This window comes from Rana temporaria, chromosome 10, assembly GCF_905171775.1.
Source record: "Rana temporaria chromosome 10, aRanTem1.1, whole genome shotgun sequence".
In the NCBI taxonomy this organism is placed as follows: Eukaryota; Metazoa; Chordata; class Amphibia; order Anura; family Ranidae; genus Rana; species Rana temporaria.
This window is the reverse complement of record NC_053498.1, coordinates 15,739,527-15,883,705: the sequence shown is the minus strand read 5'-3', so window position 1 is coordinate 15,883,705 and position 144,179 is coordinate 15,739,527. Positions and strand designations below refer to the sequence as shown.

General features: G+C 48.9%; 3 protein-coding genes across 5 annotated transcripts in view; 1 reads left to right on the top strand and 2 right to left on the bottom strand.

Moving 5' to 3' along the window:
- LIPE (lipase E, hormone sensitive type) overlaps positions 1-39,678 on the bottom strand; it is an 83,723-nt gene extending 44,045 nt beyond the window's left edge. For both annotated transcript variants that reach the window (XM_040327279.1, XM_040327280.1), the window contains exon 1: positions 39,582-39,678. In XM_040327279.1, coding sequence (XP_040183213.1) covers positions 39,582-39,657 — 76 coding nt within the window. In that variant the 5' untranslated portion in view covers positions 39,658-39,678. The remainder of the gene's footprint in view (positions 1-39,581) is intronic.
- Positions 39,399-50,519, top strand: LOC120916361 (major royal jelly protein 3-like). Of its 2 annotated transcripts, XM_040327282.1 has the most exons (6): positions 39,399-39,963; positions 42,802-42,921; positions 44,345-44,464; positions 44,645-44,686; positions 47,966-48,108; positions 49,989-50,519. In XM_040327282.1, the coding sequence occupies exons 1-6, from the start codon at positions 39,885-39,887 to the stop codon at positions 50,418-50,420; spliced, it is 936 nt and encodes a 311-aa protein (XP_040183216.1). In that variant the 5' UTR covers positions 39,399-39,884; the 3' UTR covers positions 50,421-50,519. The 2 variants fall into 2 exon arrangements, with proteins under 2 accessions (XP_040183216.1, XP_040183217.1); XM_040327283.1 differs by lacking the exon at positions 44,645-44,686 and having other exon boundaries at positions 39,409-39,963.
- A 25,588-nt stretch (positions 50,520-76,107) lies between these two features.
- LOC120915798 (carcinoembryonic antigen-related cell adhesion molecule 1-like) lies at positions 76,108-125,887 on the bottom strand. Its single transcript, XM_040326596.1, has 9 exons — positions 125,812-125,887; positions 120,109-120,420; positions 97,249-97,527; positions 93,531-93,806; positions 91,573-91,812; positions 84,293-84,607; positions 80,806-80,919; positions 77,811-77,899; positions 76,108-76,275 (listed from the first exon to the last, which is right to left on the bottom strand). The coding sequence occupies exons 1-9, from the start codon at positions 125,849-125,851 to the stop codon at positions 76,108-76,110; spliced, it is 1,833 nt and encodes a 610-aa protein (XP_040182530.1). The 5' UTR covers positions 125,852-125,887.
- Between the last annotated feature and the right edge of the window lie 18,292 nt (positions 125,888-144,179).

Genomic DNA, 144,179 nt, shown 5'->3' with positions numbered 1-144,179 from the left:
TATGGCATGCTTGTTGTTTGAAAAAAAAAAAAAAACGAGCCTTTAATATCACTTTAAAATATAAACAAATTGCATACTCTGTAAGCGATTACATCTGCCTAAAAACTGAGGGGTTAATATCACTTTAACTTAAAGTGACATTAAAGGTTCACTTAAAAAAAAAAAAAAAAAAAAAACACACAACAAAACATGTCATACTTCCCTCCACTGTGCAGTTAGTTTAGCACAGAGTGGCCCTGATCCTCCTCTTCTGGGTGCCCACGGTGGCTCTCGCGGGTCCTCTCTGCATTAAATAACCCCCTCTAAGAAGCACTCTACCGAGGGGGTTACCTTGCGGGCGCTCTCCCGTGTCATACAATCGGCGTCCATAGCTGCCGATTGTATGACTCGGTCCCGCCCCCCAGTGGCCACTTCATTGGATTTGATTGACAACAGAGGGAACCAATGGCCGCGCTATCAATCTATCCAATGAAGAGCCGATCAGCCATGGGGAGAACGACTCCCTCGAAAATTCGGGGCTCAGGCAAGTAAAACCGGGGCTCGGGGGGGCCGGAGAGTGCAAGGTGTTTTTTCACCTTAATGCATGAAGGTGAAAAAACACGAAGCTTTACAACCCCATTAACCACTTCCCGCCCAGTCAATATACAATTGACGTCCGGGAAGCCTGACTGGACATCTATTGACGTCCTGCAGGATTTCATGCCGGTGCGCGCCCGTGGGGTCACGCGGCGATCGGTGATGCGGGGTGTCAGTCTGACACCCTGCATCTCCGATCTCGGTAAAGAGCCTCCGGCGGAGGCTCTTTACCACGTGATCAGCCGTGTCCAATCACAGCTGATCACGATGTAAACAGACGATGTGACAGACGTGAGTAGAGGAGAGCCAATCAGCGGCTCTCCTGACAGGGGGGGGTTCGCGCAGATTGTTTATCAGCGCAGCCCCCCCCCTCGGATGCCAACACTGGACCACCAGGGAGTGCCCCCCGGTTGCCAATTGGAGCAAAAAACAACAAAAAAATAAACAAACAATCAATGCCAATCAGTGCCCACAAATGGGCACTGACTGGCAACATGGGCACTGACTAATGATGCCCAGCAATGCCATCAGTGCCACCCCTCAGTGTCCATCAGTGCCACCCAGTGTCCCTCAGTGCCACCTCTTAGTGCCCATCTATGCCCAGTGCCCACCTATCAGTGCCCATCTATGCCACCCATAAGTACCCATCAGTGCCACCCATAAGTGCCGCCTATGAGTGCCCATCAGTGCCGCCCATGAGTGCCCATCAGTGCCGCCCATGAGTGCCCACCAGTGCCGCCCATGAGTGCCCACCAGTGCCGCCCATGAGTGCCCACCAGTGCCGCCCATGAGTGCCCACCAGTGCAGCATACCAGCACCGCCTATCAGTGGCAATCAGTGCCGCCTAACGGTGCCCATCAGTGCCACCTCATTGGTGCCTATCAGTGCCGCCATATCAGTGCCCATAATTGAAGAAGAAAACATACTTATTTACAAAAAAATTAACAGAAAAAAATAAAAAAAACTTTTGGTCGTTTTTTAGCTGTTGCGCAAAAAATAAAAAATCGCAGAGGTGATCAAATACCACCAAAAGAAAGCTCTATTTGTGGGGGAAAAAGGACGTCAATTTTGTTTGGGTACAGTGTAGCATGACCGCGCAATTGTCATTCAAATTGCGACAGCGCTGAAAGCTGAAAATTGGCTTGGGCAGGAAGGTGCGTAAGTGCCCGGTATGAAAGTGGTTAAACATGTTTCCAATGCAAGCAAATGCCACGCCATCTGTACCTTGTATATATCGGGACCCATTCTGTACCCGACTCACCTTTCTGAGCAGCCATGGTAGATCAGTCGCCGGTCAGAACAGTCAGATGTAGACGCAGGTAAGGACCGAACAACGACTCCCGTCCCCAGTACAGGCTCTGCTGCTGGTCCTGCCTGGCACCGCCGTGTCACGTGACTGCGAACTCCTTCATCTCCCCTCAGCGCTCCATGTACACAGTGCCCTCTGCACAGAACAAGACATTCACACCAGCAGGAAACCAGCCAAGCTATTTCTGATCTTTCTAAACAACAAAAACAGCTAAACACTGTAACACAAAACCAGGGAAACGCGAGGAAGCCGCATCTTCCCAGCGACGGGTCACCAGAGGAACAGCGCTCTCCTATTCTGCACAACATACAGGAAGTGACAGAAAGTCCTACAACAAAGGATATATAGACATTTGTGCATACACGTTTATATACCCTTGGAGAATTGGGAATATATTATGTACCATTTTTAAAGAAAATACTATAGGCCTTGTTGACCCCTCTCCAAACATAGCGCTTATGGTTGCCCTGACCTTGGCTTGATATCAAGAGTTCCTCAAATTTGCCACTTCTTAAGTACTGGCTGGCATATTCAAGGCTCTTTTTCCATCTTTATAAAAGTTCCATTATCTTGTTACGCAGGTCTTATGACAGTTCTTTTATGCTCCATATGGCTCAGTATCTATTCCGATCAGTGTATCCACGAAAGAGCCAACAAACTCACTGACTATGTATGCACAGATACCAATTGCCATTTAACCACTTAAGCCCCGGACCTTTAGGCAGCTAAATGCCCAGGCCAGGTTTTGCAATTCTGCTTCGCTTTAACAGACAATTGCACGGTCGTGCGACGTGGCTCCCAAACAAAATTTACGTCCTTTTTTTCCCACAAATTGAGCTTTCTTTTGGTGGTATTTGATCACCTCTGCGGTTTTTATTTTTTGCGCTATAAACAAAAATAGAGCAACAATTTTGAAAAAAAATCAATATTTTTTACTTTTTGCTATAATAAATATCCCCCAAAAATATATATAAATTTATTTTTTTCTCAGTTTAGGCCGATACGTATTCTTCTACCTATTTTTGGTCGATTGGTTTACGCAAAATTTATAGCGTTTACAAAATAGGGGATAGTTTTATTGCAATTTTATACATTTTTTTTTTTTTACTACTAATGGCGGCGATCAGCGATTTTTTTCGTGACTGCAACATTATGGCGGACACTTCGGACAATTTTGACACATTTTTGGGACCATTGTCATTTTCACAGCAAAAAATGCATTTAAATTGCATTGTTTATTGTGAAAATGACAGTTGCAGTTTGGGAGTTAACCACAGGGGGCGCTGTAGGAGTTAGGGTTCACCTAGTGTGTGTTTACAACTGTAGGGGGGTGTGGCTGTAGGTCTGACGTCATCGATTGTGTCTCCCTATAAAAGGGATCACTCGATCGATGCAGCCGCCACAGTGAAGCACAGGGAAGCCGTGTTTACATACGGTTCTCCCCGTTCTTCAGCTCCGGGGAGCGATCGCGAGGGGGCGGCTAGAAACTAATAGCCGCTCCCTCGTCCCTTATCGCTCCCCGCGGGTTTCCGACCGTCGCATGTACCGGGGCGGGGTCCCGATCGAACCCCCGACCCGCGGAAAGGCAGGGACGTACATGTACGCCCATTTGCCTGTACGTGCCATTCTGTAGACGTATATGTACATGCGGCGGGCGTTAAGCGGTTAAAAAGCCAAAGATGTTGGAAATGAATCTTTCATTTTAACCTGCGTGTCACCTGATGCGTCTGTACCAAGGCCAAACATTCCAGGGGGTGGAAACTTTTGATCAGGGCCATTTGGGCGATTTTGGTTATCATTAGGACTTAATCACTTGCCGACCATCCGCCGTCATACAGCGGTCAGGTCGCCACAATTCCGCGAGTTGTCATAGCTGTACGTCGGTTCCTCTAAGCGACGTGCGCCAGCTGCACTGCGGGGGTGCCGATGCTCGTGACCGCCAGGAGGAGAGGGGGGCGGTTCCCAATCCCACTTTTGCTCCGACTGCCTAAGCCAGTGATGGCGAACCTTGGCACCCCAGATGTTTTGGAACTACATTTTCCATGATACTCATGCACTCTACAGTGTATTTGAGCATCATGGGAAATGTAGTTCCAAAACATCTGGGGTGCCAAGTTTCGCCATCATGGGCCTAGGCGATTGGAAGCAGAAGTTCCCCTTCCCTCCTAAAGTCATCTCTGACAGGTCCCAGAAGACTGCAGGACCATTCACTGTGCGCAGTGCCGCTCACGCATGCACAGTGGGTACCTGACTGTGAAGTCGCAAGCGGGTCACACCCAAGTGCCCATAGAAAAGATGCCGGCGGGAGATGACACAGGGAGAAACCGCCTGGGTTAAGCAGTCCGCTGGATTGTGACATAGACTATTAAAAGTCAGCAGCTACAGTTTTTGTAGCTGCTGACTTAATTTTCACTTAAGAGACTGGAGCTCCACTTTAATGAGCAAGGTGACAGGGTCTCTTAACCACTTCAACCTCGGACCATTATGCAGCTAAAAAGACCAGGCCACTTTTTGCGATTCGGCACTGCGTCGCTTTAACTGACAATTGCGCGGTCGTGCGACGTGGTTCCCAAACAAAACTGACGTCTTTTTTTTTCCACAAATAGAGCTTTCTTTTGGTGGTATTTGATCACCTCTGCGGTTTTTATTTTTTGCGCTATAAACAAAAATGGAGCGATACTTTTGAAAAAAATTCAATATTTTTTACTTTTTGCTATAATAAATATCCCCCAAAAATATATTAAAAAAAATCATTTTTTTCCTTAAGTTTAGGCCGATACGTATTCTTCTACGTTTTTTTTGGTAAAAAAAATCACAATAAGCATTTATTGATTGGTTTGCACAAAAGTTATATAGCTGGATTAAAAAAGACGTGCCTAACGTTAGGCAGGCGTAGCGTATCTCATATACGCTACGCCGCCATAAGTTAGAGAGGCAAGTGCTGTATTCATAACGTCGCGCCCGGGCCTCCGACGGTCATAGAGATGACTGGTGACCATCTGGTCACCAGTCATCTCTATGCTTTCCAGGCAGCGCCGACCGATTCGCTCTCCGGGCCCCTGAGGCACGGGAGAGCCCAGAGAAGCACCGGATGGCGGCGGGAGGGGGGGGGGGGGACGTCCCCTCCCGCTGCCTATAAGAATGATCAAGCTCCGCCGCTTTGATCATTCTTATCGTGCACAGAATCGGCGGCTGAAGACGGCGATATCTGAATGATGCCTGTAGCTGCACCCATCATTCAGATATCACCGCACAAAGTCGAGGACGTCATATGGACAAGTGGTTAAATAAAGAAAGTACTCACATTTAAAATGACATAAAAAAATCATTGAATGAAACAAGCGGCGTGCTCGAGACCTGTTTGCGTCACTTCCGGTGTCCGTATCCTACGCGTTGCGTCACTGTCACGTGACTTTGCTCTGCCAAAACACAGGGTCACTTGAAGACATGGACAATTTCCATGTTTTGCCCACAACCCTGGGCTCACTGCTCCTTGCCCCAATTCTCTGCTAGGATGGTACATGTAATTCTATTCAATCACAGGATGACGTCTCATTGGATGAGATCTGTCCTTTTCCATCTGTCCTGAGGGACCTGGGAATGTGTCAACAAGAAACTCAGTTGTGGCCTCTGTACAGAAATCTCCGGCCAATGATGGCAAAAAGTACATGGGAAAATGACAGGACCACCGAAGAGAGAACACGAGCTATGAGTCACGGCAAGAAAACAACACGGGACCACTTGGCAGGATCAACATGAACTTCATAGAAATAACGGGACATTTTATGTTTTCAACTTTAGTGCTGAAATGTGAGGCCACTTTGAGGATCAACAAGAACAACAACCACAAAACAAGGCCATACACAAGAACCATACTGGTTACAAAAATACACAAACATGTACTTTATCAAACCTCGGATTGCGAGTAACGTGGTTAACCACTTAAGCCCCGGACCAAAATGCAGGTAAAGGACCTGGCCCCTTTTTGCGATTTGGCACTGCGTCGCTTTAACTGACAATAAACAAAAATAGCGACAATTTTGAAAAAAATTCAATATTTTTTACTTTTTGCTATAATAAATATCCCCCAAAAATATATAAAAAATATATTTTTTTTCCTCAGTTTAGGCCGATACGTATTCTTCTACATATTTTTGGTAAAAAAAAAAAAAAAAAATCGCAATAAGCGTTTATTGGTTTGTTTGCGCACAATTTATAGCATTTACAAAATAGGGGATAGTTTTATTGCATTTTTATAAATTTTTTTTTTTTTTTTACTACTAATGGCGGCGATCAGCGATTTTTTTGTGACTGCGACATTATGGCGGACACGTCGGACAATATTGACACATTTTTGGGACCATTGTCATTTTCACAGCAAAAAATGCATTTAAATTGCATTGTTTATTGTGAAAATGACAGTTGCAGTTTGGGAGTTAACCACAGGGGGCGCTGAAGGGGTTATGTTTCACCTAGTGTGTGTTTACAACTGTAGGGGGGTGTGGCTGTAGGTGTGACGTCATCGATTGTGTCGCCCTATAAAAGGGATGACAGGATCGATGCAGCCGCCACAGTGAAGAACGGGGAAGCTGTGTTTACACACGGCTCTCCCCGTTCTTCAGTTCCGGGGAGCGATCGCGGGACCCCTACACTAACCGCCAATGTAAGGGGTCACGTCTACACTGACCGCCAATGTAAGGGGTCATGTCTACACTGACCGCCAATGTAAGGGGTCACGTCTACACCGACCGCCAATGTAAGGGGTCACTTCTACACCGACCGCCAATGTAAGGGGTCACGTCTACACTGACCGCCAATGTAAGGGGTCACGTCTACACTGACCGCCAATGTAAGGGGTCACGTCTACACTGACCGCCAATGTAAGGGGTCACGTCTACACTGACCGCCAATGTAAGGGGTCACGTCTACACCGACCGCCAATGTAAGGGGGTTACGTCTACACCGACCGCCAATGTAAGGGGTCACGTCTACACTGACCGCCAATGTAAGGGGTCACGTCTACACTGACCGCCAATGTAAGGGGTCACGTCTACACTGACCGCCAATGTAAGGGGTCACGTCTACACTGACCGCCAATGTAAGGGGTCACGTCTACACTAACCGCCAATGTAAGGGGTCATGTCTACACTGACCGCCAATGTAAGGGGTCACGTCTACACTGACCGCCAATGTAAGGGGTCACGTCTACACTGACCGCCAATGTAAGGGGTCACGTCTACACTGACCGCCAATGTAAGGGGTCACGTCTACACCGACCGCCAATGTAAGGGGGTTACGTCTACATTGGCGGTCGGTGTAGACGTGACCCCTTACATTGGCGGTCGGTGTAAGGGGTCACGTCTACACTGACCGCCAATGTAAGGGGTCACGTCTACACCGACCGCCAATGTAAGGGGTCACGTCTACACTGACCGCCAATGTAAGGGGTCACGTCTACACTGACCGCCAATGTAAGGGGTCACGTCTACACTGACCGCCAATGTAAGGGGTCACGTCTACACTGACCGCCAATGTAAGGGGTCACGTCTACACTGACCGCCAATGTAAGGGGTCACGTCTACACTGACCGCCAATGTAAGGGGTCACGTCTACACCGACCGCCAATGTAAGGGGGTTACGTCTACACCGACCGCCAATGTAAGGGGGTTACGTCTACACCGACCGCCAATGTAAGGGGTCACGTCTACACTGACCGCCAATGTAAGGGGTCACGTCTACACTGACCGCCAATGTAAGGGGTCACGTCTACACTGACCGCCAATGTAAGGGGTCACGTCTACACTGACCGCCAATGTAAGGGGTCACGTCTACACTAACCGCCAATGTAAGGGGTCATGTCTACACTGACCGCCAATGTAAGGGGTCACGTCTACACTGACCGCCAATGTAAGGGGTCACGTCTACACTGACCGCCAATGTAAGGGGTCACGTCTACACCGACCGCCAATGTAAGGGGGTTACGTCTACATTGGCGGTCGGTGTAGACGTGACCCCTTACATTGGCGGTCGGTGTAAGGGGTCACGTCTACACTGACCGCCAATGTAAGGGGTCACGTCTACACCGACCGCCAATGTAAGGGGTCACGTCTACACTGACCGCCAATGTAAGGGGTCACGTCTACACTGACCGCCAATGTAAGGGGTCACGTCTACACTGACCGCCAATGTAAGGGGTCACGTCTACACTGACCGCCAATGTAAGGGGTCACGTCTACACTGACCGCCAATGTAAGGGGTCACGTCTACACCGACCGCCAATGTAAGGGGGTTACGTCTACATTGGCGGTCGGTGTAGACGTGACCCCTTACATTGGCGGTCGGTGTAAGGGGTCACGTCTACACTGACCGCCAATGTAAGGGGTCACGTCTACACCGACCGCCAATGTAAGGGGTCACGTCTACACTGACCGCCAATGTAAGGGGTCACGTCTACACTGACCGCCAATGTAAGGGGTCACGTCTACACTGACCGCCAATGTAAGGGGTCACGTCTACACTGACCGCCAATGTAAGGGGTCACGTCTACACTGACCGCCAATGTAAGGGGTCACGTCTACACCGACCGCCAATGTAAGGGGGTTACGTCTACACCGACCGCCAATGTAAGGGGGTTACGTCTACACCGACCGCCAATGTAAGGGGGTTACGTCTACACCGACCGCCAATGTAAGGGGGTTACGTCTACACCGACCGCCAATGTAAGGGGTCACGTCTACACTAACCGCCAATGTAAGGGGACCCCTTACATTGGCGGTCAGTGTAGACGTGACCCCTTACCTTGGTGGTCAGTGTGATCAATCTTCCCCCCTGCTCATGGAACCTGCAGCATCCTCTGAAGGAACCCTGGTTGAGAAAAGCTTCTCTAGTCTAAAGTCATTTGCCGGAAGTCTAACCATATTTGCGGTGACAATAAATACATCTCACAATATAAATGTCATACATGAACCTATATAAATAAATACAAGCCAAATCACCGGGATTTCACCCACTAGGCTGCCATAACATCAGATGGGAACATTTACTTACAGCGTAGGTGAAGAGCTGCGTCCAGGCATTGACACAAAGCTGCAACATGACAGCTATTCAGTGTTTTGGGAGAGGGTGAAAGGTCAAAGGCAGCCAATAGGCAGAGGGCCGGTGGTGGTGTGATGGGCTGGGCTGCGGGTCATTCCATAGGAGGGGAGGGGGGGGGGGAGGGTACGCTCCTGAGCTCTGTCATCTGATCAGTCTCTGTATTAGGAACAATATGATGCACATTCTGGGGGAGGGGCAGATCAATACACTTTGGCAGCTGATCATTCGGGATCAATAAAGGCATGATTGGCAGAAAAACAAATACACGATTCATAATAGGTTTATATTGGTCATGTAAACGTGCTAGCGGTGAGACTACTCTGCTAGAAGCATACTGACCATACATGGGGGGCGATTTACTAAAACCGGAGAGTGAAAATTCTGGTGCAAAGAAACCAATCAGATTACACGATTGATTTGTCAAAGATGAATTGAGCCAGAGGAAGCTGATTGGTTTCTAGGCAGAGCTGCACCAGGTTTTGCCGAGCCTCTTTTTCAGACTCGTTGTTTACAAGTTAAAAACAATTTTGTTTTGCTAGAAAATTACTTAGAACCCTCGTACATTATGCATTTTTTTTTCTAACACCCTAGAGAATAAAATGGCGGTCGTTTCATTACTTTACGCAACATCGTATTTGCACAGCGGTCTTACAAGCGCACTTTTATTTTAAAAAAATACACTTTTTTGAATAAAAAAAATAAGAAAAAAGTAAAGTTCGCCCAATTTTTTTCTATATTGTAAAAGATAATGTTACGCCGAGTAAAGTGATACCCAACATGTCATGCTTCAAAATTGCGCCCGCTCGTGGAATGGCAAAAACATTTTACCCTTAAAAATCTCCATAGGCGACGTTTAAAAAAACTCTACAGGTTGCATCTTTTGAGTTACAGAGGAGGTCTAGGGCTAGAATTATTGCTCTCGCTCTAACGATCGCGGCGATACCTCACATGTGTGGTTTGAATATGCGGGCGCTGCTCACGTATGCGTTCGCTTCTGCACGTGAGCTCGTTGGGACTTGGTGCTTTAAAAAAATACATTTTTTTACTTATTTTACTTTATTTTATTTATTTTCACACAGGTTTTTAAAAAATAAAAATTGTGTCACTTTTATTCCTATAAATGTCTTGTAATAGAAAAACGAATGACAGGTCCTCCTAAATATGAGATTTGGGGTCAAAAAGATTTCAGATCTCATATTTACACAAAAAAAAAAAAAAAAAAAAAAGAAGAAGACAAAAAAAAATATGGGCGCAATGTTTTGACGTCACTTCCGCCCTGCTATGGTATGGAGACGGGTGGGGGCCATCTTCCCTTCACTTGTCTCCATGCCCAGCCATGATAAGGACCCGATCGCCTTCGCCGCTACCGGCGTGGGAGAGCGGCGGGCCCCCTCTTCCGTCGCCAACGGTGATCTCGCCGCGAATCCACCGCAGAGACCACCATTATCGCAAATCGGATTGCTCACTGAAGAGATGAATACCTGGGTTATGACAGCAGCTACTGCCATAACAGAGATCACACCGATGCGACTTTGGCGCTATAACTTTTGCGCAAACCAATCAATAAACGCTTATTGCGATTTTTTTTTACCAAAAATATGTCGAAGAATACGTATCGGCCTAAACTGAGAAAAAAAAAGTATTTTTTTTTTTTTTTAAAATGGGATATTGTTATAGCAAAAATTAAAAAAAAATATGTTTTTTTCAAAATTTTCTGTATTTTTTTGTTTATAGCGTGAAAAATAAAAAAACGCAGAGGTGATCAAAAACCACCAAAAGAAAATTCTATTTGTGGGGAAAAAATCATAAAAACATCATTTGGGTACAGCGTTGTATGACCGCGCAATTGTCATTCAAATTGCGTCAGCGCTGAAAGATGAAAATTGGTCTAGGCAGGAAGGGGGGTTTAGGCTGCATTAACACCTAGGCGTACAAAATAACAGCGTTTTGTCCCGCGAATTGCGGCGACACATTGCGGCGTTTTGTACCACGATTTGCGGCGACAAAATTGCGGCGATTCTGAATGCAGCCTCACCCCCTCTATGGAGATGGTTCACATCTCCTATGCCGAACGCCACCTGAAAAAAAGGTCCGGGACTTTTTTTCAGGCGGCAGGCGTACGGCGTTCGGCGTGGAGATGTGAACCATCTCCATAGAGGTCAATGTGAAATCATCCCTCCAGCGTCTCGGGGCTGCTGCGGCGTCACACTACAGGCGACAAAACGCCTAGGTGTGAATGGGGGCTTAAGTGCCCAGTAAGGAAGTGGTTAAAGGCCCGTACACACAATCGCATATTCCGACAACAATTGTCCGATGCGTTTTGTCGGATAATCCGGACGTCTGTACGCTCCATCGGACAACTGTTGTCAGAATTTCCAACAACAAATGTTGGATAGTCACGCTCTCAAATTGTCCGACAACAAATGTGTTCCGTCAGATTATCCGATCGTGTGTAACACAAGTCCGTCAAACTAAAATCCAAAGTACAAACACGCATGCTCCGAACCAATGCTAAAGATCAGACAACAATAGCAGAAGTTGCCCAAAGGGTGGCGCTAAAGGGCTGAAAAACAACGCGATTTGGTGAATGTTGGCTGAAAAAGTTCTGCCGCCTGTTCTCGGCCAACGCCCTTCGCACAAAAATCCACGGATTTGTCCGATGGAAGTCCGATCGTGTGTACGAGGCTTTAGACCAACTATAAAATGAATAATGGATTTTATATTTATTTTTTAACAGACACATTTTTTGTTTACAAACTAAACTTTTGTTTACAAACTAAACTTTTGTTTACAAACTAAACTTCTGGACCGCGGACAAGCCTGTGTATCACATGCGTTATATCAGACAGAATTGAGGCGCTTTATCACGCGATCGCTTATCAGTAGGAACGTCGCTCTAGCAGTGACAATCAGGCCACACAGGAGCTGATCAGCTGACACTAAAGTCACCGTTATACACTCTTTGTACAGCAATGACGACTGCGATACAGCGTGCAGTAAAACCTTGGTTTGAGAGTAACTTGGTTTGAGAGCGTTTTACAAGACAAGCAACATTGTTAAATAAAGTTTCACTTGATATACAAGCGATGTCTTGATATACAAGTAGCGTTGTGTCACAACCGAGTATAAAAGAGAAGAGAGGCGCCTCTAAGTGTAGCAATATGGATACATTTAATGTTGCTACACTTGGAGGCGCCTCTCTTCTCTGTTATACAGTAAAACCTTGGTTTGAGAGCGTTTTGCAAGACAAGCTAAACATTTTAATAATATTTGACTTGATATACAAGCGATGTCTTGATGTACAAGTACCGTCATGTCATAACAGCCGATCAGTGGCACTCCCTGACAGGGGGGGATGTGCTGATAATCACCTGCCAATCAGTGCCCAGCAGTGTCCCCATAATAAAAAGACTGCGAGTGCCCACCGCAGTGCCAATCAGTGCCCAGCAGTATCCCCATAATAAAAGACTGCCAGTGCCCACCGCAGTGCCAATCAGTGCCCAGCAGTATCCCCATAATAAAAGACTGCCAGTGCCCACCGCAGTGCCAATCAGTGCCCAGCAGTATCCCCATAATAAAAGACTGCCAGTGCCCACCACAGTGCCCCCATAATAAAAGACTGCCAGTGTCCCCATAATAAAAGACTGGCAGTGTCCAGCAGTGTCCCCATAATAAAAGACTGCCAGTGCCAATCAGTGCCCAGCAGTATCCCCATAATAAAAAGACTGCCAGTGCCAATCAGTGTCCCCATAATAAAAGACTGCCAGTGCCCACCGCAGTGCCAATCAGTGCCCAGCAGTATTACATGTCAGTAATTTATGAGCATCTATCATCAGTGCTGCCCATCAGTGCCTGTCAGTGCCCATCACAGCCGCCTGTCAGTGCCCATCACAGCCGCCTGTCAGTGCCCATCAGTGCCACCTATCAGTGCCCATCAGTGCCACCTATCAGTGCCGCCTATAGGTGGCCATCAGTGCCGCCTATTGGTGCCCATCAGAGCTGCATATCAGTGACCATCAATTCTACATATCAGTGCCGCCTCATTAGTATCTGTCAGTGAAGGGGAAAACTAAATTTTATGACAGAAACTAAGAAACAAAAAAAAAATTCAAAAGTGTTTACATTTTTTTAGTTTGTTTAGCAAAAAAAAAAAATCGCAGAGGTGATCAAATACCAAGTAAAGCTCTATTTGTGGGAAGAAAATGATAAAGTTTGAGTACAGTGCTGCACGACCGCGCAATTGTCATTCAAGGTGCGACAGCGCTGAAAGCTGTAAACTGTCCTGGGCAAGAAGGGGGAGAAAGTGCCCGGTATTGTGGTTAAAATTCCGAAGCTGGGGCTATGAGTTTTATGAGCATCCTTTATATTTACAGCTGGGGAGCCAAACCCTGATATGGGGAACTAAACCCCGATATTTGGGAACCAAACCCTGATATGGAGGAACCAAACCCCCGCTATGAGGAGCCAAACCCCCGATATGAGGAGCCAAACCCCCGATATGAGGAGCCAAACCCCCGATATGAGGAGCCAAACCCCCGATATGAGGAGCCAAACCCCCATATGGGGAACCAAACCCCCATATGGGGAACCAAACCCCCCATATGAGGAACCAAACCCCCCATATGAGGAACCAAACCCCTATATGGGGAACCAAACCCCCCATATGAGGAACCAAACCCCCCATATGAGGAACCAAACCCCCGATATGAGGAACCAAACCCCCGATATGAGGAACCAAACCCTGATATGAGGAACTAAACCCCCGATATGAGGAACTAAACCCCCCATATGAGGAACTAAACCCCCCATATGAGGAACCAAACCCCCCGATATGAGGAACCAAACCCTGATATGAGGAACTAAACCCCCGATATGAGGAACTAAACCCCCCATATGAGGAACCAAACCCCTGATATGAGGAACTAAACCCCCGATATGAGGAACTAAACCCCCCATATGAGGAACCAAACCCCCGATATGAGGAACCAAACCCCCGATATGAGGAACCAAACCCCGATATGAGGAACCAAACCCCCATATGAGGAACTAAACCCCCATATGAGGAACTAAACCCCCATATGAGGAACTAAACCCAGATACCTCATTCCAGGGCAAGCTTAGACCTTTAGTAGCACAAGAACTGAAGATCAGGTCTCCCGGACCGGTTCTGATAAGAGGAATACCCTTTGCGATTTCCTAGCAAACATCTGCAACCACCCACCACAAACCCCTCTACAAAGTACCACCTTGAGAAGCCATCGGTAGACGTCCTGCGTCTCCCTTCATCAATATTCTATACAAGACTGGAAATGAACACCGCACACCGAGTGTCGGCTTCCTATGGGGATATCAGTATCACCGGTCTCCGCGTAGCGCTGACATTTTATATCCTTATCCATCAAAGAGAACCTGTTTCTTTCAGGTTGTGGTAGGTTTTCTTTATAAAACGTGAAGAAACGATTCTTAGAAGGTCACTTACTAATAGAAGCTGTACAAAGTGTCACCCGTCTCTGCTGATGGGATCTTGAAAATGATGCCGTATCTTCGGGACGCGCACAGGGAACCAATCAGCTGCTGCCGTTCTCAGATCACAACATGTCTTCCCCGCTGTGCGTTTTCCCCAGACCTGCAGCTTAGTCTTGTGGCGCCGAGGAGAGGTAGAGAATTCTGGAATGCCGTAGGCAGTGAGCAAACTCAGGTATGTGGTAAGGATCCATACTTGGCAGAGTGTCATACCTAGCACTCACGTTCACTGGGCGCACTTGTGGATCAGGACAAGAGACTGTAAGAGTACCGGCATTCATAAGCTGGTTGTTCCTGTTATGTGTCACTTCAAATTGCCGCTGTACTGCTAAAGTGACAGGTGTACTTTAACCACTTACAGACCGGATTTTCCCCCTTAACCACTTCAATACCGGGCACTTACCCCCCTTCCTGCCCAAGCCAATTTTCAGCTTTCTGCGCTGTCGCTGTTTAAATGACAATTGCGCGGTCGTGCTACACTGTACACAAACAGAATTTTTATCATTTTGTTCCCACAAATAGAACTTTCTTTTGGGGGTATTTGATCACCTCTGGGGTTTTTATTTTTTGCTATACAAATAAATTAAAAAAAAGACAGAAAAATCGAAGTTTTTAATTTTTTCCTGTTAAAAATTTTGGTAAAAAAGTAAGTTTTCTCCTTCACTGATGGGCACTGATAAGGTGGCGCCAACGAGGTGGCACTGATATGCGGCACTGATGGGCATTGATAGGCGGCACTGAAGGGCACTCATGGGTGGCACTGGTGGGCACTGAAAGGCTGCAATGATGGGTACTTATTGGTGGCACTGCTGGGCACTGATAGGCGTTGATACATGGCACCGACATGCGGCACTGATGCTTATCCCTGGTGGCACTGGCAGGAATTTTGGGTGGGCACTGGTTGGCCGCTGCCTGGGCATCGATTAGCAGCTGCCTTGGCACAGATTTGCATTTCCCTGGTGGTCTAGAGGGCATATCTGGTGGTCCATTGTGGATGCCCATCCCTGGTGGTCCTGGGCAGCATACTGGTGGTCTTGGGCGGGGATACGAGGGGGGGCTGCGCTGATAAACTATCAGCACAGACCCCCCCCCCCTGTCAGGAAAGCAGCCGATCGGCTCTCCTCTACTCGTGTCTGTCAGATGCGCGTGAGGAAAAGCCGATCAGCGGCTCTTACTGTTTACATCGTGATCAGCTGTGATTGGACACGGTTGATCACATGGTAAAGAGATCGGTGTAGCCGTGTGTCAGACTGACACAATTTTTTTTTCTATCAAAACAGCCAAATCGTTGTATACCGTAGTGCAGGGGTAGGCAACCTTGGCGCTCCAGCTGTGGTGAAACTACAAATCCCATCATGCCTCTGCCCCTAGGAGTCATGCCTCTGATTGTTACACACGATAATTTTTTGGCATGAAAAAAAAAAATACGTTTTTTTGGCATATAGAAAAAAACAATGTTTTTCCAACTTCATCATTAAAACGACGTTGCCCACACACCATCGTTTAAAAAAATGCTCTAGCAAAGCGCGGTGACGTACGACGGCACTATAAAGGGGAAGTTCCGTTCGGTTGGCGCCACCCTTTGGGCTGCTTTAGCTGATTTCCTGTTAGTAAAAGACGATTCGCGCTTTTCTGTCCGTTACAGCGTGATGAATGTGCTTACTCCATTATGAACGGTAGTTTTACCAGAACGAATGAATGAATGAATGAAAAACTTATATAGCGCGGCACATGCGAACTGAATCGCCTCTGGGCGCTGGTTGTTTGTGTCTCATGCCTTCAGAAAAGCAGGGTTTTGATCTGCCTTCTGAAAGACAGGTGGTTTTGCTCCAACCGAATGCTGGTTGGTAAAGCATTCCAAAGAATGGGGCCCTGGAAAGCAAACCTTCTTTCTCCTTTGGACTTGTATTTGGTTTTTGGAACCTTGACCAGATTTTGGTCAGTGGATCGCAGAACGCGATTCGAATTGTGAGGTTCTATCTTGTCGCATAGATATCTAGGAGCCTTCCCATGGATGCACTTATGTGTCAGGCAGAGTGCTTTAAATACAATTCTGTCTTTTACTGGCAACCAGTGAAGGGATCTCAGTGAAGGTGAGATTGATTCCCAAGGTTTTTTCCCAGTCACCAGTCTAGCGGCCGTATTCTGTACGACTTGAAGACGAGCGATTTGGTACTTGGGGAGCCCGAGGTAAAGGGCATTTGCATAGTCCAGTCTGGAATTCACGATTGTTCCCACCACGACTGCTACGTCTTCTTTGGGGATAAATGGAATAAGTCTGCGTAGTAGGCGCATCAAATGGTGCGCCCCGCTGACTACTGACCCTATTTGTGCGTCCATTGTCATGAAGGTGTCAAACGTGACTCCTAGACTTTTGACTTTGGAGCTAGGGGTGATGATTTGGCCCAGAATGGGCGATGGTGTCCAGTTTGTTGCCAGTTGACTCTTCCGACTGGCGTGAAACATAAAGAGTTCTGTTTTAGCGCTATTGAGTTTGAGATAACTCTTAGTCATCCAGTTTTCTATTGAAGAGAGACATTTCTCTAATCTGAGATGATGATCCTTTTTGTTGCAGATGCGAAAATACAGTTGCGTATCGTCTGCATAAGAGTGATAGAGTAGTTCTTGGCTACTGATAATATCAAAGAGAGGACGAAGATAGATATTAAACAGCACCGGTGATAGGGGGGATCCTTGGGGGACCCCACATGGCACCGTGCGTTTTTCTGACGTGAAAGATCCCAGTTTCACTGTTTTTGATCGGTTTCCGAGAAAAGAGGAGAACCATGGTAAAGCATCTTCTGCGACTCCGGCGACTTCTGTTAGTCGTCTCAGTAGCAATTTATGGTCTACTGTGTCGAAGGCTGCGCTTAGGTCCAGCAGAACCAGGAGACACGATTCTCCTTCGTCTGCGGCCTCGAGCGCATCGTCCCATATTTTCAGTAAGGCCGTTTCTGTCCCGTGTCCGGGACGGAACCCGGATTGAAATGGATCAAGTAGGTTGTGGGTATCCAGATGCTGTTGCAGCTGATTTACCACCACTTTCTCCATTATCTTGGACAGAGCATTTAGACCTGTTATGGGACGGCGGTGAGTTGGGTCCATAGGATCCAAATTAGTTTTTTTCAAGATCGGCAGGATTGTGCCCTCTTTCAGCAGGGATGGCACTATGCCTTCTTTAAATGACTGATTTATTAGCTGTGTGATTGGAGGCGCCAGGATGTCGGCACATTCCTTCAACGAGTGCTCCCGTCTCATAACTTGCTTCTGAGCATCCGCGGGTTTGAATGAATGAATGAATGAATGAATGAATGAATGACTTGTATAGCGTTACTCATGCGAACTGAATCGCCTCTGGGCGCTTTTTCCAGCCAAGGTCTGCTTGGCTGGTGCGGTCATTTTACCCCGTAGGATCGTGACACGCTTGGGACACACAGTCATACACACAGATATACACACATATACAGGGCCAATTTGGACAAGATGCAATTTACCTACCAGCATGTCTTTGGAGTGTGGGAGGAAACCGGAGTACCCGGAGGAAACCCATGCAGGCACAGGGAGAACATGCAAACTCCAGGCAGATGGTGTCGTGGTCGGGATTCAAACCAGCGACCCTTTTGCTGCTAGGCGAAAGTGCTACTCACTACACCGCTGTGCTGGGTTTTTAACGTCGTTTTAGCCCACACAAGATCGTTTTTTACAACCCGAAAAACTACATAGTTTAAACGTCGTTGAAAAATGCAGCATGTTCGGAAAAAAATATTGTCATTTTTCAGAACCCGAAAAATATTTTTTTTTAAAAACAACGTTTTTTTCATGCCGTAAAATGATCGTGTGTACGCGGCATAAGGGACTTGTAGTATAAAAAAAAAACTGCTGGAGGGCCGAGGTTGCCTACTCCTGCCGTAGTATATACGTTGCCGGTGTTCATTGAAAAGAGCAAAGTCATCGAAATCTGCAGTTACTACTGCTGGAGAGAAACCGGAAGTGACGTAATTGGAGGTTTTGACGAGTTGGATCTTTTGACAGAACACTGTTTTCTGGTGCTCCCTTTTCATTCTGCCTGACTATTCCTTATTTACCAAAGTTTCTGGATGAGGAATAGTCGGGCAGAATGAAAAGGGAGCACCAGAACACAGTGTTCTGTCAAAAGAGCCCACTCGTCAAAACCTCCAATTGCGTCACTTCCGGCTTCTCTCCAGCAGTAGTAATTGCAGACTTTTCGCTAGATTCAGAGACAGTTACGCCGGCGTATCAGTAGATACGCCGTCGTAACTCTAAATCTGCGCCGTCGTAAATTTAAGCGTATTCTGGAAACCAGATACGCTTAAATTAGGCTAAGATATGAGTGGCGTAAGTCTCCTACTCCGTCGTATCTTAGGGTGCATATTTACGCTGGCCGCTAGGTTAGCGCTTCTGTTGTTTTCCGCGTTGAATATGTAAATGAGCAAGATACGCCCGTGAGCCCGTCGCAATTAGTTACGCCGTTTACAGAAGACATACGCCGGCGTAAAGATAAAGCTGGTCTCTAGGTGGTGCAGCCCATGCAAAGTATTGACGTCGGAACAAGCGTATCTTTTTACGTCGTTTGCGTAAGTCGTACGCGAATAGGGCTGTGCGTAAGTTACGTTCACGTAGTAGGCAGTGTTTGACGTATCTTAGGCATTCTATCCGACGCATGCGCACTGGGATATGTCCACGGACGGCGCGGACGGCGTTCGTTCAAAACGTCATTTACGTGGGGTCATGGTTTATTTACATAAAACACGCCCACCCAAACACAATTTGAATTAGGCGCGCTTACGCCGGCCCATTTACGCTACGCCGCCGTAACTTAGGACGCAAGTGCTTTGTGAATACAGCACTTGCCTCTCTAACTTGCGGCGGCGTAGCGTAAATGACCTGCGCTACGCCGGTACAAAGAAGCGCCGCTCTACCTGAATCCGGCTATTTGATCACTTTTCATTTAAAGCCGGCAGCATATACACTACGGCAGGGGTGGGCAACCTTGGCCCTCCAGCTGTTTTGAAAGTACAAGTCCCATGAGACATTCCAAGACCCTGACAATCACAGGCATGACTCCTAGAGGCAGAGGTATGATGGGATTTCCAGTGGTCAAAATCTGCAATTACTACCGATGGAAAGAAACCGGAAGGGACGTAATTGGATGTTTTGACAAGTTGGCTCTTTTGACAGAACACCGTGTTCTGGTGCTCCCTTTTCATTCTGCCTGACTATTCCTCATCCAGAAACTTTGGTAAATAAGGTCCAAGTGATATCTAAAAAAAACAAATAAATGAAAGTCGTCATCTTCTAGATCACAGGTGTCAAACACAAGGCCCACGGGCCAAATCCGGCTTTCCAGGCCATTTCATGCGGCCCTTTGCACCTCTTCTGACACTGCCTCTGGCCCTACTCTAGACCCTTACTTTCTGCTTTCAAGCAATGCATCCAGCTTCTTCCCAGCAGCAGCATAAGGAAAGGGGGGTGCACAGGGCCGTCTTAATAGCATCATGGGCCCCTGGGCAAAGTAATGCTCTGGGGCCCCTACAATGATGACAGTGAAGGTAAACAGACATCAAGTAGGTAGGAGGCAGACTGCCTCCCCTGTGTATCTATCACTCTCAATACAATCATGCGGATCCCGATTTCGGGGCAGCGTGGGCTTAAGGGCCAGCTGCTTTGGGGAAAGTGCAGGGGCCCCCCATGCAGCTGGGGCCCCTGGGCAGTGCCCTCTCATTAAGACAGCCCTGGGGGTGCACTGTGATGTAAGGGAGAGTGGGGGACTCAACTTCTGATGGTGGGGGGGCTATTGACATCTAATGTAAGGGGAGGGGACATCTAATCTTACAGATACAACCGGTCCTTTTGGAGGACAATCATAATGCCAACGCGGCCCACAATGAAATGGAGTTTGACACCCCTGTTCTAGATAATTATGGGGTGCACAGATCAAGTCTCTTGAGAGACCCAAGGCTCAATAAAGGGTCCGTCCACCTAAAAACGTAATTTCAACGACACGTTTAGCAACTACTTTCTGCGGTACGAAATTAAAGAGAATACCAAATCTGAATGAAAGGCCGATTCTGTGGTCGTGCCAAAGAAATCAGATCCGCTGGCAATCTCTGCACTCTGCACATAACAGCCAAAGTCCAAGGAGAGGTCTGATATCTTCTGAACCAATGTTGTTGTGAAATGGTAAGTGATTAAGTCTTCAGTCATCCAATAAATTCCTCGTACCAACCGAAACAAAACATCACAAGTTAAAGTACTGTATAATGAATGAGGGGAATAGATGGTGGTATTTTATGGAATTTAAAGCAGGTCTTGAAAAAATAAATTACTAAAAATGAAGTTCATAAGAGGCACTGAACCGGGATCCAGGAAGGTGGATGAAACTGAAACGAGGCGGCTCTCCCAGAAAGCGGGTTTCCCCCAGATAGTGGGTCACCACAAGGAAATCCAGGAGAGATAAACTAAAGAAGCACCAATTGGTTGCCTTATCCAATTTATTGTTACAATTCAAACCAAAGGAAAACAATGGCCAACACTCATGGGGGTTGGGGGTTGGAGGACGCCGGCGCAAACCATCCCTTTTATCATGGCATGATATGCTATGCCTCCAAACTAGTGGTGCAACGGATTGTCATTGATCCGTGATCTGAACAAGTCAACCTGATCAGCACACCATGCGATCCCATGGATTGAGCTCCTAGGAAAGGCTGCGACTTCGGCCTAGCTCCGGAGCGGCGGCCATCTTAGTACACCCGGCAGCGGCCTAGGTGAGCTCCCCTAGAGCGCCCGCTGAAGTCATCATCACCCACCTGCTGGTAAGAGCAGACAATCTTCCTATACAGTGGGGGAGATGTAGACATTACAGTGGGGGGGGGGGGAGGGAGATGTCTGTGGACATTACAGTGGGGGAGGGGGGGTGGGGAGATGTCTGTGGACATTACAGTGGGGGGGGGGGTGGGGAGATGTCTGTGGACATTAGTGGGGGGGGGGGGGGGGGGGTTGGGGGAGATGTCAGAGAAGGAAGGAAGGAAGAAAGAAAGAAAGAAAGAAAGAAAGAAAGAAAGAAAGAAAGAAAGAAAGAAAGAAAGAAAGAAAGAAAGAAAGAAAGAAAGAAAGAAAGAAAGAAAGAAAGAAAGAAAGAAAGAAAGAAAGAAAGACACACATTATATATATATATATATATATAAAGAATCTTTAAAATAAAAAATGTTTGAGAATCGTGATCTTTATTCTAAGCAAAAGAATCGTGATTCTCATTTTTCCCAGAATCGTGCAGCTCTATTTAGTGGTATCAAGAGGGGGAAAACAAAACCTTCTGGACACAAAATGACTCCAGTCTTGAAGGCACCAAAGAACCCCAATCATGAAGGAGTTAAATGGTGTAGTCAGCGAAGGGCGAGGCAGTCACGTGTCTTGTGTAGTTCCTGCTATGTGTACCTGTATATCCAACTCCAGGAAGAGGCACTGGGATTCCAAGAATAAGAGGCATCACGTGACAGCAGAGGAATGTCAGAATGAAGACTTCCAGGGATGTCAGCTGTACTCTCCTAATATAAACACACCATCCCCTCCTGTATATACTGTATAGGACGGATCCCCTCCTGTATATACTGTATAGGACGGATCCCCTCCTGTATATACTGTATAGGACGGATCCCCTCCTGTATATACTGTATAGGACGGATCCCCTCCTGTATATACTGTATAGGACGGATCCCCTCCTGTATATACTGTATAGGACGGATCCCCTCCTGTATATACTGTATAGGACAGATCCCCTCCTGTATATACTGTATAGGACTGATCTCCTCCTGTATATACTGTATAGGACAGATCCCCCTCCTGTATATACTGTATAGGACGGATCCCCTCCTGTATATACTGTATAGGACTGATCCCCTCCTGTATATACTGCATAGGGCGGATCCCCTCCTGTATATACTGTATAGGACTGATCTCCTCCTGTATATACTGTATAGGACAGATCCCCCTCCTGTATATACTGTATAGGACGGATCCCCTCCTGTATCTACTGTATAGGACTGATCCCCTCCTGTATATACTGTATAGGACGGAACCCCCTCCTGTATATACTGTATAGGACGGATCCCCTCCTGTATAGGACGGATCCCCTCCTGTATATACTGTATAGGACGGATCCCCTCCTGTATATACTGTATAGGACGGATCCCCTCCTGTATATACTGCATAGGACGGATCCCCTCCTGTATATACTGCATAGGACGGATCCCCTCCTGTATATACTGCATAGGACGGATCCCCTCCTGTATATACTGTATAGGACGGATCCCCCTCCTGTATATACTGTATAGGACGGATCCCCCTCCTGTATAGGACGGATCCCCTCCTGTATATACTGTATAGGACGGATCCCCCTCCTGTATAGGACAGATCCCCCTCCTGTATATACTGTATAGGACGGATCCCCCTCCTGTATATACTGTATAGGACGGATCCCCTTCTGTATATACTGTATAGGACGGATCCCCCTCCTTTATATACTGTATAGGACGGATCCCCTCCTGTATATACTGTATAGGACGGATCCCCCTCCTGTATATACTGTATAGGACGGATCCCCTCCTGTATATACTGCATAGGACGGATCCCCTCCTGTATATACTGCATAGGACGGATCCCCTCCTGTATATACTGTATAGGACTGATCTCCTCCTGTATATACTGTATAGGACAGATCCCCCTCCTGTATATACTGTATAGGATGGATCCCCTCCTGTATATACTGTATAGGACTGATCCCCTCCTGTATATACAGTATAGGACGGAACCCCCTCCTGTATAGGACGGATCCGCTCCTGTATATACTGTATAGGTCGGATCCCCTCCTGTATATACTGTATAGGACGGATCCCCCTCCTGTATATACTGTATAGGACGGATCCCCTCCTGTATATACTGTATAGGACGGATCCCCTCCTGTATATACTGTATAGGTCGGATCCCCTCCTGTATATACTGTATAGGACGGATCCCCTCCTGTATATACTGTATAGGACGGATCCCCTCCTGTATATACTGTATAGGACGGATCCCCTCCTGTATATACTGTATAGGACGGATCCCCTCCTGTATATACTGCATAGGACGGATCCCCTCCTGTATATACTGTATAGGACGGATCCCCCTCCTGTATATACTGTATAGGACGGATCCCCTCCTGTATATACTGTATAGGACGGATCCCCCTCCTGTATATACTGTATAGGACGGATCCCCTCCTGTATATACTGTATAGGACGGATCCCCCTCCTGTATATACTGTATAGGACGGATCCCCTCCTGTATATACTGTATAGGACGGATCCCCCTCCTGTATAGGACAGATCCCCCTCCTGTATATACTGTATACTCTCGAGTACACGCACAAAATACACTTTAAAAAAATAAAAAAATAAACATGTTTGTTATTAAAAATAAAATAAAAATTACCTTTACAACCCCTTTAATATTTGGCATTTCCCGTCACCTTCTTCTCTGATGACCGTGGCTACCGTGACAAGTAAAGAAGGTTGTGTATTGACTTGGCAGTGGAAGGAGTGGGAAAAGGGGAGGGTTAAAAGTGCCCCCCTTTTGTTTGTGTATATGTATAAAAAAAAAAAAAATCTGATTGAAAAAAAAGGTAATAAAAAATAAAAAGATACATTTTATTAGACTATAGCCACCATATGCTATTCATTAAAATTAGGTTAGCCCCACCTAGAGGACATACATCAGCAGTGCAGCTCCCAGCGATTATCCTGATCCATAGGCAATCCCCTGATCATTATCCATCTCACAGACAAACAACTCATAAGCTGACAGACACGTCTAATCTGTTTACATGCATCAGCAGTGACATGGCAATCACAGAATGACGAAGAAGTCATCTATGAATGTAGAATGCCCCAGATCCGGTCAGCTGGACATCCAAAGTAAACCGTTTAAGTCCATTGAGCTGCCCTGCTCTGTATAGATCAATGTAGGTTCAATGCAGGAGAACAACTGTTTCTTTGTGCCCTGTACAGCGCACACATGCACAGTGGTCTGCATTAAAGGGGTGGTTCACCCTAAAAACTACTTTTTTTTATTACACTGGCCCCCCACATTTCAATACGATTAAGGCTATTATTTTTTTTTTTGATGCTGTACATACCTTTGTACAGCATATTCACCCGTGGCATCCGGCTTGCGAGTCCCGTGGGAGTGGGCGTTCCTCACATGTCTGTGATTGACGTTTTGACCAAAAACGAGCTCCCCCCCGTCGCGTAAGCCGCGTCACGGTTGGCGAAAGGAGCCGAACGGCGAGTCGGCGCTATACTGCGCATGCGCATCGCCAATCGTGACGTGGCTTACGCGACGGGGGGGAGCTCGTTTTTGGTCAAAACGTCAATCACAGACATGTTAGGAACGCCCACTCCCGCGGGACTCGCAAGCCGCATGCCACGGGTGAATATGCTGTACAAAGGTATGTACAGCATCAAAAAAAATAATAAGAGCCTTAATCGTATTGTAATGTGGGGGGCCAGTGTAATAAAAAAAAAAGTAGTTTTTAGGGTGAACCACCCCTTTAAATAAAATTGTGGTACAACTCACTGTAATGCATGTCGCTGAAACGCATAGTTTGTGACATTTCAATATTAAATGTTAAAAAGAAAAAAAGTTAACGCATGACACTGCCTATATATATATATATATATATATATATATATATATATATATATATATATATATATATATATATATATATATATCGCTATATTATATATATATATATATATATATATATATATATATATATATATATATATATATATATATATATATAAATAAATAAAACGCACACCAGAAGGGGCACATTATACGGAGGATATTGTGTCCTAGCTGGTATGGATGAGCCCCCAATTATGCCCCTTTCACACGGTCCTGTCAGTTTTGTCGGCGCACCTGAACGGACGCTCCATACATCTCTATGGAGCGTCGGATGTCAGCGGAGACATGTCCGCTGACATCCGACCCGATCCGCTAAAATCAGACGGATGGTCGATACGTCGCCATCCGTCCAGGTGGATCGGATCAGGTGAGCGCACATCGTAGGAGGTATCTCTCGATCTCTCGATGGGAGATACCATCTCACTGGCACTATAGAAACCTATACCAAGAGCATGGGGGAGACCGTAGTTTTCACATTCTGCCTCTGCCACATGCGCTCTGAGGAAATGGCCAGCTGCGCTGTTCCTTCAGAGCCCTGTGCTGTGATTGGTCATTGGAGGATGAGAAGACGTCCGTGATAGGCTGCTGGGAAACACCTATCACGGAACGGGACCAGGAGGAGACCGCAACTTTTAAACAGGCCTGCAGCCTGTAAAAATTTCAGGTACACTGACTCTGGCACAGGGAGGCTGCAATGGGCACAGTGAAGTGGCAATGGGCACAGTGAGGTGGCAATGGGCACAGTGAGGTGGCAATGGGCACAGTGAGGTGGCAATGGGCACAGTGAGGTGGCAATGGGCACAGTGACGCGGCAACGGGCACATTGAGGCGTGCAAATGGGCATTGTTGACCCTCTGTTCCACTTACAGTAGCTGCTGCATTCTCACCCTAGGCTTATACTCGAGTCAATACGTTTTCCCATTTTTTGTGGTAAAATTACCATATTTATCGGCGTATACCGCTCTCTGTACAGCTTGACTGAGGCGCCAAACTCAAAAATACACGCCGGGCAAGACAGCAGACAGACACCTCCAAGCAAGTTCACTGACGGACGCCGGACAAGACCGCCGATGGACGCAGGACAAGGCCGCCAAGAGGAGCCGGGCAAGCCGCAGATGGACACCCACAAGGCTGGATGGACTCTGCGCAAATCCACAGACGGACGCCGGACAAGACAGCAGACAGACACTGACAAGGCCGCACCGACGAGCATTCAAAATGTAAGGTTTTTTTTCCTTAAAACTTCCCTTAAGCTTGGGGGTGCGCGTTATATGCCGGCGCGCGGTATACGCAGATAAATACGGTAGGTGCCTCGGCTTACACTCAAGTATATACGGTAGATGTGTCTGTTTTAATCATCAATCATGTGAGTTTCTAAGGCTGCATTCACACCTGAGCGTTTTGTCGCCTGAAGCGCGACGCTCAAAAACGCTAGACGGGAAGAAATACATTATTCCCTATGGAGATGGTTCACATCTGCACGCCAATACGCCTGACGCCGAACGACTGAATCTCAAACAAGTTCCGGACCCTTTTTTGTCGCTCGTATCGGGCGGTTTGGTCGTTTTTGAGCGTTTCCATTTCCCATAGAAAGTAATGGAAACGCTCGATTCAAGCGACTAGCGTGACAACGAGCATTTTCTATGGGCGTTTTGTCGCTTTAATCAATAGAACATTTCACCCAGGCAGAAATTTAAAAAAATCTACCAACATAGCAACAAGTGATGAAAAGATCATTCATACAAAAACGTCGGAGTACAAAAACGTCGGAGTACAAAAACTTTGGCGTTAGGGGTCGGATCAGGAGTCACGGATCGGATCATTTTTCGGATCGAAAAAATAAAAATAAAATTCTCCCCCACTGTAATATCCACATCTCCCCCCCCACACTGGAATATCCACATCTCCCCCCCCCCCCACCAACTATAGTACCTACCCCCTCGGTGCAGACACCCACCCTCCTCTCAGTACAGAGACCCACCCCTCCTCTCAGTACAGAGACCCACCCCTCCAGGTAGTACCGACAGACACTTCCCCCCCCCCCCTCGGGAAAGACACCCCCCCCTCGGGCAAGACACCCCCCCTCCTCTCAGTAGAGACCCACCCCTCCAGGTAGTACCGACAGACACTCCCCCCCCCCCCTCGGGCAAGACACCCCCCCCCTCCATCAGGTAGTACAGACACTCCCCGAGCGGTGTGTCCCACGAGTGCGGGCTCCTCCTCTGTGGGTGTAAACAGAGGAGGGCCGCCGCCGGGTGTACCAAGATGGCCGCGGCTCCGGAGCTAGGCCGAAGCCGCGGCCTTTCCTAATGTTATTCCTGCGGCTCCGGAGCTAGGCCGAAGCCGCGGCCTTTCCTATCGTTATGGTCGCGGCTCCGGAGGTAGGCCGCGGCCATAACGTTAGGAAAGGCCGCGGCTTCGGCCTAGCTCCGGCGCCGTGGCAATCCGCGGATCACAGTGTTTATTCCGATCCAAAGGGGGTGACCCGTTCGGATCACGGATCAACTGTGATCTGTTGCACCCGTAGTCGGAGTACAAAAACGTCGGACGATGCTTTATGCAAACGCGCAAATAAGCATGAATACACGCGACACTCAGGTGTGAATGCAGCCTAAATGTTGTACCTTCATTAAATGTAACCATATTGCTACACTAAGAGGCTCCTCTCTTCTCTTTTATATTCAGTTGTAACATGTCGCTACTTGTAGATCACGACATCGCTTGTATAGCAAGGCAAAAATGTATTAAAAAAAATAAATAAAATTAGCTTGTCTTGCAAAACGCTCTTAAACCAAGGTTTTACTGTATATCTATATTTATTGATCCATATGTATAAACACACATACAGGATATATTAAAGATACGTGGGTGTATACTGTATATAGATAGATATCTCTATATATACACGCACGCAGTAGGTTCTCATTACACAATAGGAATGTATGTGAATTCTCAGGAAGCTGCAGGCACTGGAAATTACAATAAAAAATAAATGAAATAAAGACAGCGACAAGAATCAACACGGCGGAGATTTCTTACACTTCACACCAATGTCTCCTGTACAAATATAACAAGCGCCAAATCATTCAAGGAAAGAACATTTGGGGAACGGCCAAAAACAACGGGTTATTTGCAGTCCGCCCGGACAGCCAATTATTTGTTTGAGTAACCCGGACACCATTACTAATGTTAAGAACTCCGGCCAAACCTATTTCTTCATTTAACGTCATCATTTTATCAGTTATTACAATCTATTTTTTTCACTCCATGTTGTCATTAAGGCCCGGGTTCACACCGGGCTGCGGGACGGAAGCCGTGCGAGTTCAGCTGAACTCACACCATTTCACTCCCGCTTGTCAGTCGCGATTTTCACCGCAATTACAGAGACATTTGTGCAGGATCGGGGCCACTGTACAAAACAAAGGGCACAGTGGAGGCAAGTAAATAAAAACTGAACCTAGTGTGTCACTTTAACCACTTCCATACCGGGCACTTACGCACCTTCCCGCCCAAGCCAATTTTCAGCTTTTAGCACTGTCGCACTTTGAATGGCAATTGCGCGGTCATGCTACACTGTACCCAAACAACATTGGCGTCCTTTTTTCCCCACAAATAGAGCTTTCTTTTGGTGGCATTTGATCACCTCTGCGATTTTTTTTTTTTGCGCAACAACTAAAAAACATTTTGAAAAAGAAATTACGTTTTTATTTTTTTCTGTAATTTTTTTTGTAAATAAGTACGTTTTCTCTTTCAATTACGGGCACTGATATGGCGGCACAGATGAGATGGCACTGATGGACATCGATGAGGTAGTACTGACAGGCACAGATGAGGTGGCACTGATTGGCGGCGCTGGTATGCGGCACTGATGGGCACTCATAGGCGGCACAGATGGGCACACATGGGCGGCACAGATGGGCACTCATGGGCGGCACAGATGGGCACTCATGGGCGGCACAGATGGGCACTCATGGGCGGCACAGATGGGCACTCATGGGCGGCACAGATGGGCACTCATGGGCGGCACAGATGGGCACTCATGGGCGGCACAGATGGGCACTCATGGGCGGCACAGATGGGCACTCATGGGCGGCACAGATGGGCACTCATGGGCGGCACAGATGGGCACTGATGGACACTGTGGGGTGGCACTGATGGACACTGTGGGGTGGCACTGATGGACACTGTGGGGCGGCACTGATGGACACTGTGGGGCGGCACTGATGGACACTGTGGGGCGGCACTGATGGACACTGTGGGGCGGCACTGATGGACACTGTGGGGCGGCACTGATGGACACTGTGGGGCGGCACTGATGGACACTGTGGGGCGGCACTGATGGACACTGTGGGGCGGCACTGATGGACACTGTGGGGCGGCACTGATGGACACTGTGGGGCGGCACTGATGGACACTGTGGGGCGGCACTGATGGACACTGTGGGGCGGCACTGATGGACACTGTGGGGCGGCACTGATGGACACTGTGGGGCGGCACTGATTTACTTATGTTGCCAGTCAGTGCCCATTTGTGGGCACTGATTGGCATCTTTTTTTTTTCAGACTTTTTTTTTTTTTTTTTTTAGACTTTTTTTTTTTTTCCCCAAAAAAAAAATTCCCCTCTTTTTTTTTATTTTGCCCTTCCCTGGTGGTCCATGTGGCGATCCGAGGGGGGGCTGTGCTGATAAACAATCAGCGCGAACCCCTCCTGTCAGGAGAGCCGCCGATCGGCTCTCCTCTACTCGCGTCTGTCAGACGCGAGTGAGGAAGAGCCATCAACGGCTCTTCCTGTTTACATCGTGATCAGCCGTGATTGGACACGGCTGATCACGTGGTAAAGAGTCTCCGTGAGAGACTCCTTACCGAGATCGGTGTTGCGGGGTGTCAGACTGACACCCTGCAACAACGATCGCCGCGATGCGTGCCACCGGGGGCGCGCAGCGGCTCAGAATCCTGAGGACGTCATATGACATCCAGTCAGGATTCTACAACCACTTTGCCGACGTCAATATGTCATTGGCGGGCAGCAAGTGGTTAAGTAAACTGTGGAACGCTTGGATATCGCTCCCACGCGGAGCCCCATCTTCACTGGCTCTTGTTGTTCCATTGTAGGGTGGTCAATTGTAGCGTGGCATAGTAAGTACGGTATCACGAGGACAAATGGGGGTGGAGGGCCATACCAGTGGGCAGAAAAGGAGGTCATGAAATAAGCCCCCAGCAGAGGTGACTTCTCTTAGGTCCCTTTCACACGTTCGCCTGTCAGTTTTGTCGGCGGACCTGAACGGCTGCTCCATGCAGTCCTATGGAGCGTCGGATGTCAGAGGTGACATGTCCGCTGACATCCGACGCGATCCGATCCGCTAAAATCAGACGTATGCCGATACGTCCCTGTGGCAAACCTAGCCACTTCTGGAACGCTGGACGTTACATGTCAAAGGGTTGTCTGTAGGGTTGTCCCGATACCACTTTTTTAGGACCGAGTACAAGTACCGATACTTTTTTTTCAAGTACTCGCCGATACCGATTACCGATACTTTTTTTTAAATGTGTCCCCAAATGCAGCCATGTCCCCCCCCATATGCAGCCATGTCCCCCCCATATGCAGCCATGTCCCCCCCATATGCAGCCATGTCCCCCCCATATGCAGCCATGTCCCCCCCATATGCAGCCATGTCCCCCCCCATATGCAACCATGTCCCCCCCCATATGCAACCATGTCCCCCCCCATATGCAACCATGTCCCCCCCCCATATACAGCCATGTCCCCCCCCCATATACAGCCATGTCCCCCCCCCATATACAGCCATGTCCCCCCCCCATATACAGCCATGTCCCCCCCCCATATACAGCCATGTCCCCCCCATATGCAGCCATGTCCCCCCCCCCATATACAGCCATGTCCCCCCCCCCATATACAGCCATGTCCCCCCCCCATATACAGCCATGTCCCCCCCATATGCAGCCATGTCCCCCCCCCCATATACAGCCATGTCCCCCCCCCCATATACAGCCATGTCCCCCCCCCATATACAGCCATGTCCCCCCCATATGCAGCCATGTCCCCGCCATATGCAGCCATGTCCCCCCCCCCCATATACAGCCATGTCCCCCCCCCCCATATACAGCCATGTCCCCCCCCCCATATACAGCCATGTCCCCCCCATATGCAGCCATGTCCCCGCCATATGCAGCCATGTCCCCCATATGCAGCCATGTCTCCCCCCATGCAGCCATGTCCCCCCCCCATAGCCAGCCATGTCCCCCCCCCATAGCCAGCCATGTCCCCCCCCCATAGCCAGCCATGTCCCCCTTACCTGCATCCCCGCTGCCGCCGACTGGTTAATACGCGCGGGGAACATTACAGCTTTGAATAGATGTAATGATTCGCGCTGCGTATAGACACTCCCCCTCGCTCAGGATTGGACAGTTCACCCGAGCAAGGGGGAGTGTCTATACGCGGCGCGAATCATTACAGCTATTCAAATGATAGCTGTAATGTTCCCCGCCCGTATTACCCAGTCGGCGGTAGCAGGGATGCGGCAGGATGCGGCGTAACGGCGACGGCGGGGGGATAAGTATTCTATTTCGGTATCGGGGTATTTGCGGGAGTACAAGTACTCCCGCAAATACTCGGAATCGGTCCCGATACCGATACTAGTATCGGTATCGGGACAACCCTAGTTGTCTGTATTATATGCTATGTATTCTGCTGGGTCTTATGTGGGCATAGTAATTTGTATGCTGGCAGCCGTAAGCCAATAGCATTCAAGTACTTTGTTTTATGTTGCCCAATCGGTGAACTCACACAACACATAACCCCAGACCCCAGCTATCAACCGACCTTTCCCTCGTGCAGCAATGCCTGATGGGAGAATTATCCAAACTGTTAAGTTCCCCATGTGGTCCTCCCTGTATTACCCCTGCTAAATCTGTTTGGCTGTTTGGAAACCCCTTGCATGGGGAATTATAGAAATATGGAAGCCTGTGAATAAAAAGTCAGTTGACTCCCAGAGCTGTGTTTCGTCCGGTTACTGGGGGGGATTTGGGACATTGCCTTACTTTTCAGCGCTGACTGTGGATTCACCCCGGTTACCAGCGGAGATCGTGCATTTTAATATTGTACTCCGCTACAGTCCCCATCTGTCCATGGCGGATCGGGTGAGATCTGATGAAAACGGACATGCTGTATGTTTTCATCAGATCTCTCCATAGGAGACAGCGGCGCTCGACAAGCCCCTCCCCGCTCAGTGAGCAGAGAGGGACCTGTGATTCGCCAGCTCAGCGGAGAGATCTTGCCGCTGAGCTGGCGGACTCCGTAGCGACAGAACGCGCGTTGTCTGAATGTAGCCTTATACAGGGCTGGACTGGGACAAAAATGTGGCCCTGGACTTCATCCAGACCGGCCCAGGGAACAAAACATCAGGGTACAGTGCCCATCAGGGCATGGTACAGAGCTCAGCACATCAGGGCACAGCACATCAGGGCACGGTACAGAGCTCAGCACATCAGGGCACAGCACCTCAGGATACAGGGCACAGCACCTCAGGATACAGGGCACAGCACCTCAGGATACAGGGCACGGTACAGAGCTCAGCACAACAGAGCTCAGCACATCAGGGCACAGCACATCAGGGCACAGCACATCAGGGCACAGCACATCAGGGCACGGTACGGAGCTCAGCACATCAGGGCACAGCACATCAGGGCACAGCACCTCAGGGCACAGTACAGAGCTCAGCACCTCAGGGCACGGCACATCAGGGCACGGCACATCAGGGCACGGCACATCAGGGCACGGTACGGAGCTCAGCACATCAGGGCACAGCACCTCAGGGCACAGTACAGAGCTCAGCACCTCAGGGCACGGCACATCAGGGCACGGCACATCAGGGCACGGTACAGAGCTCAGCACCTCAGAGCACAGCACCTCGGGGTACAGGGCACAGCACCTCAGGGCACGGTGCAGAGCTCAGCACATCAGGGCACAGCACCTCAGGGTACAGGGCACATCAGGGCATGGTACAGAGCTCAGCACATCAGGGCACAGCACATCAGGGCACGGTACAGAGCTCAGCACATCAGGGCACAGCACCTCAGGATACAGGGCACAGCACCTCAGGATACAGGGCACGGTACAGAGCTCAGCACAACAGAGCTCAGCACATCAGGGCACAGCACATCAGGGCACGGTACGGAGCTCAGCACATCAGGGCACAGCACATCAGGGCACAGCACAGAGCTCAGCACATCAGGGCACAGCACCTCAGGGCACAGTACAGAGCTCAGCACCTCAGGGCACGGCACATCAGGGCACGGCACATCAGGGCACGGTACAGAGCTCAGCACCTCAGAGCACAGCACCTCGGGGTACAGGGCACAGCACCTCAGGGCACGGTGCAGAGCTCAGCACATCAGGGCACAGCACCTCAGGGTACAGGGCACATCAGGGCACGGTACAGAGCTCAGCACATCAGGGCACAGCACCTCAGGGTACAGGGCACAGCACCTCAGGGCACAGCACAGCGAGGCACAACACATCGGGGCACATGGCACATTACGGTGCACACCGTTTACCAGCCAGCATGCAGAGTAGCGCAGGAAGCGTGTGTAATATGTTCTCTCTCCTGTCACGGCACTCACGCTGCTCCCCGGCGGCCCCTCCTCTCTTCTCGTCCATCCCAGATGATGTCACAAGCAAATGGGGATGGACGAGAAGAGAGGAGGAGCCGCCGGGGAGCAGCGCGAGTGCCGTGACAGGCGAGAGAACATATTACAGACGCTTCCTGCGCTACTCTGCAAACTCGCTAAATCTCGATCTAACCGTCAGGTGCCAGATGTCGGCGATTGATGGGTAGATCGCCGCGGACCTCCAACCGGCCCACTGAGCCATCGGCCGACCGGGAATCTCCTGGTAGTCCCGATGGCCAGTCCATCCCTGGCCTTATAGATATAGACACACAGCTCATTACATTAGGTTTGGATTAGTCGCTTGATTTTCTTTTGTTTATTTTTTGTATGTTTGTGTATATGTTGTTATTACTCTAAATGCTTGTTATGATGTATAGATGATATATGCAAGAAACAGAAAATAAAAAAAATCAGAACTTGCTTTGCACTGCCTATATAGAAATAAGGGGCCGTATCTATGCGCCTGATTCAGAGAATCAGTTACGCATAGATTTCCCTAAGATCCGACCGGCGTAAGTGTCTTACACCGTCGTATCTTAGGCTGCATATTTAAGCTGGCCGCTAGGTGGCGCTTCCGTATAGTTACCCGAGGAATATGCTAATTAGGTAGATACGCCGATTCAGAAATGTACGTCTGGCCGGCGCATTTTTTTACGTCGTTTACGTTAGGCTTTTTTTCGGTGTAAAGTTACCCCTGCTATATGAGGCGTAGCTAATGTTAAGTATGGACGTCGTTCCAGCGTCGAGTTTTGCAAATTTTACGTCGTTTGCGTAAGTCGTTCGCGAATAGGGCTGTACGTAAGTTACGTTCACGTCTAAAGCAATGACGACTTGCGGCGTAATTTTGAGCATGCGCACTGGGATCACAGTGAATTTACATAAAACACGCCCACATCATCCCCATTTGAATTAGGCGGGCTTACGCCGACACACATACGTTACGCCAGGGGTTGAAAAATTTGCTTGGAATCTAGGAGCCAGCTAAAAAAAGTTAGGAGCCAGAAAACGCGCCCCGTCCCGACGAGCTTGCGCGCAGAAGCGAACACATACGTGAGCAGCGCCCGCATATGTAAACGGTGTTCAAACCACACATGTGAGGTATCGCCGCGATTGGTAGAGCGAGAGCAATAATTCTAGCCCTAGACCTCCTCTGTAACTCAAAACATGCAACCTGTAGAATTTCTTTAAACGTCGCCTATGAAGATTTGTCGGCATTCCACGAGTGGACGCAATTTTGAAGCGTGACATGTTGGGTATAATTTTTACTCGGCGTAACATTATCTTTCATAATATTAAAAAAAATGGGGATAACTTTACTGTTGTCTTATTTTTTAATTTAACAAAGTGTAATTTTTTCCCAAAAAAGTGCGCTTGTAAGACCGCTGCGCAAATACGGCATGACAGAAAGTATTGCAATGATCGCCATTTTGTTCTCTAGGGTGTTAGGATAAAAAATATATATAATGTTTGGGGGTTCCAATTAGAGGGAAGAAGATGGCAGTGAAAATAGTGAAAAATTACATTAGAATTGCTGTTTAACTTGTAATGCCAACGGCCACCACCAGATGGCGCCAGCTCACATCTGGTGGTAATGACTTGTAATACCAACGGCTCACCACCAGATGGCACCAGCTCACAAAAAAAAAACATTTTTTTTTTGCCCCCCTTCCAAGCCAAGTCGCCAGGACCCTATTTCTAGTCGCCATGGCGACCTGGCGCCCGGGATTTGTCGAGCCCTGCGTTACGCCACCATAACTAAGGGCGCAAGTTCTTTCTGCATACGGAACTTGCGCCCTAAGTTACGGCGGCGTACCCTATCTGCGATACGTTACGCCGCGCCGACAGATACTGCAATGTATCTGAATGCGGCCCAAGGAATTTATGTATTAGTTGTATAATGAGATAAGTACTATTATTTTCCAATAAGAATGTATTCTGGTCTGTAATGATAAAAACGTATAAAAAAGAAATACAGTATGAAAAATAAAAAATAAGGCCACGCTCCATCCCTGACATGACCCAAGCATTTACATAATCCTACAATTACCTGCACTTCAGAGAGGAATCATTTTCCGGCAGTCAGAGCCCCGCCAAATAATGACACACGGTACTTCTCAGCCATGAAAGAGCCGGATGTAGAAGTGAACAGGATGTGGTTTGCCAATGTCTTATACACACAGGAGGGCGGCCATACCTGATAAACAGCAATTCACTGATAACCATAATCCCGGGAGTTCACCCTTCAGGACGGTGTCACTTCTCTACATGACAAATTCTAATGCCCGAGACAAACTCCTGTACTACAGATGTATGAATTTATCACAAGGCGGGGAGGCGGCACTGAGGCTGCAGGAACTATATATATATATATACCGATATATGATGCCGATTTTTGCGGCCGATATTTTAGGCCGATGTTTTTATTTTTTTTGGTGGCACTGGCTCGTGGCACTGGCTCGTGGCACTTGAAGATGGCACTAGCAGAAGGCACTTATTGGGACTGGCAGGTTGCCACTGAAAGATGGTACTAGCAGATGGCACTGATTGGCAGGTGGCACTTATTGGCACTGGCAGGTGGCACTGATTGGCAGATGGCACTGGTTGGCAGATGTCACGTGGCACTGGCAAGTGGCACTGGTTGGCAGGTGGCACTGGCAGGTGGCACTGGGTGGCAATAGTTCGCACTGGTTGGCATTGGCAGGTGGCACTGATGGCTTTAGTTGGCACTGGTAGGTGACACTGGATCGCACTGACAGGTGGCACTGAATGGAAGGTGGCACTAATTGGCACTGGATGGTGGCACTGGATGGAAGGTGGCACTAATTGGCACTGGCAGGTGGCACTGGTGCAAAAAAGAATGGTGTCACCCCCCTCAGTACAGACACCCCTCCTCCAGTATAGACATCCCCCCCCACCTTCTACAGACACCAGAGAGTGGTGTGTGTGTCCCACGAGCGCGGGCCCCTCCTCCTCTGTGGGCGTAAACAGAGAGGAGGGCCGCCGCCCTGGGTGTACCAAGATGGCCACGGCTCCGGAGCTAGGCCGAAGCCGCGGTCTTTCCTGATGCTGTGACCGCAGCGGCAATCCGCGGATTGCCGCCACGGTCACAGCATCAGGAAAGGCCGCGGCTTCGGCCTAGCTCCGGATCCGTGGCACCGCTAGCGGGCATGTAAAATATCGGCCTAATTTGGATAAAAATCGGCCGATGCTGATTTCTCCAAAACGTCCAAATATCGGCCGATATATCGGTCGACCTCTACTATTCATGTCCAGCCCTGGTCTTGACATCTGATGTAAAGAGGGCTGGGATTGCCTGGTGTGTGGGGGGACTCTGCTGGGATTGCCTGGTGTGTGGGGGGACTCTGCTGGGATTGCCTGGTGTGTGGGGGGACTCTGCTGGGATTGCCTGGTGTGTGGGGGGACTCTGCTGGGATTGCCTGGCGTGTGGGGGGGACTCTGCTGGGATTGCCTGGCGTGTGGGGGGGGACTCTGCTGGGATTGCCTGGCGTATGGGGGGGGACTCTGCTGGGATTGCCTGGCGTATGGGGGGGGACTCTGCTGGGATTGCCTGGCGTATGGGGGGGGACTCTGCTGGGATTGCCTGGCGTATGGGGGGGGACTCTGCTGGGATTGCCTGGCGTATGGGGGGGGACTCTGCTGGGATTGCCTGGCGTATGGGGGGGGACTCTGCTGGGATTGCCTGGCGTATGGGGGGGGACTCTGCTGGGATTGCCTGGCGTATGGGGGGACTCTGCTGGGATTGCCTGGCGTATGGGGGGACTCTGCTGGGATTGCCTGGCGTATGGGGGGACTCTGCTGGGATTGCCTGGCGTATGGGGGGCCTCTGCTGGGATTGCCTGGCGTATGGGGGGACTCTGCTGGGATTGCCTGGCGTATGGGGGGACTCTGCTGGGATTGCCTGGCGTATGGGGGGACTCTGCTGGGATTGCCTGGCGTATGGGGGGACTCTGCTGGGATTGCCTGGCGTATGGGGGGACTCTGCTGGGATTGCCTGGCGTATGGGGGGACTCTGCTGGGATTGCCTGGCGTATGGGGGGACTCTGCTGGGATTGCCTGGCGTATGGGGGGACTCTGCTGGGATTGCCTGGCGTATGGGGGGACTCTGCTGGGATTGCCTGGTGTATGGGGGGACTCTGCTGGGATTGCCTGGCGTATGGGGGGACTCTGCTGGGATTGCCTGGCGTATGGGGGGACTCTGCTGGGATTGCCTGGCGTATGGGGGGACTCTGCTGGGATTGCCTGGCGTATGGGGGGACTCCGCTGGGATTGCCTGGCGTATGGGGGGACTCCGCTGGGATTGCCTGGCGTATGGGGGGACTCTGCTGGGATTGCCTGGCGTATGGGGGGACTCTGCTGGGATTGCCTGGTGTATGGGGGGACTCTGCTGGGATTGCCTGGTGTATGGGGGGACTCTGCTGGGATTGCCTGGTGTATGGGGGGGACTCTGCTGGGATTGCCTGGTGTATGGGGGGACTCTGCTGGGGATCACCTTTATAGAGCCAACTAAAATCTCCTCAGTTTACCACGTAGGTGTGCACAGCCTATTATATTAGGGGGGTGCACCCCAAAGCTCAAACACACATCTATGTGAACACACACACACACGTTTTTAGAAATAAATGTAAACAAACATCTTAAAATGTAATAAAACATGTTTTAATTAAATAAACACTCAATGGGAAGTCAGGAACACTATGGGGGGCTCCGGGAAAGTCAGGAACACTATGGGGGGTTCCCGGGGAAGTCAGGAACACTATGGGGGGCTCCGGGGAAGTCAGGAACACTATGGGGGGCTCCGGGGAAGTCAGGAACACTATGGGGGGGTCCCAGGGAAGTCGGGAACACTATGGGGGGCCCCGGGGAAGTCAGGAACACTATGGGGGCCCCGGGGAAGTCGGGAACACTATGGGGGGCCCCGGGGAAGTCAGGAACACTATGGGGGGCCCCCGGGGAAGTCAGGAACACTATGGGGGGCCCCGGGGAAGTCAGGAACACTATGTGGGGCCCCGGGGAAGTCAGGAACACTATGGGGGGCCCCGGGGAAGTCAGGAACACTATGGGGGGCCCCGGGGAAGTCAGAAACACTATGGGGGGCCCCGGGGAAGTCAGAAACACTATGGGGGGCCCCGGGGAAGTCAGAAACACTATGGGGGGCCCCGGGGAAGTCAGAAACACTATGGGGGGCCCCGGGGAAGTCGGGAACACTATGGGGGGCCCCGGGGAAGTCAGGAACACTATGGGGGGCTCCTGGGGAGTCAGGAACACTATGGGGGGCTCCCGGGGAAGTCAGGAACACTATGGGGGGCCCCGGGGAAGTCAGGAACACTATGGGGGGCCCCGGGGGAGTCAGGAACACTATGGGGGCCCCGGGGAAGTCGGGAACACTATGGGGGCCCCCGGGGAAGTCGGGAACACTATGGGGGCCCCCAGGGAATGTCTTGCTCTCCTCTGTAGACTGTACACAGGCCTATAACATGGACACATCTAGATCTCCCTGTCACAATTGTATACAGGGCGGGACATGTACCAGGCAGAGATAAAACCACAACACTCTGTCACCCATGACAACGAGCAGAGCAGGACACCGAAGACACATAACGGCACAAACTGTCAGAACTGACCTGCATATTGCTCTGTACCGGCTCCTTCTTCTTCTTCCCCCTCCCCGCCCGGCGCCATATTGCCGAGCCCCCTCATCCACACTGACAGCAGGACACGCCCCTCCGGGTAGGTCACCGGACAAGACCCCGCCCAGCCGCGGTTGGAGACAACCACAGAGTGACAGCGGGATTGGCAGAGCGCCCAGAGACAGAGGGAGGTGGATTGCGGCTGCCATCTAGCGGTAGAAACAGAGTACAGCGGAGGACAGTTGGCTCTCAGCATCGGTTGAGTTGGAAGAAGAAGTGTCCCAGGCTCCGGACACAATGGAGTTTTGCATGAAAATTGCTGTTTGTTTTCTTATCCTTTTGCCTACAACTGCGCAGAGCACCTCTGCAAAACCAAGTAAGTGTTAGATTATTGATTAATTAATGATTAATGTGAAGGGCTGATTATAAATGCTAAATATTGCCATTGTCTGACCAATTACATCGGTATCAGACACAATTATTCCGTTTTCAGTGGTGCTGTTTAACTGACAATGACTCCGTCATGCAGCGCTATAACCCAAATGTATTTTCCATCGTTTTCATAGTTGGCAACATTGTAAAAAATGTATAGGGGCATCATGGGCGTCCGCTCCATAGGGCAAGGGGGGTCGTTTGCCCCCCCCCCTGGAATCGCCAGGGAGAGCCAGGAGCAGGGCCGAACTGGCCCTGAGGCCGATTTAAGCGGTGACTGCAGCGCTCCCCTCCCCTCTAGTTGTCCCTTATTAAGAGTGCCTGTCCCTCTTCTGGAATCAAATCCATTTGTCCCTCATTCCAAAAGGTTCCTCTTTTAGACCTGCAATAAATATACTGTCAATATAGTGTAGTGTTTCAGTCAAGGGAAAGGGGTGCTGTGTAATGTAAAGGGGTCCAGTGGTGCAGGGTGCTGTGTAATGTAAAGGGGGCCAGAGGTGCAGGGTGCTATGTATTGTAAAGGGGGCCAGTGATGCAGGGTGCTGTGTAATGTAAAGGGGGCCAGAGGTGCAGGGTGCTGTGTAATGTAAAGGGGGCCAGTGATGCAGGGTGCTGTTTAATGTAAAGGGGGCCAGAGATGCAGGGGGCTGTGTAATGTAAAGGGGCCCAGTGATGCAGGGTGCTGTGTAATGTAAAGGGGTCCAGAGCTGTGGGGTGCTGTGTAATGTAAAGGGGTCCAGAGCTGTGAGGTGCCGTGTAATGTAAAGGGGTCCAGAGGTACAGTTGTGGAGAGGGGGTACACAGTAGTGACAAAGAGATATTGAAAGATGCAGGGGGCACAGTGGGGTGTTTTTACATTTTAATGTGGGGTTGCGCTTTTAACCCCCGCTAGCAGTCGAAGAAAGGGTAAAATGCGACTGTGTATCGCCGCTGCCGAAGCGACCCCCTCTGAAAACATTTCAGCGGACGCCCATGAGGGGCATGTTTTTTGCCTGTAGGCTAAGGTGACCAGACATCCCCAGTTTCAGGGGCCAGTCCCCTGATTGAGGACACTGTCCCCGGACCAAGTCTGTCCCTGGTTTTGTCCCCAGATTGGATTTAATAGGGGGCAGGGGCAATTTCAAAGACAGTCAGTACAGAATTAAAATAAAAAAATTAGAATTACACCCCCCTCCCCGCTCCGCCGCTCCTACTAGCATAGGGGGGGTTGTATTTTCCCCATTATCTGTGCCCCTTTCTGATGATCATGTGCTGGTCGGAGCGGAGGGAATATTTCTTCAGCTTCGCTCGCATGTTCTTCTGCCTTGGCTCAAATCCTGGCCAGCCGCCTGCCTATCTCCTTGCCTTCCCTGGCGGAGTGATCTTCCTCCGCTCCCCATCCAGTAGTAGCCGGGGGCCCGAAGAGTAAGACTTGAGAGGCTGTGAGGCGGGCGGCGACGGGCAGAGAGTCGCTGTTTGCCGCCATTACTAGTAAAGAAAAAATATGTCCCCGGATTTCATTTAAAAAATCTGGTCACCTTACTGTAGGCGGAGTCTTAAAAATTGGGGGCGGGGCATTCATTTGTAGGTGTGACGTCTCTTCTGTACATACTGCTCCCTGCCATACCCCCCACACTTCTCTCCTGTACATACATACTGCTCACCGTCATATACTCCACACTCCTCTCCTGTACATACTGCTCACTATCATACCCCCCCACTGCTCACCCTCATATACTCCACACTCCTCTCCTGTACATACTGCTCACTATCATACCCCCCCACTGCTCACCCTCATATACTCCACACTCCTTTCCTGTACATACTGCTCACTATCATACCCCCCACTGCTCACCCTCATATACTCCACACTCCTTTCCTGTACATACTGCTCACTATCATACCCCCCACTGCTCACCGTCATATACTCAACAATCCTCTCCTATACATATTGCTCACCGTCATATACTCCACACTCCTCACCGTCATACCCTCCACACTCCTCTCCTGTACATACTGCTCACCGTCATATACTCCACACTCCTCTCCTGTACATACTGCTCACTATCATACCCCCCACTGCTCACCGTCATATACGCAACAATCCTCTCCTATACATATTGCTCACTATCATACCCACCACTGCTCACCGTCATATACTCCACACTCCTCTCCTGTACATACTACTCACCGTCATATACTCCACACTCCTCTCCTATACATACTGCTCACTGTCATATACTCCACACTCCTCTCCTATACATACTGCTTACCGTCATATACTCCACACTCCTCTCCTATACATACTGCTCACTGTCATACCCTCCACACTTCTCTCCAGTACATACTACTCACCGTCACCCCCCCCCCCACACTCCTCTCCTGTACATACTTCTCACAGTCATATACTCCACACTCCTCTCCTGTACATACTACTCACCTTCATACTCCCCCACACTCCTCTCCTGTACATACTGCTCACCGTCATATACTCCACACTCCTCTCCTGTAAATACTGCTCACCGTCATATACTCCACACTCCTCTCCTGTACATACTGCTCACTGTCATTCCTTCCACATTCGGTGTACATACTTACTACCAGTGGGTTTTGATGTGTCAAAGGGCTTTGGGCTTGTGTTGATGACATCAGTTTGAGACACTAATGAGATCCCTCAGAATTTACTGACAGGAACATCTGACCTGCAATTGTCTCTTTCACCTGCATTTCACAACTTTTCTTTATAGCAAATGTATTTTAGTTTTTCATTTCTTTCATTTAAATTTTTTCTGTTTATCCGCAGGACAAGAAATTGCACCAAGAACAAGGCATTTTCCTGGTATTGAAACAGGGACCCCCACCACGGAGGAAACACCCCACATACAGGCTATCGACAGGAGTGATAGTAACTCTACTAAGAAGAGTAAGTATTTGTTTAAAGGGATCTTTCTATGTGCTATACATTTCTGTGTGTTAACCTGACACACAGGACGGTATTGACACATTTTAAGCCTCTGCTGGGAGCGTTTATCCTCTCCTGTACATACTGCTCACCGTCATACCCTCCACACTCCTCCCATTTATATACTGCTCACCGTCATATATTCCACACTCCTCTCCTGTACATACTGCTCACCATCATACCCTCAACACTCCTCTCCTGTACATACTGCTCACTGTCATATACTCCACACTCCTCTCCTGTACATACTGCTCACCGTCATACCCTCCACACTCCTCCCATTTATATACTGCTCACTGTCATATACTCCACACTCCTTTCCTGTACATACTGCTCACCGTCATACCCTCCACACTCCTCCCATTTATATACTGCTCACTGTCATATACTCCACACTCCTTTCCTGTACATACTGCTCACCGTCATACCCTCCACACTCCTCCCATTTATATACTGCTCACTGTCATATACTCCACACTCCTTTCCTGTACATACTGCTCACCGTCATACCCTCCACACTCCTCCCATTTATATACTGCCCACTGTCATATACTCCACACTCCTTTCCTGTACATACTGCTCACCGTCATGCCCTCCACACTCCTCCCATTTATATACTCCACACTCCTTTCCTGTACATACTGCTTACCATCATACCCTCCACACTCCTCTCCTGTACATACTGCTCACTGTCATATACTCCACACTCCTCTCCTGTACATACTGCTCACCATCATACCCCCCACACTCCTTTCCTGTACATACTGCTCACCGTCATACCCTCTACACTCCTCCCATTTATATACTGCTCACTGTCATATACTCCACACTCCTTTCCTGTACATACTGCTTACCATCATACCCTCCACACTCCTCCACACTCCTCTCTTGTACATACTGCTCACTGTCATATCTTCCACACTCCTCTCCTGTACATACTGCTCACCGTCATATACTCTACACTCCTCCCATGTATATACTGCTCACTGTCATATACTCCACACTCCTCTCCTGTACATACTGCTCACTGTCATACCCTCTACACTCCTCTTCTGTACATACTGCTCACTGTCATATACTCCACACTCCTCTCCTGTACATACTGCTCACTGTCATACCCTCTACACTCCTCTTCTGTACATACTGCTCACTGTCATATACTCCACACTCCTCTCCTGTACATACTGCTCACTGTCATACCCTCTACACTCCTCTTCTGTACATACTGCTCACTGTCATATACTCCACACTCCTCTTCTGTACATACTGCTCACCGGCATACCCTCCACACTCCTCTCCTGTACATACTGCTCACTGTCATATCTTCCACACTGTATTTTAGTTTTTCATTTCTTTCATTTAAAATGTTTCTGTTTATCCGCAGGACAAGAAATTGCACCAAGAACAAGGCATTTTCCTGGTAATGAAAGGGGGACCCCCACCACGGAGGCAACACCCCACATACAGGCTATCGACAGGAGTGATAGTAACTCTACTACGAAGAGTAAGTATTTGTTTAAAGGGATCTTTCTATGTGCTATACATTTCCGTGTGTTAACCTGACATAAAGGACGGTATTGACACATTTTAAGCCTCTGCTGGGAGAGCTTTTTGCCGTGAAAACCGGGCGTGTGTAGGCTCCCTAATTGTTGTTGTTTTTTTTTTTTTTTTTTTTCTTCTACAGGAACGACCACTACTCCGAAACCAGTGTTTGTGATCAACCAACGTTTGTATTAATATATATTCTATCCATCTACAGTGGAACCTTGGTTTAAGAGTAACTTGGTTTGAGAGCTTTTTGATTTGCGAGCAACTTTTTTTTTTTTTTTTTTTTTTTTACAATTCTGATTCGGTTTGCGAGTGTTGACTCACAAGACGAGCAGAATTCAAGCTAAATAGGCCTGCAGTACCTCATTTGGCCTGAGGTATGGGGGTGCAGAAGCGAGCAGAGCCAAAAATAGGCCAACGTTTGTATTAATATATCTTCTATCCATCTACAGTGGAACCTTGGTTTAAGAGTAACTTGGTTTGAGAGCTTTTTGATTTGCGAGCAACTTTTTTTTTTTTTTTTTTTTTTTTTACAATTCTGATTCGGTTTGCGAGTGTTGACTCACAAGACGAGCATAATTCAAGCTAAATAGGCCTGCAGTACCTCATTTGGCCTGACCCCCCATTCACACCTAGGCGTTTTGTCGCCTGTAGTGTGACGCCGCAGCAGCCCCGAGACGCTGGAGGGATGAAAACACATTGCCCTCTATGGAGATGGTTCACATCTCCACGCCGAACGCCGTACGCCTGCCGCCTGAAAAAAAGTCTTTTTTCAGGCGGCTTTCGGCGATCGGCATAGGAGATGTGAACCATCTCCATAGAGGGGGGTGAGGCTGCATTCACACTCGCTGCGTTTTGTCGCCGCAAATCGCGGTACAAAACGCTGCAATTTGTCGCCGCAATTCGCGGGACGAAACGCCGCGATTTTGTACGCCTAGGTGTGAATGCAGCCTGAGGTACGGGGGTGCAGAAGCCAAGCAGAGCCGAAAATAGGCCTGCAGTACCTCATTTGGAGAAAGGGAGTGACCGCTCCAGGTGGGTATGTTGAACAATCAGCAACTGTTCAGGAGATCAAGGGTGCTGGCAATGCATGAAGCAATTAGTTGAAGAAAAAAGGATGGACAGCCGCACTCCAAAAAAAACATTAGGTTGTCTTTAATGTAAAAATGGAAAAATACACTACAAAAACCAGCAGAAGACCATTTGGCCTGAGATATGGGGGCGCAGAAGCCAAGAAAAGCCGAACATTGTACTGTAGTACCTCATTTGGTCTGAGGTACCGGGGGGGCGCAGGAAAACGGGTTATGCTTCTTCCTACCAGGAGATTTAAATCTCCTGGTAGGAAGAAGCATAACCCTAAGGTCAATGAAGGCTGTGTCCGTCTATGAACTCAGAGAAATGGATTTTACGGTGAGTACAAAAATCCTTTTTTTTCTTCCTGACGAGATTCTGGGCCGTGTGTACAGGGCCTTACTGTTTATACACTACAGAGTAGAACAGCCTATCCCATTGCTTGGCTTGCTGTAGAGAAGGATTCTTGCTCTATGTATGGAAGCAGTGGTCTCTCCGCATTGGCTGGGGACAGTAAAAGAATAATCGCACTTTGTCTAAAAGTACATTTATTCTTTAAAAAAAAAAAAAAGCATTAGAGAGGTGCTTGTTCCACAGTTTTATTATTTAGCACACGTCTCGTATTTTATAAAAGGGAGAATAAGATTTGCTAACATTAGAAATGCAATTTCAGTTTTATAATCCTAATCATATCCAGACGTTTCTAAACTGGATTCGAATTTTCAGTTGTAAATACTGTTTAGAGCAGGCATGTCCAAAGTCCGGCCTGCGGGCCAAATGCGGCCCCCCTGTTGATTTAATATGGCCCCTTTGTGGATTTGTATATATATATTGGCCCAGATTCAGAGAGCAATTGCGTCTGCGTAACCATAGTTACGCAGCGTAATTACTTACTTGCGCCGGCGTATCGAATGCTCCTGATTCAGGAGCCTCGATACGCCGACTACAGCCTAAGATATGCCTGGCATAAGGCTCTTATGCCGTCATATCGTAGGCTGCATTCTTACGCAGGCCGCTAGGTGGCGTTCCCGTAGTGGTCAGCGTAGAGTATGCAAATTGCATACTAACGCCGATTCACAACCGTGTACGCAGTTTACGTTGTTTGCGTACGTCGGTTTTTGCGTAAGGCTGCTCCTGCTAATAGCAGGGGCAGCCAATGCTACGTATACCCGTCGTTCCCGTGTCGCGAAGTTTAAATTTTACGTCGTTTGCGTAAGTGAATCGTGAATGGCGCTGGACGCCATTCACGTTCACTTTGAAGCAAATGACGTCCTTGTGACTTCATTTACCGCAATGCTCGTCGGTAAAGTTTCCCGACGGAGCATGCGCACTACGCTCGGCGCGGGAATGCGCCTAATTTAAATGATCCACGCCCCCTACGGGATCATTTAAATTACGCGCCCTTACGCCGGGCAGTTTTCCGGAGCGCACACGCAATTTACGGAGCTACTGCTCCGTGAATCAAGCGTAGCGCAGGAAATTTACGGTGCGCTGCGCCTCTGTAAATAATGGGCAAAGCTACCTGAATCTGGGCCATTGTTTCCACAAAAGATATATACCGTATTTATCGGCGCTGCCTTGGAGGGGACAGGGAGGGGGCAGGACGAGCGCCGTCAGATTACATGAAGAGAATCTCCTGTTTACTCAGCAGCGTCTGTATTGAAAGTCCCATCTCCTGGGATGTCATTGGACGACTGTTCTGTCTATCGTAGGAGGCGGGACTTTGTATTAAAGAGGCCACAGGGTAAACAAGAGATTCTCCTGTTTGTAAACTGTCGGCCTTCGTCCCGACCCCCTCCCTGTGCCCTCCGAGGCTGCAGATGGGCATCGATAAGGCTGCACTGATGGCAATGGTAAGGCTGCATTGATGGCAATGGTAAGGCTGCATTGATGGCAATGGTAAGGCTGCATTGATGGCAATGGTAAGGCTGCATTCATGGCAATGGTAAGGCTGCATTCATGGCAATGGTAAGGCTGCATTCATGGCAATGGTAAGGCTGCATTAATGGCAATGGTAAGGCTGCATTCATGGCACATGTGAGGCTGGGGGTTATTTACGAAAGACAAATCCACTTTGCACTACAAGTGCAAACTACAAGTGCAAAGTGTACTTGAAATTGCACTGAAAGTGCACTTGGAAGTGCAGTCGCTGTAGATCTGAGGGGTAGATCTGAAATGAGGGGAAGCTCTGCTGATTTTATTATCCAATCATGTGCAAGCTAAAATGCTGTTTTTTATTTTCCTTGCACGTCCCCCTCGGATCTACAGTGACTTCACTTCCAAGTGCACTTTCAGTGCAATTTTAAGTGCACTTGTAGTGGAAAGTGGATTTTCCTTTTGTAAATAACCCCCCTTGATTCATTTTTCTTTGTTTTTTCTTTTCTAGATGAGGTCCAGAGGAGAGTTGATGAAACTGCAGAAAGGATTTTAAATGAATCTTTCCTCACCACACTCAATATTGTTGGCTTAGCGGTTGCGGGATTGCTTGTTATCATCGGCATTATTGTGGTTTACTGCTATTGCTTCTTGGTAAGTATTAAGACTTCGCTAGCTATTATTAACCACTTAAGGACCGCCGCACAACGACGATATACATCGACAGAATAGCACGGCTGGGCATAAGGGCGTACAGGTACGTCCCCTTTAAGGTGCGAGCCGCGCGTGCGTCGGCGGCAGCGCGCTCACGACCCGGTCCGGAGCTCCATGACCACGCCCGCGGGACCCGCAGACCCGATCGCCGCCGGTTTCCCGCGATCGGGTCACAGAGCTGAAGAACAGGGAGAGGTAAGTGTAAACAAACATCTCCCCGTGCTTCCTAGTGACACTGTCAGTGATCGTCTGTGACCTTGTCATCAGGAACAGCGATCAGTGACGTGTCACACCAAGCCACGCCCCCTAACAGTTACAAGCACTCCCTAGGTCACACTTAACACCTTCAGCGCCCCCTACAGGTTAACCCCTTCACTGCCAGTGTCATTTTTACAGTAATCCGTGCATTTTTATAGCACTCATCGCTGTAAAAAATGACAATGGTCCCAAAATGGTGTCAAAAGTGTCCGATGTGTCCGCCATAATGTCGCAGTCACGATAAAAATCGATGATCGCCGCCATAACTAGTAAAAAAAAAAAATATTAAAAATGCCATAAAACAGTCCCCTATTTTGTAGAAGCTCTTAGGTAGATTCAGTAAGAGTTAGGCCGACTTATCAGTAGATAAGTCGACCTAACTCAGAATCTACGCCGACTTATGTTTAAGCGTATGCTCAAACAGAGCTACGATTAAACATATCTAAGATACGACGGCTTGTGCCGTCCTATCTTAGATTGCAATATTTTGGATGGCCGCTAGGTGGCGCTTCCATTGCGGTCGGCGTAGAATATGTAAATGAGGAGATACGCCGATTCACGAACGTACGCCTGGCCGTCGCAGTAGTTTTACGCCGTTTCCGTAAGGCATTAGCAGGCCTAAAGTTATTCCATCTATTAGGCGGAATAACAATGTTAAAGTATGGCCGCCGTTCCCGCCGCGAGATTCAAATTTTTTACGTTGTTTGGGTAAGTCGTCCGCGAATCGGGATTTACGTCGTTTATGTCCACGTCGAAATCAATAGGCCCGTGCGGCGTACTTAGCCGCAAAGCACCCTGGGAAATGTAGGCGCCCGGCGCATGCACATTAGAAAAAATAACGTGAAAAACGTAAGGTCAAGCCTCATTACCATACAACACGCCCCCCTCCAAGACATTTGAATTCGGCGCCCTTACGCCCGCCCGCTTTAGGCTACGCCGCCGTATATTAGCAGGCAAGTACATTGAGAATCATGTACTTGCCTAGCTAACTTACGGCGGCGTAGCCTAAACAGGCTAAGCTACGCCGCTGCAAGTTTGCACCCAGGTACCTGAATCTACCTATCTAACTTTTGCGCAAACCCATCAATAAACGCTTATTGCAATTTTTTTTTTTTTTACCAAAAATATGTAGAAGAATACCTAATTGGCCTAAACAGTGTAAAAAAAAAAAAAAATGTTAGCAAAAAGTAAAAAATATTGAATTTTTTTCAAAATTGTCACTCTATTTTTGTTTATAGCGCAAAAAATAAAAACCGCAGAGGTGATCAAATACCACCAAAAGAAAGCTCTATTTGTGGGGAAAAAAGGACGCCAATTTTGTTTGGGAGCCACGTCGCACGACCGCGCAATTGTCTGTTAAAGCGACGCAGTGCCGAATTATAAAAACCCCTTGGGTCATGTAGCAGCATATTGGTCCGGTCCTTAAGTGGTTATGCAGCCTGACAGCATCACATTAATAAAAGCGGAAGGTTCAATTAGGCTTTCCAAACGTTTCCTTTTTATATATTATGGTTTACTGTTGAAATGACTAATAACTTTTTCTATTTCATTTATGTTATCAGCGCCAAAAAAAACCTGAGGACTCTGGCTCAGATGACATAAGCCCAAGTTTGGGCAGCTCAAAGAATGTCAACACATACCAGGGTGACTTATACAAGCCTGACTTATACCAGAATGGCTCGCGCCAGGATGACTCGCTACAGAATGGCTCGCTACAGAATGGCTCGCTACAGAATGGCTCGCTACAGAATGGCTCGCTCCAGAATGGCTCGCGCCAGGATGACTCGTTACAGAATGGCTCGCGCCAGAATGGCTCGCGCCAGGATGACTCGTTACAGAATGGCTCGCTACAGAATGGCTCGCTACAGAATGGCTCGCTACAGAATGGCTCGCTACAGAATGGCTCGCTACAGAATGGCTCGCTACAGAATGGCTCGCTCCAGAATGGCTCGCTCCAGAATGGCTTGTACCAGAATGGCTCGCACCAGAATTAAATGGGCCAGAATGGTTTAGGCCACAGCAATTTGGACCAGAGTGGGTCAGGCCAGAATGCCTGTACCAAGCAGCCCTTAATAAAGTAACTCTGAAAAGAACACCTAATGTCTGAAGCATTCAGAGCTGAACTGAATATGCACAGGGAGGAGGTAATATGTACAGGGAGGGGACATTATGTACAAAAAAAGGGGTAATATGTACAGGAAAGGGGTAATATGTCCAGGAAAGGGGTAATATGTACAGGGAGGGGATAATATGTACTGGAAGAGGGGAATATGTGCAGGAAGGGGGTAATATGTACAGGGAGGGGCTGATATGTGCAGGAAGGGGGTAATATGTACAGGGTTGGGCTGATATGTACAGGAAGGGGGTAATATGTACAGGGTTGGGCTGATATGTGCAGGAAGGGGGTAATATGTACAGGGAGGGGCTGATATGTGCAGGAAGGGGGTAATATGTACAGGGAGGGGATAATATGTACTGGAAGAGGGGAATATGTGCAGGAAGGGGGTAATATGTACAGGGAGGGGCTGATATGTACAGGGAAGGGGCACTGTGTACAGGGAGGGGACATTATGTACAAAAAAGGGGTAATATGTCCAGGAAAGGGGTAATATGTCCAGGAAAGGGGTAATATGTCCAGGAAAGGGGTAATATGTCCAGGAAAGGGGTAATATGTCCAGGAAAGGGGTAATATGTACAGGGAGGGGATAATATGTACTGGAAGAGGGGAATATGTGCAGGAAGGGGGTAATATGTACAGGGAGGGGCTGATATGTGCAGGAAGGGGGTAATATGTACAGGGAGGGGCTGATATGTACAGGAAGGGGGTAATATGTACAGGGAGGGGCTGATATGTACAGGAAGGGGGTAATATGTACAGGGAGGGGCTGATATGTACAGGAAGGGGGTAATATGTACAGGGAGGGGCTGATATGTACAGGAAGGGGGTAATATGTACAGGGAGGGGCTGATATGTACAGGAAGGGGGTAATATGTACAGGAAGGGGGTAATATGTACAGGGAGGGGCTGATATGTACAGAGAGGGGCTGATATGTACAGGGAGGGGCTGATATGTACAGGAAGCGGGTAATATGTACAGGGAGGGGCTGATATGTACAGGAAGGGGGTAATATGTACAGGGAGGGGCTGATATGTACAGGAAGGGGGTAATATGTACAGGGAGGGGCTGATATGTACAGGAAGGGGGTAATATGTACAGGGAGGGGCTGATATGTACAGGAAGGGGGTAATATAAACAGGGAGGGGCTGATATGTACAGGAAGGGGGTAATATAAACAGGGAAGGGCACTGTGTACAGGGAGCAGGCATTGTGTACAGGAAGGGGGTAAAATGTCCAGAAAGGGGGTAAAATGTAAAGGGAGGGGGTAATATATACAGGGAAGGCAGGGGCATTGTGCACAGGGAAGAAACATTGGGCCAGATTCACAGACAATTGCGTTACGCTGAGGCGGCGTAACATATCCCATTTACGTTACACCGCCACAAGTTTACAGCATAAGTGTCTGATTCACAAAGCACTTACCTGTAAATTTGCGGCGGTGTAACGTAAATCCCCTCGGCGCAAGCCCGCCTAATTCAAATGGGGCGGGCACCATTTAAATTAGGCGCGTTCCCGCGCCGAACGTACTGCGCATGCTCTGTCCGTAAGATTACCCGACGTGCATTGCGCTAAATGACGTCGCAAAGACGTCATTGGTTTCGACGTTAACGCAAATGGCGTCCAGCGCCATTCACAGACGACTTACGCAAACGACGTGATTTTTAAAATTTTGACGCGGGAACGACGGCCATACTTTATACAGCACATACGTGTGCTGTGTAAAATTAAGGCACCAAAAACGACGACTAACTTTGCAACGGGAAACTAGACTAGCGGCGACGTAGCGAACGCGAAAAAACGTCATGGATCGCCGTAACTCCTAATTTGCATACCCGACGCTGGTTTACGACGGCCGCGGTATTGCATCCTAAGATCCGACAGTGTAAAACGATTACACCTGTCGGATCTTCTGGCTATCTATGTGTAACTGATTCTATGAATCAGCCGCATAGATACTCTGAGAGATACGACGGCGTATCTCCTTTGTGAATCTGGGCCACTATTGTGATTTCTGATGTTGGTACACATCAATTTTTTTGGGCTCAAAATATGATTATTTGGAAATAATAAAAAAAAAAAAACACAAAATTGAGTCTCGTTTTAAATGCTGTGGTTTGTAAAGACATCTGTGAGTTTGGGTAAAGATTTTTGTGAGATGGACAGCAACAAGTGAAAGTGAGAAAAATACATTTTACCAAAACAAGAAAACATTACACATTCTAGCATTCTTAACCAGTTAGCAACCGCCCTATAGACGAAATACGTCTACAAGGCGGTTGCTTAACTCTGGGAGGGCGTCAATGTACATCCTCCCAGAATCGCGCTCCCGCACGCCCTGTGGGGTGCGCACACGGGAGTCTCCGTGACCGCCGGGTCCTCCGGACCCGGCTGATCACGTATCACGGTAAATCGCCGCTGATAGCGGCGATTTACCACGTGATCGCTCCGTCCAATGACGGAGCGATCACTAGTAAAGAAACCGGCGTCATGTGATGACGCCGGTTCCTCCCTCTCCTCTCTGTACCGAACGGTACAGTGTGAGAGAGGAGAGGGGAGAGAGCGGAAGCAGCAGCAGCTGCTGCGGGCTGGATCTGTGACACATGCAGTCACAGATCCAGCCATCCCTCCCTGTGCAATACTCTGCAATGCCCCCATACTGTGCAATTATGCCCCCATACTGTGCAATTATGCCCCCATACTGTGCAATTATGCCCCCATACTGTGCAATGCCCCGCAATACTCTGCAATGCCCCGCAATACTCCGCAATGCCCCGCAATACCCCGCAATACTCCGCAATACCCCGCAATACCCCACAATACCCTGCAATACCACACAATACTCTACAATACCCCACAATACTCTACAATACCCCACAATACTCTGCAATACCCCACAATACTCTGCAATACCCCACAATACTCTGCAATACCCCACAATACTCTACAATACCCCACAATACTCTGCAATACCCCACAATACTCTGCAATACCCCACACTACTCCACAATACCCTGCAACGTCGCCTATGGGGATTTTTAAGTAACAAAGTTTGGCGCCATTCCACAAGCGTGTGCAATTTTGAAGGGTGACATGTTGGGTATCTATTTACTCGGCGTAACTTCATCTTTCACATTTAAGCAAAAGAATGAAGAAAAAATACTAAATTTGCCAAATTTTATAACAGAAACAAAGAAAAATTATTTTTTTTTACAGAATTTTCAGTCTTTTTTCTCTTATAGCGCAAAAAATAAAAAACCCAACGGTGATTAAATACCACCAAAAGAAAGCTCTATTTGTGTGAAAAAAAGGACGAAAATTTCATTTGGGTACAATGTTGTTTGACTGAGTAATTGTCATTCAAATTGTGAGAGCACCGAAAGCTGAAAATTGGTCTGGTTATTAAGGGGGTTTACGTGCCCAGTGGTCAAGTGGTTAAAAACAAAATAGATGAAAAAGAAGCAACATTGTTGCAAAGACAATTTCTTTGAGAGAAAGATACATTTCATCTCAACATGAAAGGGATTTATTTGGGGAAGTTACAATTGTACCGGAATCAATGGCTGAAACTTGCATTGGGCTACATAACTCTCCTTTTCACTCCCAACAAATGCTTTTTAACCCAGCGCTCATACTATAACTAGGCATGTGCAATTTTTTAAGTTACGAATACGTTTTCCGTCAATTTTCGTTATTTTAGTTGATTCGTTAACATACGAATGAACGAACGGTTTAGCGCAATTAATAACGAATAACGATATTTTCAAAATAACGAATATGAAAAACAACGAAGATACGAAAGATGAAAGAAACGAAAACATAGAAACAACGAAAATACCGAAAGAAACGAAACAAAACGAAAACATAGAAACAACGAAAATATCGAACCCAAAAAAAATAAAAAATTACGAAAAACAAAATGAACGAAAATGCAAACTTACTAATATTCGAAGACCGAAAAGAAAACAACCGAAATGCCGAACAAAGACTAAAAAACGAAAATCAAAACTAACGAAAAATAAATTACGAATCTTCGGAAAACGGAAATGAAAACAACGAAAATACGAAATAATGTAAATTAGCTTTCGTTAGTACTGAAATATTTCTGGACATTGACCAATAGCCACTGAGCGCTGTCCCTTTCCTCTGAAGAGGTTTGTTCCTTCCCCCAATGAGCTTCTTTCTCATTACCTCCTGGCTCCTTGTGTCTTTTTCTGTGTTAGACTGCAGTGCATCTAATTTCTAGATTTGTATTTGTAATATCTGACAGATTTGTATTTGTAATATCTGACATATTTTAGTTTTCTTCTACATCAGACTTTATTCTAGACAGGGTGTGTGTGCTAACTAAGACAGTCAAGTCAATCACAGTAAAATCCGAATTACAAAATTACGACGAGTAGTGTGTCGAATAAACGTAAAATGTATTCTGACAGAATTACGAATGCAATAAAATCTACAAAAGTACGTTTTTACAATCAAAGGAAATTAGACACGAAAATACGAATGATCATAAAGCAACGAAGATATATTTCTTACGAAAATACGAATGCGGCATGATGGAAAATATAATGTAAATACGAATAGCAAAACAACGAAAATTAAACCAACGTAAAAACGAAGGAACGAATAAAATCATTTTAAAAATACGAACGCGGCAGAATACAAAATATAACGAAAATACGAATCTCGATTCAACGAAAAATAAACTAACAGAAAAAAAACGGAAACGGAAAAAAGAGTGTTACGAAAATACTAAAGAGTACGAATACGATAACTAACGTCTTACGAAATTACGACTCGTTACGAATCATGATAAACGAACAGAAACGAAACAGGAATTAACAACATTTTTTGCTGTGCACATGTCTACTCGGCGAGCCAATTTTCTCCATTCCCATCGAGGGAAAAAAAGAACATGCTCTCTTTTTGGCTCGACGAGTTCCTCGTCAGTTTCCTCGTCAAAAAACGTACAAACGACCGGTTTCCTCGGCAAAAAAAACAAAACAGCAAGTTTCTGTTTTTTGCCGAGAAACTCGGCCGTGTGTACGAGGCTTAAAGTGGAGTTCCACCCATAAATATAACATTACATCAGTAGTTTTAAAAAAATGTCATTAGTCCTTTACGAATTTTTTTTTTTTTTTAGATGCCTTCAAAGTGTTGTTGCTAGGCAGAATAGTTAATCTTCCCACTTCCTGCACCTAGGTGCTTAATGCTTCCTAACCTACACCGCACAGACTCCTGGGAATGTAGTGGGTGTAACTTTCCAGGAGTCTGTGCACTCCCCAGTCTCGAAGAATCATGTGACTTGGACAGCACAGGTGCTGAAAACTGATCTGACACTGCTTGTGCAGCACTGAGCATGTGCGAGATTTGCAAGGCTGAAATCCAGGAAGTCATACAGTCTGGCTTCATGATGCCCACACTTAAGATGGCCCCAGTCAATTTCTATTTTATAAAGTGTCTAAATGCTGTAACAACCTAACAAAACAGACCTTAGTTTACAGACTAACTTTACTAGAATACATTAAGCTTGTGTATTACAGGGGTATTTATATTTAAAAAGTGAAATTGTGGCCGGAACTCCGCTTTAAGATTAACTCAATTGTTGTCCTCCTTGAACTTGCCCTGGTCTTGACTTTTTCTTTTTGCTTTGTCCCTCTCTTTCTGTTGGCAATGAGAAGCCAACACTTGGTTTCCTTCTGTACACAACCCCAAGAAAAATCTTTTCCCGCACGCACCTGTTGGTATTGGGTATAAGGAGCCAACTCACCAGGCTATTTATGCCAGAAGACATTGTGCCCTTATGAGAACATATTTATTTATTTGGCACACAGAAGGGAACAACCGCAATCTGTTCCATGACATTGGCTGTGGTCTGCTTTGAATAAACATTAAGGACTAGATTCAGGTAGCCCTGCGTAATGTTGTGCCGGCGTAGCGTATGGTATTTACGCTACGCCGCCGCAATTTAGAGAGGCAAGTGCAGTATTCACAATGCACTTGCTCCGTAAGTTGCGGCGGCGTAGCGTAAATCTGCTGGCGTAAGCGCGCCAAACTCAAATTCTGAAGAGGTGGGCGTGTTTTATGTAAATAAAACATGACCCCACGTATTTGACGTTTTTTTTTACGAACGGCGCATGCGCCGTTCGTGAAAGAATCCCAGTGCACATGCTCGAAATTCCACCGCAAATCGTCAATGCTTTAGACGTGAACGCAATTTACGCAAAGCCCTATTCGCAAACGACTTACGCAAACGACGCAAAATTCGACGCTAGCCCGACATCCATACTTAACATTGGTTGCTCCTCATATAGCAGGAGCAACGTTACACCGGAAAAAGCCTTACGCAAACGACGTAAAAAATACCGCCGGGCGCACGTACGTTTCTGAATGGGCGTATCCTGCTCATTTGCATATTCTACGCTGAAATCGACGGAAGCGCCACCTAGCGGCCAGCGTAAATATGCAACTAAGATACGACGGCTTTTATGCAAACACCAAACCATCCTGGTAAAGGGCTCTACCCCCCCCCATCACAGGGCAGGTAAGTGTGTGTGTGTGTATTCCCTCCATTCAGGTCTCAGATTACACTCAGCTGTCCTTTGTAGTGTGTGACATCAAATCCCTGCCTTCTGAAGCTCAGAAATGTTGTGTAAATGATGGACTTTAATGGATGTAGAGGGAAAAAGGGCTACACATAAACAGGTGCAACTTATATAGGATGATTTGTTTTATCTCTGCGTATCACCTGAGGCCAGTCATTTCACTGGATATATGTAAAGCCCGGTACACACATTCGGATTTTCTGCGGACAAAGCATAGAACTTTTGTCCGAAGGGCGTTGGCCATGAACTTGTCTTGCATAGAAACAGCAAAGAATTGTACGTGTTTTTTCAGCTCTTTAGCGCCACCCTTTGGTCAACTTCCGCTAATTTTGAGTGATATGATTAGCATTGCTTCTGAGCATGCATGTTTGTACTTTGAATTTTTTGTCACGATCGGATAATCCGACAACACACATTTGTCGTTGGAAAATTTTAAAGCATGCTATCCCACATTTGTTGTCGGACAATCCAACAAAATTTGTCCGATGGAGCGTACAAACGATCGGATTTTCCGACAAAACCCTGCCATACACCATTTCCGTCGGAAAATCCGATCGTGTGTACGGACCTTTAGGGTTCACAATCACTTTAGATCCAGAGAGCAGTATAACAGCAGATTAGCAGCGGTAGTCTATTTCTCTTATTATAGATATAGCCATGGGCGTCCGCTCCATAGGGCAAGGGGGGGGGGGCAATTGACCCCCCCTGGAAAATCGAGAAGGTGTTGAAGAGTCTCGCGGCTGTGGGCTGTCTGAGCAGTCCCGGGCCGGATGTCACACAGACACAGCGAGCAGAGTGAAGCCACCTCCCCCTCCAGTGTTTATGTGTACACAGGGAACCGGCTGTGCCCATGCCATGCTGATCTGAGGTACTGAATGGGATGGGGGGGTCAGTCTGTGCTGAAGGGGAGGTTTGTGCTGAAGGGGGGTCCATCTGTGCTGAATGGGGGGGTCTGTGCAGAATGGGGGGTCTGTGCTGAATGGAGGGGTCTGTGCTGAAAGGGGGGGTCTGTGCTGAAGGGGGGTCTATCTGTGCTGAAGGGGGGTCTGTACATTCTCTAGGCTATATTTATATGGGCGTGGAGTGAAGCTGAATTATCTCAAGAGCTAATTCACACTGCCAGCTGGCTGCGTTATCGCTAAAGCGTCGCTTTACCATCATTTTAGCTGCGCTATATGGCCGATAGCACGGTGCTTTTAACCCCTGCTAGCGTTTGAAGAAAGAGTTAAATGCGTATTGCCGCTGCGGAAGCGCCCGCCCCCCCTGAAAAAATTTCAGCGGACGCCCATGGATACAGGTACAGAACTTAAAAAACAACAACTGATGAGACACTTTATTTTTTTGCATAAATATGTTTAATTTCATGAAAAAATCTATTTGACATAGTAAATAGACGACACGCAGACCGTTATCAGTTTACAATTTAACCAACATAGCAACCCTAAGATTATTTTTCTAAGACCCCTTTCACACTGGGGCGGTGCGGGTGTTGGCTGTAAAGCGCCGCTAGTTTTAGCAGCACTTTACCGCTGTTATAGCGGCACTATTCGGAAAGGGTTAATAGCGCCAGAAAAGCGCTGCTGCCAAAGCACTTTGCAGGGGCTTCGGCAGCGGTGGCCATTCAATTCAATAGGCAGGGGGAGGTGGAGAAGCGGTGTATACACCTCTCCCGCACCGCCCCAAAGATGCTGCTTGCAGAACTTCCCCCCCCCGTCCTGCAAGCGCACCGCCCCAATGTGAAAGCACTCAGGTTTTCACACTGGGGGTGGCTTGAGAGGCGATTTTATCCAGGGTTTGACAAATTTGCTTGGAATCTAGGAGCCAGCTAAAAAAGTTAGGAGCCAGAAAACGCGCCCCGTCCCGACGAGCTTGCACGCAGAAGCGAACACATACGTGAGTAGCGCCCGCATATGTAAACGGTGTTCAAACCACACATGTGAGGTATCGCCGCGATCGTTAGAGCGAGAGTAATAATTCTAGCCCTAGACCTCCTCTGTAACTCAAAACATGCAACCTGTAGATTTTTTTAAACGTCGCTTATGGAGATTTTAAAGGGTAAAAGTTTGTCGGCATTCCACGAGCGGACGCAATTTTAAAGCGTAACATGTTGGGTATCAATTTACTCGGCGTAACATTATCTTTCACAATATAAAAAAAAATTGGGATAACTTTACTGTTGTCTTAATTTTTAATTAAAAAAAGTGTATTTTTTTCCCCCAAAAAAGTGCACTTGTAAGACCGCTGCGCAAATACGGCGTGACAGAAAGCATTGCAACGATCGCCATTTTATTCTCTAGGGTGTATAAAAAATATATATGTTTGGGGGTTTTAATTAGAGGGAAGAAAATGGCAGTGGGCCAGATTCTCGTACTTTTGCGGCGGGCGTAGCGTAAGCCATTTACACTACGCCGCCGCAACTTACTGGAGCAAGTGCCGTTTTCCTCAAGCACTTGCTCCGTAATTTGCGGCGGCGTAGTGTAAAAGTCCCGGCGTATCCCCGCGTAATTCAAAGGGGGCGGCTTGTATTTAAATTAAGCGCGCCCCCGTGCCGATCGAACTGCGCATGCGCCGGGCTTAAAATAACCCAGTGCGCATGCTCCAGTTCTCGACGGAAAACCTCAATGACGCCGACGTGTGCGTCATTGACTTAAAGTCGTATTCAAGAACGACTTAGGAAAACGACGTACCCGACGGGAAAAGACGACGCGGACCCGACGCCATACTTAACATGGCATACGGCAGACTGGCGTAAGGTTACCCCTCATATAGCCGGGGTAACCTTACGCTTACGACGTAAGCGACGGTTACGCAACGCGAATTCGTTCGGGAATCGGCGTATCAGGCTCATTTGCATAAACAAATGAGACCTGAACGTAAACGCCACCTATTGGCCGGCGGCGAATTACATTTAAGATCCGACAGTGTAAGTCACTTACACCTGTCGGATCTTGGCCGTATCTATGCGAAAATGATTCTAGGAATCACTCGCATAGATACGCGGGCCAAAAAAGAGAGATACGATGGAGTATCCTGAGATACACCGTCGTAACTCTTCTGAGAATCTGGCCCAGTGAAAATAGTGAAAGATTACACATTAGAACAGCCGTTTAACTTGTAATGCCAACGGCCACCACCAGATGGCGCCAGATCACAGAAGGAAGAGCTTGGGACTTCACAAGGCCGCATAGCCGCGGCCTCAATTACCGGCCGTCGTGGGCCCGCCGCGCGATGGTGGGGGGCGCACGGAGACACAGGATCCTGTGCCTCCGTGCGCCCCCCACCTCCCCCGCTGCGTGATCGCGGCGGGCCTGCGGCGGCAGGGAATTGAGGCCGCGGCTTTGCGGCCTTGTGAAGTCCCAAGCTCTTCCTTCTGTGAGCTGGCGCCATCTGGTGGTGGCCGCTGGCATTACAAGTTAAACAGCTGTTCTAATGTGTAATCTTTCAATTGCCGGCCGCCGCGGGCGGCAGGTCACAATTTCTTGTCGCAATTGCGACCTAGCGCCCGGATTTTGTCGACCCCTGGATTCATAGGCCTTATTTATAGAGCTAAAACACCTGAAAAGTGCCTCCAGGGGGTCTAAGTCTTGATAGTGTGAGGATATCTAATATGTGTGCTATAATCGCAGTCACGAAAAAAAAAATCACTAATCACCGCCATTACTAGTGAAAAAAAAAAATTATTAATAAAAATGCCATAAAACGATCCCCTATTTTGTAAACGCTATAACTTTTGCGCAAACCAATCAATAAACGCTTATTGCGATTTTTTTTTTTACCAAAAATAAGTAGATTAATACGTATCGGCCTCAACTGAGGAAAAATTTATGTTTTTTTTATATATTTTTGGGGGGTTTATTATATCAAAAAGTAATAAAATATTGCTTTTTTTTTTTTTTAAATTGTCGCTCTATTTTTGTTTACAGCTCAAAAAATAAAAACTGCAGAGGTGATCAAATACCACCAAAAAAAAATCTCTATTTGTGGGGAAAAAAGGACGCCAATTTTGTTTGGGAGCCACGTCGCACGACCGCGCAATTGTCAGTTAAAGCGACGCAGTGCCGAATCGTAAAAAGGGGCCTGGTCCTTTACCTTTCATTATTACCACATTAGTAGGAAAATGCTTTAGTAATGTCCATGAGTTCTCTGTGATTATCGGATGCATTTCCTTTCCTCTGTTTGCGGCTTTGGGAAGTGTGAATAAGCCGACGCAGAGTTTGGACTCTCGGCCACATTGCTCCGTATTGCTGAATCCCTATTGCCATATTCTTCAGTTCCAAGGTCCTGAAATATAAATGGTGATTGCAGATCATAACAGGTTTCTCCATTTCACACACTCAGCTTTTTACACATTTCTTTCTCTCATTTAAAATTATTATACAGTGGAACCTCGGTTTACGAGTAACGCAGTTAACGAGCGTTTTGAATAACGAGCAACTTAAAAAAATAAAAAATCCCGACTCGGTTTTCGAGTGTTGTCTCGCAAAACGAGCTAATGGGGCGTGCAGTACCGCATTTGGCCAGAGATGCGGGGGGGGGGGGGGGGCGCTGGTGACACTCGGGAAGGTTCAGAGCCATTCGGAAACACTTATAGCCGGATTCATAGAGAGTTACGCCCGCGTATCAGTAGATACGCCGTCGTAACTCTGAATCTACGCCGGCGTTAATTTAAGCGTATTCTGGAAACCAGATACGCTTAAATTAGGCTAAGATACGAGCGGCGTAAGTCTCCTACGCCGTCGTATCTTAAAGTGTAATTTTTAGGCTGGCCGCTAGGTGGCGCTTCCGTTGAGTTCGGCGTAGAATATGTAAATGACTAGATACGCCAATTCACGAATGTACGTGCGCCCGTCGCAGTAAAGATACGCCGTTTCCCGTAAGAGATACGCCGCGTAAAGATAAAGCTGCCCCCAGGAGGTGAAGTCAATGTTAAGCATGGCCGTCGTTCCCGCGTCAAAATTTGAAAATTTTACGTAGTTTGCGTAAGTCGTCCGTGAATAAGGCTGGACGTAATTTACGTTCACGTCGAAACCAATACGTCCTTGCGGCGTACTTTGGCACAATGCACACTGGAATATGTACACGGACGGCGCATGCGCCATTCGTAAAAAACATCAATCACGTCAGGTCACCCCCCATTAACATAAAACACGCCCCCTCATCCTCATTTGAATTAGGCGCGCTTACGCCAGCCCCATTTACGCTACGCCGCCGTAAGTAAGGAGGCAAGTACTTTGTGAATACAGTACTTGCCTCTCTGACTTAAGGCGGCGTAGTGTAAATACGATACACTACGCCGCCTTAAAGTTGCGGCGGCATCTCTGAATCTAGCTACAAGTGTTTCCGGGTGCCCCCCCACCTCTGGCCACATGCAGTATTGCATGCCATCAGGGCAGCCATCACAAATTTTGGGGCCCCTTACACAGCTTTAGGCAAGGGAACCGGGGGGGCCAACGTAAAAAAACAAGTGTAATCTCTTCTCTAAGATAATAGGCGGGGGGCCCTGGGGACCTTTGGGCCCCTTACAAGTGTATTGCAAAAACAAAAACGGAAGGGGGGCCGGCCGAGCCTGTAAGGGGCCACGGGGACCATCGGGCCCCTTGCAAGTGTAATGCAAACAAAAAAAGGGGGGGCGGCCGTACCTGTAGGGGGCCCTGGGGACCATCGGGCACCTTACAAGTGTAATGCAAAAAAATAAAAAAGTGAGAGGGGCCAGCCGGGCCCCTTACAGGTGTAATGCCTGTACCCCCCTGATGGCGGCGCCGTGCAAGTGTAATTCCTGTACCCCCCTGACTGGCAGCCCTGCATGCCATAGAAGTCAATGCAGAACGAATTATCTTTGTTTCCATTGACTTCTATGGGGAAACTCGCTTTGATTTGCGAGTGCTTTGGATTACGAGCATTCTCGTAATCCAAGGTACCACTAAGGAGGTTATTTACTAAAGGCAAATCCACTTTGCACTACAAGTGCACTTTGAAGTAAAATCGCTGTAGATCTGAGGGGGGACATACAAGGAAAATTAAAAAAACAGCATTTTAGGTTGCACATGATTGGATGATAAAATCAGCAGAGCTTCCCCTCATTTCAGATCTTCCCCTCAGATTTACAGCAATCTACAGCGACTGCACTTACAAGTGAACTTGTAGTGCAAAGTGCCAAGTTCAGACATGTGGCTGTTACTGCCCCACTTCTGAAAAGTGAATCACGGCAGATCACTTTTCAGAGGTGTATGGCACGCAGCGAAGAGGCAATATGCCAGCCCCAGAGTTAGGGTTGCCACCTGTCCGGGATTCTCCCGGACAGTTCGGGTTTGGAATCATGCGTCCGGGTTTCAGACCACCTGAAACCCGGACACATTATTCAGACTGGAACTATAGCTTCCCAGCAGGGTTTACTGGCTGCAGTTGTGTAATCCGAGCGTGTCTGTTACACTCTCTTTCACACTGCGGAGGAGATGGAACTAGTAGAAGCATGCATAGCACACGGTGATTAAATGTATGTAATGTTTGTTGGAAAGGGGGCTAAAAAAGTTGAGAATAGGGGTATCTCAGGGGGGTTCTGAGGAGAAGAAGAGGTCACAGCAGCGCAACTGTACGTCACTGCCTACATCAGGGTTTAGGGCACACTCACGTGTGCCCCCCTATCCAGCACCCGCTTTGTCAGTTAAATCGACGCAGTGCCGAATCGCAAAAAGTGGCCCGGACATTAAAATTATATCATGCGTAACTATATACTGTATGTACTTTAAATATATGGATGTACCGTATATACTGGAGTATAAGCTGACCCGAATATAAGCCGAGGCACCTAATTTTACCACAAAAAAATGGGAAAACGTATTGACTCGAGTATAAGCCTAGGGTGTCCATCTGCATGCCTCACTTTGCCTCACTGTGTCCATGTGTCCATGCCTCACTGTGCCTCACTGTGCCCATGCCTCACTGTGCCTCACTGCGTCCATGCCTCACTGTGTCCATGCCTCACTGTGCCTCACTGTGTCCATGCCTCACTGTGCCTCACTGTGTCCATGAGCATGCCTCACTGTGCCTCACTGTGCCCATGCCTCACTGTGCCTCACTGCGTCCATGCCTCACTGTGTCCATGCCTCACTGTGTCCATGCCTCACTGTGCCTCACTGTGTCCATGAGCATGCCTCACTGTGTCCATGCCTCACTGTGTCCATGCCTCACTGTGTCCATGCCTCACTGTGTCCATGCCTCACTGTGTCCATGCCTCACTGTGTCCATGCCTCACTGTGCCCATGCCTCACTGTGCCCATGCCTCACTGTGTCCATGCCTCACTGTGTCCATGCCTCACTGTGTCCATGCCTCACTGTGCCCATGCCTCACTGTGCCCATGCCTCACTGTGCCCATGCCTCACTGTGTCCATGCCTCACTGTGCCCATGCCTCACTGTGTCCATGCCTCACTGTGTCCATGCCTCACTGTGTCCATGCCTCACTGTGCCCATGCCTCACTGTGCCCATGCCTCACTGTGTCCATGCCTCACTGTGTCCATGTGCATGCCTCACTGTGCCCATGGCTCACTGTGCCCATGTGCATGCCTCACTGTGTCCATGTGCATGCCTCACTGTGCCCATGTGCATGCCTCACTGTGCCAATGTGCATGCCTCACTGTGCCAATGTGCATGCCTCATTGTGCCCATGTGCATGCCTCACTGTGCCCATGTGCATGCCTCACTGTGCCCATGTGCATGCCTCACTGTGCCCATGTGCATGCCTCACTGTGCCCATGCCTCACTGTGGCCATGACTAGACTGACGTTTAACATGGGAGTATATAGAAGGGGTACCCGGATTTGAAAAATCGGTGCTTCTCAGCCGTAGGTCCCCCAGACAACAAAGTTTGCACACTTGTAGAGGAGAAATGGGGCTACATGTGTGCCAAGTTCCGGGTCCAGAGAACCTACGACTGAAGAAATTCACTTCACTGAAGAAATGACCGTTTAACATGGGAGTCTATGGAAGGGGTGCCCGACTTTGAAAAATTGGTTCCCCCCCGGCCGTAGGTCCCCCGGACAACAAACTTTGCACATTTGTAGAGGAAGAGTGGGGCTACATGTGTGCCAAATTTGTTGTCTGGAAGACCTACGGCCGGCTGGTACTGGGTCCCCAAATTCCAGGAGATCAGGCGCAAAAAGTTGACTCGAGTATAACCCAAGGGGGGCATTTTCAGCACCAAGAAATGTGCTGAAAAACTCGGCTTATACTCCAGTATATACGGTAAGATCCAAAATAGGAAAGTAAGCAGTATCTGCAGAGTCATGAAGCAAGCATTATACACTTTGATTTGATTTGATTTTTATTATTTGTAATTATTTGTATTATTATTTACATAGTGTGTAACTGTTTCATACCTTAAAGTCTGTCTGGAATTTCATAGTCTGCACTGGGTCTAGGGGGTTTCGTCTGTTATGTATAACAAAAAATAATATAATTCATATTTGCTGCAGCATCAACATTTATATTCTCACACATGTTACACTGAAGTCTGCTTAGAAGTGATATTTTTGGGCCAGATTCACAGAGATCTGCGGCGGCGTAACGTATCGTCTTTACGTTACACCGCCGCAAGTTTTCAGCGCAATTGCCCGATTCACCAAGCACTTGCGTGTAAACTTACGGCGGTGTAACCTAAAGCCGTCCAGCGCAAGCCCGCCTAATTCAAATGGGGCGTGTAGCATTTAAATTAGGCGCGTTCCCGCGCCAAACGTTTTGCTCATGCTCCGTTAGGAAATTTCCCGCCGTGCTTCGCGCGAAATTACGGCGCCCGACGTGTTTTTTGAACGGCGACGTGCGTAATGTACTTTCGTATTCCCGGACGTCTTACGCAAAAAAAAAAAAAAAAATTTGAAATTCGACGCGGGAACGACGGCCATACTTTAACATGGCTGGTCTAAATCTAAGCCATGAAATAGCAGGCTTATGTTTGCGACGGGAAAAACAGACTAGCGACGACGTAAGAGATTGCGACGAACGCGCGTATCTTCGTGGATCGCCGTAATCAGCTAATTTGCATACCCGACGCTGGAAAACGACGCGAACTCCACCCAGCGGCCACCGGAGAATTACACCTAAGATCCGAAGGCGTACAAAGCCGTAGCCTGTCGGATCTTAGCCAGATGCCGTCGTATCTTTGTTTGTGAATTACAAATAAAGATACGACGCGGCAAATTTGAACGTACGCCGGAGTATCAGCAGATACTCCGGCGTACTTATTCTGTGAATCTGGCCCTTAGTATTTAGTAGAGGCTGAGCACTAAAGTGGAACAGAAACGCGTCGGGCATATCCACATCGCCCACTAGGAGAGTGCTTTCATGTTTTTTTTTTGTTTTGTTATTTCTTGCCAATCTTGGCACACGCTTTGTCTTTGGTGGTATTCTTCTGTAATTTGCACTTTTGTTGCTTTTATATGCACCTAGGTGCGCATTGTGTGCTTGCATCAAGTGCCAACATGTTTATCCTGTCCCAATAAAGACCATTCAATACTAACACTGTGTTTGGCTTGCAAAGTCCCATCAAGGGGGTATATTCTTTTTTGTCATATGTTGCCCAGGGATGTGGACAATACTACAGTTATTGGATATATGAGCACCTCTTCTTATATTGAAATCAGGAGATAGGGTCTCCTCCAGCCCCTCCCACTTCATTCTTTACCAGTCAGCTGACCTCTAGTCTCTGCCCCCCAGCCATGGCGTGAACTGAGTTGGTCGCTGTGAAGAGGCTGAGTGGGCGGCCGCAGGCACCAGGGACTACCCTGCTTGGCGGCTTCAAAAAGGATAGGAGAGCGGTGCGGGCTTCAGGAACAGCCCAGGATTCGGTGACCCCCGGCATATTGACAGTTGACCCCCGAAGGGGTCCCGACCCCCAGGTTGAGACCCACTGATGTAGAGTAAGGCCCCTTTCACACGGGGCGGATCAGTAATGATCCGCCTCCGTATGCTCAGCGGGGATCCCCGCTGAGCTGTCGGATGACAGGGCGGTCACTGCACACTGTGCAGGGACTGCCCTGTCTTTTCTCCACTCTCCCCTACCGGGGGGATCGGAGAAACACGGACCGTGTGTCCGTGTTCATCCGATCCGATCTGCAGACGGAAGGAAAAATAGTGTTTTCTTCCGTCTGCAAAATCGTATCATTGCGGAGGCGGACGAGATTGGGTGTCAGCGGACCGCTGACACCCGCAATCACATAGGGATCAATGTATGTCCCTTTTTCATCCGCAAACGGATGGATCAAAAAGCGGACATACGGTCCGCCCCTGTGAAAGGGGCCTAAGTAGTGGTTGCACGTGTCACTTAGACAGTATGCTTTTTATGAACATGTAATGTTGTTTTTAAAAGAAACTTTGTTTACTAATAAAATTATATATTTTTTTACCTACCTTGTTCAAATAGTTTTTCAGTACCACTTTTCTCTCAAAAAAATTTTTTTTTTCATTTTCTATAAGGATGTGGTACCCTCATAAGACTTTTCATTAGCCCATTTTCTACATAAATAAACTTTGCAGAACTTGCCATGTTGTTAAACTGTCAAGTGCATAATTGCACATTAGGGGAAATGTATTTCTTTATCTCTTAGTATGCCCCCCTTCTAGAGATGCCAGGTCAACACTCCCCCTAAGCCACACTCATTTGATGGTGGTTGTCACATCCTCCATGTTTCTCTCCTCATTGGGCACCAAGCAAGGGTCACATGGGAGGCTCGCCCCGGATGTTTTTTACATTCAGCTGTCAGCGGTGAAACCCGCTGACAGCTGGTGACTCATCGGTTGTTAAGGATGTGGTGGCCGGCTTCCGGCCCCCTCCTTAGCATCTAGCTATATACAGTTAAAAAAAAAACACAAATCGCATCAAAATCGCGGTAAAAGCGCGTGTCCAAAAACACGCCAAGCACAGCTGAAAGGTTCAAAAGCAACATGCATAGACCTGCAGGGATGAGAAACTGACAGTTCGCTCCCTCTGTACAGAACTCTGGATTGTTTACCAACACAGGGCTCTGGGCTGTGATTGTACACAGCCGATTAGCAGGTCCTGGCTGTGAATCATTGGCCAGGGCTTGCTGACAGGCTCCCGCCGTGTACAATCAAAGCGGGTGCTGGCCAGGGGGCACACGTGAGCGTGCCCTAAACCCTGATGTAGGCAGTGACGTACAGTTACACTGCTGTGCCCGCTCATCCGCAGTACATTGCCAGAGGACGGTCGCCTAGTGGTTAAGCACTCCTGTTGGTGGGTAAATGGTTTGTCTGAACCCTCCAACTGCCACTTTTGCTGGACGGCTTGGGTTTAAAAAAGTTGAAAAATATTAAATTTACTGGCAGGATCAACAGGTGACATTAACCACTTGCCGACCTCCTCATGTACATATACGTCAGCAGAATGGCACGGACAGGCACATGTACGTACCTGTACGTGCTCTGCTTGACGTGGGTCGGGGGTCCGATCGGGACCCCCCCCCCCCCCCGGGGACATGCGGCGGTCGGTAAGCCTCAGGGAGCGATCCGGGACGACGGCGCGGCTATTCGTTTATAGCCGCCCCGTCGCGATCGCTCCCCGGAGCTGAAGAACATGGAGAGCCGTATGTAAACACGGCTTCCCCGTGCTTCACTGTGGCGGCGCATCGATCGAGTGATCCCTTTTATAGGGGAGACTCAATCGATCACGTCAGTCCTACAGCCACACCCCCCTACAGTTGTAAACACACACTAGGTGAACCCTAAATGTTACAGCGCCCCCTGTGGTTAACTCCCAAACTGCAACTGTCATTTTCACAATAAACAATGCAATTTAAATGCATTTTTTGCTGTGAAAATGACAATGGTCCCAAAAATGTGTCAAAATTGTCCGAAGTGTCCGCCATAATGTCGCAGTCACGAAAAAAATCGCTGATCGCCGCCATTAGTAGTAAAAAAAATAAAAAAAAATAAAAATGCAATAAAACTACCCCCTATTTTGTAAACGCTATACTTTTTGCGCAAACCAACCGATAAACGATTATTGCGATTTTTTTTTCCCAAAAATAGGTAGAAGAATACATATCGGCCTAAACTGAGGAAAAAAAACAATTTATATCGGCTATTTGTTTTAAAATATGAGCAGTACTTACCCGTTTTCGAGATGCATCTTCTCCGTCGCTTCTGGGGGAAGGGGCTGCGGGAATGGGCATTCCTTCTTGGTTGACAGTCTTCCGAGAGGCTTCCGACGGTCGCATCCATCGCGTCACTCGTAGCCGAAAGAAGCCGAACGTCGGTGCGGCTCTATACTGCGCCTGCACACCGACGTTCGGCTTCTTTCGGAAAATCGTGACGCGATGGATGCGACCGTCGGAAGCCTCTCGGAAGACTGTCAATCAAGAAGGAACGCCCAGTCCCGCAGCCCATACCCGGAAGCGACGGAGAGGATGTGTCTCGTAAACGGTAAGTACTGCTCATATTTTAAAACTAGCCGATTCCCCTAGACAAAACGAGCAGGAATCTAAGGGGAAAATGTGTTCTCTATGGGTGAACCTCCGCTTTAAGTGGCTAAAGCGGGAGTTCACCCATTTATAAAATTTTTCCCCTTTTCCCCTTAGATGAATGCTCGTTTTGTCTAGGGAAATCGGCTATTTGTATTAAAATATGAGCAGTACTTACCCGTTTTCGAGATGCATCTTCTCCGTCGCTTCCGGGTATGGGTCTTCAGGAGCGGGCGTTCCTTCTTGATTGACAGTCTTCCGAGAGGCTTCCGACGGTCGCATCCATCGCGTCACTCATAGCCGAAAGAAGCCGAACGTCGGTGCAGCTCTATACTGCGCACCGACGTTCAGCTTCTTTCGGAAAATCGTGACGCGATGGATGCGACCGTCGGAAGCCTGTCGGAAGACTGTCAATCAAGAAGGAACGCCCATTCCCGCAGCCCATACCCGGAAGCGACGGAGAAGATGCATCTCGTAAACGGTAAGTACGGATCATATTTTAAAACAACTAGCCGATTCCCCTAGACAAAACGAGCATCAATCGAAGGTGAAAAAGTGTTCTCTATGGGTGAACCTCCTCTTTAAGTGGTTAAGGGGAACAAAAGCCTAAAAAAAAAAAAAAATGAAAACCAATGCAACCATGAATATTTTTCTGTACTCTTTTCCCAACATTTACATAATTTGCACACAGCTAGATAGTCACCCCAACATAAAACCGACACATGTCTGCTGATTCAGATATCATGTGTATATTATTATGGACATAAGTAGCAAACGAGGATGGCGAGAAAGCAGCTGCAGAGTCATGATGTAACCAAGCATTGTACACCTTATATTATTTTCACCGTTCCATACCTCATCGATGACGACCTCATAGATTGAACTGGGTGTAGGATTTTCTGTCTGCTCTGCGTTGGGTCCAGGATTTTCTGTTTGTATCTGAAAAAAATGCAATGCATTTCCTATTCGCTGCAGGAGTAACATTTAAACTTTTATACAATGTTAGTACGAGGTGCACTTAAAAATGACATTTCAGTATTTGGTAGATGCTGAGTACTAAAGTTGAAATGAGAGGCCAGGGTTCCTAGGAGCATTTGCCATTATGTTAAAATATACAGTGTACATTAAAGAAAAATCTACCTCCATATCTTGTAGTCTGCCCTACTCTAGCAATGGCAGGTTCATGCTCCCAATGTTTCAACTACTGTATATCTTCTTAAAGCGGAGTTCCGGCCACAATTTCACTTTTTAAATATAAATACCCCTGTAATACACAAGCTTAATGTATTCTAGTAAAGTTGGCCTGTAAACTAAGGTCCGTTTTGTTAGGTTGTTACAGCATTTAGACACTTTATAAAATAGAAATTGACTGGGGCCATCTTAAGTGTGGGCATCATGAAGCCAGACTGTATGACTTCCTGGATTTCAGCCTTGCAGATCTCGCACATGCTCAGTGCTGCACAAGCAGTGTCAGATCAGGTTTCAGCACCTGTGCTGTCCAAGTCACATGATTCTTTGAGACTGGGGAATGCACAGACTCCTGGAAAGTTACACCCACTACATTCCCAGGAGTCTGTGCGGTGTAGGTTAGGAAGCATTAAGCACCTAGGTGCAGGAAGAGGGAAGATTAACTATTCTGCCTAGCAACAACACTTTTAAGGCATCTAAAAAAAAAAATAATTTTGTAAATGACTAATGACATTTTTTTAAAACTACTGATGTAATGTTATATTTATGGGTGGAACTCCACTTTAAGTTCCTGTTCTAGACCTGGCATCTCCTTGCTAGGTGGCCAGTGATGATTTAATTCCTGTGGATGCTTGCCGGCAGGGCCACCATCAGGGGGGCACAGGCAGTACACCTATAAGGGGCCGGAGGCCCCAGAAATTTTTTTTGCCCAGATTCACAGCAGACTTACAACGGCGTTTCTCCACGTATGCCGTGGTAAGTCCGAATGTGAGCCGGCGTATCTATGCGCCTGATTCTTAGAATCAGTTACGCATAGATTTGGCCAAGATACGAGCGGCGTAAGTCTCCTACGGTGCAATATTTACGCTGGCCGCAAGGGGCGCTTCCGTAGATTTACGCGTCAAATATGTAAATTGGGTAGATACGCCGATTCACGAACGTACTTGCGGCCGCTACGCCGTTTACGTAAGGCGTCTGTCCGGCGTAAAGTTACCCCTGCTATATGAGGAGTAGGTAATGCAATGTATGGACGTCGGCAAGCGTATCTTTTAAGTCGTACGTGAATGGGGCTGTGCGTAGGTTATGTTCACGTCACAGACAATGGGCCTGGCGTATCTTATGCGGTAAATTCGACATGATACCGAGCATGAGCGCGCATGCGCCGTTCATTGGGTGCGTCATTTACTCCCGGCCCATTTACGCTACACCGCCGCAACTTACGGAGCAAGTGCTTTGTGAATACTGCACTTGCCCGTCCAAGTTGCGGAGGCGTAGCGTAAATAGGATATGCTACGCCCGCACAAAGTTACCCGCTCGTACGTGAATCTGGCTATATATATATATATATATATATATATATATATTTTATTATTATTAAAGGTCTCAGAGGTCCCTAGGGCCCCAGGTGGCAACCCCCCTTTTTTTATATAAAATATATATATATATATATATATATATATATATATATATATATATATATATTTTTTTTTTTTTTTTATTAAAGGTCCCAGAGGTCCCTAGGGCCCCGGACGGCAATCCCACTTCTTTTTTTATATAAAAAAAAACAAAACATTTTTTTTATATATATATATTTACTTTTATTTATTCATTTTATTTTTATTAAAGGGCCCAGAGGTCCCCGGATGGCAACCCCCCTTTTTTTCTTTTATAAAAACATTTTTGAAATGTTTTTTTATATATTTTTTTGGTTTGTTTTTATTAAAGGACCCAGAGGTCCCCAGGGCCCCGGATGGCAACCCCCCCGCCCTTTTTTTTTTATGACATTATTTTTGATATATTTTTTTTTTATTTCTCTTTTTTTTTCAGTTTTCTTTTTATTAAAGGGGTTGTAAAGGTTCGTCTTTTATTTTCTAAATATGTTCCTCTAAGCTAGTGCATTTTTGGTTCACTTATACCTTTTCCTTCGATTTCCCTTCTAAATGTTTTTTTTTTCTTTGTTTGAATTTCTCACTTCCTGTTTCTCCTCAGTAAGCTTTCCACCCTCATCCGAGTGGTGGAAAATCATTTAGAACATCTTACTGAGGAGGAACAGGAAGTGAGAAATTTAGACAAAGAAAACAAAGAAAAAAAAACATTTAGAAGAAAAATCGAAGGAAAAGGTAAGTGAACCAACAATACACTAGCTTAAAGTAACCCATTTAAAAAAAAAAACACGAACCTTTACAACCGCTTTAAAGGGCCCAGAGGTCCCGAGGTGGCTACCCCTTTTTACAATTTGTGGCACCCCCCCGCTTCTCAATTCACGCCCCCCCGCTTCTCAATTAGCGGCGGCATCCCCTCGCTTTTCAATTTGAGGCGGCAGCACCCCCCTCCCAGTTCTCTACTCCAGGGGGCCCATGCCTGAAGCTGTGTAAGGGACCCCATAACTCCTGATGGCGGCCCTGCTTGCCGGAGTTGCATCATCCTGGCATTTAGATGTACCCTTTTCGTCTTTGAGATATTGGGAGTGTACATTGTACAACGCACTCTGAATGCGCCAGAGAAAATGTTCATTAAAAAAAGCAAGAGCCAGATTCACATAGCCCGGGCGCAGCGTAACGTAACTGGTTTAAGTTACACCGCCGCAATTTTTCCAGGTTAGTGCCCGATCCACAAAGCACTTACCTGGAAATTTGCGGCGGTGTATCCTAAACCCGTCCGGCGCAAGGCGTGCCCAATCGAATGGGGCGAGTCCCATTAAAATTAGGCGCGCTCCCGCGCCGGACGTACTGCGCATGCTCCCGTCGCAAATTTCCCGACGTGCTTTGCGCGAAGTTACGACGCGCCAACGTTTTGTGAATCGCGACGGGTAAAAAAGGACTTGCGCCGGGAGAAAAAAAATATTTAAAAGAAATTTTAAAGCGACGCGGGGAAAGACGGGTATACTTTTACATGGTGTACTAAGTTTACACTTTGTAAAAGCAGCCCTATGTTTGCGACGGCAAACTAACACTTGCCGCGACGTAACGAGGGGAAAAAATTTTGTGGATCGCCCTAACTGCTAATTTGCATACCCGACGCTGGTTTACGACGCGAAATCCCCCATGCGGCGGCCGCGGTACTGCATCCTAAGATCCGACAGTGTAAAACTATTACACCTGCCGGATCTTAGGAATATCTATGCGTAACTGATTCTATGAATCAGCCGCATAGATAGAAACAGAGATACGACGGCGTATCAGCAGATACGCCGTCGTATCCCTTTTGTGAATCTGGCCCCATGCAAACAAGTAATAAAGATTTATGGGGAAAAAGAGATAAACTTTGAACATGAAATGAAAAAATTACTGTGGCTGCTAGTATTTATTTATTTTTTTAAGTTCATCTTTTTGCTTTCTCAGATCTTAAAGTGGAACTTCACCCCTAAAGGGAATTTCCACTGTTCTACCTCCCCTCTTTCAACTTTTAGACACTTAGGCCCAGATCCACAGACATCGGCGCATTTTTTAGGCGGGCGTAGCGCATCTCATATGCGCTACGCTGACGTAAAGCAGAGAGCCAAGCACCGAATTCACAATGCAAATGCTCCAAACGTTGCGCCGGCGTAACGTATATTTGTTGGCGTAAGCCCGCCTAATTCAAAGTAGGTGGAAGGTGGGCGTGATCCATTGAAATGAAGCGTGACCCCATGCAAATGAAGGGCCGAACGAACGGCACATTCGCCGTCCCGTGGACGCATCCCAGTGCGCATGCTCAGAATCACATCGGAAATACTCTCTAAGATACATCGAATCACTGCCTATGACGTGAACGTAACCTACACCCAGCCCTATTCACGTACTACTACGTAAACAACGTAAAATACGACGGCTGTTCCCTGGTCCATACCATGACTTACCCCTGCTTTATGAGGCTTAACTTTACGCCGGACGTACGACTTACGTAAACCGCGTATATGAAAGCGCCGGGCGCAAGAACGTTCGTGAATCAGCGTATCTCCCTCATTTGCATATTTGATTCGTAAATCAATGGAAGCGCCCCTTGCGGCCAACGTAAATATGCGCCCACGATACGACGGCGTAGGAAACTTACGTCGGTCGTAGGAAGCCTATTTTCAGGCTTATCTAGTTCTGTGGGCACGGCGCACAGATACGACGGCGCACATTTACACTTACGTGGCGTATCTCGAGATACGTCGGCGTAAGTGCTACGTGAATCCGGGCCTTAGAATCCCTTCAGTTCTTCCACATAGAGGAGTTTGGCTCCCATGTTTGAGACGCAGGTTCTTTCATTCTATTACTAGGGTAGGACCCACTAATCCGGGGTAGTTTGTCGCAGTAGGTGGGCTTAGCACTATATGACCATATAGTGTGACCAAACCCCCGTATTTTTGAATATGTTCAGGTGTTTTTAACTAACCTTGCAGGATAAATGTCATTTTTGTATGTGTGCGCTATAATCTGTTCTGTATAGTTACCTAGTCTTGATCGCCTAGGCCAGGGGTCTCCAGCTTACTGTCCTTCACACTTTAGGAGGGCTGGATTGTGGCCAGCGGGGACAGAAAGCGTCCCAGGCCTAGCATCAGTAAGAATAAATATGGCCTCAGGGTTGGTGGTCAATAGGAGGAGGAATAGTGTCCCATCATTGGTATCGGTGTAAGAAATAGTGCCCTATTGTTGGTTTCAGTTGGGCCAGATAAAGACTAGCAAAGGGCCGCAGTTTGGTGACCCCTGGCCTAAGAAATCTGAAGCCCTGTACACACGACCGGGATTCCCGGCGGTATAAAGTCCGCCGGGAATCCCAACGGGAAAACCGAGAACCTGCTCGGTAAGTTTTCCCGTGTACACACGGCCAGGTTTCCCGTCGGGAAAACTGCGGGGTGAGCTTTGGCCGGGATTCCATGTGTATGCTCCTTCGCAGTGTTTGCCCATAGGAAAACTGCCGGGTTTAAAACCGCCTGGAATCCCGCCGGGAAAATAAAGAGCAGGTTCTCCATTTTCTCGCTGGGATTCCCGGCCGTGTGTACAGTATGCTCCCTCGCAGTGTTTCCCCATAGGAAAACTGTCGGGTTTAAAACCGCCGGGAATCCCGCCGGGAAAAGAAAGAGCAGGTTCTCTATTTTCCCGCTGGGATTCCCGGCAGTTTTCCTGTCAGGAAAACGGCAAGGAAGCTTACACACGGCTGGTTTTCCCTGCCAAAAGCTCTCCTGGCAGTTTTCCTGGCAGGAAAACCGGTCGTGTGTACTGAGGCTTCAGTGTCAGTTTGGCCCCCTCCCTCTGTCCACAGCCTCTTGGGGAACATTACAGGTCCCAGGAGGCTGTGGGACCATTTACAGGGTGCAGTGAGGCTCATGCATGCTCAGTGGGGAGTCACAGATGGCCAGCTCTTTGCTGTGTCTTTGGAGTTCTCAAGTTCCATGGCAACCCACTGTTTCTCGGCCCCATGGCAGTGCCAGTCCACTATCTTGGTAAAGTGTACTGCTCTGTAGTAGGTCCACATGTCTGGGAGTCCCACTTCACCCCGAGACTTTGTAAGATGAAGAAGTTGAAGTTTGAGTCATGACCTCTGGTAGGACCAAATTAATTCTCTAAACTCACCCATTTAAAAAATTGTGAGGGGAGGTCATCTTAAGAGCACTGCAGCGCCCAAACCAGGTTAGGGAGAGAGAATGCCAGTGGAGTAACTCGGCCTTCAGACAAAGAAGCAATGGGGCAAAGTTGGCTGAATAAAAAGCAGAGAGGTCCGGAGTAATGTCAACCCCCAAATAGTGGATCGAGTCCAGTGGCCGTCCGTCTATAGAGGGCGCTGGAGCGCCGCCCCCTCTGGCTCCGCACCGCCACTGAAATAACATACATTCATGCATTGCATGAATGTATGTTATTGTTGCCGGCCGCTGCCGCTGGTCTATTCACATGGCCGGACCTTGAGCGCCGACCACCTGAATAACGGCAGCTGGTTGGCTGTGCGAAAGTGCCTATCAGAGCCAGCGGCTTTCCGAGTACAGCCCTCGTCTCCCGGATGCTTATCCTCGGAACGTACGGGGGTGCGTTCCTTGGATAAGACTGATGGCCGTCTCAGCCAAACAGGTTCACCGATTCTGGTTATCGGCAACCTGATTGGCTGAAGCGTCACCAAGGCGGGAGAAGACATCGAGGGACGTGGAAGGAGAAAGGTAAGTGCATTTTACAGGGCACAGAGGCGACAATGGGCACAGAGGCGACAAAGGGTACAGTGGCATCAATGGGCACAGTGGCATCAATGGGCACAGTGGTGACAATGGGCACAGTGGCAACAATTAAAGGGCACAGTGACATGCACAGTGGCAACAATGGGCACAGTGGCGACAATTGAGGGGCACAGTGGTGACAATTGGCACAGTGGCAACAATTGAGGGGCACAGTGGCTGCGTTTGATGGCATGAAACAGTGGCTGCATTTGATGGCATGGCACAGTGGCCGCGTTTGATGGCATGGCATCTTACAGATTACAGGACTGTATAAAATAAATACACACCCCCTTTGTCCCTAGTGGTCTGTCCAGTGTCCTGCATGCACTTTTATATAATAAAAACAGTTTTTTCTGCCTGGAAACTGGAGATTGTCCATAGCAACCAAAAAGTGTCCCTTTATGTCAAAAATGGTTTTAGAGCAGCTAGAAAACAGCGATAATAAATTATAATCACTTGCAGAATTGTGCGATAGCGATTTGTGGGGAAATACGTCATCAAACACTGAAAGGAATGACAGCGACTATTCTGCAACTGAGCAAATTTCAGTGTTTTTGATTTGATTACATTATTGAATAATTGTTATTATAATTACATTATTATTTATAGTTATTTATTATATTATAATTTATGATTTTGTGTTTCAAACTATATCATACCCGAGATGCCTACTAGACTCTTGTTTGGTCAGATATAAGTGAGTTATTCCTAAGAATTACAGGCCTACAGTATAAAACACCAAATTTCCATGCAAAATAATGGTACCGCTTTCAGCACCTAAAACCTGACATAATAATACCGCCAGGGAGGTTAATCAACCTCCTCCCACACTCACCTGTTGTATAACCTGACTAGGTTCAGGAACATATGCATTATTTGTATGATGTACATGTGTAGTAACAGACTTAGTCTTTGGTGTGGTGTCTAAGGAAAAAATAAAAAAAATCAGGGTGTAGTTAGAATATCCAATATATAAAAAAATAAACCAAAAATAAACCAATCAATTTAATAAAAATAAATTTTAAAAGTACGTTAAAACTAGGAAACACGAGCGAAGAGGTGGATTTGCTAAAGACTGTGCACTCTGGAAGTGCAGTTGCCCCAAAGCTTAGTAAATGAGCAGACGCTCTGCTGACTTCCATCGCCCAATCACGCACTGTTCATTTTGGCAGCAAATTTTGATTTAGTTTTAGTCTTAAGCGGAGCTTTTTTTCTCAGAAAATACCGTATTTATCGGCGTATACCGCGCGCTATTTTGCCCTGAAAATCAGGGCAAAATCGTGGGTGCGCGGTATACGCCGATACCCGCTTTCCCACCACGAGTTTGAATACTGCGCTGACATATACCGAGCGCAGTACACTCGTGTATAGTCGGGCAGTCTCGGCTCCTCTCGCGCTGACGTCCTGGACGTCAGCGCGAGAGTAGCCGAGCCTGCACGAGTGTACTGCGCTCTGTATATGTCGGCGCAGTATTCAAACTCGGCGCAGGAAACGAGCGGGGAGGACGCCGCAGAAGGACGCCGGACCCGACGAAGAGGACACCCGAAGCCGCAGACGGACGCCGGACCCGACGAGGCCGCCGATGGATGCCGGCGCAAGACACCAAAACTGTAAGTACAAAAAATATTGTTTCCACAGGAATTCGGGCAACTTCAGGGGTGCACGCTATACGCGGGAGCACGCTATACCCCAATAAATACGGTATTTTAGTCAACTAAAATATTATTAATTTAAGCAGGCCATACACGGTAGAATTTCAAATGAATTTTCTTTTCAAAATCAGAAAGTTCTTTTTTTTTGTGATCCGATAATGCCACCATTGATTTTCGAAATTCGGCCGACCATACCTTCATGTTGCTACAGAAAATAATTTTCGTGGCCGGGAATATTCGTTTCTCTCCGGGAATTTTCTTTTCTTGCAAATGCGCATTTTTTTTTTCCGATTACATTCCTCGCACGATTCTCCCATCATTGATTAGAACATCGTTTGTTTTTCTAAAAATTTACAACATGTCGGATTCCTCAAATTTGATTGCCGCACGAAAATCGGCTGTTGCTGCAGCCCACTAACGGTGCGAAATTTGTAAGAAAATTCTTTGATACGATTTTTGAAAGAAAATTCTTTCGAAATTCGAACTGTGTATGGCCGGCTTAAGTCGACTAAAATATTTTAATCGTTTTAGTCGACTAAATTAACACTGCGATCAGGTGCAAATTTTCCTTGCATGTGATTGGGTATTCTTTGCAATGTGAAGCTTTATCTAATTTTCTAAGCTCTGTATGTAGGTCAGTGTATGTAGGTCAGGTAGGTCAGTGTGTGTAGGTCAGGCAGGTCAGTGTATGTAGGTCAGGCAGGTCAGTGTATGTAGGTCAGGTAGGTCAGTGTATGTAGGTCAGGTAGGTCAGTGTATGTAGGTCAGTGTATGTAGGTAAGGTATGTCAGTGTATGTAGGTCAGGTAGGTCAGTGTATGTAGGTCAGGTAGGTCAGTGTATGTAGGTCAGGTAGGTCAGTGTATGTAGGTCAGGTAGGTCAGTGTATGTAGGTCAGGTAGGTCAGTGTATGTAGGTCAGGTAGGTCAGTGTATGTAGGTCAGGTAGGTCAGTGTATGTAGGTCAGGTAGGTCAGTGTATGTAGGTCAGGTAGGTCAGTGTATGTAGGTCAGTGTATGTAGGGCAGGTAGGTCAGTGTATGTAGGTCAGTGTATGTAGGTCAGGTAGGTCAGTGTATGTAGGTCAGGTAGGTCAGTGTATGTAGGTCAGGTAGGTCAGTGTATGTAGGTCAGGTAGGTCAGTGTATGTAGGTCAGGTAGGTCAGTGTATGTAGGTCAGCTAGGTCAGTGTATGTAGGTCAGGTAGGTCAGTGTATGTAGGTCAGTGTATGTAGGTCAGTGTATGTAGGTCAGTGTATGTAGGTCAGGTAGGTCAGTGTATGTAGGTCAGTGTATGTAGGTCAGGGTATGTAGGTCAGGTAGGTCAGTGTATGTAGGTCAGTGTATGTAGGTCAGTGTATGTAGGTCAGTGTATGTAGGTCAGTGTATGTAGGTCAGGTAGGTCAGTGTATGTAGGTCAGTGTATGTAGGTCAGTGTATGTAGGTCAGTGTATGTAGGTCAGGTAGGTCAGTGTATGTAGGTCAGTGTATGTAGGTCAGTGTATGTAGGTCAGTGTATGTAGGTCAGTGTATGTAGGTCAGGTAGGTCAGTGTATGTAGGTCAGTGTATGTAGGTCAGGTAGGTCAGTGTATGTAGGTCAGTGTATGTAGGTCAGGTAGGTCAGTGTATGTAGGTCAGTGTATGTAGGTCAGGCAGGTAGTGCATGTAGGTCAGTGTATGTAGGTCGTGTCAGTGTATGTAGGTCAGTGTATGTAGGTCAGGTAGGTCAGTGTATGTAGGTCAGGTAGGTCAGTGTATGTAGGTCAGTGTATGTAGGTCGTGTCAGTGTATGTAGGTCAGGTAGGTCAGTGTATGTAGGTCAGGTAGGTCAGTGTATGTAGGTCAGGTAGGTCAGTGTATGTAGGTCAGTGTATGTAGGTCGTGTCAGTGTATGTAGGTCAGGTAGGTCAGTGTATGTAGGTCAGGTAGGTCAGTGTATGTAGGTCAGGTAGGTCAGTGTATGTAAATCAGGTAGGTCAGTGTATGTAGGTCACGGGCCAGCCAAAAAAAAGCCTGCATCACATACACCATCCACCCCCCCCCCCCACTTCTGGCCTTCGACATCGGGCTGAAGCCCCTGGTCTTTTTACCACCTAGCCACGCCCCTGCTGCAACGTTCAACAAGCAATATTATTCATTCCTACAATATAATTCCATGAAACCCCCGGGTTTTTTGTACCTTTCTTGCGGATAATAAGTACAACAGTAAGTGCGATCAACGCCAAAACAGCAAGAGAGCCAATCACTATGCCAGCTATAGCTCCAGTGGAGAGTATGTCTTCATCTGTAATCACTGAATGAAAAAACAAATAATGAGTCCACTTTGCTTATGTATTATGGTCTTATAATAAATTGCAGTAACCTATATTTTCCAATTTTTAATAAAAAATTTCAGTAGTTTAGATCAGTAAATATTAGCTATAGTAACATCTTGATACAGTGGAACCTTGGATTACAAGCATGATCCATTCCAGGAGAATGCTTGTAATCCAAAGCACTTGCATATCAAAGCGAGTTTCCCCATAGAAGTCAATGGAAAACGAAGATATTTTGTTCCGCATTGACTTCTATGGCATGCAATACCCTATGTGGCCAGGGGTGGGCGCCAGAGAGCCTTTAGAAATACTCGGGGACAGCTTGGTTGATCTCAGAAACACTCAGGAACGCAGTCATTCTAAATGTTTCCGAGTATTTCCAAGTGATTCAGAGTATTTCTGAACGGCTCCGAACAGTCCGAGTGTCATCGGTAGGGCTGGGCGATTTTGGGCAAAAAAAATAAATCTGCAATTTTAAAAAAAAAAAATTCACGATTTGAACAGTTTTTTCCATGATGGACACCGTGCTGGCATGGGTATGAGGCCGGGTTCACACCTATGCGAATTGAGCGCGGTTTAAACCGCATTTAATACGCAGAACATTTCTAAATACATTGGGCCAGATTCTCAAAAGAGATACGCCGGCGTATAGCCTGATACGCCGTCGTATCTCTGAGTCCGCCCGTCGTATCTATGCGCCTGATTCATAGAATCAGTTACGTATAGATAACCATTAGATCCGACAGGCGTAAGGCTCTTACGCTGTCGGATCTTAAATGCAATTTTTTTTTTCGCCGCTAGGTGTCGCCAACGTCGTTTTCCCGATCGAGTATGCAAATTAGCAAAATACGCAAATTCCCGAACATACGCCCGACCGACGCAGTGAAGTTACAACGTTTACGTAAGATTTGCGACGCGTAAAGTTGCCCCTGCTATATGAGGCGCAGCCAATGTTAAGTATGGTCGTCGTTCCCGTGTCGAAATTTAAAAATTTACGTCGTTTGCGTAAGTCGTCCGTGAATAGGGCTGGACGCCATTTAGGCTAACGTCGAAACCAATGACGTCCTTTCTACATCATTTATCGCAATGCACGTCGGGAAATTTTAGGGACGGCGCATGCGCAGTACGTTCGGCGCAGGAACGCGCCTAATTTAAATGATCCACGCCCCCTACCCGGATCATTTGAATTAGGCGTGCTTGCCCTGGAGGATTTACGCTACGCTGCCGCAACTTTACAGGCAAGTGCTTTGTGAATCAAGCACTTGCCGTAAAACTTGCGGCGGCGTAACATAAATGAGATACGTTACGCCACCGCATTTTTAAGCCAGTTTACGAGAATCTGGCCCATTGTTTTCAATGAGGCTGGTTCACATATGTGTGATGCATTCGCACTGCGCATTGCCGAAAAAACGTGTGCGTATTTTAGGCATTGCGGTGCGGCTCAGGTGCAAATTCAGGCCTATTATCTTCTATGGGTACGCAGCTGATTCGCAGATGTGTTCATTTCTCTTCAGGATTTGTCTCATTCAGCTCAATACACTTCCCCCCTCCCCTCTCCCAGGTCTCCAAATTCGCACCTGATCCGCAGCTAAAACGCAGTTAATCCGCAGAACACCTTATAGAGAAATTCGCAAAGACAACGGAGCTCCAAAACGCAACGCACTAGTGTGAATCCAGCCTTAAGACGAGGCCGCAGCATCGGCCTAGTCCACCGCGATCCTGGGGAAACGGCCGCGGAACTAGGCCGAAGCCGCGTCCTTGCCTAAAAAATCCTGCCCGCGTGGTGGTTTTTCCGACAGGAATTCCTCTCAAGCTTGGCTTGCATACACACGGTCACACAAAAGTTCTCTGAACTTTCTTTCACATCATTATAGGAGTAATTTATTAGCATTGTGGCGCTGATTGTTTTTCTCACACTGATGGGGCATTATTCCTCCCACTGACACCAACGATGGGGTGGTAATCCTCCCACTAAAGTTGGGGCATTGTTTATGTCTACTGACACTGGGGTATTTTTTTTACCCCCACTGCTTACATAATCCTCCCACTAAAGTTGGGGCATTGTTTATGTCTACTGACACTGGGGTATTTTTTTTACCCCCACTGCTTACATAATCCTCCCACTAAAGTTGGGGCATTGTTTATGTCTACTGACACTGGGGTATTTTTTTTACCCCCCACTGGTTACAGTCTGGCCCCTCTAGTCTGAAGGACAGTAAACTGGCCTCTTGTTTAGAAAGTTTGGAGACCTCTAGCATAAATAAATGGAGCTGCCCATCCTAAGACAGGATTCGGCTAAGCTCAATGTAATACCAGCATCTGTGTGTGTGTTACTTAGAGATACACCAGCGCGCTTTTCCCGGCATTATACAAGAGAACTATATTTGTGCTTTTAAGCGCAAGACAATGATTGGCTTATAGGAGAAGCTTAAAATTTCACGGACAACGCGATAGTCTTGATAGCTTTGTCTTTTCGATGGAGATTATTTCTACTTATGGTTATGTTTGTACTCTGATTGTTGTGCCCTATTTGATTTTCTATATCATCAGAACTGGACACTTAGGGCCAGATTCTCATACATTAACGTTGCTCCTGGGCAGCGTAATGTATGTGCTGTACGCTACACCGCCGCAGGTTTACAGGTTTACATCCTGATTCTCAGAACACTTACCTGTAAACTTGCGGCGGTGTATCGTTAATTCGCTCGGCGCAAGCCCGCCCAATTCAAATGGGGCGGGCACCATTTAAATTAGGCGCGCTCCCGCGCCGAGCGTACTGCGCATGCTCCGTCGGGTAAATTACCCGACGTGCATTGCGCTAAATGACGTCGCCCCGACGTCATTTGCTTAGACGTTTACGTAAATGGCGTCCAGCGCCATTCACGGACGTCTTACGCAAACGACGTATTTTTTTAAAACTTCGACGCGGGAATGACGGCCATAGTTAACATTGGTTGCCCCTGCTAATAGCAGTACGCTACGGAAACGACGTAAATTCTCAGCGTCGGACGCGCGTAGGTTCGGGAATCTCGCGTACTTACCTCATTTGCATAGACGACGGGGAAAATGACGATGCGACACCTAGCGGCGGGAAAAAAAATTACTTTTAAAGATCTGACAGCGTAACAGCCTTACGCATGTCAGATCTAATGGTTATCTATGCGCAACTGATTCTAAGAATCAGTCGCATAGATACCCGGGGCCAGATGAGGAGTTACGACGCCGCTAATGGTGTTGCGCCGTCGTAACGCCTTTGAGAATCTGGCCCATAAATGTTTTAAAAATTCTTAATAAAAATGATTCAACATACTAAAAAAAAAAAAAATGTCCAACCCATTATGAATAGCTTACCTTCTTCAAGTTCTACCTCTACATTAAATCTAAAGGAGTTGGTTCCGATTGCATTCTCAGCTTCGCACATATAACTCCCAGCCAGTTCTTCGCTTATCGCGTGCACAATCAGAATAGATGAATAATCGTTTGATACAATTGAGAAATCTTCTCCGGTGGACAGCTCTGTTTGGGTTGGTTCCATCTGAAACCAGGAAAATTTGGACGGGAAGATCTGGGCAGACTTTGCACTGCTTAGGGTAACTGGGAAGAAGACGCTGTTGCCCTTCCTTACGAACCTTGTGCTGTCATTGAACCCTGGGTATTGGGGAGTGTCTGAAAAGTAACATATATTAAACAGAGTTAACCTTTTAGACGTTCTTAGAAATTGTTTAACCAAATATTCTTTTACCACCTAACCATACATTTTACAACCTGACCGTACAATCTTTTTGTAATCAACTTTAGAAGTACGTTGTAATACAAGCAGGGCTGGTGCAAGTATCTTTGACACCCTAGGCAAAACCCCATTTTGCAGACCCCTATTTGCTCCACCCCTGACTCCACCCCCTTTTCCCTGCCCATGTGTACCCCACCTTTTTAATGAAGCGCCCATCAAATGCAGCCTCACCAGCGCCCATCAAATGCAGCCTACCAGTGCCCATCAAATGCAGCCTCACCAGCGTCCAGCACCCATCAAATGCAGCCTCACCAGCGCCCATCAAATGCAGCCTCACCAGCGCCCATCAAATGCAGCCTCACCAGCGCCCATCAAATGCAACCTCACCAGCGCCCATCAAATCCAGCCTCACCAGCGCCCATCAAATCCAGCCTCACCAGCACCCATCAAATCCAGCCTCACCATTGTCCATCAAATGCAGCCTCACCATTGTCCATCAAATGCAGCCTCACCAGCACCCATCAAATGCAGCCTCACCAGCACCCATCAAATGCAGCCTCACCAGCGCCCATCAAATGCAGCCTCACCAGCACCCATCAAATGCAGCCTCACCAGCGCCCATCAAATGCAGCCTCACCAGCGCCCATCAAATGCAGCCTCACCAGCGCCCATCAAATGCAGCCTCACCAGCACCCATCAAATGCTGCCTCACCAGCGCCAATCAAATGCAGCCTCACCAGCGCCCATTAAATGTAGCCTCACCAGCGCCCATCAAATGCAGCCTCACCAGCGCCCATCAAATGCAGCCTCACCAGCACCCATCAATATATGTTTGCTTGCTTCCATTTATTCGGGACAGAGACACAGACCTCCGCCACCGCTGTGCTTCTGACACTATGTGCGAACGGAGCTGCAGCTGCCTGCTGATGAGACTTGCTGCAGAGAGAAGAGAGTAGGAACACCAGTGGGCGGGCGCCCTAGGCAGCAGTGCGCCCTAGGCGGCTGCCTAGTTTGCCTAGTGGTAGCACCGTGTCCTGTCAAGGAATGCCCCCTGTCGAATAATGCCCGCCTGGTATTGCTCATGCACAGCGCTTGCGCAGTAGGTAGCTGCCGAAAGCCTCCGAACATCGGAATTGATGATCAGCTGTAGATGGCGCCTGCGCACAATAACCGACATTGTGCCAGACGCTCCCGATGCTCGTGCAAGTCTGCAAGGGGCGGATTTCTTGATGATGGGCGCGTGTGAGGGGCGGATGCCTACAGAAGAGGGCGTATTTAGTAATGATGGCCAGTGCTATTGCTTGTGTTAGAGAGCTAAATAGCACTGGCCATCATTCCAAAATACACCCCCTTCTGTAGGCACTGCCCAGGGGCCCCAGCTGCATGAGGGGCCCCTGCACTTTCCCCAAAGCAGCTGGTCCCCATAATGGCACTGAGAGTGATGGATACACAGGGAGACAGGGTGGCAGCGGTGTGCCGTGTTGTGCAAAACTATTATTTCACCGCCGGCATGGAGGGGCAGGGCCCGGAGCGCTGGTGATGCTTTGACCCCGCCCCATGCAGCTTGAATGCTCGGGGCTCGAAGGCTGCAGGGTAGGAGTTGAAGTTGGAGCTGCTGAGTCGGCAGCACTGAGAGCCCGTCTGCGTAAGAAGCATTGTGAATGGTGTCATGGTGCCCAGCTGTCCAGCACTGTTTGCACTGAAAGACTTGGAATGCCCGGAGGGATGCTCCCTCCTCCGCCCCTCCTTCTACCTGCTTGATTGGTATAGGCGAGTCCAGTGCTGGAGGTAGGCACACAGCCAAAAGTTCACATGCACTGTATCTCCACTGGAAAGGAGGGTACTACATGGATGGAATAATGGTGTTGGGGGATATCAAGGGTGTATGGGGGAAAACAATACTGAGGGGGGATCTGGGGTGTATAGGGGTAACAATGCTTTAGGTAGATTGGGTGGCTATAGTGCTAGAGGTATCAGGAATGTAGCGAGGCCACAGTTTAGGGGGTATCGGATATAGTGTGGTCAAAATACAAGGGGTATCTTATGGTATATGGTTACAGTGTTAGGGGAAATATCTAGGGTGTAGAGGGGTCAGAGTGCTGGGGGGATACCTAGGGTGTAGAGAGATCAGAGTGCTGGGGGGAAATCTGCGGTGTAGAGGGGTCAGAGTGCTGGGGGGACATCTGGGGTGTAGAGGGTCTGAGTACTGGGGGGATATCTGGGGTGCAGAGGGGTCAGAGTGTTGGGGGATTATCTTGGGTGTATAGGGGTCAGAGTGCTGGGGGGATATCTGGGGTGTATAGAGGTCAGAGTGATGGGGGGATATCTGGGGTTTAGAGGGGTCAGGGTGCTGGGGGGATATCTGGGGTGTAGAGGGATCAGAGTGCTGGGGGGAGATCTGGGGCCAGATTCTCGTAGAATCTGCGGCGGCGTAGCGTAAGCCATTTACACCACGCCGCCGCAACTTACTGGAGCAAGTGCCGTATTCTCCAAGCACTTTCTCCGTAATTTGCGGCGGAGTAGTGTAATTGGCCCGGCGTATGGCCGCGTAATTCAAAGGGGGCGGCTTGTATTCAAATTAAGCGCGCCCCCGTTGCTGATTGAACTGCGCATGCGCTGGGCTGAAAAATAGCCCAGTGCGCATGCTCCAGCTCACGACGGAAAACGTCAATGACGCCGACGTGAGCGTCATTGACGTAAAGTCATATTCGCGAACGACTTAGGAAAACTACGTAACCGACGGAAAAAGACGACGCGGACCCGACGCCATACTTAACATGGCATACGGCGGACTGGCGTAAGGTTACCCCTCATATAGCAGGGGTAACCTTACGCTTACGGAAACGACGAATACGCGACGCAAATTTGTTCGGGAATCGGCTTATCAGGCTCATTTGCATAGTCAAATGAGAACTGAACGTTGTCATGGACCTTGGAGTAATGGAGTGGTTACTGAGCTATATTGAGACATTTCCATTATGTGATAAGCCTGTTTAAAGCCTTTGTGATTATCAGGTGTGGGTGTCTTCTGTCGGAGACAGCCCGTCTGAAGATGTAAGTGTTTATGCTAAGTGCCTTTGTACTGTTCTAAAGGTCAGAAGCCTCCTGTCAGGAGCATTGAATTAGCATTCTATTGTCTAAAGCAATGTAACCTCTCAGAGGTAGTAATTAAGTAGACCGGGTTATTGTGTACATTGATTACCCCCTGGGGCTTCTGTCTCAATACACAAGTCTTTCTATCCAAGCTATTGGACCAATCCCTGTTGACTATTTCAAGTCCTCATTTGCATGGTCAAGGAGGACTTGAGTGAAGACTGGATACTTTACAATTGACCAATAGGAAAGCGGTTGTTGGGAGTGGGATGTTCCAAATTCTGTATAAAAGTGTGCTGTGTATTTGAAAATAAAGAGTCCTGCTTGAACTTACATACAGCCTGCCTGGTGTTTGTTCTTAATGGGTCTGAATGGCACATAGCTGTAGTTCGGACCCCGGAACCTTGGATGACTGGACCATCAGACGTTGCAATCTGCAAGCTGACTCACTGGTAGCAGAGGAGTGTCGGGAGAGCAGGACCTGGGCGAGGAAGGATCTCGTCACATTGGTTGGCAGCGGTGGGATTTGCTCTCCAGTTACTGGGACAACTCCAAACCACCACCATGAATGACCAGCTATGCAGCCTGGAGGAGAACCATGCTAAAAGACTTGCTTGAGAGCCGTGGAGGGACCGGTGGGAAGAACAAGGCCACCCTGATCATTACGCTAGCCGAGATGGATCAGAGGGATGGTGATGCAGGACCCCGTTCAGTTGAAGACTTGTTCCAGCAGCGAGTTCAACAGCGGTTGGCATTATATGGTGCGAACCCATCAGAGACCGCCATACAGAATACCATTAGAGACCTCCAGCGGCAGGATGAGAGAGAACGAGAGTGGCAACAGAGAGCACGAGAGCGGCAACAGAGAGAACGAGAGCGGCAAGAGGAGCTGGAGACCGCCTACAGACAGCTGCTAGACTCTGCTCAGCAGCAGGGTGGGGCTCCCGTTGCCTTGGACTGTCTGGGAGAAATAGCAGACAGTCAAAAAGATGAGGAGCAAATGGGGCCAGGGGTGACCCTACGTTTTCCCGTTCTAACCGCACTGGAAGAAGCAGCGATGATACAGAGGGCACTGCGAGCGCTAGAATGCAAGAACGCACCGGAGGTCCCCCAGGCAGTGAGACAAGCTAATAGCATGAAGGTCTCAGAAAGGGGAGTTGAGACAGGCGCTGGAAGGCTGGGAAATGATGATCAGCAGCAAGTCCAGAGTATCTCATCGGGTGCCCCAGCAGAAGCGCTGGCTACAGGGCAGAATGCCTCTGGCATCTGCCCAGCATCAGAAAAAGAGGGGGATCCGGAGAGTCTGAGAGAGGATCTGCGTGAGCTGTTGTCCCAACAGCAGATATCCCCACCGGGAGTAGAGGAAGCAATTCTCCCTCCCCAGCAATTGGACACTACCCCAATGTTCATCCCCCCAGCAGAAGTGCTGGCAACAGGGCAGAGTGCTAGCCATCTCTGCCCAGCACCGGGACCAACTGTGGAGTTCCAGGGAGCCGGGGCGGTTGGCCCCCCTCCCCAGCAACAAGCTGAGGTAGTGAAGCTGTTACTCCCAGCTGAATCACTGGCAGCAGGGCAGGATGCTACTGGCTGCTGCACACCACTACAGCTTGAGCGGATATCGGTGGATGGGACTGTGGTCCCCACTCACAGCAACCCAGCGGAAGAGCTGGCAACAGAGCAGAGTGCCCCGGGCCTCTGCTCTCAACTAACAGAAGAGGGGGTTCCGGTGGTAGTGGATGGGACTCCGATCTCCACGGACACAACCCCAGAACATGGTGCGGCACTGAGACAGGAGGATGTCGGCTTTGCTTTGCAAGCACCGGGGGATTTTTACCTAGCCTCAGTGGATGGGACTGCAGTCTCCACTGGTATACCCCAGGAATGGTGGCCAGTTGGCCCAGATTCCCAACGGCATGATGAACTGAGCCCAGCCACCCTGTCTTCTCTCCAGCGGCTGAAAGGACTCCAGGGAGAAGGGCCAGTCCAGGCCTCTCCCCAGCGGCAGGCGTGTTCTCTGAGAGAGGCAGAGATTGGCTGGGTGAGTAATGCTCTGTTTGGGACAAGTTATCTGGGGTACTGGGTGGGTACCGGAATTGGGGTCTCTCCCAGTGTTAGTCTCCTGCCAAAGGGGGAGATGTGTGACAGACCTAGCCGGGACAGGGGCTTTTGGAGAGGACTGAATGTGAGCCTCTTGCCATCCGATTATGGGCCAGGACCTCAAAACAGGAAGGCAGATGGGTCATCCCAGCGGACAGTCCTGGAACCTTAAGACTACTTTTCCAACATCCTCGAGTTGACCCGTTTGGGTCCCACTGCGGCTGTTGGACTGTTTCCCAGGGGAAGTAATGTCATGGACCTTGGAGTAATGGAGTGGTTACTGAGCTATATTGAGACATTTCCATTATGTGATAAGCCTGTTTAAAGCCTTTGTGATTATCAGGTGTGGGTGTCTTCTGTCGGAGACAGCCCGTCTGAAGATGTAAGTGTTTATGCTAAGTGCCTTTGTACTGTTCTAAAGGTCAGAAGCCTCCTGTCAGGAGCATTGAATTAGCATTCTATTGTCTAAAGCAATGTAACCTCTCAGAGGTAGTAATTAAGTAGACCGGGTTATTGTGTACATTGATTACCCCCTGGGGCTTCTGTCTCAATACACAAGTCTTTCTATCCAAGCTATTGGACCAATCCCTGTTGACTATTTCAAGTCCTCATTTGCATGGTCAAGGAGGACTTGAGTGAAGACTGGATACTTTACAATTGACCAATAGGAAAGCGGTTGTTGGGAGTGGGATGTTCCAAATTCTGTATAAAAGTGTGCTGTGTATTTGAAAATAAAGAGTCCTGCTTGAACTTACATACAGCCTGCCTGGTGTTTGTTCTTAATGGGTCTGAATGGCACATAGCTGTAGTTCGGACCCCGGAACCTTGGATGACTGGACCATCAGACGTTGCAATCTGCAAGCTGACTCACTGGTAGCAGAGGAGTGTCGGGAGAGCAGGACCTGGGCGAGGAAGGATCTCGTCACAAACGTAAACGCCACCTAGCGGCCGGCGTTGCATTACATCTAAGATCCGACGGTGTAAGTGACTTACACCTGTCGGATCTAGGCCGTATCTATGCGAAAATGATTCTAGGAATCACTTGCATAGATACCGTTGTATCTCTGTTTCTGAGGCCGGGTGTTTCCTGAGATACACCGTCGTAACTCTTCTGAGAATCTGGCCCCTGGGGTGTAGAGGGGCCATAGTGCTGGGAGGCATCAATCTAGCAGATATATTATATGCTCAGGACTGCTTTGTAACTTTATGTATGTAGTATTTTTTCACTGTTTCTTTGCTGTACAGAATGATTGTTCATGTAGTTAATGTGGAGCTCCACCCACAAAGGGGAAGCTCCGTTTGTCTGCCTCCTACCTACTTGATGTCTGTTTACCTGCATTGCCTCCATTGTAGGGGCACCAGAGCATTACTTTGCCCAGGTGTCCTACCCCCCCGCCCTTCGAAATATGTCGGCTTCCTGTAGACAGGTTATTCCAATTAAACAACCGTGAAACAAAACTTTAAACGTTCATATACACTTCTGTTACCCCGTGTATTTGGGAGTCATTTGAAGGATAGGATAAGTAGAGTAAAGAGAGAAAGAGTAGAGGAAGGAGAGAGATAGTTATTGAGGTTTGCCTAACATTAGGTTGTGGGGGAGTCTCGGTCTGCTTTCATTTCTAAGCCCACATGTGTAAAATGATCACTTGATACTCATTGCGTTCTACTGCCAACATCTCCACATTTTAGAAACGGCACCCCTGTGTCTTACCGATAAGCACTGAGCAGGTTTCATTAGATCCCTGATGTGTTCCACTGCAAGACAGCGGAGTTCCGAGGGGGAATTGGCCAAATGGTATCTCAGTCATAACTTCATCCAACTTTGTTAAGTTTACACTTTGGTACATCATGTGAACCTGAGCAGGTGGGTAGCCTCCAGGCCAGGAGCAAAAAAGTTGGATGCTTTGGCCTGACCGCTGGGCATCACATGTAATCTGCCCGTTTGGCAGCCCTGTAATTGCAAAACAAACGTCATTATGGCATGAGGAAAAAAACAAACAAACAGCATATTAAAGCGGGAGTTCACCCGAAAAAATTTTTTTAACATTAGATTGAGGCTCATTTTGTGAAGGGGAATCGGGTGTTTTTTTTTAAATCGAAGCAGTACTTACCGTTTTAGAGAGCGATCTTCTCCGCCGCTTCCGGGTATGGTCTTCGGGACTGGGCGTTCCTATTTGATTGACAGGCTTCCGACGGTCGCATACATCGCGTCACGAGTAGCCGAAAGAAGCCGAACGTCGGTGCGGCTCTATACGGCGCCTGCGCACCGACGTTCGGCTACTTTCGGAAAATCGTGACGCGCTGTATGCGACCGTTGGAAGCCTGTCAATCAAATAGGAACGCCCAGGCCCGCAGCCCATACCCGGAAGCGGCGGAGAAGATCTATCTCTAAAACGGTAAGTACTGTTTCGATTTAAAAAAAAAACACCCGATTCTCCTTGACAAAATGAGCCTCAATCTAATGTTAAAAATTGTGTTTTTGGGTGAACCTCCACTTTAAGAAAACAAAGGCCTCATAAACACAAGTAGGAAATAAAAGCCACTTTTAGAACGCATAAACGAACACGTTTCGTATCATTTCATTTCTAGTGACTAGAACTAAAGCCCCGTACACACGATCGGAATTTCCAATGGAAAAAGTCAGACGGACTTTTTCCATTGGAAATTCCGACCATGTGTATGCCCCATCAGAGTAATTCCATTGGAAATTCCGATGAATTCCATCGGAGTTTAGATAGAGAACATGTTCGTTTTTACTCCGATGGAATTCTGATGTAATTTTGGTCGGACAAAGGTCCGATCGTGTGTATGGGGCTTAATTCATATTCTAACCTCTAGAACTAAATTAAATGCCATATGTGCATAAATGTGCATTAACGTTTGTAAATACTGGGGTAGATTCAGGTACATTTGTGCTTTTTTTGCGGAGGCGCAGGGCAACGTTTTTGCCCTGCTCCCCACGCAAATTTACTGCGCTGCCCTTGATTCACGGAGCAGTAGCTCCGTAAATTGCGTGGGCGGGCCGGCAAAATGCCCGGCGTAAGCGCGCGCAATTTAAATGATCCCGTAGGGGGCGGGAATCATTTAAATTAGGCGCGTTCCCGCGCCGATCGTAGAGCGCATGCTCCGTCTGGAAACTTTCCCGACGTGCATTGCGGCAAATGACGTCGCAAGGACGTCATTTGCTTCAAAGTGAACGTGAATGGCGTCCAGCGCCATTCACGAATCACTTACGCAAACTACGTACATTTGAAATTTCGCGACGCGGGAACGACGGGTATATGCAACATTGGCTGCCCCTGCTAGTAGCAGGGGCAGCCTTACGCGAAAAACGCCGTACGGAAACAACGTAAACTGCGTACGCAGGGCTCGCGCAATGTTGTGAATCGGCGTTAGTATGCAATTTGCATACTATACGCTGAGCACAACGGGAACGCCACCTAGCGGCCATCGCAAGAATGCAGCCTAAGATATGCGGGCATAAGAGCCTTATGCCGCGCATATCTTAGGCTGCAGTCGGCGTAACGAGGTTCCTGAATCAGGAGCATTCGTTACGCCGGGGCAAGTAAGCAATTGCGCCTGTGTAACTATGGTTACACAGGCGCAATTGCTTCTTGAATCCAGCCCAATGGGTACACAGCATGGCTATGAAGTTTGCAAGACACTTACACGTCAGGTTGTATGGATCGCTGGTGCCGTTATTCAGGTAGTTGCCGACCTCACAAACGAAAGGCCCCTGTTCGTTCCTTGTCACGGGACTGATGATGAGGGTGGAATGATTGTCCGTAAGGTGATATCGGGGGTTCTGTGGCAGTGGTGACCCCAAGAATGTCCATTTGTAGCTTACATCTGTTCCATACGATGAACACTTGAGGGCCACGGAATCCTTGTCCACGGTGATGGGACGTGTGGCGTTATTGCTAATAGTCACTTCAGAAACATTCACTGTCAATCAGAACACAGTATATGGTTTTAGAAGAATCCCCCAGACAACATGAACAATTAGCGAAATGTCTGTTACTCAGGAAGCCTTATGCCGCGTACACGCGATCGGTTAACCAGAGGACACGACCGCTTTTTCGCGATGTGAATTTTTTTTTTTTTTAATGTCATTAAAAACCATTGGGCTAGATTCAGTAAGAGTTACTCCGGCGTATCAGTAACTCGTAACTCTGAATCTACGCCGGCGTAAATTTAAGCATATTCTGGAAACCAGATACGCTTAAATTAGGCTAAGATACGAGCGGCGTAAGTCTTTTACGCCGTCGTATCTTAGGGTGCATATTTACGCTGGCCGCTAGGCGTCGCTTCCGTCGTTTTCGGCGTAGAATATGCAAATGACCTAGATACGCCGATTCACAAACGTACGTGCGGTATTTTTTTACGTCGTTTGCGTAAGGCTTTTTCGGCGTAACATTGCTCCTGCTTCTATGAGGCGCAGCCAATGTTAAGTATGGACGTCGTTCCCGCTTCGATTTTTGAATTTTTTACGTCGTTTGCATAAGTCGTTCGCGAATAGGGCAGGACGTAATTTACGTTCACATCTAAACCAATACGTCGTTGCGGTGTACTTGGGAGCAATGCACACTGGGATATGTACACGGATGGCGCATGCGCCGTTCGTGAAAAACGTCAATCACGTCAGGTCATAACACATTAGCATAAAACACGCCCCCCCCCCCTTCCACATTTGAATTAGGCAGGCTTACGCCGGCCCCATTTACACTACGCCGCCGCAACTTACGGAGCAAGTGCTTTGTGAATAATGCACTTGCCCGTCTAAGTTGCGGAGGCGTAGCGTAAATAACATACGCTACGCCCGCACAAAGATACGCTGCCCTTACTGAATCTAGCCCTTTGTGTGTGGGCTCCAGAGCATTTTTCGCTACGTTAAAAATGGCCATTAAAAATATAGAACATGCTCAAAATTTCCGCTTCGTTTTTAACGTTGTAAAAAAAGGTTGTGTGTGGGCTTTAACGACGTGAAAATAACGCGTATGCTCAGAAGCAAGTTACGAGACGGGAGCGCTAGTTCTGGTAAAACTAGCGTTTGTAATGGGGATAGCACATTTATCACGATGTAACAGACTGAAAAACGCGAATCAGCAAAAGGCAGCCCCAAGGGTGGCGCCATCCGAATGGAACTTCCCCTTTACAGTGCCGTCGTACGTGTTGTACGTCACCGCGCTTTTCGAGTTTCACCTGTATATAGTATATATAAAGGGGGACAGCAGGGCTGGACTGGGACAGAAATTTGGCCCTGGACTTCATCCAGACTGGCCCACTTTGACAGGTCTCTCCCATGGCCGCCGGACAACTCCCGCACCCCCCCCCCCCTCAGCCACCCAAGCCCCCTCTCCCCCTTCACTAGCCACTAGCCGTTCTACTTTATTAGAGTAGAACGACTGGTACTGGTACTCTTATAGGCAGTACCAGTGGGGAAGCTAGACACTATTTCACCCGGGGCAAAGAATCAGTTTGGTGCCCCCCCCCCCCCATGGGACAAGATTAGCCCCTTCCCGACCGCCGCATGTACATATACGTCGGCAGAATGGCACGTACAGGCACATTGGCGTACCTGTACGTCCCTGCCTAGACGTGGGTCCGATCGGGACCCCCCCCGCGACTTGCGGCGGTCGGGTCCCCTCGGGGAGCGATCCGGGACGACGGCGCGGCTATTTGTTTATAGCCGCTCCGTCGCGATCGCTCCCCGGAGCTGAAGAACGGGGAGAGTCGTATGTAAACACGGCTTCCCCGTGCTTCACTATGGCGCTGCATCGATCGAGTGATCCCTTTTATAGGGAGACTCGATCGATGACGTCATTCCTACAGCCACACCCCCCTACAGTTGTAAACACACACACAGTGTACACCAAATCCTACAGCGCCACCTGTGGTTAACTCCCAAACTGCAACTGTCATTTTCACAATAAAGAATGCAATTTAAATGCATTTTTTGCTGTGAAAATGACAATGGTCCCAAAAATGTGTCAAAATTGTCCGAAGTGTCCGCCATAATGTCGCAGTCACGAAAAAAATCGCTGATCGCCGCCATTAGTAGTAAAAAAAACAAATTAATAAAAATGCAATAAAACTATCCCCTATTTTGTAAACGCTATAAATTTTGCGCAAACCAATCGATAAACGCTTATTGCGATTTTTTTTTACCAAATATAGGTAGAAGAATACGTATCGGCCTAAACTGAGGAAAATTTGTTTTTTTTTATATATATTTTTGGGGGATATTTATTATAGCAAAAAGTAAAAAATATTGCATTTTTTTCAAAATTGTCGCTCTATTTTTGTTTATAGCGCAAAAAATAAAAACCACAGAGGTCATCAAATACCACCAAAAGAAAGCTCTATTTGTGGGAAAAAAAGGACGCCAATTTTGTTTGGGAGCCACGTCGCACGACCGCGCAATTGTCTGTTAAAGCGACGCAGTCCCAAACTGTAAAAACACCTTGGGTCTTTAGGCAGCAATATGGTCCGGGGCTTAAGTGGTTAGGCAGAAGTGAGAAACTCCCAGGCCAAAGCTGTTGAGTCAGCTGTCTGTCCCCTTCCCCCCCATGCTCCTCTGTCGCCCCCCCTGCTCCTCTGGTCCTCCCCCTGCTTCTTTGTTCCCACCAGGTGAGCGCTGCGGTGAAAGAGAAACAGAGGAGCGGAGGGGGGCAGCAGTCCGCTGTCACTGAAGCCGGCCCACTGAGCCATCGGCCCACCGGGAAACTCCCTGTAGTCCCAATGGCCAGTCCATCCCTGGGGGACAGTACAATTACAACACAGTTCAATACAGAATAGGAGGACCCTGCTTGTTGAAGCACATCTCGTCATTTTAAAGTGGAGTTCCACCCATAAATATAACATTACATCAGTAGTTTTAAAAAAATGTCATTAGTCCTTTACGAATTTTTTTTTTTTTTTTTTTAGATGCCTTCAAAGTGTTGTTGCTAGGCAGAATAGTTAATCTCCCCACTTCCTGCACCTAGGTGCTTAATGCTTCCTAACCTACACCGCACAGACTCCTGGGAATGTAGTGGGTGTAACTTTCCAGGACTCTGTGCACTCCCCAGTCTCAAAGAATCATGTGACTTGGACAGCACAGGTGCTGAAACCTGATCTGACACTGCTTGTGCAGCACTGAGCATGTGCGAGATTTGCAAGGCTGAAATCCAGGAAGTCATACAGTCTGGCTTCATGATGCCCACACTTAAGATGGCCCCAGTCAATTTCTATTTTATAAAGTGTCTAAATGCTGTAACAACCTAACAAAACGGACCTTAGTTTACAGACTAACTTTACTAGAATACATTAAGCTTGTGTATTACAGGGGTATTTATATTTAAAAAGTGAAATTGTGGCCGGAACTCCGCTTTAATCTGGTTCTTACCTGCGACATTTAGGAACAAAGATGTGCTACTGTTCTGGCTCACTGGATTCTGGATGACGCAGGTGTAGTATCCAGTGTCTATGTCCAGGATCGGATTGAAAGTCAAGATGGAGTCATTGCAGGACAGGTGGGGGAGGTTACAATTAACGACGTGTTCATTTTGATAGAAGTAGATCTTGTGCACCACCTGAGATCCTGCATTGCATGTTAGACTCAGGGTGGTACCATTCACCGGGCGGATCGAGGAAGAAGCATGGATAGTTGGAGGGGTTAGCGGGTCTGTGGAGCAAACCAAAAATAAGAAAAGTTAGTCTATTCCTTTTTGCAGCACAGTAAATGAGAAACCATATCACAGGTACTAATTGTATATGAAGTAGGGCTGTTACTGATTAAAATTTTCGTGTTCGATTAATTGTTTCATTTTAAATCGATTAATGGACTAATTTCGATTAATTATAAACACACAGTTTTTACATTTTTTCTTATTAAACTCTCCCCCCATACTGTAATATTCACATCTCCCCCTTAACCACTTAACCCCCGGACCATACTGCTGCCCAAAGACCAGAGCACTTTTTGCAATTCGGCACTGCGTCGCTTTAACTGACAATTGCACGGTCGTGCGACATGGCTCCCAAACAAAATCGGCGTCCTTTTTTCCCCACAGATAGAGCTTTCTTTTGTTTTTTATTTGATCACCTCTGCGGTTTTTAGTTTTTGCGCTATAAACAAAAATAGAGCGACAATTTCGAAAAAAAAATAATATTTTTTACTTTTTGCTATAATAAATATCCCCCAAAAACATATAAAAACCGTTTTTTTTCCCCTCAGTTTAGGCCGATACGTATTCTTCTACATATTTTTCGTAAAAAAAAATAAAAAATCGCAATAAGCGTTTATTGATTGGTTTGCGCAAAAGTTATAGCGTTTACAAAAATGTGTCAATAGTGAGAGAAGTCATAATGGTTGGGCAAAGTTAAGGTTTTATTACGGAAAATTGGAGATATTTGTAATAACACGTGACAAAGAAATTCTATCTTATCCCAAGAAAAAAAAGAATTGATTTTGCAAATTCAAATTCCAGCCAGGAAGTGTGGATAATTATTATATAGAAAGATAGAAGTACCAGGAAGTTCAACACTATTATCCAATGAGATTTCTGATAGCTGGAAATTTACATATGACTAAGGTTAACCATTTACCTCAAAAGCCATACAAAGACCCTGATAACTTTATAAGGCTTTAAAATAACATAAAAAAAATGCCATATGAACAAACCACACACAATCAACCAACTTAAAGTCATTTAGCCGGATTCTTAACCACTTAAGCCCCGGACCAAAATGCAGCTAAAAGATCAGGCCAGGTTTTGCTATTCGGCACTGCGTCGCTTTAACAGACAATTGCGCGGTCGTGCGACGTGGCTCCCAAACAAAATTTACGTCCTTTTTTTCCCACAAATAGAGCTTTCTTTTGGTGGTATTTGATCACCTCTGCGGTTTTTATTTTTTGCGCTATAAACAAAAATAGTGCAAAGTTTTGAAAACAATTCAATATTTTTTACTTTTTTTCTATAATAAATATCCCCCAAAAATATATAAAAAATAAAAAATTCCTCAGTTTAGGCCGATACGTATTCTTCTACATATTTTTGGTAAAACAAATCGCAATAAGCGTTTATTGGTTGGTTTGCACAAAATTTATAGCGTTTACAAAATAGGGGATAGTTTTATCGCATTTTTATGATTTTTTTTTTTTTTTTACTACTAATGGCGGCGATCAGCGATTTTTTTCGTGGCTGCGACATTATGGCGGACACATCGGACAATTTTGACACATTTTTGGGACCATTGTCATTTTCACAGCAAAAAATGCATTTAAATTGCATTGTTTATTGTGAAAATGACAGTTGCAGTTTGGGAGTTAACCACAAGGGGGCGCTGAAGGGGTTATGTTTCGCCTAGTGTGTGTTTACAACTGTAGGGGGGTGTGGCTGTAGGTCTGACGTCATCGATCGAGTCTCCCTATAAAAGGGATCACTCGATCGATGCAGCCGCCACAGTGAAGCACGGGGAAGCCGTGTTTACATACGGCTCTCCCCGTTCTTCAGCTCCGGGGAGCGATCGCGGGGGGGTGGCTATAAACGAATAGCCGCCCCCTCATCCCGGATCGCTCCCAGACGATTTCCGACTGCCGCATGTACCGGGGGGGGGGGGACCCCCGACGCACGTCTAGGCAGGGACGTACGGGTACACCCATCTGCCTGTACGTGCCATTCTGTGGACACATATGTACATGCGGCGGTCGTTAAGTGGTTAAAGCACTTACGCCGACGTATCTTCCGATACGCCGCGTAAGTGCTCGGATGCGCCGTCGTATCTCTGCGCTTGATTCTGCAAATAAGATACGCCTGAATTTTGGCTCCATCCGACCGACGTAAGTCTCCTACGCCTTCGTACCTTGGGCGCATATTTACGCTGGCCGCAAGGTGCGCTTCCATTGTTTTACGCGTCGAATATGTAAATGAGCGAGATACGCCGATTCACGAACGTACTTACGCCCGTCGCAGTAATCTACGCCATTTACGCAAGGCGTACGTCCGGCGTAAAGTTATTCCACATAAAGCAGGTGTAACCAGGACCAGGGAACAGCCGCCGTCGTTTACGTAAGTCGTACGTGAATGGGGCATTGAGCGGACGTTTCTTAGGGAGTATAGGCGACGTGATTCTGAGCATGCGCCGTTCGTTCGGCCCTTCATTTGCATGGGGTCACGCTTCATTTTAATAGATCACGCCCACTTCCTTCCTACTTTGAATTAGGCGGGCTTACGCCGGCCAATTTACGTTACGCCGGCGCAACGTTGGGAGCGAGTGCTTTGTGAATACTGTTCTTGCCTCTCTAAGTTACGCCGGCGTAGCGCATATGAGATGCGCTACGCCAGCACAACGATGCGCCGCTCTACCTGAATCCAGCCCTATATTTAATAACATGGTGCACAAAGACAACTGCAGTTCATCCTTACTGACCTCATTAATGTTTACGGAAATGTAATTGGTTGCAAATGTGAAAGGGTAACTCCACTTTCGTGGGGAAAAAAATAGCAAATAAAGAGAAAATAATATAGCGCATATAATTGCGACACTAATCATATAGGGCCAGATCCACAAAGAAGTTACGCTGGCGTATCTATTGATACGCCGCGTAACTTCTACTTTGCTCCGGCGTATCTTTGTTTTGTATCCACAAAACAAGATACGCCTGAAGCTGGGCTAGATCCGACTGGCATACGTCTTAGTACGCCGTCGGATCTAAGGTGCATATTTACGATGGCCGCTAGGTGGCGTTTCCGTCGATTTCCGCATTGAGTATGCAAATTAGCTAGATATGGCGATCCACGAACGTACGTCCGGCCGGCGCCTTTTTTTACGTCGTTTCCGTAAGGCTTTTTTCGGCGTATAGTTACCCCTGCTATATGAGGCGTATCCTATGTTAAGTATGGACGTCGTTCCCGCGTCTAATTTTGAAAATTTTACGTCGTTTGCGTAAGTCGTTCGCGAATAGGTCTTTGCGTAGAAAGACGTTCACGTCGTAAGCATTGGCTTGTTGCGGGTTAATTTCAAACATGTGCACTAGGATACCCCCACGGACGGCGCATGCGTCGTTAAAAAAAAAAAGTCATTTACGTCGGGTCAAGACGTATTACCATAAAACACGCCCCCATCTCATCCATTTGAATTGCGCGCCCTTACGCCGACACAGTTACACTACGCCGCCGTAACTTACGGCGCAAATTCTTTGAGAATACGGGAAATACGCTGTAAGTTACGGCGGCGTAGTGTATCTGAGATACACTACGCCGGTCGTAAAGAAGCGCCGCGCTTCGTGAGTCTGGCCCATTGTATTTAAATATTATTAAAAATGACCTTTCCTTTTCAATCTGCAGCCGCTGTAATTTTCTGAAAATTCAATGCTATATGGCTACCTGGAGTTTTCTGTACGCAGAATGAGCTAGATTCACAAACACTTTACGTCGGCGTATAAATTGATACGCCGCGTAAGTTGAAAGATGCGCCGTCGTATCTATGCGCGCTATTCAGGGAACTAGATACGCCTGAATTTCTGCTTCATCCGACCAGCGTAAGTCTTAGTACGCCGTCGTATCTTAGGGTGCATATTTACGCTGGCCGCTAGGGGCGCTTTTGTAGATATACGCGTAAAATATGTAAATGAGCTATATACGCCGATTCACGAACGTATTTGCGCCCGCTACGCCGTTTACGTAAGACTTACGTCCGTCGTAAAGTTACCCCTGCTATATGAGGCGCAGCCAATGTTAAAGTATGGACGTCGGAACAGCCGGTGAATTTTACGTCGTTTACCTAAGTCGTACGTGAATGGGGCTGGGCGTAGGTTACGTTCACGTCGTAGGCATTGAGCCGTCGTATCTTAGGGAGTATATGCGACGTGATTCTGAGCATGCGCGCGCATGCCCCGAGTGCTAGGAGGAAGTGATGTCTCTTTAGAACAGCGTTCCCCAACCTTTTTTGCATGGGGGAATGATCTTGTGGAAGGGGGGAGGAATGTAGTCTCTGGGTTGACAGGGAATTCAGTGGCGGGTGATTTGTCGGGTGAATGGCTGATGTCGGCACTTAAATCATCCTGACACCATGCTTGATATGGTGTCAGGATGATCAAATCCAATTATTTCTATTCCTACATTGTAATATATAAAATAAAATAGTTCAACTCACCATAATGCCGAATCAGTGGGAATCCTAAGCTTGTCACTCGCCACCAGATACAGTTTGTCGCTTGCCGCCCGTAACCTTCCACCAGATGCTGTGTGCCACTTGCCACCCAAAGCCTGCCACTAGATGCAGTGTCACTTGCCAGCCAATAGTGAGGATGTATATTGAGGGGTGCAGGGTTCTGTAAAGGGGTGCAGGATACTATGGGTTGAGGGCCAAGGTTCTGTGGAGGGGTGCAGGGTACTATGGGTTGGGGGGCAAGGTTCTGTGGAGGGGTGCAGGGTACTATGGGTTGGGGTGCAGGGTTCTGTGGAGGGGTGCAGGGTACTATGGGTTGGGGCAGGGTTCTGTGGAGGGTATTATGGGTTGGAGGCAGGGTTCTGTGGAGGGGTGGAGGGTACTATGGGTTGGGGTGCAGGGTACTATGGGTTGGGGACAGGGGTGCAGGGTACTATGGGTTGGGGTGCAGGGTTCTGTGGAGGGGTGCAGGGTAATATGGGCCGCGGCAGGGTTCTGTGGAGGGTACTATGGGTTGGAGGTAGGGTTCTGAGGAGGGGTGCAGGGTACTATGGGTTGGGGTGCAGGGTTATGTGGAGGGGTGCAGGGTACTATGGGTTGGGGTGCAGGGTTCTGTGGAGGGGTGCAGGGTACTACAGGTTGGGGTGCAGGGTTCTGTGGAGGGGTGCAGGGTACTATGGGTTGGGGGCAGGGTTCTGTGGAGGGGTGCATGGTACTACGGGTTTGGGGCAGGGTTCTGTGGAGGGGTGCAGGGTACTATGCTTTGGGTGCAGGGTTCTGTGGAGGGGTGTAGGATACTACGGGTTGGGGGCAGGGTTCTGTGGAGGGGTGCAGGGTACTATGGGTTGGGGGCAGGGTTCTGTGGAGGGGTGCATGGTACTACGGGTTTGGGGCAGGGTTCTGTGGAGGGGTGCAGGGTACTATGCTTTGGGTGCAGGGTTCTGTGGAGGGGTGCAGGGTACTATGGGTTGGGGGCAGAGTTCTGTGGAGGGGTGCAGGGTTCTACGGGTTGGGGGCAGGGTTCTGTGGAGGGGTGCAGGATACTATGGGTTGGGGTGCAGGGTACTACGGGTTGGGGTGCAGGGTTCTGTGGAGGGGTGCAGGGTACTATGGGTTGGGGGCAGGGTACTACGGGTTGGGTGCAGGGTTCTGTGGAGGGGTGCAGGATACTATGGGTTGGGGTGCAGGGTACTATGGGTTGGGGGCAGGGTTCTGTGGAGGGTACTATGGGTTGGGGTGCAGGGTTCTGTGGAGGGGTTCAGGGTACTATGGGTTGGGGTGCAGGGTTCTGTGGAGGAGTGCAGGGTAATATGGGCCGCGGCAGGGTTCTGTGGAGGGGTGCAGGGTACTATGGGTTGGGGTGCAAGGTTCTGTGGAGGGGTTCAGGGTACTATGGGTTGGGGTGCAGGGTTCTGTGGAGGGGTGGAGGGTACTATGGGTTGGGGTGCAGGGTTCTATGGGTTGGGGGCAGGGTTCTGTGGAGGGGTGGAGGGTACTACGGGTTGGGGGCAGGGTACTATGGGTTGGGGTGGAGGGTTCTATGGGTTGGGGGCAGGGTTCTGTGGAGGGGTGGAGGGTACTACGGGTTGGGGGCAGGGTACTATGGGTTGGGGTGGAGGGTTCTATGGGTTGGGGTGCAGGGTTCTGTGGAGGGTACTATGGGTTGGGGTGCAGGGTTCTGTGGAGGGTACTATGGGTTGGGGTGCAGGGTTATGTGGAGGGTACTATGGGTTGGGGTGCAGGGTTATGTGGAGGGTACTATGGGTTGGGGTGCAGGGTTCTGTGGAGGGGTGCAGGGTACTATGGGTTGGGGTGCAGGGTTATGTGGAGGGTACTATGGGTTGGGGTGCAGGGTACTATGGGTTGGGGTGCAGGGTACTATGGGTTGGGGTGCAGGGTACTATGGGTGGGGTGCAGAGTACCATGGGTTGGGGTGCAGGGTACTATGGGTTGGGGTGCAGGGTACTATGGGTTGGGGTGCAGGGTACTATGGGTTGGGGTGCAGGGTTCTGTGGAGGGGTGCAGGGTACTATGGGTTGGGGTGCAGGGCACTATGGGTTGGGGTGCAGGGTACTATGGGTTGGGGTGCAGAGTACTATGGGTTGGGGTGCAGGGTACTATGGGTTGGGGTGCAGGGTACTATGGGTTGGGGTGCAGGGTACTATGGGTTGGGGTGCAGAGTACTATGGGTTGGGGTGCAGAGTACTATGGGTTGGGGTGCAGGGTACTATGGGTTGGGGTGCAGAGTACTATGGGTTGGGGTGCAGAGTACTATGGGTTGGGGTGCAGAGTACTATGGGTTGGGGTGCAGGGTACTATGGGTTGGGGTGCAGGGTACTATGGGTTGGGGTGCAGAGTACTATGGGTTGGGGTGCAGGGTACTATGGGTTGGGGTGCAGGGTACTATGGGTTGGGGTGCAGGGTACTATGGGTTGGGGTGCAGAGTACTATGGGTTGGGGTGCAGGGTACTATGGGTTGGGGTGCAGGGTACTATGGGTTGGGGTGCAGGGTACTATGGGTTGGGGTGCAGAGTACTATGGGTTGGGGTGCAGAGTACTATGGGTTGGGGTGCAGAGTACTATGGGTTGGGGTGCAGGGTACTATGGGTTGGGGTGCAGGGTACTATGGGTTGGGGTGCAGAGTACTATGGGTTGGGGTGCAGAGTACTATGGGTTGGGGTGCAGGGTACTATGGGTTGGGGTGCAGGGTACTATGGGTTGGGGTGCAGAGTACTATGGGTTGGGGTGCAGAGTACTATGGGTTGGGGTGCAGGGTACTATGGGTTGGGGTGCAGGGTTCTGTGGAGGGGTGCAGGGTACTATGGGTTGGGGTGCAGAGTACTATGGGTTGGGGTGCAGAGTACTATGGGTTGGGGTGCAGAGTACTATGGGTTGGGGTGCAGGGTACTATGGGTTGGGGTGCAGGGTACTATGGGTTGGGGTGCAGAGTACTATGGGTTGGGGTGCAGAGTACTATGGGTTGGGGTGCAGGGTACTATGGGTTGGGGTGCAGGGTACTATGGGTTGGGGTGCAGAGTACTATGGGTTGGGGTGCAGGGCACTATGGGTTGGGGTGGAGGGTACTATGGGTTGGGGTGCAGGGTTCTGTAGAGTAGAGGGGTGGTAGCTGGGTGCAGGGTAGATGGGAGGTAGGTACAGGAAGGAGAGACCTCCCACACAGGGTTCAATGGAGGAGCAGAGGACAGTGTTAGAGGGGATCCTGGGCATTGCACAGCCTGTAACGGTCAGAAAGACCCGGATCAGAGCGAGGGGGGGGGAGGGGGAGAGCATCTGGAGGTGAACGAGCACCTCGGAGGGACCTGAGGACTGGGAAGCGGGGGAGGGACTCGGAGACACAGGCAGCGCTCCGCCCCCATTTCTGTCACGAGAGAGACGAGCAGTGACAGGACACAGGACACAGTCACAGCCTTGGTTACACTGCACGTCTAGCAGGGAGCCAGCACCGCAATCCCCAACCTACACCTCCATCCATTGTAAGACTAACTCACTGCCTGCCCCGCTCCTCCAATCAATTAGCATCTACAGCATTTTCTTCCTATCAGCAGAGCAGGGGGGCGGGAGGAGCTGTTGTGAAAAGACTCCTCCAATCCTGCTGACTGTGCAGCTCTCCCCGCCCCCTTGCTCTCTGCTGATAGGATGAAATCGTTGGTGGGGCGGGAGAGGGGAGAATCAGGAAGAGAGGAGACTGACATGGCCACACATAATTCTCAACGGCTGCATCGGCCGGCCGGGGTCATTCCATTCCGGAAGAATGTATTGTCCCGCAATGGATGGGACACGGGACAGAGCTCCACAATAAGGGACTGTCCCGGGCAATCTGGGACATGCTGGGACTTGTAGTTCATATGCAGAGATTCTTCCATAGAGGTCTATGAGGACATGCTGGGACTTGTAGTCCATAGAGGTCTATGGGGACATGCTGGGACTTGTAGTTCATAGATAATCCTCCATAGAGATCTATGAGGACGTGCTGGGACTTGTAGTTCATAGAGAATCCTCCATAGAGGTCTATGAGGACGTGCTGGGACTTGTAGTTCATAGAGATCTATGGGGACGTGCTGGGACTTGTAGTTCATAGAGAATCCTCCATAGAGATCTATGGGGACATGCTGGGACTTGTAGTTCATACGCAGAGATTCCTCCATAGAGATCTATGGGGACATGCTGGGACTTGTAGTTCATAGAGAATCCTCCATAGAGATCTATAAGGACATGCTGGGACTTGTAGTTCATAGAGAATCCTCCATAGAGGTCTATGAGGACTGCTGGGACTTGTAGTTCATAGAGAATCCTCCATAGAGGTCTATGGGGACATGCTGGAACTTGTAGTTCATAGAGATCTATGGGGACGTGCTGGGACTTGTAGTTCATAGAGAATCCTCCATAGAGATCTATGGGGACATGCTGGGACTTGTAGTTCATACGCAGAGATTCCTCCATAGAGATCTATGGGGACGTGCTGGGACTTGTAGTTCATAGAGAATCCTCCATAGAGATCTATAAGGACATGCTGGGACTTGTAGTTCATAGAGAATCCTCCATAGAGATCTATGAGGACGTGCTGGGACTTGTAGTTCATAGAGAATCCTCCATAGAGGTCTATGAGGACGTGCTGGGACTTGTAGTTCATAGAGATCTATGGGGACGTGCTGGGACTTGTAGTTCATAGAGAATCCTCCATAGAGATCTATGGGGACATGCTGGGACTTGTAGTTCATACGCAGAGATTCCTCCATAGAGATCTATGGGGACATGCTGGGACTTGTAGTTCATAGAGAATCCTCCATAGAGATCTATAAGGACATGCTGGGACTTGTAGTTCATAGAGAATCCTCCATAGAGGTCTATGGGGACATGCTGGAACTTGTAGTTCATAGAGATCTATGGGGACGTGCTGGGACTTGTAGTTCATAGAGAATCCTCCATAGAGATCTATGGGGACATGCTGGGACTTGTAGTTCATACGCAGAGATTCCTCCATAGAGATCTATGGGGACGTGCTGGGACTTGTAGTTCATAGAGAATCCTCCATAGAGATCTATGGGGACATGCTGGGACTTGTAGTTCATAGAGAATCCTCCATAGAGATCTATGAGGACGTGCTGGGACTTGTAGTTCATAGAGAATCCTCCATAGAGGTCTATGGGGACATGCTGGAACTTGTAGTTCATAGAGATCTATGGGGACGTGCTGGGACTTGTAGTTCATAGAGAATCCTCCATAGAGATCTATGGGGACATGCTGGGACTTGTAGTTCATACGCAGAGATTCCTCCATAGAGATCTATGGGGACGTGCTGGGACTTGTAGTTCATAGAGAATCCTCCATAGAGATCTATAAGGACATGCTGGGACTTGTAGTTCATAGAGAATCCTCCATAGAGATCTATGGGGACGTGCTGGGACTTGTAGTTCATAGAGAATCCTCCATAGAGGTCTATGGGGACATGCTGGGACTTGTAGTTCATACACTGAATCCTCCATAGAGATCTATGGGGACATGCTGGGACTTGTAGTTCATAGAGATTCCTCCATAGAGGTCTATGGGGACATGCTGGGACTTGTAGTTCATAGAGAATCCTCCATAGAGATCTATGGGGACATGTTGGGACTTGTAGTTCATACACAGAGAATTCTCTAATCTGCAATCTTCACAGGCAGAGATGGAATAATAACAGTGTTTAAAAATTAACATCACAAAAAGATACAATAAAAATAAAATACAAAAATATATAATAAAAAAATGAACATTACAAATAATAAAACATTTTTAAAATGATAAATAAAATGAAATAGATAAATAAAGAACTGTATAAAAGATTCTCCGAATATTTATTGCATCCAATAGGAAACATTTGCGTTTTATCAATCTGTAGAATTACAGTCCATAGGATTTCATTATCAGGAATAAATCACATCCATCCTGTGCACAGAGCCCAGAGGAGACATTTTGCAGCCGCTGTAAAGTGAAGTTGCTGTCATGTAGCTCACTCACTCATGATGATGTCATAGCATGTGTTGTCATAGCAACAGAACACCAGCAGTGCTGAATAAATAGAGCTCCTGCCGGAGAGTGTCAGTTGGTTTTTGCTCTCAGTAGAGACAGGAAGGTTCTGAAAAGAGCTCCCGGTATTTTCTCACTGAATTCCAAGACATTCAATTTCCAGATTGGTATTGATTGTTTATTGATAAACCTTCTATTGATAGCGATCAGCAAACGCTGATTTCCGTTTATTTCTTGTAGTAATTAACATTTCTTGTCAGTTACTAACCTTTACAAAAATGAGGAATCGGATCCTCGCCATGATTTTTACTCTGCTGTGCACATGGGCAGGAGTACGAGAGGTCACTGAACGCTCTCCAGAGATCTCCATGCCCCTCGAGGACGAGAACATCAATACACCGGTGCAGATAGTGGAGGAATTAGGCAAAGATATTGAACGTGACCCCCCAGAGATTCACATGCTAGAGGAGGAGACTGTGAAGTCAATAGGGGGGCCAGACATCCACATTCCGGTGGAGGAGTCCAAGATCGAGTCCACAGGGCAGCAAGTGGACGACTTGGACAGAGAAACAGAAAATGACCCCTCAGAAAGCCACATTCTGGTTGAGGGGTCTGAGATAAAGTCCACAGAGCAGCAAGTGGACGACTTGGACAGAGGGAGGGAAAATGACCCTCCAGAGATCCACGTGATAGAAGAGGAGACTGCGAAGACAACAGAGACGCATGGGGAAATTCCATGGGTTTTCAAAATATTATATCCATGGTTAGGAAAGAAAAAAGTCTCCCAAGAAGCCCCAGATACCCACATTCCGGTGGAGGAGTCCAAGATCGAGTCCACAGGGCAGCAAGTGGACGACTTGGACAGAGGGAGGGAAAATGACCCTCCAGAGATCTCCATGCCCCTCAAGGACGAGAACATCAATACACCGGTGCAGATAGTGGAGGAATTAGGCAAAGATATTGAACGTGACCCCCCAGAGATTCACATGTTAGAGGAGGAGACTGTGAACTCAATAGGGGGGCCAGACATCCACATTCCGGTGGAGGAGTCCAAGATCGAGTCCACAGGGCAGCAAGTGGACGACTTGGACAAAGAAACAGGAAATGACCCCTCAGAAAGCCACATTCTGGTTGAGGGGTCTGAGATAAAGTCCACAGAGCAGCAAGTGGACGACTTGGACATAGGAAGGGAAAATGACCCTCCAGAGATCCACGTGATAGAAGAGGAGACTGCGAAGACAACAGAGACGCATGGGGAAATTCCATGGGTTTTCAAACTATTATATCCATGGTTAGGAAAGAAAAAAGTCTCCCAAGAAGCCCCAGATACCCACATTCCGGTGGAGGAGTCCAAGATCGAGTCCACAGGGCAGCAAGTGGACGACTTGGACAGAGGGAGGGAAAATGACCCTCCAGAGATCTCCATGCCCCTCAAGGACGAGAACATCAATACACCGGTGCAGATAGTGGAGGAATTAGGCAAAGATATTGAACGTGACCCCCCAGAGATTCACATGTTAGAGGAGGAGACTGTGAACTCAATAGGGGGGCCAGACATCCACATTCCGGTGGAGGAGTCCAAGATCGAGTCCACAGGGCAGCAAGTGGACGACTTGGACAAAGAAACAGGAAATGACCCCTCAGAAAGCCACATTCTGGTTGAGGGGTCTGAGATAAAGTCCACAGAGCAGCAAGTGGACGACTTGGACAGAGGAAGGGAAAATGACCCTCCAGAGATCCACGTGATAGAAGAGGAGACTGCAAAGACAACGGAGACGCATGGGGAAATTCCATGGGTTTTCAAAATATTATATCCATGGTTAGGAAAGAAAAAAGTCTCCCAAGAAGCCCCAGATACCCACATTCCGGTGGAGGAGTCCAAGATCGAGTCCACGGAGCAGCAAGTGGACGACTTGGACAGAGGAAGGGAAAATGACCCTCCAGAGAGCCACGTGATAGAAGAGGAGACTGCAAAGACAACGGAGATGCATGGGGAAATTCCATGGGTTTTCAAAAGATTCTATCCATGGTTAGGAAAGAAAAAAGTCTCCCAAGAAGCCCCAGATACCCACATTCCGGTGAAGCCGTTACCCATCAAATCAACAAAGCAGGAAGTGGACGATTTAGTAAAAGAAACGGCTAACGGGCCACCAGAATCCTCCAGCTGGTTTTCATTACTGGCCACCAGTGCATACTGGTGTCAGATAACACTCCATTTAAGTATCATCATTCTGAAATACATCCTGCGGGAAAATGACCTGGCCAGCATATTAGGACAATATGTGATTTTCCTAGATCTGATTGAAGTCATATATAAAGGGCTGGCCAACTTCAACTTTGTTTGGTCAGAGCACAGAGGCCCATTCTTTCTTCCAAGCACTGGTGAAGAATATTGTTGGTCAGAACACTATGAGGGATTTATTCTATTGACGCAGATGATGCTCGTACTGGTGCTGGAGGAGCTTATAGCACTGCTGGTGCTGCTCATATTATTGTTCAACATGACCCCACCAACGAGTGGTGACAGCAGCCCAGCAACAAGTAGTGATAGCACTATATCAAGTGATGGCTATACCCCACCGACAATGGCGGAAATCAGTAAAGAATTCATGAATAACATCGTCCGTCAAGTGCACGCAAGTGCTGGTCCCATCAAACCTCTGATTTCCCAAGAAAGAATACATAGACAGTATCCACCACTCAAGCCGACAATTCTGCCATCAAGTGCTGAGGGTAGCATAGAAGATTACACAGAGACTCCGACAATCCTGCCATCAAGTGCTAAGGGTAGCATAGAAGATTACACAGAGACTCCGCCACTCAAGCCGACAATCCTGCCATCAAGTGCTAAGAGTGGCATAGAAGATTACACAGAGACTCCACCACTCAAGCCTAAAAGGCAGAGCTACGTCACCTGCCAGTGTCCAAGTGAAAATAATACCCCAATGAGTGATAACATCATTTTATCATCAAGTGCTTCACCCCAGATAAATAAACGCAGGAAAAAAAGCACACTCAAGTGTCTCAATTCAATTTGGCGTCTTTTTAAACGACGAAAGACTCGTGACATCACCACGCCGAGTGATAACATCACCCCACAGAGTGATAACATCACCCTTCCTAGACCCATCGTCACACCTCCAAGGAGTCCAAAATCTGTTTATGTACAGGATACGCCACCCAGCCCAGTGAGTAAGGACATGATCCTGCCATCAGGTGTTAGGGTTGGCATTGATGCTTACACACAGAACCTGAAAAAGCGCACCCCATCAACGAGTGATTACATCACCTCATCAATGAGTGATCACATCATCCCATCAATGAGTGATCACATCATCCCATCAACGAGTGATCACATCTCCTCATCGAGTGACCACATCACCCCATCAACGAGTGATCACATCACCCCATCAACGAGTGATCACATCACCCCATCAACGAGTGATCACATCACCTCATCATCCAGTGATCACATCACCTCATCATCCAGTGATCACAACTCCTCATCATCCAGTGATCACATCACCCCATCAATGAGTGATCACATCACCCCATCAATGAGTGATCACATCACCCCATCAATGAGTGATCACATCACCCCATCGATGAGTGATCACATCTCCTCATCATCCAGTGATTACATCTCCTCATCATCCAGTGATTACATCTCCTCATCATCCAGTGATCACAGCTCCTCATCATCCAGTGATTACATCACCTCATCAACGAGTGATCACATCACCTCATCAACGAGTGATCACATCATCCCATCAACGAGTGATCACATCATCCCATCAACGAGTGATCACATCATCCCATCAACGAGTGATCACATCTCCTCATCGAGTGATCACATCACCTCATCATCCAGTGATCACATCATCCCATCAACGAGTGATCCCATCCCATCAACGAGTGATCACATCACACCACCAGTGACTGATAGCATCACTCCACCATCAAGTGCTTCACCCCAGATGAAACTCAGAAGAAACAACTTGCACAGGCTCCTCAAGTCCCTTTGGCGTTGACGATGGGGCATGGCACTCAAGATCGACTTCTCATGAACGGGATCGGCTATAGATGTTCCTGCTAAACCATTCAAATTTCAATCCATCTATGGTCAGCTTTAGGGTCCATTCACGGCAGGTGCAGTGGGACTGCATTGGGCGGCTGGTCCAACTCAGTCCCACCACACCCCCACCACAGAGACAAGACAAATGTCTATCAATGGTGAACATCTCTTTGGCCCCTCTAACCCAAACCCTTAGGCCCCGTACACACGGTTGGTTTGGTCCGATGAGAATGAACCGACCGTGTGTATAGGCTATCGGTCTGGTTTCCTTCGGTCCAAAATTTCTAAACATGCTTCAAAACCGAACCGATGGACCGCTTCCCCATCGGACCAAACCGATGGTTAGTACAGAAAAGCATCGGTTCAAAACCCGCGCATGCTCAGAATCAAGTCGACGCATGCTTGGAAGCATTGAACTTCGTTTTATTCAGCACGTCGTGTGTTTGACGTCACCGCGTTCTGACCCGATCGGATTTTGGACTGATGGTGTGTACACAATTCAGGCCGTACGGCCACTTCAGAGGTGAACCGATGAAAACGGTCCGACGGGCCGGTCTCATCGGTTTGGTCCGACCTTGTGTACAAGGCCTTAGACAACTTCACAAAGCATGTCAGTGGTGGTAAGATTTCTCATTCCCCTCCCCTACAGGAAAAGCCTGGACCTCAAGCTGTCACAAGCCACGAGCCTCTAATCCCCCAACCTTGTAGACAGGTACTATTGAACACCTTGCGGGGACCCCCCCACTCTTCAAAATGGGGGAACATCTGTTGACCTTTTCAGACACTTCTGCAGTGCAGAACTCTAGCTTGTTGCCCCTGGACACCACATCTCTTACCCCAGTGTCCGAGATGCTTGCTGACCAGGTGTCCACAAAGGCCAACAGATGTTTGGAAAGTAGAAGCGTCCCTTCAAGATGTTCTGTAGGACCTGTCTACAGGGTTGGGGGATGGGGGAATAGAGGCACAAGGCTTATGATAGCTTGAGGTCCAAGCTTTTTTTGCTTGGGAGGGGAAATGAGAACTCTTACCACCACTGATGTACTTTGTGAAGGTGTCTAAAGCCGCGTACACACGATCAGTCCATCCGATAAGAACGGTCTGATGGACCATTTTCATCGGTTAACCGATGAAGCTGACTGATGGTCCGTCGCGCCTACACACCATCGGTTAAAAAAAACGATCGTGTCAGAATGCAGTGACGTAAAACACAACGACGTGCTGAAAAAAACGAAGTTCAATGTTTTCAAGCATGCGTCGACTTGATTCTGTGCATGCGTGGATTTTTAACCGATGGTCGTGCCCACTAACGATCGGTTTTGACCTCTCGGTTAGGAATCCATCGGTTAAATTTAAAGCAAGTTGGCTTTTTTTTAACCGATGGTTAACCACTTGAGATCCGCGCTATGGTCGAAAGACGTCCACAGCGCGGCTCTCAAGTGCCGGGTGGACGTCCATAGACGTCCTGCTGTTGTTGTTCCCTGTGCGTGTTGCTGGGGGCGCGCAGCGGGGAAACAACGTGCCCGGCGCATCGCTCGGGAGCCGATGCGAGTGCCTGGCGGCCGCGATGTCCGCCAGGCACTCGCGATCGTCGGGAACACAGCCGGTAACACAGCAGGACGTGGAGCTCTGTGTGTAAACACAGAGCTCCACGTGCTGCCAGGGAGAGAGGAGACCGATGCTGTGTCTCTTTACATAGGGACACAGCATCAGTCACCTCCCCCAGTCACCCCCCTCCCCCCACACAGTAAGAACACTATGAGGGAATACATTTAACCCCTTCCTCACCCCCTAGTGTTAACCCCTTCACTGCCAGTCACATTTATACAGTAATTAGTGCATTTTTATAGCACTGATCGCTGTATAAATGTGAATGGTCCCAAAATTGTGTCTAAAGTGTCCGTTACGTCCGTCGCAATATCGCAGCCCTGACAAAAAAATCGCAAATCGCCGCCATTACTAGTAAAAAAAAAAAAACATAAATCTATCCCCCATTTCGTAGGCACTATAACTTTTGCGCAAACCAGTCGCTTATTGCGATTTTTTTTTTTTTTTTACAAAAATACGTCGAAAAATACGTATCGGCCTTAACTGAGAAAAAAAATAGTTTTTCTTAAAAAAAATTGGGATATTTATTATAGCAAAAAGTAAAAAAATATATATATATTTTTTTAAATTGTCGCTCTTTTTTTGTTTATAGCGCAAAAAATAAAAACCGCAGATCGGTTTGGACCGATGAAAACGGTCCATCAGACCGTTGTCCTCTGTTTAATCTATCGTGTGTACGAGGCCTAAGAGTTAGGGTTAGAGGCACCAAAGAGACTTTCACCAATCAATAGGTTTGTGCTGGGAAGGGGATATGGATGGGGGGTTGGAAGGGTTATGCTAGGAGAGGGGGGGGGGGTTTGTAATGGGATGGGATGGGAATGTGCAAAAAAGGCAATGCGCTCAGATGCACCTTCTGGTGTGAATGAGCCCTCAGACTGGTGTGCCCCAAGATTGTTTGTGATTGGGGTGCCTTGGCTAAAAAACACTGATATACAGGGTGGGCCATTTATATGGATACACCTTAATAAAATGGGAATGGTTGTGATATTAACTTCCTGTTTGTGGCACATTAGTATATGTAAGGGGGGGATGTGTAATAAAACAGTGCAGGGTAAAACAACATGTTACAATATATTACACTAAGTCCATGAGTGATCATAGAAAAGGAATAAATCAAAAATGGATGCATCAAAAAAAATTATATAAGGCCTCGTACACACGGACAGACTGTCCGATGAAAACGGTCCGCCAGACCGTTTTCATTGGACATGTCTGCTGCCGGATTTTGGTCTGATGTGTGTACAAACCATCAAACCAAATTTAGGGGGACAGTGGGGTGGACGGAGGGATAGAAGGACAGTGGGGTGGGCGGAGGGACAGTGGGGTGGACGGAGGGATAGAAGGACAGTGGGGTGGACAGAGGGATAGAAGGACGGTGGGGTGGACGGAGGGACAGTGGGGTGGACGGAGGGACAGTGGGGTGGACGGAGGGACAGTGGGGTGGATAGAGGGACAGTGGGGTGGATAGAGGGACAGTGGGGTGGACAGAGGGACAGTGGGGTGGACAGAGGGACAGGGGGACAGTGGGATGGATGGAGGGACAGTGGGTGGATAGAGAGACAGAGGGATAAAGGGACAGTGGGGTGGAGGGAGGGACAGTGGGGTGGACAGAGGGACAGTGGGGTGGACGGAGGGACAGTGGGGTGGACGGAGGGACAGTGGGGTGGACGGAGGGACAGTGGGGTGGACGGAGGGACAGTGGGGTGGACGGAGGGACAGTGGGGTGGATGTAGGGATAGAAGGACAGTGGGGTGGACAGAGGGACAGTGGGGTGGACGGAGGGACAGTGGGGTGGACGGAGGGACAGTGGGGTGGACAGAGGGACAGTGGGGTGGACGGAGGGACAGTGGGGTGGACAGAGGGACAGTGGGGTGGACAGAGGGACAGTGGGGTGGACAGAGGGACAGTGGGGTGGACGGAGGGATAGAAGGACAGTGGGGTGGATAGAGGGACAGTGGGGTGGATAGAGGGACAGTGGGGTGGACGGAGGGACAGTGGGGTGGACGGAGGGACAGTGGGGTGGATGTAGGGATAGAAGGACAGTGGGGTGGACAGAGGGACAGTGGGGTGGACGGAGGGACAGTGGGGTGGACGGAGGGACAGTGGGGTGGACAGAGGGACCGTGGGGTGGACGGAGGGACAGTGGGGTGGACGGAGGGACAGTGGGGTGGATGTAGGGATAGAAGGACAGTGGGGTGGACAGAGGGACAGTGGGGTGGACAGAGCGACAGTGGGGTGGACAGAGCGACAGTGGGGTGGACGGAGGGACAGTGGGGTGGACGGAGGGACAGTGGGGTGGATGTAAGGATAGAAGGACAGTGGGGTGGACAGAGGGACAGTGGGGTGGACAGAGGGACAGTGGGGTGGACAGAGGGACAGTGGGGTGGACAGAGGGACAGTGGGGTGGACAGAGGGACCGTGGGGTGGACGGAGGGATAGAAGGACAGTGGGGTGGATAGAGGGACAGTGGGGTGGACGGAGGGACAGTGGGGTGGATGTAGGGATAGAAGGACAGTGGGGTGGACAGTGGGGTGGATGGAGGGACAGTGGGGTGGACGGAGGGACAGTGGGGTGGACGGAGGGACAGTGGGGTGGACGGAGGGATGGAAGGACAGTGGGGTGGACAGAGGGACAGAGGGACAGTGGGGTGGACGGAGGGACAGTGGGGTGGACGGAGGGACAGTGGGGTGGACAGAGGGACAGTGGGGTGGACAGAGGGACAGTGGGGTGGACAGAGGGACCGTGGGGTGGACGGAGGGATAGAAGGACAGTGGGGTGGATAGAGGGACAGTGGGGTGGACGGAGGGACAGTGGGGTGGACGGAGGGACAGTGGGGTGGATGTAGGGATAGAAGGACAGTGGGGTGGACAGAGGGACAGTGGGGTGGATGGAGGGACAGTGGGGTGGACGGAGGGACAGTGGGGTGGACGGAGGGATAGAAGGACAGTGGGGTGGACAGAGGGACAGTGGGGTGGACGGAGGGACAGTGGGGTGGACAGAGGGACAGTGGGGTGGATGTAGGGATAGAAGGACAGTGGGGTGGACAGAGGGACAGTGGGGTGGACGGAGGGACAGTGGGGTGGATGTAGGGATAGAAGGATAGTGGGGTGGACAGAGGGACAGTGGGGTGGACAGAGGGACAGTGGGGTGGATGTAGGGATAGAAGGACAGTGGGGTGGACAGAGGGACAGTGGGGTGGACGGAGGGACAGTGGGGTGGACGGAGGGACAATGGGGTGGATGTAGGGATAGAAGGACAGTGGGATGGACAGAGGGACAGTGGGGTGGACAGAGGGACAGTGGGGTGGACGGAGGGACAGTGGGGTGGATGTAGGGATAGAAGGACAGTGGGGTGGACGGAGGGACAGTGGGGTGGACGGAGGGACAGTGGGGTGGATGTAGGGATAGAAGGACAGTGGGGTGGACAGAGGGACAGTGGGGTGGACGGAGGGATAGAAGGACAGTGGGGTGGACAGAGGGATAGAAGGACAGTGGGGTGGACAGAGGGACAGTGGGGTGGACGGAGGGACAGTGGGGTGGACGGAGGGATAGAAGGACAGTGGGGTGGACAGAGGGACAGTGGGGTGGATGTAGGGATAGAAGGACAGTGGGGTGGACAGAGGGACAGTGGGGTGGACAGAGGGACAGTGGGTTGGATAGAGGGACCGTGGGGTGGACGAAGGGACAGTGGGGTGGACGGAGGGATAGAAGGACAGTGGGGTGGACGGAGGGACAGTGGGGTGGACAGAGGGGCAGTGGGGTGGATAGAGGGACAGTGGGGTGGATAGAGGGACAGTGGGGTGGATGGGGGAACAGTGGGTTGGATGGAGGGACAGGGGGACAGTGGGATGGATGGAGGGACAGTGGGGTGGACGGAGGGACAGTGGGGTGGATGTAGGGATAGAAGGACAGTGGGGTGGACAGAGGGACAGTGGGGTGGACGGAGGGATAGAAGGACAGTGGGGTGGACAGAGGGACAGAAGGACAGTGGGGTGGACAGAGGGACAGTGGGGTGGACGGAGGGACAGTGGGGTGGACGGAGGGATAGAAGGACAGTGGGGTGGACAGAGGGACAGTGGGGTGGATGTAGGGATAGAAGGACAGTGGGGTGGACAGAGGGACAGTGGGGTGGACAGAGGGACAGTGGGTTGGATAGAGGGACCGTGGGGTGGACGAAGGGACAGTGGGGTGGATGGGGGAACAGTGGGTTGGATGGAGGGACAGGGGGACAGTGGGATGGATGGAGGGACAGTGGGTGGATAGAGAGACAGAGGGATAAAGGGACAGTGGGGTGGATGGAGGGATAGAGGAACAGTGGGATGGATGAAGGGATAGAGGGATAGAGGAACAGTGGGATGGATGAAGGGATAGAGGGATAGAGCGACAGTGGGGTGGATGGAGGGATAGAGGGACAGTGGGGTGGACGGAGGGACAGTGGGGTGGACGGAGGGATAGAAGGACAGTGGGGTGGACAGAGGGACAGTGGGGTGGACGGAGGGACAGTGGGGTGGACAGAGGGACAGTGGGGTGGATGTAGGGATAGAAGGACAGTGGGGTGGACAGAGGGACAGTGGGGTGGACGGAGGGACAGTGGGGTGGATGTAGGGATAGAAGGATAGTGGGGTGGACAGAGGGACAGTGGGGTGGACAGAGGGACAGTGGGGTGGATGTAGGGATAGAAGGACAGTGGGGTGGACAGAGGGACAGTGGGGTGGACGGAGGGACAGTGGGGTGGACGGAGGGACAATGGGGTGGATGTAGGGATAGAAGGACAGTGGGATGGACAGAGGGACAGTGGGGTGGACAGAGGGACAGTGGGGTGGACGGAGGGACAGTGGGGTGGATGTAGGGATAGAAGGACAGTGGGGTGGACGGAGGGACAGTGGGGTGGACGGAGGGACAGTGGGGTGGATGTAGGGATAGAAGGACAGTGGGGTGGACAGAGGGACAGTGGGGTGGACGGAGGGATAGAAGGACAGTGGGGTGGACAGAGGGATAGAAGGACAGTGGGGTGGACAGAGGGACAGTGGGGTGGACGGAGGGACAGTGGGGTGGACGGAGGGATAGAAGGACAGTGGGGTGGACAGAGGGACAGTGGGGTGGATGTAGGGATAGAAGGACAGTGGGGTGGACAGAGGGACAGTGGGGTGGACAGAGGGACAGTGGGTTGGATAGAGGGACCGTGGGGTGGACGAAGGGACAGTGGGGTGGACGGAGGGATAGAAGGACAGTGGGGTGGACGGAGGGACAGTGGGGTGGACAGAGGGGCAGTGGGGTGGATAGAGGGACAGTGGGGTGGATAGAGGGACAGTGGGGTGGATGGGGGAACAGTGGGTTGGATGGAGGGACAGGGGGACAGTGGGATGGATGGAGGGACAGTGGGGTGGACGGAGGGACAGTGGGGTGGATGTAGGGATAGAAGGACAGTGGGGTGGACAGAGGGACAGTGGGGTGGACGGAGGGATAGAAGGACAGTGGGGTGGACAGAGGGATAGAAGGACAGTGGGGTGGACAGAGGGACAGTGGGGTGGACGGAGGGACAGTGGGGTGGACGGAGGGATAGAAGGACAGTGGGGTGGACAGAGGGACAGTGGGGTGGATGTAGGGATAGAAGGACAGTGGGGTGGACAGAGGGACAGTGGGGTGGACAGAGGGACAGTGGGTTGGATAGAGGGACAGTGGGGTGGACGAAGGGACAGTGGGGTGGATGGGGGAACAGTGGGTTGGATGGAGGGACAGGGGGACAGTGGGATGGATGGAGGGACAGTGGGTGGATAGAGAGACAGAGGGATAAAGGGACAGTGGGGTGGATGGAGGGATAGAGGAACAGTGGGATGGATGAAGGGATAGAGGGATAGAGGAACAGTGGGATGGATGAAGGGATAGAGGGATAGAGCGACAGTGGGGTGGATGGAGGGATAGAGGGACAGTGGGGTGGATGGAGGGATAGAGGGACAGTGGGGTGGATGGAGGGACAGGGGGATAGTGGGGTCGAAGGAGGGATAGAGGTCCCGGATGGCAACCCCCCTTTTTTTGTAATTTATTTTTATAAAAAAAAAAAAATTGTGTGTGTGTATATATATATATATATATATATTATTAAAGGGCCCAGAGGTCCCCAGGGCCCCGGATGGCTACCCCCCTTTTTTATATATATATAAATTCTCAATTCGCGGCAGCACCCCCCCCCCCCCGCTCCTCAATTTCAGGCTGCAGCACCCCCCCCCCCCATGCCTGAAGCTGTGTAAGGGGCCCCATAATTCCTGACCTGCACCTTACCGTTTAAGACTGTTAAGAAGAGATTGGATGCTCAGTGAAAATGAATTGTACTTCCACTATAAGAGCATTGGAATAAAATCATATAAAATCACATAAAAGTACAGTCACTTACCATATACATTAAGCCGGACCTGTTCGGACGACGTTACGCCGCCAAGCCTGATAGTAAGTGTGTAAGATGTATTATCTGAGCTGATCAGCTGATCGATTCTGAGCGTCCCATTTTCATACAGTTCGCATTCGTTTCCAGCGCAGCGACCGAGGTATACTGGATTTCCACCAGGCAAAAGATCTGCGATTATAGTAGGAACACCGTCTATAGTCCAGGATTTCTGATGCTGTGGAGTGATGCTTATCCCCGTTGCATAGAGGTATCCGGATCCACCAATAGGGGCGCTAATCTGGGCAAATGATGTAAGCAGACCTGGGAAATCAAAACGCAAAGTCATGATTAAGGCTTCTCTAGGCTTTTGGAGTGAGTCACGCCTCTATTCTGATTGATGGCTTTATACTGAGTTAGGCCTCGTACACACGATAGATTAACCAGAGGACAACGGTCTAACTCTAAATACACAGTGGGCTGGATTCAGGTACCTTTGCGCTTTTTTTTGCGGAGGCGCAGGGCAACGTTTTTGCCCTGCGCCCCCGCAAATTTACTGCGCTACCCGCGATTCACGGAGCAGTAGCTCCGTAAATTGCGTGTGCGCTCTTTAAAATTGCCCGGCGTAAGCGCGCGCAATTTAAATGATCCCGTAGGGGGCGGGAATCATTTAAATTAGGCGCGTTCCCGCGGCGATCGTAGAGCGCATGCTCCGTCGGGAAACTTTCCCGACGTGCATTGCGGTAAATGACGTCGCAAGGACGTCATTTGCTTCAAAGTGAACGTGAATGGCGTCCAGCGCCAATCACGATTCACTTACGCAAACTACGTAAAATTCAAATTTCGCGACGCGGGAACGACGGGTATATGTAACATTGGCTGCCCCTGCTAATAGCAGGGGCAGCCTTACGCGAAAGACGCCGTACGGAAACGACGTAAACTGCGTACGCAGGGCTCGCACAACGTTGTGAATCGGCGTTAGTATGCAATTTGCATACTATACGCTGAGCACAACGGGAACGCCACCTAGCGGCCTGCGTAAGAATGCAGCCTAAGATATGACGGCATAAGAGCCTTATGCCAGGCATATCTTAGGCTGCAGTCGGTGTATCGAGGTTCCTGAATCAGGAGCATTCGATACGCCGGCGCAAGTAAGCAATTGCGCTGCGTAACTATGGTTACGCAGACGCAATTGCTTTTTGAATCTACCCCACTGTCTGTAAGCTGCCCAGGCTCTGAGGAAGCAATCCCAAACAATAACATTCCCACCATGCTTCACAGTTGTTAGGAGGTTCTCCTTCTGAAATGATGCCTTCCGGTTTTGCCTAAATGCTTACAAAGAAGTCTATCTTTGGTCAAAATTTTACTTAACCACTTCCGGACCGCCGCATGTACATATACGTCGGCAGAATGGCACGGACAGGCACATCAACGTACCTGTACGTGCCTGACTAGACGTGGGTCGGGGGTCCGATCTGACCCCCCCCCCCGGTACATGCGGCGGTTCCGTAGGCTTTAGGAGCGATCCGGGATGAGGGGCCGGCTATTCGTTTTCAGCCACCCCCTCGCGATCGCCCCCAGCTCCCACGATATATAAAGCCGTGACTGCAGTGCTGTAGGAGGTGATTTCACCACCACAGTTCAAAAAAGAGCATATATGCCGAAGCATGGGGGCATATGGGGCGGAGGAGCGATTTTGCTCCTAATGCCACGTACATACGGTTGACATTCCTACGGAGGCTTTCCCGTGGAAAAGTCTGACCATGTGTACACGGCATAGAAAATTCCGACCGTGTGTACGCGACATAGAAAAGTCCGAACGTGTGTACGCGGCATAACTTTTTTGCGGGAGGATGCCCCCATGCTTCGGCACATATATATATTTTAGGCACAAGTTGCGTTAAAAAATGTTTTATTTTTTACTATGTTTTTTTATTGGTATTTGCTTTGCAGGTATGGTATGATCTTACTGTTATACTGTAATGTTACTTTGTTTTAATGTTAACCATCATTTGCTTAGCAGGTACACCATTCAGTTGCAGCACGGATTTATTTAGCGTGATAGCAACAGCGTTTGCTCCCACGATATATAAAGCCGCGACTCCAACGCTGTAGGAGGTGATTTCACCACCACAGTTAAAAAAAGAGCATATATGCCGAAGCATGGGGGCATTAGGGGCGGAGGAGCGATTTTGCTCCTAATGCCGCGTACATACGGTTGACATTCCTACAGAGGCTTTCCCGTGGAAAAGTCTGACCATGTGTACACGGCATAGAAAAGTCCGACCGTGTGTACGCGACATAACTTTTTTGCGGGAGGATGCCCCCATGCTTCGGCATATATATATATTTTAGGCACAGGTTACGTTAAATTTTTTTTTATTTTTTACTATGTTTTTTTTATTGGTATTTGCTTTGCAGGTATGGTATGATCTTACTGTTATACTATAATGTTACTTTGTTTTAATGTTAACCATCATTTTCTTAGCAGGTACGCCATTCAGTTGCAGCGCGGATTTATTTAGCGTGACAGCAACAGCGTTTGCTCCCACGATATATAAAGCCGCGACTCCAACGCTGTAGGAGGTGATTTCACCACCACAGTTCAAAAAAGAGCATATATGCCGAAGCATGGGGGCATTAGGGGCGGAGGAGCGATTTTGCTCCTAATGCCGCGTACATACGGTTGACATTCCTACGGAGGCTTTCCCGTGGAAAAGTCTGACCATGTGTACACGGCATAGAAAAGTCCGACTGTGTGTACGCGGCATAGAAAAGTCCGACCGTGTGTACGCGGCATTACTTTTTTGCGGGAGGATGCCCCCATGCTTCGGCATATGTACATATATATTTTAGGCACAGGTTGCGTTAAAAAATGTTTTATTTTTTACTATGTTTTTTTTATTGGTATTTGCTTTGCAGGTATGGTATGATCTTACTGTTATACTGTAATGTTACTTTGTTTTAATGTTAACCATCATTTGCTTAGCAGGTGCACCATTCAGTTGCAGCGCGGATTTATTTAGCGTGACAGCAACAGCGTTTGCTCCCACGATATATAAAGCCGCGACTCCAACGCTGTAGGAGGTGATTTCACCACCACAGTTCAAAAAAGAGCATATATGCCGAAGCACGGGGGCATTAGGGGCGGAGGAGCGATTTTGCTCCTAATGCCGCGTACAAACGGTTGACATTCCTACAGAGGCTTTCCTGTGGAAAAGTCTGACCATGTGTACACGGCATAGAAAATTCCGACCGTGTGTACGCGGCATAGAAAAGTCCGACCGTGTGTACGCGGCATTACTTTTTTGCGGGAGGATGCCCCCATGCTTCGGCATATATATATATATATTTTAGGCACAGGTTGCGTTAAAAAATGTTTTATTTTTTACTATGTTTTTTTTATTGGTATTTGCTTTGCAGGTATGGTATGATCTTACTGTTATACTGTAATGTTACTTTGTTTTAATGTTAACCATCATTTGCTTAGCAGGTGCACCATTCAGTTGCAGCGCGGATTTATTTAGCGTGACAGCAACAGCGTTTGCTCCCACGATATATAAAGCCGTGACTCCAGTGCTGTAGGAGGTGATTTCACCACCACAGTTAAAAAAAGAGCATATATGCCGAAGCATGGGGGCATTAGGGGCGGAGGAGCCATTTTGCTCCTAATGCCGTGTACATACGGTTGACATTCCTACGGAGGCGTTCCCGTGGAAAAGTCTGACCATGTGTACACGGCATAGAAAAGTCCGACCGTGTGTGCGCGGCATAGAAAAGTCCGACCGTGTGTACGCGGCATAACTTTTTTGCGGGAGGATGCCCCCATGCTTCGGCATATATATATATATTTTAGGCACAGGTTGCGTTAAATGTTTTATTTTTTACTATGTTTTTTTTATTGGTATTTGCTTTGCAGGTATGTTATGATCTTACTGTTATACTGTAATGTTACTTTGTTTTAATGTTAACCATCATTTGCTTAGCAGGTACACCATTCAGTTGCAGCGCGGATTTATTCAGCGTGACAGCAACAGCGTTTGCTCCCACGATATATAAAGCCGCGACTCCAGTGCTGTAGGAGGTGATTTCACCACCACAGTTCAAAAAAGAGCATATATACCGAAGCATGGGGGCATTAGGGGCGGAGGAGCCATTTTGCTCCTAATGCCACGTACATACGGTTGACATTCCTACGGAGGCTTTCCCGTGGAAAAGTCTGACCATGTGTACACGGCATAGAAAAGTCCGACCGTGTGTACCCGGCATAGAAAAGTCCGACCGTGTGTACGCGGCATAACTTTTTTGCGGGAGGATACCCCCATGCTTCGGCATATATAAATGGTGCATGTATGCCCATCATTATAAGTGGGTGGATGAAGGGAGGTATTCTAATGGTGGGCATACCCACCGATCAATCCATATGTGGAATTGCACCCCAAAATACATTCTGCTGCTTCTCCTGAGTACGGGGATACCACATATGTGAGACTTTTTGGGAGCCTAGCCGCGTACGGGACCCCAAAAAACAATCTCCGCTTTCTAAGGGTGTAAATTTTTGATTTCACTCCTCACTACCTATCACAGTTTCAAAGGCCATAAAATGCCAAAATAGCACAAAAAAAACTCAAATGACCCCATTTTGGAAAGTAGACACCCCAAGGAAACTGCTGAGAGGCATGTTGAGTCCATTGATTTTTTTTTTTTTGTCCAAAGTGATTGAATAATGTAAAAAAATATAAAAAAAAATGCAAAAAGTTGTCACTAAATGATATATTGCTCACACATGCCATGGTTATATGTGGAGTTGCACCCTAAAATACATTCTGCTGCTTCTTCTGAGTACGGGGATACCACATGTTTGGGACTTTTTGGGAGCCTAGCCGCGTATGGGGCCCCAAAAACCAAGCACCGCCTTCAGCATTTCTAAGGGCGCAAAATTTTTGATTTCACTCCTCACTACCTATCACAGTTTCGAAGGCCATAAAATGCCAAAATAGCACAAAACCCCCCCAAATGACCCCATTTTGGAAAGTAGACACCCCAAGCTATTTGCTGAGAGGCATGTCGAGTCCATGGAATATTTTATATTTTGACACAAGTTGCGGAAAAATGACAAACTGATTTTTTCTTGCACAAAGTTGTCACTAAATGATATATTGCTCACACATGCCATGGTTATATGTGGAATTGCACCCCAAAATACATTCTGCTGCTTCTCCTGAGTACGGGGATACCACATGTGTGGGACTTTTTGGGAGCCTAGCCGCGTACGGGGCCCCGAAAACCAAGCACCGCCTTCAGCAATTTTAAGGGCGCACATTTTTGATTTCACTCCTCACTACCTATCACAGTTTCGAAGGCCATAAAAATGGCACAAAAACCCCAAAAATTACCCCATTTTGGAAAGTAGACACCCCAATCTATTTGCTGAGAGGCATGTTGAGTCCATGGAATATTAAATTTTTTTGCCCCAAGTCATTGAATAATGACCAAAAAAAAAAAAAATGTACAAAACATTGTCACTAAATGATATATTTCTCACACATGCCACGGTTATATGTGGAATTGCACCCCAAAATACATTTATGACAAACTGATTTTTTCACCTCTTCAGGGAGTCTTGGTTATTTCAAGTGGGGTATCCCAAAGATCACTAAACCTTCATAATTATATAGTCCTAGGTAGAGCACCCCTCAAAAGCGGTCACCTTACCTGAAAAAACGAGAGCCCACTGGAAGATCATTGTGTCCATCAGTTGAAGGACCTCTATATGATGTTCTAGGTTCTGCAAGTGTGCGTCTGTGCGAGAGTAGGCAGGGTATTATCCAATAAAGTAATGAGGAAGATAATCTGTTTTTTGTGTGTGTGCAACACAACGTCACTTGTATTGGTATTTATAACACCAATACTTCATTTGCATCTGGTGTGTGTAGGAAGTAGAAGTGTGCTGACAATTCACTATCTGCAGCGATTGATTCAAGGGTCAATCCTCCTGCTATGGATGGATGTTGATAGACTGAATTTACTCTTGTCTTTTTTTAGCATTTTATTTTATGTTTTTGTTTTTTTTGCCTATTGTGATGTATGAGCTGATGAGATTAAATACAACATGTGGCAGGGGGAGGCCAAAGTGTTGAATATCTTCAGTGACTGGGGAGCAGCAAAGCTACTTACCGTATATACTCGAGTATAAGCCGACCCGAATATAAGCCAAGGCACCTAATTTTACCACAAAAAAATGGGAAAAATGATTGACTCGAGAGGGTGAGGACATGGTACAGGAGATGGTCAGAGAGGGTGGGGACATGGTACAGGAGATGGTCAGAGAGACTGTTGACAGTGGTACAGGAGATGGTCAGAGAGGGTGAGGACATGGTACAGGAGATGGTCAGAGAGGGTGAGGACATGGTACAGGAGATGGTCAGAGAGGGTGGGGACATGGTACATGAGATGGTCAGAGAGGCTGAGGACATGGTACAAGAGATGGTCAGAGAGGCTGAGGACATGGTACAGGAGATGGTCAGAGAGACTGAGGACATGGTACAAGAGATGGTCAGAGAGGCTGAGGACATGGTACAGGAGATGGTCAGAGAGGCTGAGGACATGGTACAGGAGATGGTCAGAGAGGCTGAGGACATGGTACAGGAGATGGTCAGAGAGGCTGAGGACATGGTACAGGAGATGGTCAGAGAGGCTGAGGACATGGTACAGGAGATGGTCAGAGAGGGTGAGGACATGGTACAAGAGATGGTCAGAGAGGCTGAGGACATGGTACATGAGATGCTCAGAGAGGGTGGGGACATGGTACAGGAGATGGTTAGAGAGACTGAGGACATGGTACAGGAGATGGTCAGAGAGGCTGAGGACATGGTACAAGAGATGGTCAGAGAGGCTGAGGACATGGTACAGGAGATAGTCAGAGAGGGTGAAAAACAGGGCGAGTGGGTGGGAAGCTCCTTACCCTGTGCTGCCTCGTGGCGAATGGCCCTCCCCCTTCCTTCCTTCACTCGGCCTCCTCCTCTCCCTATTGGCTCTTCCAACCCCACTCCCATCAGGCGTCCCACTGTATACGCCCCTTTACCCCTGTCATGCCGGGCCTCCACTGATGCCTGCGGGAATGCTTCGTGCCTTTCTATCAAATAAACTGATCTTATTAAATAAATCAACAGATCTAACAATATTTTTATTACAGCTTACCAGTTTTAGATGTGATGGCTGCATTTGTATTTTTTAAGTTCTTTTTTATTTATCACCTGGTGATCATATCAGTAATCAGGGCTGGACTGGGACAAAAATTTAGCCCTGGACTTCATCCAGACTGGCCCACTTTGACAGGTCTCTCCCACATCGGCCAGACAACTCCGGCACCCCCCCCGGCCACCCAAGCCCCCTCTCCCCCTTCACTAGCCACTAGCCGTTTTACTTTATTAGAGTAGAATGGCTGGTACTGGTACTCTTATAGGCAGTACCAGTGGGGAAGCTAGACATTATTTCTCCCGGGGCAAAGAATCAGTTCGGTGCCCCCCCCCTTATGGGACAAGATTAGGCAGAATGTGAGAAACTCCCAGGCCGCTGTCACTGAAGCCGGCCCACTGAGCCATCGGCCCACCGGGAAACTCCCTGTAGTCCCAATAGCCAGTCCATCCCTGTCAGTAATACACTTGTTATACAATTACAACACCCACTCACTGTAATGTATCAGAAAAACAGATTGAGGAAAATGTTGCTGGAAAATCCTCCTTTCTTCATAACCTAGATAGCTGAGGTCCTCAGAACAATATAACTGATAAGGGCCCGTCCCAACACAAGAAAAAGGCATTTTACCCTTCAATGTCCTATGGCTTCAGTTTACACCAACACACTGCTTAGCTGCTCATAGATTGCTGTTTTAAAGCGGGAGTTCACCCATTTGCGTTTTTTTTTTCTCTTTTCCCCATAGCTTCCTGCTCGTTTTGTCTAGGGGAATCGGCTATTTGTTTTAAAATATGAGCAGTACTTACCCGTTTTCGAGATGCATCTTCTCCGTCGCTTCCGGGTATGGGTCTTCGGGAGCGGGCGTTCCTTCTTGATTGACAGTCTTCCGAGAGGCTTCCGACGGTCGCATCCATCGCGTCACTAGTAGCCGAAAGAAGCCGAACGTCGGTGCGGCTCTATACTGCACCTGCGTACCGACGTTCGGCTTCTTTCGGAAAATCGTGACGCGATGGATGCGACCGTCGGAAGCCTCTCGGAAGACTGTCAATCAAGAAGGAACGCCCAGTCCCGCAGCCCATACCCGGAAGCGACGGAGAGGATGCATCTCGTAAACGGGTAAGTACGGATCATATTTTAAAACAAATAGCCGATTCCCCTAGACAAAACGAGCAGGAATCTAAGGGGAAAATGTGTTATCCATGGGTGAACCTCCGCTTTAAGTCCTCATAAACTCCGGATTTTGCTAGTTGGTTTAATACTTGGACTTTGTTTTACCAAAACCAAAAGAAAATGATTAAAAAGAGTCATATAAAAGAGGTGAAAGTCCATACAGGTTATCAAATTATGCTTTTTTTTTTTTTTTTTTAAACTATCGGAAAGTTTGTGTTATCTCTAAGAAGAGGAAGTATTCAGAGCAAAAAAGATACAGTTTCTAGTAAAATGGTTAATCTTTACTATTATGAGTGTTAAAATTATTACAATTATACCAAAAAAAAAATCTGAATTACACACCCTCCCCGCTCCGCATCTCCTACTAGCTTTGTGGGGTGTATTTTTTTCCATTATGGGCCAGATTCTCAAAAGAGATACGTCGGCGTATCTCAAGATACGCCGTCGTATCTCTGAGTCTGGCCGGTCGTATCTATGCGCCTGATTCATAGAATCAGTTACGCATAGATTTCTATTAGATCCGACCGGCGTAAGTCTCTTACGCCGTCTGATCTTAACTGCATATTTACGCTGGCCGCTGATTTACGCCTAGAATATGTAAATCAGCTAGATACGCGAATTCACGAACGTACCCCCACTGCCGACGCAGTACAGTTATGCCGTTTACGTTAGGCTTTTCCCGGCGTAAAGTTACCCCTGCTATATGAGGCGTATATGCGGCGTACCAATGTTAAGTATGGCCGTCGTTCCCGCGACAAAATTTAAAAAATTTACGTCGTTTGCGTAAGTCGTTCGTGAATGGGGCTGGACGTCATTTACGTTCACGTTTAAACCAATGACGTCCTTGCGGCGTACTTTGGAGCAATGCACACTGGGAAATTCCACGGACGGCGCATGCTCGTCGTGTTCCTGAAAAACGTCGGGTCAGGGTTAATTTACATAACACACACCCACCTCTTCACAATTTGAATTAGGCGGGCTTACGCCGGCCTATTTACGCTACGCCGCCGCAACTTTCTTTTGAGAATACGGCACCTGCCTGTAAAAGTTGCGGAGGCGTAACATAAATAGGATACGTTACGCCCGCACAAAGAAACGCCATTCTACGTGAATCTACCCCTATCTGTGCCCCTTTTCGATGATCATGTGCTGGTCGGAGCGGAGGGAATATTTCTTCAGTTTCGGGTGCATGCCCATTCAGCTCCGCTCACGTTCTTCTGCCTTGGCTCAAGTCCCAGCCAGCTGCCTGCCTTGCTTATCTCTGTGCCTTCTCTGGCGGAACGATCTTGCTCCGCTCCCAACCCAGTAGTTGCCGGGGCCCAGAGAGTAAGACTTGACAGGCTGTGAGGCGGGTGGCAGCGGCGACGGGCAGAGAGACGCTGATTGCCACCATTGCTAGCAAAAAAAAAAATATGTCCCTGGATTTCATTTAAAAAAATCTGGTCACCTTACTGTAGCTGCACCCATCATTCAGATACCCCCCCACAAAGTCGCTGCCCTATCGGTCCAAACTGATGGTTAGTACAGAAAAGCATCGGTTCAAAACCCGCGCATGCTCAGAATCAAGTCGACGCATGCTTGGAAGCATTGAACTTTGTTTTATTCAGCACGTCGTGTGTTTGACGTCACTGCATTCTGACTCGATCGGTTTTTGGAACGATGGTGTGTACGCACATCAGACCATCAGGCCACTTCAGCAGTGAACCGATGAAAACGGTCCATCGGACCATTCTCATCGGTTTTGTCTGACCGTGTGTACAAGGCCTAACAGGTTTTCTTCTAAGATTGTCCTGTATTTGTCTCCATCCATCTTCCCATCAACTCTGACCAGCTTTCCTGTCCCTGCTGAAGAAAACCATCCCCACAACATGATGCTTCCACCACCATGTTTCACGGTGGGGATGGTGTGTTCAGGGTGATGTGCAGTGTTAGTTTTCCGCCACACATAGCGTTTTGCTTTTAGGCCAAAGAGTTACATTTTGGTCTCGTCTGACCAGAGCACCTTCTTCCACATGTTTGCTGTGTCCCCCACACAGGGCTGGTGCAAGGAGTTTTGACACCCTAGGCGATACGTAATTTTGCGCCCCCCCCCCCATGCACGCTCTGCCCCTCACTTAAAAGCCGTGGTGCACAGGCTTGCACATGGACCTGGCCCGAAGACAAAAAGTGGATGGCACCAGCTCGCTTCCTCACGCCAGCCGTGGTTCACAGTCTGCCTGTCTGTACAAGCAGACAGATACGCTGACAATGCTTTACAGGTTCTTACTAGAAACAATAATAAATGCACATTTTTGTATCTGCAAAAAGATCTGCATTTTTTTTTACAAAGGTGGACTTGAACTTCCACACCTCAAATTACCCCAATTCCTGTATTTTCAGGTCTTAGATCATCACCCCCTCTGTACCCCCCTGCACACACAGATATCTGTTCCCCCTCTGTACCCCCTGCACATCTGCCCCCCCCCACACATATCTGTTCCCCCCTCTGCACCCTCCTGCACACCTGTCCCCCCATACACATATCTGTCCATCCGTCACCCACACACACACACATATCAGTAACCCCCTGCACATCTGTCCCCCCCACACACATTACCCCCCTGCACGTCTCCCCCCCCCCCAACACCACTACCCCCCTGCACGTCTGTCTCCCCCCCCCACACATATCAGTACCCCCCTGCACACCTGCCCCCCCACACACATATCTGTCCCCCCCCACACACATATCAGTACCCCCCTGCACACCTGCCCCCCCACACACATATCTGTCCCCCCCCCCCCCCCCCCACACACATATCAGTACCTCCCTGCACACCTGCCCCCCCACACACATATCTGTCCCCCCCCCCACACACATATCAGTACCCCCCTGCGCGTTTGTCCCCCCACACACATATCTGTCCCCCCTGCACGCCTGCCCTCCACATATCAGTACCCCCCTGCATGTCTGTGTCCCCCTCTGTACACAGTGCAATGCACTATTAACTTAAAAGCAGAGTCAATGTTTTATTGCTGCCTGTGTTTTCACTATACCTGAGCCAGCGGCTGGTGATTACTTTACTCCAGGAGAGTTGCGCTGGAGAGATGGATGGAGGGATGGACATAGGAGGGAGGGATGGAGATGGAAGGATGGGGCTCTGTACAGAGATGGAAGGAAGGAGATGGAAGGAGGGAGGGATGGAGTTGGAAGGATGTAGGGAGGGATGGAGATGGAAGGATAGGGTTCTGTACAGAGATGGAGGGATAGAAGGAAGGAGGGAGGAATGGAGATAGAAGGATGGAGGGAGAGGTGGGAGGATGTGGCTCTGTATAGAGATGGGAGGATAGAGAGAGAGTGGAAGGCTGGGGCTCTGTATAGAGATGGAAGGATAGAGAGAGAGTGGAAGGCTGGGGCTCTGTATAGAGAAAGATGGAGTGATGGAGATGGAAAGATGGAGGGAAGGATGGAGATGTATGAAGGGAGGGAGGGATGGAGACGGAAGAATCAAGGTAAGGATGGGGCTCTATACAGAGATTGAAGGATGGAAGGAGGGATGGGGGATGGAGATGGAAGGAGGGAGGGAGGATGGGGCTCTGTAAAGAGATGGAAGGATGGGGCTCTGTATGGAGATGGAAGGAGGGAGGGAGGATGGAGATGGAAGGAGGGAGGGAGGATGGGGCTCTGTAAAGAGATGGAAGGATGGGGTTCTGTATGGAGATGGAAGGAGGGAGGGAGGATGGAGATGGAAGGAGGGAGGGAGGATGGGGCTCTGTATATAGTTGGAAGGATAGAGGGAGTGATGGAAGGATGGGGCTCTGTATAGAGATGGAAGGATGGGGCTCTGTATGGAGATGGAAGGAGGATGGAGATGGAAGGAGGGAGGGAGGATGGAGATGGAAGGAGGGAGGGAGGATGGGGCTCTGTAAAGAGATGGAAGGATGGGGTTCTGTATGGAGATGGAAGGAGGGAGGGAGGATGGAGATGGAAGGAGGGAGGGAGGATGGGGCTCTGTATATAGTTGGAAGGATAGAGGGAGAGATGGAAGGATGGGGCTCTGTATAGAGATGGAAGGATGGGGCTCTGTATGGAGATGGAAGGAGGATGGAGATGGAAGGAGGGAGGGAGGAGGAGGCAGACAGGGAGGGTGAGAAGTGGTTGCCGCTGCTGCTGGTAGAAGTCCGGGGGATGCAGTGAGAGGAGCAGGCAGAGCCTTGTTGTCTTTGGCCGGGGAAGCTTCCTTCCTGTGTAGCCCGGCACCTCTCTCCTCCAGCTCGGCTCTTGTCTCCTCCTCCGCCGGCTCTCCGTGCTGAAATCTGGACCGTTCCCCGGGTGTGACACCAGATCCCGGGCACCCAGGAGGAGGTGGGAACGGATATCGCGGCAAGCCCGCCGTAGTTACAGTACATGCAGGGCTTCCATATTATCTGCTCCACCGATCACGCGGCACTTCCGGCCGGCTGCTCCTCGTCCCGGCTCTCTCCCCTCATCTCCTCACTGCCGCCGCTACTAGGGCGGCACTGCAGGCTGGGGATAGAGCAGTCCGTCCGGCATGTAGTAACAGGCGCAACCGCCCCCTAGCCTGGCGGCTGGCACCAATCCGCCATAAAGCATGTATTTTTAAAAAAAATGCCGGTATTTTAATAATCTGAATCCCCAGCAAGTGGCTGGGGATCCAGATTTTGCCGCCTCCCCTACTCTGGCGCTCTAGGCAGCCGCCTGACCCGCCTATTGCTAGCGCTGGCCCTGCCCCCACATGGCTTCTCACAAACTGCAAACAGGACTTCTTATGTCTTTCTTTCAACAATGACTTTCTTCTTGTCACTCTTCCATAAAGGGCAGATTTGTGGAGAGACCACTAATAGTTGTCCTGTGGACAGATTCTCCCACCTGAGCCATGGATCTCTGCAGCTCCTTCAGAGTTACCATGGGCCTATTGGCTGTTTCTCTGATTATTGCTCTCCTTGCCCGGCCTGTCAGTTTAGATGAACGGCCATGTCTTAGGTTAGGTTTGCAATTGTGCCATACTCTTTCCATTTCTGGATGATGAATTGAACAGAGCTCCATGGGATGTTCAAAGATGGTCTGAGTGCAAAATCTGGTGCAGCTCTGCATGCATGATAGTCAAACAGCTTCTAACTTCAGCTTGTTCAATTACAGTGAGATGTAACAATAGAACCTGGAAGCTGGTTGATTTCTATGCAGAGCTGCACCAGATTTTACACTCTCCAGTTTTAGTAAATTAACCCCAACGTGACTTCTCTTTGGGAAGCAAAGGAAATGTGCTGCTGGGAAACAGACCATTAAAGTGAACCTGTTACTGCGCCTTCTATGGACAGAGCAAGGGTTTCCTTTAACCACTTCCGGACCGCCGCATGTACATTTACGTTGGCAGAATGGCACGGACAGGCACATTGGCGTACCTGTACGTCCCTGCCTAGACGTGGGTCGGGGGTCCGATCGGGACCCCCCCCCCCGTACATGCTGCGGTTCCCGTGGCTTCAGGAGCGATCCGGGACGACGGCGCGGCTATTCGTTTCTAGCCGCCCCCTCGCGATCGCTCCCCGGAGCTGAAGAACGGGGAGAGCCGTATGTAAACACGGCTTCCCCGTGCTTCACTGTGGCGGCTGCATCGATCGAGTGATCCCTTTTATAGGGAGACTCGATCGATGACGTCAGACCTACAGCCACACCCCCCTACAGTTGTAAACTCACACTAAGTGAACCCTAACTCCTACAGCGCCCCCTGTGGTTAACTCCCAAACGGCAACTGTCATTTTCACAATAAACAATGCAATTTAAATGCATTTTTTGGTCCCAAAAATGTGTCAAAATTGTCTGAAGTGTCCGCCATAATGTCGCAGTCACGAAAAAAATCGCTGATCCCCGCCATTAGCAGTAAAAAAAAAATAATAAAACTATCCCCTATTTTGTAAACGCTATAAATTTTGCGCAAACCAATCGATAAACGCTTATTGCGATTTTTTTTACCAAAAATAGGTAGAAGAATACGTATCGGCCTAAACTGCGGAAAAAAATAATTATATATGTTTTTGGGGGATATTTATTATAGCAAAAAGTAAAAAATATTGCATTTTTTTCAAAATTGTCGCTCTATTTTTGTTCATAGTGCAAAAAATAAAAACCGCAGAGGTGATCAAGTACCACCAAAATAAAGCTCTATTTGTGGGGAAAAAAGGACGCCAATTTTGTTTGGGAGCCACGTCGCACAACCGTTCAATTGTCAGTTAAAGCGACGCAGTGCCGAATTGTAAAAACCCCTTGGGTCATTTAGCAGCATATTGGTCCGGTCCTTAAGTGGTTAAAGTGAACCTGTTACTGTGCCTTCTATGGACAGAGCAAGGGTTTCCTTTAAAACCCAATTCCAGTTATTTCCCCCCTTGTTTTGTGTTAAGAATATTTTTTTTCTTATAAAATTATAAAAAAATAATAATAATTAAAAAAAAGCAGCTCAGACAAATAGTTTTCCCCTGCAGTACCTCTATTCCAGCACAAGATGTCCTCAGTCTTATCCTAATCAGAAAGACTTCATAGTGACTTTAGAGGACTTTATAGAGGATGTTATAGCGAATGCAGGGTGTCCCCCTCAAGGGACATTACCCGAGTGCCGCTCTTTCATACAGTATGTACTGGTGCAGAGAACACTGCTGGGGTGATCACGCCAACAATTTGGGGCGATGTAAATTGAGAAGCGAGCAGCAGGGGGGGGGGGGGCGCGAATTGGGAAGCGGGGGGCACGCAAATTAAGGTGGGGGGGGGGGGCTTTGGATGCGTACAACTAAAAAAAAATATATATATATATATAAAAAAAAAGGGGGGGTTGCCATTCAGGTCCCTTACTGGTCGGGGGTTGCCATCTGGGCCCCTGGGGACCACCGGGCCCCTTACAGGTCGGGGGAGCTTTGGGTGCTGACGAACAAAATAAAAAAATAGGGAGTTGCCATGTGTGCCCCTGGGGACCCCCGGGCCCCTTACAGGTGTACTGCCTGTACCCCCCTGACCTTAAGAGTTCCCTTCACTGGAACTAAGGGGCCAAGCCCAACCCCTGAAAAGCGACCCCACACCATAATCCGCCCTCCACCAAATGATTTGGACCAGTGCACAAAGCAAAAACACATTTTTTTCAGGTGTATCTCCTTCAGATAGCAAACCTTCACTTTTTGAGTTCAGAACACTTGCATTCTGGAGCCTATACAGCAGGATTGCCAGATGGTGTCAGCAAGCACCTGTATTTTCATACAAGCGTGAAAAAAAAAGGTCTAAAGGTTACTAGATAAGAATATGAAGAACAAAAGAATAACTTTACTTAAAAGATAACAGTAATAAATAAAAATGCAATTAAATGTGACTTTTTTTTTTTTTTATCAACCTCCTATTTGGCAATCCATCACTGTGAAAGATATGCTCAGGGATGTCTTCATAGCATCATGGGCTCCTGGGCAAAGTAATACTCTGGGGCCCTACAATGGAGGCAATGCAGGTAAACAGAAATCAAGTAGGTAGGAGGTAGGGGATATCTGGGGTGTAGAGGGGTCAGAGTGCTGGGGGGGATATCTGGGGTGTAGAGAGGTCAGAGTGCTGGGGGGGATATCTGGGGTGTAGAGGGGTCAGAGTGCTGGGGGATATCTGGGATGTAGAGGGGTCAGAGTGCTGGGGAGATATCTGGGGTGTAGAGGGGTCAGAGTGCTGGGGGGGATATCTGGGATGTAGAGGGGTCAGAGTGCTGGGGGGATATCTGGGGTGTAGAGGGGTCAGAGTGCTGGGGGGATATCTGGGGTGTAGAGGGGTCAGAGTGCTGGGGGGATATCTGGGATGTAGAGGGGTCAGATGCTGGGGAGATATCTGGGGTGTAGAGGGGTCAGAGTGCTGGGGGGATATCTGGGGTGTAGAGGGGTCAGAGTGCTGGGGGGATATCTGGGGTGTAGAGGGGTCAGAGTGCTGGGGGGATATCTGGGGTGTAGAGGGGTCAGAGTGCTGGGGGGATATCTGGGGTGTAGAGGGATCAGAGTGCTGGGGGGATATCTGGGATGTAGAGGGATCAGAGTGCTGGGGAGATATCTGGGGTGTAGAGGGGTCAGAGTGCTGGGGGGATATCTGGGATGTAGAGGGGTCAGAGTGCTGGGGAGATATCTGGGGTATAGAGGGGTCAGAGTGCTGGGGGGGATATCTGGGGTGTAGAGGGGTCAGAGTGCTGGGGGGGATATCTGGGATGTAGAGGGGTCAGATGCTGGGGAGATATCTGGGGTGTAGAGGGGTCAGAGTGCTGGGGGGGATATCTGGGATGTAGAGGGGTCAGAGTGCTGGGGGGATATCTAGGGTGTAGAGGGGTCAGAGTGCTGGGGGGATATTTGGGATGTAGAGGGATCAGAGTGCTGGGGAGATATCTGGGGTGTAGAGGGGTCAGAGTGCTGGGGGGGATATCTGGGATGTAGAGGGATCAGAGTGCTGGGGAGATATCTGGGGTATAGAGGGGTCAGAGTGCTGGGGGGATATCTGGGGTGTAGAGGGGTCAGAGGGCTGGGGAGATATCTGGGGTGTAGAGGGGTCAGAGTGCTGGGAAGATAGCTGGGGTGTAGAGAGGTCAGAGTGCTGGGGGGATATCTGGGGTGTAGAGGGGTCAGAGTGCTGGGGGGATATCTGGGATGTAGAGGGATCAGAGTGCTGGGGAGATATCTGGGGTGTAGAGGGGTCAGAGTGCTGGGGGGGATATCTGGGATGTAGAGGGGTCAGAGTGCTGGGGGGATATCTGGGGTGTAGAGAGGTCAGAGTGCTGGGGGGATATCTGGGGTGTAGAGGGGTCAGAGGGCTGGGGAGATATCTGGGGTGTAGAGGGGTCAGAGTGCTGGGGGGGGATATCTGGGGTGTAGAGGGGTCAGAGTTCTGGGGGGATATCTGGGGTGTAGAGGGGTCAGAGTGCTGGGGGGATATCTGGGGTGTAGAGGGGTCAGAGGGCTGGGGAGATATCTGGGGTGTAGAGGGGTCAGAGTGCTGGGAGGATATCTGGGGTGTAGAGGGGTCAGAGTGCTGGGGGGATACCTGGGGTGTAGAGGGGTCAGAGTGCGGGGGGGGGATATCTGGGGTGTAGAGGGGTCAGAGTGCTGGGGGGGATATCTGGGATGTAGAGGGGTCAGAGTGCTTGGGGGATATCTGGGGTGTAGAGGGGTCAGAGTGCTGGGGGGATATCTGGGGTGTAGAGGGGTCAGAGTTCTGGGGGGATATCTGGGATGTAGAGGGGTCAGAATGCTGGGGGGATATCTGGGATGTAGAGGGTCAGAGTGCTGGGTGGATATCAGGGATGTAGAGGGGTCAGAGTGCGGGGGGGGGGATATCTGGGGTGTAGAGGGGTCAGAGTGCTTGGGGGATATCTGGGGTGTAGAGGGGTCAGAGTGCGGGGGGGGATATCTGGGGTGTAGAGGGGTCAGAGTGCTGGGGGGGATATCTGGGATGTAGAGGGGTCAGAGTGCTTGGGGGATATCTGGGGTGTAGAGGGGTCAGAGTGCTGGGGGGATATCTAGGGTGTAGAGGGGTCAGAGTGCTGGGGGGATATCTGGGGTGTAGAGGGGTCAGAGTTATGGGGGGATATCTGGGATGTAGAGGGGTTAGAGTGCTGAGGGGATACCTGGGGTGTAGAGGGGTCAGAGTGCTGGGGGGATATCTGGGGTGTAGAGGGGTCAGAGTGCTGGGGGGATATCTGGGGTGTAGAGGGGTCAGAGTGCTGGGGGGATATCTGGGGTGTAGAGGGATCAGAGTGCTGGGGGGATATCTGGGGTGTAGAGGGGTCAGAGTGCTGGGGGGCATATCTGGGGTGTAGAGGGGTCAGAGTGCTGGGGGGGATATCTGGGGTGTAGAGGGGTCAGAGTGCTGGGGAGATATCTGGGGTATAGAGGGGTCAGAGTGCTGGGGGGATATCTGGGGTGTAGAGGGGTCAGAGGGCTGGGGAGATATCTGGGGTGTAGAGGGGTCAGAGTGCTGGGAAGATATCTGGGGTGTAGAGAGGTCAGAGTGCTGGGGGGATATCTGGGGTGTAGAGGGATCAGAGTGCTGGGGGGATATCTGGGATGTAGAGGGGTCAGAGTGCTGGGGGGATATCTGGGGTGTAGAGAGGTCAGAGTGCTGGGGGGATATCTGGGGTGTAGAGGGGTCAGATGGCTGGGGAGATATCTGGGGTGTAGAGGGGTCAGAGTGCTGGGAAGATATCTGGGGTGTAGAGAGGTCAGAGTGCTGGGGGGATATCTGGGGTGTAGAGGGGTCAGAGGGCTGGGGAGATATCTGGGGTGTAGAGGGGTCAGAGTGCTGGGGGGATATCTGGGGTGTAGAGGGGTCAGAGTGCTGGGAGGATATCTGGGGTGTAGAGGGGTCAGAGTGCTGGGGAGATATCTGGGATGTAGATGGGTCAGAGGGCTGGGGGGATATCTGGGGTGTAGAGGGGTCAGAGTGTTGGGGGGATATCTGGGGTGTAGAGGGGTCAGAGTGTTGGGGGGATATCTGGGGTGTAGAGGGGTCAGAGTTCTGGGGGGATATCTGGGATGTAGAGGGGTCAGAATGCTGGGGGGATATCTGGGATGTAGAGGGTCAGAGTGCTGGGGGGATATCAGGGATGTAGAGGGGTCAGAGTGCGGGGGGGGGATATCTGGGGTGTAGAGGGGTCAGAGTGCTGGGGGGGATATCTGGGATGTAGAGGGGTCAGAGTGCTTGGGGGATATCTGGGGTGTAGAGGGGTCAGAGTGCTGGGGGGATATCTGGGGTGTAGAGGGGTCAGAGTGCTGAGCGGATTTCTGGGGTGTAGAGGGGTCAGAGTGCTGGGGGGATATCTGGGGTGTAGAGGGGTCAGAGTGCTGGGGGGGATATCTGGGGTGTAGAGGGGTCAGAGTGTTGGGGGGATATCTGGGGTGTAGAGGGGTCAGAGTGCTGGGGGGGATATCTGGGGTGTAGAGGGGTCAGAGTGCTGGGGGGATATCTGGGGTGTAGAGGGGTCAGAGTGCTGGGGGGGATATCTGGGATGTAGAGGGTCAGAGTGCTGGGGGGATATCAGGGATGTAGAGGGGTCAGAGTGCGGGGGGGGGGATATCTGGGGTGTAGAGGGGTCAGAGTGCTGGGGGGGATATCTGGGATGTAGAGGGGTCAGAGTGCTTGGGGGATATCTGGGGTGTAGAGGGGTCAGAGTGCTGGGGGGATATCTGGGGTGTAGAGGGGTCAGAGTGCTGGGGGGTATATTTTGTGTGGAGAGGGGTCAGAGTGTTGGGGGGATATCTGGGGTGTAGAGGGGTCAGAGTGCTGGGGGGATATCTGGGGTGTAGAGGGGTCAGAGTGCTGGGGGGATATCTGGGGTGTAGAGGGGTCAGAGTGCTGGGGGGATATCTGGGGTGTAGAGGGGTCAGAGTGCTGGGGGGGATATCTGGGGTGTAGAGGGGTCAGAGTGTTGGGGGGATATCTGGGGTGTAGAGGGGTCAGAGTGTTGGGGGGATATCTGGGGTGTAGAGGGGTCAGAGTGCTGGGGGGATATCTGGGGTGTAGAGGGGTCAGAGTGCTGGGGGGGATATCTGGGGTGTAGAGGGGTCAGAGTGCTGGGGGGATATCTGGGGTGTAGAGGGGTCAGAGTGCTGGGGAGATACCTGGGGTGTAGAGGGGTCAGAGTGTTGGGGAGATACCTGGGGTGTAGAGGGGTCAGAGTGCTGGGGAGATATCTGGGGTGTAGAGGGGTCAGAGTGCTGGGGGGATATCTGGGGTGTAGAGGGGTCAGAGTGCTGGGGGGATATCTGGGGTGTAGAGGGGTCAGAGTGCTGGGGGGGATATCTGGGGTGTAGAGGGGTCAGAGTGCTGGGGGGATATCTGGGATGTAGAGGGGCATCCTGGGCTTCCCCAATTTCTGGGCAGCCCAGGCTCAAGGATCAGCTTCTTTGGGGAAAGGGCAGGGCCCCCCCATGCCGCTGGGGCCCCTGGGCAGTGCCCAGGTGTGCCCTCTCATTAAGACAGCCCTGCATATGCTGCCACTACCAAGTAAACAAATTCATTTAAAACATACATTTTCTTCACCTTTGGGCACCAGTTAAAAAAAATATATATAATACAATTCTCATGGGCCCATTTATAACAATCATGCAGTGCTGAGTTTTTCCCATGGGTTGAGGAGTGTTGCAGCCCAATGGACCGTAAGACATGTACCTTCTTAAATCTAGGATACATAGCTCCCAACTGTCCCTGATTTTGAGGGACTGTCCCTGATTTGGAACAATGTCCCTCTGTCCCCCTCATTTGTGCCTCATTTTGGTCTGGTGTATAAAATGCACTTTTTATCTATCAAAAAGTAAGAGCTATAAAGAGTGGGGGGTGCGAAGGGGTGAGAGCTATTAGGAGGGGCGGGGGTTGGATTTGTGGAGAGTGTGGGGGGGGGGTGAAAAGGTAAGAGCTATGAAGAGTAGGGTGACCAGACATCCCCAGTTTCAGGGGACAGTCCCCTGATTGAGGACACTGTCCCCGGACCAAGTCTGTCCCTGGTTTTGTCCCCAGATTGGATTTAATAGGGGGCAGGGGCAATTTCAAAGACAATCAGTGCAGAATTAAAGAAAAAAAATTAGAATTACACCCCCGCTCCGCCGTGCCTACTAACATAGGGGGTTGTATTTTTCCCATTATCTGTGCCCTTTCTGATGATCATGTGCTGGTCGGAGCGGAGGGAATATTTCTTTAGCTCCGCTCGCATTTTCTTCTGCCTTGGCTCAAATCCTGGCCAGCCACCTGCCTATCTCCTTGCCTTCCCTGGCGGAGTGATCTTCCTCCGCTCCCCATCCAGTAGTAGCCGGGGGGCCCGAAGAGTAAGACTTGAGAGGCTGTGAGGCGGGCGGCGACGGGCAGAGAGTCGCTGATTGCCGCCATTACTAGTAAAGAAAAAATATGTCCCCGGATTTCATTTTAAAAATCTGGTCACCTTAATGAAGAGTGGGGGGTGCGAAGGGGTGAGAGCTGTTAGGAGGGGTGGGGGTTGGATTTGTGAAGAGTGTGGGGAAGGGGGTAAAGAGGTAAGAGCTATGAAGAGTGGGGGGGGGGGGGGGGGAAGGGGTGAGAGCTATGAATTGTGGTTGGGGTGATTTGTGAAGAGTGTAAGGGGGTGTGAAAAGGTAAGAGCTATGAAGAGTGTGTGTGTGTGTGGGGGGGGGGGGGGGGATTTGTGAGGAGTGTGTGGGAGGGGGGGTGTGAAGGAGTGAGAGCTATTAGGAGGGGTGGGGGTTGGATTGGTGAAGAGTGTGTGGGGGGGGGGGGGGGAAAAGGTAAGAGCTATGAAGAGTGGGGGGGGCGAAGGGGTGAGAGCTATTAGGAGGGGTGGGGGTTGGATTTGTGGAGAGTGTGTGGGGGGGGGGGGTGAAAAGGTAAGAGCTATGAAGAGTGGGGGGTGCGAAGGGGTGAGAGCTATTAGGAGGGGTGGGGGTTGGATTTGTGGAGAGTGTGTGGGGGGGGGGGGGGGAAAAGGTAAGAGCTATGAAGAGTGGGGGGTGCGAAGGGGTGAGAGCTATTAGGAGGGGTGGGGGTTGGATTTGTGGAGAGTGTGTGGGGGGGGGGGGGGGGAAAAGGTAAGAGCTATGAAGAGGGGGGGGTGCGAAGGGGTGAGAGCTATTAGGAGGGGGGGGGGTTGGATTTGTGGAGAGTGTGTGGGGGGGGGGGTGAAAAGGTAAGAGCTATGAAGAGTGGGGGGGGCGAAGGGGTGAGAGCTATTAGGAGGGGTGGGGGTTGGATTTGTGGAGAGTGTGTGGGGGGGGGGGGGGAAAAGGTAAGAGCTATGAAGAGTGGGGGGTGCGAAGGGGTGAGAGCTATTAGGAGGGGTGGGGGTTGGATTTGTGAAGAGTGTGGGGAAGGGGGTAAAGAGGTAAGAGCTATGAAGAGTGGGGGGTGCGAAGGGGTGAGAGCTATGAATTGTGGTTGGGGTGATTTGTGAAGAGTGTAAGGGGGTGTGAAAAGGTAAGAGCTATGAAGAGTGTGTGTGTGTGTGGGGGGGGGGGGGGGGATTTGTGAGGAGTGTGTGGGAGGGGGGGGTGTGAAGGAGTGAGAGCTATTAGGAGGGGTGGGGGTTGGATTGGTGAAGAGTGTGTGGGGGGGGGGGGGGAAAAGGTAAGAGCTATGAAGAGTGGGGGGTGCGAAGGGGTGAGAGCTATTAGGAGGGGTGGGGGTTGGATTTGTGGAGAGTGTGTGGGGGGGGGGGTGAAAAGGTAAGAGCTATGAAGAGTGGGGGGTGCGAAGGGGTGAGAGCTATTAGGAGGGGTGGGGGTTGGATTTGTGGAGAGTGTGTGGGGGGGGGGGGGTGAAAAGGTAAGAGCTATGAAGAGTGGGGGGTGCGAAGGGGTGAGAGCTATTAGGAGGGGTGGGGGTTGGATTTGTGGAGAGTGTGGGGGGGGGGGGGGGTGTGAAAAGGTAAGAGCTATGAAGAGTGGGGGGTGCGAAGGGGTGAGAGCTATTAGGAGGGGTGGGGGTTGGATTTGTGGAGAGTGTGTGGGGGGGGGGGGGAAAAGGTAAGAGCTATGAAGAGTGGGGGGTGCGAAGGGGTGAGAGCTATTAGGAGGGGTGGGGGTTGGATTTGTGGAGAGTGTGTGGGGGGGGGGGTGAAAAGGTAAGAGCTATGAAGAGTGGGGGGTGCGAAGGGGTGAGAGCTATTAGGAGGGGTGGGGGTTGGATTGGTGAAGAGTGTGGGGAGGGGGGTAAAGAGGTAAGAGCTATGAAGAGTGGGGGGGGGCGTGAAGGGGTGAGAGCTATGAATTGTGGTTGGGGTGATTTGGGAAGAGTGTAGGGGGTGTGAAAAGGTAAGAGCTATGAAGAATGTGTGGAGGGGGGGGGGGGGAATTTATGATGAATGTGGGTTGGGGGGGTGTGTGAAGGAGTGAGTGGCAGGATGAGGGGTGAGGGTTGGATTTGTGGAGAGGTTGAGGAGGGGGGTGAAGAGGTAAGAGCTATGAAGAGTGGGGGTGGGTGAAAGGGTGAGAGCTATGAGGGGGGGGGGGGGATTTGTGAGGAGTGTGTGGGGGGGGGATTTGTGAGAAGTGTGTTGGGGGGGGGGGGGGGTGTGAAGGAGTGAGTGCCATGAAGAGGGGTGGGGATTGGATTTGTGGAGAGTGTGGGAAGGGGGTGAAGACGTAAGAGCTATGAAGAGTGGGGGGGGGGGTGTGTGAAAGGTTGAGAGCTATGAAGGGGGGGATTTGTGAAGAGTGTGGGGGGGGGGGGATTTGTGTTGGTGAATAAAACTCAACCCCTGACTACCCAAAAAAAGCTAAAATACATACCGGCGTTATACCCGTTACTACTAGCCCAGAACTGAAAAATCTAAATTGGATAGTGGGGGTTATAAGGGTGAAATGTGGAAGGAAAAAGGCCGGGTTGCGGCAGAACAGTCCGGGTACACGTCACCTCTACAACACACCGAGAACAGGAGGAGTCCAGATAAATCGATCACTTTGTTTCTTATCAATGTTTATTCTGCACCTTATTATTAATGATTACATTCATTTCATTTTTTATATCAGTTGAGATGATTGTATTATTGAAATTATGATTTATCTTCCCGAGCTACCTTTGCACTTTGCTAATGAGCACAAAGGAACGATATACTTTCTTCATTAAGGCCTATTTAACCACTTGTCCACCGGGCCTATTCTGGCACTTCTCTCCTTCATGTAAAAATCTAAATCTTTTTGCTAGAAAATTAATCAGAACCCCCAAACATTATATACATTTTTTT

Excerpts from the sequence above, each read along its gene's own strand:
- LOC120916361 (XM_040327282.1), top strand. The coding sequence starts at position 39,885 with ATGGAGTTTTGCATGAAAATTGCTGTTTGTTTTCTTATCCTTTTGCCT. Across the intron at positions 39,964-42,801 it reads GAGCACCTCTGCAAAACCAA|GACAAGAAATTGCACCAAGA; the intron begins GTAAGTGTTAGA and ends GTTTATCCGCAG. Across the intron at positions 42,922-44,344 it reads TAGTAACTCTACTAAGAAGA|GACAAGAAATTGCACCAAGA; the intron begins GTAAGTATTTGT and ends GTTTATCCGCAG.
- LOC120915798 (XM_040326596.1), bottom strand. The coding sequence starts at position 125,851 with ATGGACACAATGATCTTCCAGTGGGCTCTCGTTTTTTCAG. Across the intron at positions 93,807-97,248 it reads TTTGTTCCTAAATGTCGCAG|TGAATGTTTCTGAAGTGACT; the intron begins GTAAGAACCAGA and ends TCTGATTGACAG. Across the intron at positions 76,276-77,810 it reads CTAGTCAGGTTATACAACAG|TCTCGGGGTGAAGTGGGACT; the intron begins GTGAGTGTGGGA and ends CATCTTACAAAG.